The 104,338-nt window shown below is 30.3% G+C and overlaps 3 protein-coding genes across 5 annotated transcripts; 2 read left to right on the top strand and 1 right to left on the bottom strand.

Moving 5' to 3' along the window:
• Positions 1-10,952: 10,952 nt before the first annotated feature.
• On the bottom strand, positions 10,953-12,747 carry LOC132944816 (uncharacterized). Its single transcript, XM_061014331.1, has 3 exons — positions 12,634-12,747; positions 12,015-12,152; positions 10,953-11,879 (listed from the first exon to the last, which is right to left on the bottom strand). Exons 1-3 carry the CDS (start codon positions 12,745-12,747, stop codon positions 10,953-10,955), a joined length of 1,179 nt encoding a protein of 392 aa, XP_060870314.1.
• Positions 12,748-23,824: 11,077 nt separating this feature from the next.
• On the top strand, positions 23,825-29,106 carry LOC132945447 (uncharacterized). 2 transcript variants are annotated; one of them, XM_061015192.1, is made up of 5 exons: positions 23,825-23,949; positions 26,851-26,939; positions 27,011-27,129; positions 27,199-27,370; positions 28,833-29,106. In XM_061015192.1, the coding sequence occupies exons 2-5, from the start codon at positions 26,864-26,866 to the stop codon at positions 28,943-28,945; spliced, it is 480 nt and encodes a 159-aa protein (XP_060871175.1). In that variant the 5' UTR covers positions 23,825-23,949; positions 26,851-26,863; the 3' UTR covers positions 28,946-29,106. The 2 variants fall into 2 exon arrangements, with proteins under 2 accessions (XP_060871175.1, XP_060871176.1); XM_061015193.1 differs by lacking the exon at positions 23,825-23,949 and adding an exon at positions 24,995-25,209.
• A 3,817-nt stretch (positions 29,107-32,923) lies between these two features.
• On the top strand, positions 32,924-103,863 carry LOC132944891 (AT-rich binding protein-like). Of its 2 annotated transcripts, XM_061014428.1 has the most exons (4): positions 32,924-33,272; positions 39,952-40,135; positions 54,971-55,801; positions 103,397-103,863. In XM_061014428.1, exon 3 carries the CDS (start codon positions 55,012-55,014, stop codon positions 55,789-55,791), a length of 780 nt encoding a protein of 259 aa, XP_060870411.1. In that variant the 5' UTR covers positions 32,924-33,272; positions 39,952-40,135; positions 54,971-55,011; the 3' UTR covers positions 55,792-55,801; positions 103,397-103,863. The 2 variants fall into 2 exon arrangements, with proteins under 2 accessions (XP_060870411.1, XP_060870410.1); XM_061014427.1 differs by lacking the exon at positions 39,952-40,135 and having other exon boundaries at positions 103,397-103,850.
• Positions 103,864-104,338: the final 475 nt, after the last annotated feature.

Genomic DNA, 104,338 nt, shown 5'->3' with positions numbered 1-104,338 from the left:
TAACGATGCAAAATATATGAAAGTGATACCGTAAACCATGTGTTAAAATATTATGAATCATACTAAATATATTTAGTTATTTCGAGCGTGACCGAGGTTAATTACTCTAGGAAATAATGTCTTTTTTTCGTATTATCGAGGGCCAGGGAGAGAATCGCGATTTGCATTACAGCTCCCCGAGGAAATAACGTTTAACTTTAAATTTATTATTAACAAAATATATTGATAAGTGATAACCAATATATAATTAACTTTGAAAAAAAAATGGTAGGGAGCCAATTCAATTGCTTATCTGGGCGACAAAAAAGGATTATTGGTATATTTTAATCTATGTATTTCTAAAGTCACATAAGTGCTCTGTTCAGACTACATACGTCAATAATTAGTAAAAAATAATAAACAAAGTACTATTGATAACGTTTTTGTTTTCAAAAATTTAATAAATTTATGTAGGTACTTTTTTTATATAAATTAGGGTTGTATTTCTTTTTGTATAGGTACTAAAAATTATTATTATTTTATATTTAAATTATTTATGTATTACGTAATATTTATTAAGTTATAAAAATATTCTTCTATACCATTAAATCAGAAATTAACCACTAATTTTGAAGTTGTTTTTTTGGACTATTGCAGCGACAAAATAACATGCAACCGATATGTCCCAATTAAGCGGAGATTACTGTTTTATTTTTTATGTATTTTTTATTGATTGATAAAAAAAACACATAAATAATTATTTAAGCTAATATAACATTTTCAATAAAATTATCTATCTCCTATTTAAACTAAGCTATTTTTAAATATAAAGATTATATTATATAAGTTTTAAGATTGATTGGGTGTTTAATTAGAATTTAAAATGTATTATCATTTAAGTAATAAGTATAAACCTAATTGATAAACCTATTTATATTTCAAATTTCAAAATAAAACAAAATTTAAAAAAATTATATACTTAAAGGCAAACATTTTGTTCTTTTCCACTTTATACTAAAATAAATTACACGACGTATTTAATGTCACAGACTATTATATTTTCTGTTGCTTAAATGATAATACATTTTAAATTCTAAGCGGAGCGATGAATGTATTGGTTTTACAATGATATGTATTTTTAGATTCTGAGCGAAGCGATGAATGTATTGATTCTACAATGATGTGTGTTTTTTTTTTTTATTTTTTTTTTATTTTTGTGTCTGTCATCACCTTTTAGGACAGTAAAAGTGCTTGGATTTTCTTCAATAGTAACTTTTCTGATAGGAAAGTGAATCTAGTTGGTACTTTGGGGGGCCAAAGTAAAAATTTCCCAGTAGTTTTCACAAGCGACGTGAAAAACAAAAGAAAAATTAAAATCTGTTTTCGAGAAAATCGATTTTGGTTTTTGGTGTAACTCTAAAAAAAATGACCGTAGGGACATGAAATTTTGACTGAATGTTTATATTAGCATTTTCTATACACCATAAAATTTACAAAATATTTTGACTCTTTTTGAGCTGTTTACGGCCATTGTCAGTTTTCAATTTTTTTAGTTTTTTTTTTCTATAAATATCAATAAAATTTTATCTGTTGAGTAAAAAAGCTTGAAAATTTAATATAAGGCTCCTGATATATCGTTCTAATACCAGTTGAAAAATATTAAAAATACATAGTCACAGTTTTTAATTATAAGCATTTAAAGTTCAAATTTTGAAAAAATACGGAAAAATCACGAAAAATAGCAAATTATTTTGATGATAATTCATAAAAATTTTTCTTTTTAAATCTAAGATTTGAAAATGTAATATAAGATTACTCATAAGTTCGTCTACCTTTATCAAAAAAAAAATGTCTAGAAGAAACTTAAATTAAATTTTTATGAGCGTCTGAAATTTATATTTTTACAACATTTGATATTTACTCGATTTCTCATGTAACAATTTTCTTATTTTATTGTAATTAAAAAACGAATGACTGTAAATACTTGAAAATTTCACTGAATGTTTATATTAGCATTTTCTGTACACCATAAAATGTTGAAAATATTTTGACTCTTTTTGAGCTGTTTACGGACATTGTCAGTTTTCAATTTTTTTAGTTTTTTTTTCTATAAATATCAATAAATTTTTATTTGTTGGGTAAAAAAGCGTGAAAATTTAATATAAGGCTCCTGATATATCGTTCTAATAGCAGTTGAAAAATATTAAAAATACATAGGCACAATTTTTTTTTATAAGCATTTAAAGTTCAAATTTTGACAACATTTATCAAATTTATAATTTATTAATTATTTTGTAGTTAAAAATTTATAAATTTTTAACTTTCATGGCTAAGGATTGAAAATTTAAAACAAGGCTCCACGTAAATAGGTTATATATAAATTACTTTATTCACAATAATATCATCAAATATACTTGATAAAATCATAGGCTGACTGACCGTTTTCGCTCAGAATCGTTTTTCTTATACAATAATATTATATCATTGAATTCAAATTTAACACCATCCATTACAGTGACCCACTTGTAATCTACTGTACAGCAGAGCAACATCCACTTATCCACCTTTTTTAACCTTAAATATAATTTAAAAGAAATAATCAGTAAGTTTTGTTTGCTTATTATTTTTGAAAATTGTCCTTTCGTAAAAAATTTCTATATCGTCAAGTTTTACATCATATTACAGTTTAATTTAACTTTTAACCTTAAATATTGTATTAAATTAGATTATTTATATAAGTATGCTAGAATGACACGTCTCCGCTTAGAATTGTTTTTCGTATGCTTGACAATTTTACTATAAGCAGAGCCCACTCGTCCACCTTTTTTGTTTTGTTATTCACAATTATAGATTTTTGATTTTTTGGCTACAATACCTCGTATTAAATTTTTAAGTATTAGCTAAAAAATTTATCATTTATATAACTATGCATATGACATTAATTAATTTGGAAATTTTCGTAATTCCGCAGGACGGCGAATGTTGTGACTGGAGGCGGTATAGGCGTAGGGAGAGATTATACTTGTCGCTATTACGTCTTATTTACATTTCCCTGATAGATTAGGTGATAATTCCAGGGTTTCAATCACCTATCAGTAACACAGTTCACAGCAGTGTTGTATGCGTCGAGCAGAATGGGACTCGCACTCGGGTTCAAAAAAAGTGAAATATGGAGCAAAACCGCGGGACGACGGGCTTTTCACGTTGCCAGCACTGTGAGCACCGCATAGTCATGGACCGTGGCCGCCAATCGGCAACTATGCCGCCAACCGCTATGCAATTTAACAAGCCGCACGGTATAATACAGAGATACGTCTTGGGTCGTCTACTGTTAGTATTTTGGTGTTCAGGTAGCAAAAGGACGTTGTCGGTTTTTGAACGGTCAGAGGATTTATTTATCGCGCCATTTAAATTGGAAATCCACTGCGGTGATCGTATACCGAGAATTGGAGCAGTAACTGGAGCAGAGTAAGTATAATATCGCTTGGCACACCGCGCAGGACAAATGCCTAAGATATTATACAATATTTTGCTATGTGTTTTTACAATTAAAATCACTCAAAATATATATACACATACACATCTTTTAATGTTTTGAAAATTTAAACATTTTCTCTTAGATTTTGAAGTACTCTATGAAATACTAAAATTTATTGGGAAATTGATTTTTGATTATTTCGTGTTTATTTAGGTGATAATAAAAAAAAAACAAAAGATATATTATTTTGTAGGGTTTCAAGATTTCTATAATTTAATACAAAATAGGTATTAATACTGAGATAAGTTTACGAAAACTTTTGTATCAAATTCATTGGCTAAGTCGTGTCAACTGTCGAAAAATATTTTTAACAAACAACAGAAAAACTCTGTAATTTTAAGTATTCGAATATTAAAAATAAGTGATCAAGTTATATTTAACTTGATACCTATATTTCGTGTTACGGCAAAAGCAATTATAACGAATATCAATGCAAAAATAAAACAAATTCACTAATGTTGAATAATCCATATTACAAGTATTAAGGTAAACAAAAAACCATTGCAGATCATGTATTTTATGCAATTTTACGTATATATCCGTATACGACTTAGTGCTCTTAAAATAATACACATACCTAGTTTATTGTGTACGGTATTCATGTTATATTTATTCTATATTATAATATATCTTATTACAGTTGGGTATTGTTGTGGCACCGAATGGTATAATAATACGATATTTTACAAACCTTTTTTATTTATATATATATTATTTAAATTACTTAACAATAATATAATTAAGTACCGCCCACTGGCGCCTACTGACGGTAAACTACCTTCGATAGTCGTGGTTGGCCAGGCTCAACAATTATTATGTCTTCATGAGGATACGTCCTTGTGAAATATAATCTAACAATTTAAACTTATCGTATTTAGAGTGATGCATACGTCTTATCAAGTCTGTAACTGGAAAAAAAAATCAGGAAGGGGGGTCCAATTTTATGTTTACGTTCAAAATATAAAACTCTTCATTCTCGTAATAACTGTTCAAAAAAAAAAATATAAAAATTATGCGAGAAGGTGGCAGTGGAGTTACATTTTGAGGTAAATAAAACCGTTCAACATTTCTTTCGATATAAAATATTATATGATTTATATGAGATATAATATATATATTGATTAGATACCAATCGGAATGTTGGAATCGAAAATTAATCCAATCTAACCTCTGCAGTAATGTTATTAAATAATCGTAAAAGCTGTATTCATATTACATCGTATTATTCGTATTACATTATTACATATAATAAATATATAATACATTTTCAATGAATGTTTATATTAGCATTTCCTATACACCTTAAATATTTTGACTTGATATATTGACCTATTTATAGGCATATGCAATTTTTTATTTATATTAGTTTTTTTTATTAATTAATGTTGATAAAAAATTTTTGCTTGTTCAAAAAACTTTAAAATGTAATGAAAGGTTCCTCATAAGTTGTTGTAAGTGGAAATTAAAAAAAAATTAAAACGTAAATCCACAATATTTTTTTGGTGGGCGTCAGCAGAAGTTAGAATTTTGACAAAAATCACAAAAATCGCCAAATTAATTTGAGTTAGAATTCATAAAAATATTTCTTTTTATCTAAGGTTTGGACATTTAATACAAGATTCCTCATAAGTTTAATTATCTTTATCAAAAAAAAAAAATTATATTGGAAAGTCAAATTACATTTTAATGAGCGTTTGAAGTTCAAATGTTTACAAGATTGGATATTCACTCGATTTTTCATGGAACGGTTTTCTTATTTTGTAGTAATTCAACAAGTTATAACCGTAATAAATGCAATTTACAACAAATATGTATTTTATTATTTCCTATACTTGAACACATATTCAAAATATTTGGACTCGGTGTTAGTTGCTTACGGACATTTTCAATATTTTTAGTTTTTTTTTCTATACATCTCAACAAAAATTTTATTTGTTGGATCAAAAAACTTGAAAGCTTAACAAAAGGCTCCTCACTCATTGTTGTAATATCAGTTTAAACATATTTATCAAATTGAAAATTGAAAATTATATTGTAGTTAAAAATGTAGTGTTAAACTTTTATAGGTAGCTATAAGAATTGAAAATTTATAACAGGGTTGTACGTAAGTAGGTAATTCTGTAACGAAAAATTTAAAAATATATAAGCACAGTTTTTTATAAAGTTATAAAAGTAAGTTTATAAGTTTTAATTTATATTAAGTTCAAATTTGGACAAAATTACATATTAAACCCAAGAATTACAATTTTAGTTATTTTGTAGCAATTTAAAAATATTATTCATAGGTACTTAAAACTTTTAGAGTAGGTATATTATTTTATTTTATAAGCACAATAACAATTTAAAAAGCAATTTTTCGACAAAAAATAATTTAATCTACTATAGCTGTAGTACTAATGCCTCTAATAGTAAAATAAATTACTTTAGTCACAATAATTGAATAATATCACAAAATATACCTTCTTAGTAATATATAGGCTGACAGACCTTCGCTCGAATCGTTGTTCGTATACAATGATTTTATCTCGTTGAATTCAAGTTTAACACATATATTACAGTGACTCTCTAGACACCTAATGTACAGCAGAGCGTTACCCACTTACCGCTTTTTGAAATTTGTATTTGGGATACTGATCAACCCGTAAATTATTAATCGATGTTTAAATTCATATACAGAATAATATATTGATATAATAACGTGTATATAATAACAAATTTTTTTTTTTACCTGTAGACGTTTTGACGATCGACTATACAACCTGCAGCGTTTTATTTTGAGAATCAACAACCATGATCAATATAAAGATAATTGATTTAAGTGACTTTGACTTTTGGTGTTACGTCAACAAAATGCATGGTACCTACACACCGCAATTCAGCCACATTATTTTTGTTGATTTTTTCGTTTTTGACTTACCATGTTTTATTGTTATTTCATTATAGAACTACTGAACGATGCACCATTAGTCAATGTCCTATTTGTGATAGGATTTAACTGCAGAATATGCTGCAATTATTTCATCACGGTAAGAGTTTTGATTTATTGTTTGCGAAAGCTGAATACCCTCACACAAATTCAACTGTAAATGTATTCATATGTATTTTTTAATATAGATGCGCACGAGGCCATGTTTTCACATAATTTGCCACAAGTGTATTCCGCAGCCGATGGCGTTGTATTGCTCCGAAAAATGTGGCAAAGTATTAAAAGAGCCAATGCCGTACGAGGTGTTTAGGAAGTATTGTAAGGAAGTATTGGATAAAGGACAATGTTTAAAAGGATACAGTATGACATTTTCAATAAAGATAAGCCCAGGAGGTGCATTTTTTCCAAAAATGTATCAAAGTAAGAACTTTCAAGTTTCTAGTGATTCCCTGTAATTAGTATACACATAGTTTCATTTAAAACTGCATTATTTTCAGTAATCAGACTTTTATTTATAAGCTCAAATATCGATTGGTGCTAAAATCAGAGGCGGACTGGCCAGGTGGGACAGTGGGAATAGTCCTACTGGGCCGCAGGCTTTCTAAGGCCGCCGGCCTGAATCATGTATAAATTTATATACTTTATACTAAAACAAAACAAAATATAATAATAATTATCAAAATAAATCTATTTAGGCATATCTTATACAATAAATTATAATGATATTAAAATCTTTATAAATGTGGTTATCACTAGCATTGGTTTTATAATATACTATATTATTAGTATATTATAAAATCAATGTCACTAGACACAAATAAACAATAATATAAATATAAGCAATATAAATTTAATTCAGCCCGGAATTGCTATTTATAGCTTTTAATAAATAATAAGGATAATTTCGTATTTTCATTGAAATACATAGGCTGGGTGGTGGTCGACTATGTAGCTATATAAATTCATATTAATGTGAGTGAGTTATTTGATCCAAAAATAACAATATTGTTTTTACGAACGTGCGCAATTGCCGACTGCTAATCTGTAAACAATTCTAACTATAAGCACATATTGCCCATATTCAAACTAATAATTTAGCCATAAGAGCATCATTTTTAGTACAGTGCACCCGTTCAGTTTGTCGTTTATTAATGTTTTATTACATAATATTGTCATATTGATACTGTGCATTTTAATTTATAAATATGAATTCTAAAAAACAAAAAGGAGGAGCTGCCAAAGAACGTGAAAAAAAAAAAATCAAATTACAAATTGCTGCCCAATCATGTCATAACTTATTATGACATGACATTTATATGTAACAATTGTTTACAATGTGTATACAAACTTGTATACAATTTAAACATGCATGTCTTGGCTTATACTCAACTATGTGCTTCATATGAGTTTTTTTCTTACTTTGTCAGTCACCGAAGTCAACTGCGAAAGGACATTCAGCAAACTTAAGCTTGTTAAAACAAGACTCAGAGCCAATATAAGTCAAGATAATTTAGAAGCACTCTTAATTATGAGTGTTGAAAAACAATTACTCAATGAAATTGAAATTTCAAATATCATTGAATATTTAAAAGCTAGTTTTACAGTAATGACTAAAATGTTTTCAATATAAAATTGTCATTTCAGTTTTGTTTTATATAATTTAAGTATTTTCTTAACTATAATAAATAATAATGCATTAATTTGTATGGATTATGATTCTTCTTCTTCATTCTCTGGCATGACTACTCTCTAAGAAATTTTGCTGACATTACTAAACTTTGCCACCTATCTCTATCTATGAATTATATTATATGAAAAAAATTCTTTTGAGTCTAATTGTTGATTATCATGTTTTTTAATGTTGAAACTAGACCCATAGTATCAGTATGTAACATAACACACACCAGAGTACGTATTTGACCTAATTAAATTAAATTGTACATGCTATTTATAGGTACCTTATAACAATTAATTATATTTATTTAAGATTTTTTTTTTGGGGGGGGGGGGTGGGGGTGTTTATTTTTTTGGGGGCTAATCACCCTTCAGGCCACCTCTATTTGGGCCGGTGACCGTGATTTCCCACTGGGCCGAACACCCCTCAGTACGCCTCTGGCTAAAATTATGCAGTTCTTCCAGACCCGTAGGATCCATTCCCCAGATTTCATCCTTCAATATTTAGGAACTATAAAAACCATTAAAAAGCTGCAAAAGTAGCAAAGTTGTTTTAAATGTAGCAAAACATAAGCACACCCCAATATTGTAGTACTAAAACAGTAACAAATTATTTTAATATCTCAACTATATAATTATAATACAATATAGAGTTATTCATGCTATATTATTTTATATATATAACTATATACTCCAATTAAAATATTTGTTATATATCGATTATCACGATTACCCATACGATTTTTCGGTGAACTTCGGTTACTTATAAGTTATAACGATGTAAAATAGTGAAAATGTATACAATTTTACCTAAAAATGTTACGAATTAAAATTTTGTAAAAGAATTATTGTCAAAAACGTTAATGTTATCTGAAGTAATCTTGAGTATCTTACGTTTATTGGATCACCCCAAGAATTGAGTTTACCGGTAAATTGTATAGGTAGTTGAGATAACCTAAAGTACCAAATATTTTTACCAATTTCAGCTGTTTCTCGTATGAGCTTCATTTGAAATTATACGAAATGGAATTCAAATTCAGGCACATAAAAAATTAATCTAATCCAACATATATATTTTACACTATCTCAAACATTAAGTATTTGTGTTTCTTAAATGTATTTAATAATATTCATATAAACATTATCTTACGATAACTAATAGGTTGAATAATTTTGATGATTACATTTATCGTTATGTTTAACTTAAATACATTTGTAAAATTCTATTGCTAAATACTTTTCGTATTATCCATTTTTTTTTTTAAAAAAACTACTAAACGCTTCTTTTACATGTAATGGACATCACACGAATTATTTAAACAACTTGTAACAACTTATACACAGTAAACAATGCGGATCCCAGCAGTCTCTTTTATTTTTTTCCCAAGGCTTATGTGCTAATGTGTTGAATATATTTCTGTCAATACACTTATTCTCAAATTTATTATTTATTATTTGAATTATTTTTTACAGGACTCCAGGACTCCAGTAGAAAAAATACTGTAAAAACTGTGCAGTGGCGTAGACATGATTTCTGAAAGGGGGGATTAAAAAAAAAAATAAACGACATATAGCTAAATGGGAGTGTAAAATTGGAAAATCCCCACCCTCTCAAAACTTCTTACTAAGGTAATAAAAAACCAATGGCGGGATCTGATTCGTTGTCCCCCCCCCCCCCCTTGTCTACGCCAGTGAAACTGCGATGAGTTGACATAAAAACCAGATTGATAAGGTTATTTATAGAATTACTTCATCAATACCAACCAATTATTCAATCAAAATAATTAAAACTATGTCTTCATAATATTAGGTACAAATTATATATATTTTATAATCCTTTACAAATGTATGCATAATACATATTGGTAATAATATAAAATAGGTATATTTTTTAATGTCTATTTTTCTTTTAATCTATTGTTGTATGTTATTATATCTATATACATAAAATACAGTTAAAAAAATGGGAACGTATTAATACAAATTAGTAAAATTATACATATAAATAAAAATCTGTTCATTAAGAAAAATGCATAAAATATACATTTTGATTTGTAATATTTGTTTTTGTAAAATTAATTAACTAATAATTAATTTTTATATTAAATAAATAAACTAATACAACAAATTATTATTATTATTTTAATAATTAAACTATATATGCTGCTTCGTGCTTTAAAACTCCAAGACAAGTGTAAAAAAGTGGTGTTCAAGGAGTAAAATATTAGATAACTTGAACCTTAAAATTACTCTTCTGGACAATTACATAAAAACGATTTAGAAAAATATTTCATTCTAGACGAGTAATCGTTTTGAATTCTGTTCCAAATCACATTTCATATTTTTACTTGTCCATGATGTTGCAAATTACATAGGTCCTATAATATTTTGTTTGGGGTAGTTACTTTTCAAAAATGTTGGTGCATATTATTGCACATTTTGTTTATATTTTGGGTCAATTTTTGTACCACATAGCGAAAAAAAAATTTTTATACAGATTAACACTATTGTACAAAATAATTCTATACAGCGTGTATAATACCATGTATAATATGATATTATACAAATTTACATCAATAGTTATACATTTATACCACATGTTATTATTGTTGTTATATATGTTAATATTATAAAATATTTTAATATATACATGTCACAAATAAACTAAACAATTTTTTTTGTATATATAATTAATATTACAAAATATTTTAATACATACATGTACCTGTACAAAACAAATTATTAAAAAACAAAACAAATATTTAATTGCAAAGTACCTATACACAATACACAGTTAATCAGAAAGATCAGAAGAAACATGTCCTGCAATTTGCATTACGTGGGTTTTAACATATCTTCAATAATAAAATCTATATTGTACAATTTATCCTCTTCTTTAATTGTTTGGTTGATAAAATCGGCCCACATGCCTGATGTTACGGGTTTGACGGCTTCCATCAGTAATTTTAGTACAGCTTTTAACGTGAATGTTGTATGATTATACCTAACGTGATCTATCACAACCCCCCACGCCAACTCTATTGGATTCAGCTCACAATGGTAATTTGGCAGACGCAATACCATTTTATTTGATTTTAATGCTTCTTCGTCAATAACATATTTGTGATGAAGGTGCCTAATATCTCTTACTTTTTCCATGATTAAATGTTTCACTACCGGCGTCTCTATAACACAACCTTTGGACGTTAACCATTCTACAATTTCGTTCTTTTTCCAGGCCATTGTAGGGATGGGGTCCACTTCGACCGAATGGTATGAAGCATTGTCCATCACTATTACGGAGTTATCTTTTAATTTGGGCAAAATTCCGCGAAACCAGTCATAGAATGTGTTGTTCATTTCATTGTGGTAGTCTGCTGTGCTTTTTTTTGACTTAAAATACAGTAGACCACCCTCGACGAAACCCTCTGCTGAGCCTATATGCACAACAATCAGTGCATCTCTATTTGATTTCATTGTCTTATCCATCCAGGCCTTACTACAAGTCTCACCTGCATTCACATACGTCTCACCTAGGAAATATATAGTTCTACCTTCACTCCTGTAACGTCGTATGGCTGTAATGTACTTTTGTCGCTGTACCACTATATCTGCTCTCTCAGTAAGGGCGCTTTTATGGTTTAACTTTGTATGTTCAAAGCCCAATTCCTTCAAAACAAGCTGCAATGAGGTTCTGGAAATAGTTGGAAAGTCCGTATCATCAATGAGGGCTTGCATCAATTTTTTTAAGGTCGGTATCTCCTGTTTGAACCAAAAACCATGAATTTTTTGTCGTATAATAGATTTGTCAACATCGTTGATTATATCGTTTATTTTTATCCGGGTTTTTTTTTTATTGGGTGATTTCTGTTCATTATTTTTTTTGTAATGTCTTACAGTATTACAAACTGTGTTGTATCCAAAGCCGGTTTCTTTGGATATTGATAACATTAAATCTTTATACTTCATATAAGATTGTTGAATTTTGATTTTATAAACATTTATAATTTTTAATTTCTGTTGGATTTCAACATACTGAAACAAATAAAAATATAAAGAATATATAATATCCATAGTTAAAAAAAATTAATGCATAGGAACATGTAATGATTATTTTAAAGCCAAATGATTTAATAATGTGGATTAATTAGGTATTAAATAGGTAGGTATTTGGAATTATTAGGTTCAAAATATTTTGACTCGTTTTGAACTGTTTACGGACATTTCAATTTTCAATTTGTTTAGATTTTTTTTAAAAATTAATATCAGTAATGTAATACAAGGGTCCTCACACATTGATACAATATCAGTTTAAAAATATTAAAATACCGGATTTTTTTTATTTGTAGGTATATTATGTAGTAAAGTGAAAAAAAAATCAATTTCTGTACATCATGTGTAAATAAATAAAATAAATAATTCTTTATTTTTCTTATATGAATTAAGTCAATAAATAAATTTTACATTCTTCTTTTTGTTCAGGAACTAAAATATAAAACAATTTAAAAATTCTTACCTGTCCCCTTTGATTTCTTTTAACTGGCGAACTCAATAATGATTGCACATCCTGCATATTTTGAACAGCCAGCGTGACAGGAGTGTTTACATCGGTGGATTCAATGACATTCATTTTAAAAACATTACTATATCACAGACCACACGAAAAATATTTAAAAAAAATTAAAAACAAAGCGCGTATTGGGAAGACGACGGAATTCACTCAAATAGTCGACACGACGACGCAGAACAAAAACACGATTCTCTCTAAGGCAACAGTCTGTATAAGACGTACAGTTGATATTATACGATCTACACCGTATAACGTCGAGCGCTGCCGACCGGTGCCGAACAGCTGTATCAGTGGTGTATTTACGGGGAGAGATTAGGCTTAACTACTTTTTCAGCTTATATTTTATGCCTATAATATGGTTATGTATAGTTCTGTTTTTCCATTTATCACTCTATCAGTAGGTATGCTGGTACGTTTGTCATCAGGGAGATTATAGATAAACAAGATAGATGTATTCATGTATTTCAAGTGGAGGGAGAACAACTATATTGCCCCCTCCAAATAAATCCCAAATATGCCACTGGGCTGTATTTATGAATTATAATATTATATATTTTAAGGGAATAAGACGTGTTGTTCTCTGTACATCCAGTCCACGAGAGAGCGAATCACTCGTCCGTTTATTTGCAGCTGCGGCACCACAGGGTATGATGTATGATCAAATTGTGCAGTGCAGATATTTCAATGCAGATATTTCCGATCATCGCGCGGGCGATGAGCTTTACGTCAGACGATGTGTTGGCGATCCAACGAAAGATAAAACCAGCGTTTTCCGTCGACCATCCGTCGTACGCGACACGGTCCTCCGTCCGCCTTATGCCGTGGTGCGATAGTCGACCGGATCGTAGTGGTGGTCCGTGATGAGGTTGGTGGGCCGCGCTGCTTGCGTCCGGTAGTGGTGGTCGGAGATGAGGTAGACGGGCCGCTGCAGTAATAGCACTTGTACATTGTACTTCTTACTACTGTGGGCCGCGTCAACATTGTAACAATGTCCCAGTAGTCGACATTAAAATAATGTCCTATAGTCGTAGTTGTAAATATATTTACAAAATATTATATTTTTAAAACATTGCCTATAATAGTATAATGTCTGTAAATGCCTAGGTATTGACGTGCCGTCTACTATAATATTGTTAGGCATTATGATATTCGATAATTATTATGATTATTGACAGTAACAATATAAATATACGTTCGGCAGCGATGACTGTTTACCATCAATCTTAGAAATTCCAGCTAGACATGTAGGTAATAAATAATAATGACGGTGCGGTGTCAGCAATACTGAAGGCACTAATCTTTATTGCTATAATTGGTATATTTCCATGATTATTGTCTGATAAATTAATTCAATGTCATTATACGCTGTCGGTAAACTTATATTACCTTTTGGTTTTATTACGACCGTCTCTTCATCACTTGCAGGGATTTGTAAAAATAAAAAAAAACCTTTATTAACAAGTAACTTCAGGAGCTTTCTATGCAAATAATATTTGAAACTTTAAAATAAAGTATATAAAGTAAAATCATTTGAAAACAGAAAATAAAATAATTACAATAAAATACGCTGTACATGAGTTTTCTTATTATAATAAGACGCGTGCTTAGTAGTTATATCTTAGGGCTTAGAGTAACATTTTCAATCACTGGAGGCTCGTATGCAGGGACGTGCATTTTTGTTTTTCGGTTATAAATTATAATATAATAATATTATATCGTCACAGTATCATTATTTGTACCCAGGGCCGGATTGGACAAATTCGGCCCACCGAGTTTTCCGTACTTCTCCAGCACACTCACGAACTGGTGGCCCTTGAGTACGTACTCATACTATTTCTTCAACTTTTAATTCTTAACATATTTTCAGTCAGCGCGGCCCCTCATGACTGGAACGGCCCAAAATTGTCGCGGCCCACCGAGTTTTACTCGGTAATTCCGGCCCTGTTTGTACCTAACCTTTACGGGGTCCGAGAAGTTTTATTTTCGAGCACTGCAGCCGGGAGCTTCTATCTATATCCACGCCTAGACTATATTATATGGCTATAATTCAGGTATATTATATAGATACCCGAGTATATTTTATAGATACTTATGCGTTCACGACGTTTCGTCCGTTCTCACTGCAGAATATATTTTGTGCGTGGCGGTGGCGCCGGTCTTGTCGTGTGACAGCGATAACTATATACCAGCTGTATAACCTATATTCTATAGGTATATGTCATGACAATATTATTTTGATTTATCTCGATAAAAAAAAAAAAACGTGTGGGTCTCGGAGACCCTCGACTAAAGCGAAGTTTTTTCGACGACTTATTTAATTTTCCCACGCGCTGTCGCTCTCATGATGTCTATTGCTTAATATCAGCTTAGTGATGTGTCGAGTCGGATTAGCATACGACAGGGTGTATCTTAACTAAATAAAAAATATATTTTGGAATTTATCAAAATTTTCAACTACAAAACCATAATACGTTTAATAAGCAATTTATTATTTACAGAGTACCTATAACCTTAACTAAATGTATAAGTTATTTATTTTTTACAGAGTATAATCTTAACGCAATTTATATGGTACGTTAATCACAAGTAATTGATAATTGTTGAGCCTTTAAAAAAATAATGACAAAGGAAGTTGAATTTAGAGTTATTTTTATAGTATTAAAATACCTACCGCATTTAAGGATCAGATTCTACCATTGAAATCAGTGGTTTATGGTAAATGGAATAAGATACATGACGTGTCTGTGACTGTATTTTGTTTATAAATCATGAAAAAACAGCATCAATTGCCGTACCATAATTTGTCGTTATAGACGTAGCGCAGTGTGATATTGTTCGATTGCCGCCAAAAAGCGAGCCGACTGCTACTCGGAGGGACAGCATAACATATAATATAGAACGTCCTCTTTCTCTGTCTCGCAAGGCAGCTGCAGCGCTCGTGATAGAGATAGGGGACAGACCGGCAGCTGCAGTGTGCGTAGCTGAAGAGGGGAGCCAGCTGGCCGCGTGACGATTTTCCTGATTTTATTCACCATCGTAGCGCGCGTTAAAAAATTATAAATTTGAATTTATAAGCCAAATTGTATATTTCCAAGAGTTGCTTAGGTACACATATACATCACAAGGAAACACAAGTTCAATTAGGTACGTAATTTTATAATCCACGTGGATCCATTTGGGAAAAAAATAATATTTATATTTTTTTTAATATAGTTATTTATCTATTTATTTATTTAATACAATATAAATTAAATATTAGTTAAGCTACTGTTGTAACCATAAGGAACTTGTTAGAAATAAAACCTTGATATTTTGAGCATAGGAAGAAACGTTTTTTTAGGATGTATTTATGCATGAATTGATATCGTCAATTTCATTAAACACGAGTCACGACCTGAGACTATTGCCCATAAAACTGACGCATTGTTCATATAATCCGTTCTCTATCTAGATAAAAGTTGTATCATGCAACTCATTATATCCTGTATTTGAGCTCTGCCCGTAATGTTTTAAATAAATACATATAAGTGGATCGCAGTGGCGGCCATTTTTTAACGTATAATTTTGACAATGGTAGCTCTAAATATATTTCTAGACACGATGTATGTATAGCAATATATTTTTTTATACTAATAAATAAACCTTATTTTATCCAGCAGCCAAGGACGACCCCCCCCCCCCCCCCCCGACATCTACGGACCACAGGTTTAACCAGTACAAGTAGTAGGTGGTATAAATAAGTCTTATTTTCTCCAGCCATGATGGACAAACCCCTTCCCCCCGCTAACCCGAGCACGTCAGATCTAGTACCGGGACGAGTGGACGACTATAACTATAATATATCCCCACCACTTGAGTTTTTTTGTTGTCGTAAGGCACTTCCCCTCGCATTGGTTCAATGTTATCGTGTGTTTCGGGTGTCTCTCGATACGTGTATAATTAACGAGTTGGAGGCGTGCGGCAGCCATTTTCTCAGTCATATTCGACTGGTTTAATCCAGCGGTGGCGTTAAGTATAATAATGCGTAAATTGTAGGTACCTATACATTATATAGGTATATCGTATATATATATATACTGTATAGGTGTATCATATATATATTATAATATATGTTTAAAATAATTTTTCTTTTAATAGGTACGTTATTTTATGTATATATTAACTATAAGGTAAAAATATTTTAAATTTGGTATTCAATACAATTTAAAAAAAATTAAATGAAGGATGGTCGTAATAGATACAATACTTAAACTTTTTTTCTGAAGGATATCTGTTATTATTTATTATTAATAATAAACCAAAAAAAAAAAAAACACAATATTCACTTGGATTTTACACTGTTTTAAACATAATATGTTTTATTCGTTTTAAACATGTTTAAAACAATGGGTAACCCTAATAATATATTAATATGTACTTGCATAGATTCTATATCGTCTTCGCTCGTATACCGATGTTACTTTGGTTCAGTATAAAATGCATATGGTATTAATAAGTATTAGTAATGTACATGTTTTCGGTTATTTCAACATAACATTCAGTCCCACAGACCTCAGACCTGCAATTTTAGCCCACACGATAATATAACTGACGATTTATTGTTATTCTATATTAATTACAGTAAGTTCATACAACCAATACTATAGTAGTATAGTGTTTAACGTAAGTAGAATGAAAGTAAAATGTCAATAATTCTGAAGTTCTAATTTATATTAATTTAGAATATAATTATTAATTTTAATAAATTTTCTTATTTCCAAAACATAACATCGCGCCAATAGAAATCTGTAAACATAAATAAAGATTAAGATTTAATTAAGATTTCTAGTTTTATGTATGGATGATTGATGATAGTTATTATTTATTTTTAATTTTTAATTGGTATTTTCAAATATCCAATTGGTACATTTATTGTATTTATTGTATAGAAATGAAATAGTAAATTTGATTCAATAAGTCAGATCTTGAAAGATGATATTTTATTTACACGCAAAAAAAGTAGATAAGGTACTCTGATTTTTCGCTATATTATATTTTATGATGTTTATAGTTTTAATTTATCAGTAATCATGCAGGACACGTCATATAAATGTATCTTTTTCCATAATTTTTCTTTTTTTTGTTCCCCGCTAAATTCTCAAACCGATATAATGTGATTCACTTAACAGGTTTTTTCAAATATATTGGTACTACAATATTTACGTAGTACCTATCTATATGACAGCTAGTCACTTATTTTTAAGTACCAAATTCCTCACGGTTCTTCGCACAATACCTGCGTGCGTCTATACACAGTAGTTACATAATATTATGTTAATCCTGATTTCGGAATTCGGAAAAACACATCTTAATTTCCTACGAAGGGTGCATATAAACTCCATCACAATAGCACCTATTTTAGTGTAAACTCAGTGAAAAAAAAAAACAGTTAAGACTGATTACGTCATGTAAACTCAGTCAGTAAATATTATATAGATAATATTATTATTAAAAAAAAAAGTCGTAATTTAACAATAATAATCGTAATTATTCAATAGTTAGGTAATATGTGTATAATCAAAAAAATATACAAAATCTAAAAATAAAAATAATAATTATTCTCTGACTCTATCATTTTGAATTTTTGAGTTTATTTTGTATGTTATTAAGTTTTATCACTGCAGGTGGTGTTTCCATATTATACCCACTACAATTTACAGGTAAGAAAATACAACTGGGGGAGTTCACATTGGACTTTTTTACCTTTTTATCTAACCGGTATTCTTGCGGCGTTTTTAATCACTGTACATATAACCCCTGTCAGAGTGCTACATAATATTAATGGCTACAACTGTAAAAAAAAATGTGTATATATAATAATATTATATTATATGGTTTGGTATAGACTTACAAGTCGCATCTATCTAAGGGCGAGAGTCGAGAAATTATTATATTATCTGTTGTTAGGTGTATGTAATATAAGTTATTTGTTCTTAACCAACAAATACTATAACGTTATAAGGTCGGTGGGTTTGGGTATTTCTATCGATAAATATTAACAGCATAACGTAATATATTATTATATGAAAGGTCGTGAAAAAAAATTATGACTATAATATATATTGTTTTTTTTTTTTATTATTTGAAGAAGAAGACATGATATTATAGATAATTGGCTATCGATCTTTACAATGTGTTTATACAGAGATGGTGTTTAACATAGAGTTTTACATTTTGTACAAAAAGAAGACAATAGGGAACAGCGCATTATAATATAGTGAAATTTTAAAATGTGTGAAGGTAATTAAACCAAGTTTATAGTTTGTTTAGTCTTAGGAAACTGAATATATTAACTTCGATATCGTCCGGATCAGGGCCGTAATATGTTGTTTTATTGTTATAAATAACGTCATGTTACTGTTGATAGGTACTGCTGCAGTATTTATAGAAATGTGGATACAATAATAATATGTATTATAAGCCATACTATTATAGCGCGATATGTAGGTACACTTATAACATTGTATAATATATTATACTAGCTGAATTACCCGGCTTCGCCCGTGTGTAGTTTTTGTTTTATCAAAATTAAATTCTTAAATCAACACAAATTGTTGTGTTTTAAAGAAGAAAAAATGTATTTTACTTAATGCTATCAAGTGCTAAAAAAGTAGTAGTTGCTGAATTATAAAGACAACAAAAATAATAATAATAGTATTTACAAATGATACTAATGATTCTGATACACATATTGTTATTAAAAAATGTTTCTATAATTATATATAACTTTTTTTATGAATATTTACAAATGATACGTAGTTGCTCAATTCTAATATGGTTTAAGTCAAAACCTCTTGGTATACTACATTTAGAGTTTTATTTTGTGGTGCATAAACGTACAAATGGTCAGGTCTTCCAACTCTAGAAAATGCCACATACAATTGTCCGTGTGAGAAACAGTTATTTTCTAAATCTACACTACAATAAGTTAAAGTCTGACCTTGAGCTTTGTTTATTGTCATTGCAAAACAGACTTTTATTGGAAACTGAACTCTTCTAAACTTAACTGGAAAATCGTTGGGGTATAATGGTATTTTCGGTAAAAATATTTTTTCTCCCTTAGCACATCCGGTCAAAATTTCAGCTTCGATTACATTTTTTGTAAGAGAGGTGACACGAAGCCTAGTCGAAATGCGATAAACGTCTTACGACCGACGAAATGTATTATTATTTTTAGTCAGTGTTTTCTATACAACTCATTAAATAGTTTATTATATAGCCTCGGAACAATTCATAACACACACAAAAAAAAGGTCAGAGTCCAGGTAGACGGAAACCTTCGGACCGCCGTGCCGTACCGTATTTCCCGTTATCGGCCGACTGCTATTGTTATTTATTATATGAATATAGATATACAAATTACACGTAAAAATTTATTTTTGCCAATTACAACCCTTTAAAATCAAAATTTTAAAAATCGGGCGACGTGGTGACACTCACGAAGGTATTTGCAACAACTTTGTGAAAAAAAATTGGAAAAAAGTTAAATAGCGTCGTCACAAAATTGGTACATAAAAAAGGCCTGTTCTTTTATATATATAAGGATCGTCGCAGTCTTAAATTGTACCTCACCTATATGAGGTCCGAGAAATGTTATTTTCCAGCGCTACAGCCTATCCTCCAGTCGGCCAACCTAGTCGGCGGCGACCAGTTTTCGTCGGGCAGCAGTGGTAAAGCAAAACCTGTTTGTCATTTCTACACTATGTCAACTATTTGTACATCTGTCGTGTGGTATTGCCGCGCCCCCTCGTACTACGTTTCTCAAGAGGACGGCATATTTTGTTGTCTCCTTCTTACAAGTGCGGAACATAGTAAATTAACGCTCAGCAGATCGCGTACATTTAGCTTCATTGTTTTAAAACTTAGAGTGAATCGATCTATTATGAAACTTGATGGTAAGAACATTATCTGTGTTTGTATGTGATTTTTTTTTACGAGAATTTAGTTCTTAAGTGAGTTAAGAGCATTTAATATATTATATACTCAAAAGTTGTTAAAACATTGAACTATCGTAAAGTACTCACATACAAACACATACAATGTTCTTACCATTAAGTTTCATAATAGGTCGATTCACTCTATTTTTTAAATTATCGAAGGTAAACGTCGTGATCTCCTGAGCGTAAATTTGTTATGTTACGCACTTGTAATCATTTATAGGTAATATTATATAAGTAATAATTTGAAAATAGGTATAATAGATTATTGTAGGTAGTTGACTGATATTATTATTAGTCGGGTTATCTATACCTAAATGAACCATGAAAATCCACCGTTTTTAACCATTTTGCACATACATATTATATGTTTCCAAGTACAGACAGGTCGTAATATTATTAAAATAATGGCCAATACTCCCGGGTAACACCTATTAAATATAATAAAAAGAAAATGCATGTGTGCGTCCTATAGAATTAAAAAATACTCTACCTATTTTGAAAATTTAAGATTTGGATAATAGCCAATTAGATTGAACCTGTCATTTTAGGGTTTGCTTACCTGTTATTAATAACAGGTTCATAACCTCATATACCTTTAATTCTATTTGTACCTAATTGGTTCGTGTAAGAAAAAAAGTTACTAATTATTAAATCCGCCGCAGGTAGATTCCCCATCTTGTTTTAATATATCCCCGAGAAATGTCAGGTAATATACCTATAAATCAAGGTACAATCATATCCAATAAATATGTAGGTTTACGATGAGTCAGTTAGGTTGAACTTTCGTTTATAATATGGAATTCACTTACCCGTTCAATAGTTGTAGTCACATTATAACTAGCTCCTTATATATAATTGTTCATTTTTAAACATGAGAGTACTAGAAATTTTGTGACTCTCGTACCGTATACGTATACGGTATTATTAGTACAGAGTTAATTTTAAAATATGGACTTTGAGTATATTTAAAAATTCCAAAAATCAGAATTTGAATAAATTCATTATTAATGGAAAAAAATGGGGGTGAGCATGCTTGGTGATTTACCCTGTATACTATTATACCTACATCTTTAACAAAAGTAGGTACATAATACTTGATTCATTTTTTTTACTTAAACACGGTAGGTACATAGGTACTTAAAATTGTTTATTGTATATTATATTATCTTATACTGTTATATTTTATGAAAATATGTTGGGTATATTACGAGTGCGACATCTGTTGAACGTTTATTTCATTTTTCGATCGTTGCAGTGGCTGAAGTTATTTTGTATAAAAATGTTATATCCATTGCGAGTGCGACATCTGTTGGAGCCTTCAAAGGTAGATTATATTTTTCGGTCGGTCGCTACAGTGTCTGAAATGCTGAATATTAATAATAATAATAATAATAATAATAATGGCCGCTGCAGATTTGTTGTCGAAATACTCCCGCTCACCCCAACCACGGACCCATCATAGTTCTTCGTTCTCCGATAATCTGGCGCACCAAAACCGATGACCGCTGGCTCTCAAAAAAATAAACTGTTCTCATTCAAAAACTCGTACACAATAAGATGTAAAAATTAAAATTCAAACAACGGCAGGGCTTGCAAACGTTATAATAACGTTATATTTGACATAAAACGATTGCAATTTGTAAACGTTATTATAACGGAAAGTGATAATCAAAAATAATTAAATACCGAAAAACAAAACATAACGATTAACAAAATATATTATATGTATATCATTAAACAAAACATAATTCAAAACGTAATTTATAGAATATCATTAAACAAAAAATAACGCAAAACGTAATTTATAGAATATATCTAATTAAACAAAAAATAACGCATAACGAAAAATTTTAAAATTTATTTATTTAAAAGATCTATTAGTTTCGTAGAAACATCTATTTCATGCAAATAATTTAAGAATTGATTATAATTATTATATTCCGTATCCGAGCCATTACCTATAGTACCTACCCGCATTAGTTATTATTTTTAAATTTAATAGGTATTTTAAACACTATTTTAAATAACGATAAATGCAAAACTTAAATAACGTTTTAGTTCTAAATATCGATAAACACATAACTCGTATATCGTTTTAATTCTGTATAACAATAAACGCAAAACTTGGATAACGTTTTAATTCTGAATAACGATAAACGCAAAAGTTGAATAACTTTATAATTTTAAATAACGATAAACGCAAAAATTGTGTAACGTTTTAATTGTAAATAACATAAAACGGAATTTTTTTTCAAATGCAAGCCCTGATAAATCTTTTAAACTCGAACAATTATTAAATATTAGTATATAATGATTCGAGGGAAGTTGCCACGAACGATGGTCGTGACCTACCATTACCCACATCTACAGGATAAACAACGCGTAACCATCACGGTGATAAACATATACACGTCGACTTTAATGCCCCCATAAACTTGTCATTTTTAAGGAGATGTTGTTAGGCAATTATTTCGTCCCTGCGGTGACTGCTCATATTTGTCTGTCTAGTAAATTATCATTAGTGTGTGTATACTCCACAAACACCATCCGCATCATACATATTATAATTACGCACGTCGGTGGACATTAAATTTAATCATGAGATCAAAATATTCAAAACCAATTTACGGACGTGAAATAGCTATACGCCCGACAAAAATTTAAGCATAATTAATTATACTTTCAAAGATTTGATTTAAAAAAAAACGCTAAGATGTTTGAATACATTATCAAGATTACTTATTGCGTCGGTAGGAGCACTTTTTCAATTTCAAGCAAATTCTTGACGCTAATAAATATTTTAAGTTTAATCAATTTTTCCAATTATGCTAAATATATTAAACGTTTTGAATATATTATTATTATAATGTTCTAACCCATACAAATTAAAATTTATTTCGAAATTACAAATCTTTAACTTTTTTAATCGAAACACTAAGTACCTACTTTAATTTTTGTCAAGTTTTTTCGATCAAAAATTGATATGGTTTGAAGAATATTCGGATGCTACAAAGAGTCGTGATAATAGTCGACAACATATAAACTATACAGGCGATAGAGGTAGGGGTGAACACTGAACATGTCTACCACCTTTCCGTAACCACTCTCCGCGTCTACCAGGGTCAGTTTATTGAACACGATGCAGTTACTCGCTCAGGGTAATCATTTGGCGTTTACATTTGTCTCGATCAGTTGTCTGTAGTTAGCGGAAGCAGCAGGCCCTCCAGCTATAACCACCAGTTCTAGCAGACAAACCACGGCCGGCGTCCATACTTCCATCGTAGTGAGTATATATAGGTTTATGTTATATATATTTAGTATTTACCAGCTTGTTGTTAATTATTGTATATAATATAATGCATTCATCCCCACTAATTGCGCAAACCCGTAGTCCACGCATTACGATACGTTTCGATTTCGTTTAGATGTTTTCCCCATCCGCCAATCGTCGTACGCGCGCGCGCGTTCGATGGCGGCCATTTTGAGCACTCTGCCGGTTTTTCACGGTGGCGAAGTTTACCCATGCAAATAATATGTTACACTTTGAGGATAGGACGAGAATAAAAAAAAAAAACTCATGTAAATATCTATTGTCGTAACGACGTCATAATTTATCACGATTAATAATTTTAAAAAAATTGTTGGCCTCCATCTGATACCTACCTATTGGCTATTATACGCGTATAAAATAATTGTATATATTATTATATGCAATCACACCTCCACACCGGAAATCCCGGGACGACTTTCGGGACGACTTTTAGCGCCGCCACTAGATTTTTTTATCACAATTCGCACTTTCCCTAGCACTATGCGTTAACAATAATGTGTCGTCCGTTCATTCTGTAGAATATATTTTGTACGTCAAGGCGGTGGCCATTTTCTGACAGCCAGTCTAATATTGTCGTGTGACATCGATAACCATACCCGTATCGCTGCAACTCGTTTGCGCACATTTAAAATTTTTTACCTGAAAATCGACGACTCGCTTACTCATTACGAAATCAGTCGTTTACCTGTTAACGAATTTTACGAAAACTTAAACTTATTGTTTTGAAAAAAATAAAAGTTAGTTATGGCAGTAACGAGGTCTCTTAAACGTATATGACCCCCCCTCCCCCCGGAGACCTACTGCCGAACGATTACCTCAGCACCGCCACACGGGCCACTGCAATTTCTTATCGTAAATTCGTAACGTGAACCATATCTCCTAAAACTGATGCGTCGTTTATAGTTAAAATACTCTCTATACTCCGTGCCACGAGAGAACTCATACGGCGGCTGACCGAAACTCGTTTTTTCTCGAGCGTCCCCCTCTCCGACTCCACAGTCGATATCGCATACGTCTAGCCGTATGGTGCCGTACTATGCGTTAACGTAGCGCGGCGGTGGAAATTTGGCATCGCAACGGCGGAGTGACTGATCATTTGGGTACGCGCACTGTGGCGCGGAGTATAGATATAAATTCGTAGCAGTGGCGGCCATATTTCGACGTACAATCTTGTCCATTGGATTTCTAGACACGGTGCATCTATACATATAGGTATATATTTTTTTTATACTAATAAATATGTCTTGTATTACGCGGCAGCCAAGGGCGCACCCCCTCCCTCACCCACACACGAACACCCACGACCCAAGCAAGGCATCTCGACTCGCGTACGACAACCTTACCGCTGCCACTGAATTACTTATCAGAACATGCGCTTCTCGAAGTTTTGTCCGTTAACATGCTCAGTGGGGCCCATTATTATTCGAAATAAACACATAATAATAATAATATATAAATATCTATTTTTTACTTGTACTGGTGAGTAAGTCTTATTTTCTACAGCACTCAAGGACAAACCGAGTCCCGGGACGATTAACTATAGCGCCACTAATTTTTTTTTTTAACAACGCTGCGCACTTCCTTTAACGTTGGTTCATTGTTATTGGCGTTTCGGGTTTCTCGCGGACACAGCGACGTGTGTGACGAACAGGTTGCTGGCGTGCGGCAGCCATTATCAAACACGCATATTCAACCGGTTTAATCCAACCTCGCAGCGTAGACTATGATAATGTATATATACATGTTATTGCTTTTTTTTCATATCCATTAATTTGTATACGTTAACGGTTTTAGTAGGTACCTACTTTCAGGGGAAGTAACGCTAGGGGAAGTAATGCTAACGCGGTTCCCCCTCTGGCTCTCGATACCACAAAAAAAAAAAATATGGATTTATATTGGATGAAATTATTATTTTCCAACGACCGTTCTAATCCCACACGACCACCTCCCATATCCATGACTATACCAGTTTATCATGTTTTGGGACTGACAAAACAATGACCTCCATCACGCTAATCCCCGCCGCTTCTGATTTGATATACTGCAGGACCACCGACCCGAAAATATACCTACGTTTTATCGTCATATTATCATAGAAAACGATACTCGTACTAATTTTTCCGGCATGTTGATCTCTAGTTATGTTACTTACGTGGCTATGTTCACGTGTAGTTTATGTGACATAGTTTAATACAGGGCTGGATTGGTGAGGCGAGATACCGAAAAAATCTTGGTAGACCGCTTAAACTTTGAGCTGTGCATGTGAGTATTGGTGAAAAATGAAAATAAATGCACGTTTAAAATATGATTAGTCACCTATAAACGCATAAACATGTTGGACGTAATTTTGGGCCAGTGAATATGTAAATGGACCGCTTAGAAGTGAAAATCTCGATGGACCCATGCATAGTACATACTAATCCAGCCCTGGTTTAACGTGACATTATCTCATGTGACACATAAATTGACTATACATACGGCATTAGCAAAATACGATTCCCATGCTTTAATCAGAAATTAAATATTTTATCTAGCTATAGCTATTATTCTTAGAAATTCAAAATAATAATTAGCTCTAACTAAATCGGCCAGATTTTTATTAAATTTTAATATTTTTTTTTTGAACTATTTTAAATAATACAACAAAACGGCTATATTGAAAATTTTAAAAACTGAATGGCCTAAAAAAATTGAAAATTATGCTATTCTATTAACATTTTCTTACTTGATACTTCAAAAACAAACCGAATTTAAATATATTGGTTTTCTATGGAGATACTAATAAAGATTATAGGTGACTTTTGGGACAACTGTATATTATTCATTTTTTAATTTATTGTTTTTTTTTTTTAGAATAAAGATAAACATGTCTCCCCATCAAGGAACATCGTCCAGAGATTCTAGAAGAATGAAAAGGAAAACCTACAAGAAAGTTGAGAAATGTACCTATTATCAATTATTAATTATTTTTGTGCTTTCAATTTTGATTAATTGTTATATTAATTTTTATTAGTATTCAAGCGGGGTTTATCGAGGTTGAAAAATTTGATCTTGGATGCAATTGATAATCATGCCGTTCTACTATTTGCGGAAAGAACTAAATGCTTGTTATGTAGCCAATTTCTAGTCATGGTGATTTTTATATTTTGTTATTCTATGTTACAAAATAATAATAATGTGTATTTGAATGTATTTTATAAGAGCGCAAGGAATTCATGCTGTGAACTATGTTTCATTGAATGGATGAACGAGGATGACCCCGAAGGCGAGATTATTAAGTGTAGAAACTGCGATACACCAATCAAAGCTGTGCTGAGTGGCAAGGAACTTAAAGAATTTTGCGATATAGTTGAACTCAAAGATAAAAAACCAAGTAAGGAAGTTGTGATATTTATAAATAATTTAAGTTTATTTTACTAGTGATTTAGATAAAACCTCTATAAGGGTCAAATGTTTTGTCATAGCAGTGGTTAAAAGTATAAAAAATAAAATTGTTCAGTGGCCACAAAGACTATCATGCAAGTGTCGGTACTTATAAGTTTTATTCTATTGCTATATTATATAACTTTTATAATATTTACTGCATGTTTAGTATTTCCATCACAAATTATTATTTTTAATATAATATACTTATAAAAAGGAATTAACCAAGTCCCTAGAGCAGCGATACTCAACCTGCGGCCCTCCAACGATTTATATGTGGCCCGAACAGAACTCGTTGAATTGATAAAAAAATATAAGTTTCAAAACTAATATTATTATAAATATAAAATTTAACAATAGATAAGGATGATTATGTTTTTGGTATTTTTTCTATTTATAACGATTTTGATGTATTTTATCTTATCGCTAAACTAAATTTTGGAATTTAGTGCCAGGAAAATACAGAACCCTACAAAAATGTGCCCACTTTTTGATGACAATGTTCACATCAACATATCTATGTGAAACTTCATATTCAAAAATGAAATAGGTATGCAAAGAATGTGTACAGAAATCGGCTTACTGATCTTGACGACTTGTTAAGAGTAGCATGCAGCAACTACAAACCAGATATGTCCAAAATAGTGAAAAAACTATCTCAATTTCAAAATTCATACTAATTAAATAAAAATATTTAATTAGTGTGAATTTTATTAAGTTTATTAAGAATAAATATTTAATTACATTTTTTTTATAATAAATTTTCAAATGTTATACAATATACACAATAAATAAATTTATTTTTAGTTTTTTTTTTAATTTCAGTTTTATTCATTTCAACTTGCGGCCCGCGTAATATTTTAAAATATTTTATGTGGCCCAAATAAAAAAAAGGTTGAGTATGGCTGCCCTAGAGCATGGGTGGCATATTATTTTGACGCTACGTCCCAAAATTTACCATCTTTTTTTTTGATTGTGTCGTTAAATTAGGAAAAGAGGTACATCAAAACTAAGGTACATATTAATATATTATGAGCATACTACTATTTGTCGGTCAATAACAATTCTTCAATTTTCTATGTAGATATTAATAATATATACATTGTAATTTTATTTATTACTAAAAATGAAAATAATTTTAATATATAATATAAATATAAATATTTTTCGCGTGCACTCATAAATTATAATTGTTTTCCATCCCTGCCCTAGAGGAACTGCGAAGACCCTTTACCCTCAAAACTGCACGGGTTTGGTTTTAAAAGAAATGTTTACACACAAATAATATTATAACGTTATAACATGTGTGTAGAATGTGGTGTTTTTAAAGTGTTTAAATCTTAATATATACATACCTAACTAAGTTGTCTAAAAAGATTTAATGATGTTTTCTCTTTTTATTTTAAAAATAGGTCCGAACGGACACTTTGGTTATCCTGTATTAAGCAAAGTAGCGATGGACCAGTTATTCGTGGACTTCAAAAGCAACACGGACTCTGCAGATGAAAGAATCCAAAATCCATGAATTAAATTTAAAAAAAATTGACAACATTTTGTGTACCTCCAATGTTTGCAACACCATCAACAATGATAAATTACATATTATATAATACATAGTAACAATAATTAATTTAATGTTTAATGATACATATAATAATATAAAAGTAACTTTTTTACATATTTTGAAGTACCTAATAATAAATCTTTCATAAGTTTGAATACTTTAATCTTTTTTTTTCAAAACAATCCACTTTTTGTTGTCTACGCCACGGTAAAAACTATATTTTTCTATCTCCAAGCCATATTAAAATAAAGTCCATTTAAAATAATGTAGAATTTGGTAGCCGGCGACCCAAGCAGCCCATTGAAACATAATTCGGTTTAGGTCGCCGGCCACCCAACTGGCTTCACAATAAATAAAATCATTTGGATCCCCAGCGGACATGTGGCAGCCAACGTGTTAACCTAATATTAAAACTATTTAAAAGTTTAATACAAAGATCGTATCATATAGTAATACAATATGTTAACAAGCTATCAGATACCTAAATGTTGATGAACATTAAAATGTGTTCTCAATAATTTTAGATGCTATATGAATGTATAATATGTATCCTGAATCCTTAGAGTCTTAGACCATAATATTACTTATAAATAATATTATTAAACACTTTTTTCTAAGCAACTACTGAAGATTTTAACTTGTATTTATAGTTTATTATCATTTTTAGTATAAAAAAAATGTAGTTTACACCTATAAATACCTTTACAATGTATTTTATTATTTCTTGTTTAAAAGGAAAATAACTAATAAAACTCATTATAGTTCACATAAAGTGCCAGGGTTACTGAACAAAACTCATGTTCATTGATAATATATCATAAGTATATCAATATATAATATAATATAAATATAACACTATTTTTTTGACCAACACAATAATAATTTTTTAATACTTACTGTAGGAGATATTCCTTTTGGAACTTTTAACAGAAATTCAATACTTTTAACCATCATTTGGTAGTTTGGTACCTATAATAAATCAGCTTTATATTTTTTTACAACTGGAAAATTGTGTATTTTTATTAGAGTTCCATAACCTATTATACCTATGTAATTGTATACAAAGCGATGAATGCGTATATGTACCTTTACGGATGACGTGTGTTTTAATTTTGTATCTTTTCGCTGTTTTGGAGCAGAAATTATGCCATAATGATTCAATCTTCAAATCTGAGGATGGTTTCTACTTTCTACATTCAAGTAATATTTCGAACTTCAAATGCAAATAAATATCGTGCATATTATATATCTTCAAATTTCTATAAATATCTTAAAAGGGTCAAAATCATAAAAATAAATATAATTTTAAATATACAGTACAATGTTGTGAGAATTAAAGATCCACTGGCCCCAGAACACCAGCCACTTATAGTGGAACAATTAAAAACTCTCATATTACAACCCTTCTTACTTAAAAACATTTTTAATTACTAGAAACCTTTTTTTTGTGTTTATCTAGTTTAATAATAATTATTTACCATTAATAAAAAAATAAGAAAGTAAAATAATTACAAAATAACACTACAGCAAAATAATTATGTAATATTATATTATATTATACACAGTTATAAATTATTTAAACAAAGGTACTAAAATAATTGTCGCTACAACCAAGGTCGTAACAAATTATATTTTATTATTTTAAGCGTTATCTAATATTACAAAATAATAATAAATATTGTTAGTTCTCACGAATGGCTCTAAAATATCTAATATTTTTAACTATAACTAAAATTAAAGAAATATGTAAAATTTAAGGCGTTTAGTGATGTTTTCAGATAGACAAAGTTTACCTGTTAAAGTCACCTGAACCACATATTAATCTGTTGTTTTTAAATTTTAATATTAGAGAAACTTGAACTTTTATCAATTTTGAAAGTAAAAAGATTATATAGAAACCCTTCAGAAGATTTTTTCGACATTTTAAGTTGTAAGCAATTAAAGAATAAAAAAAAAAGAATTAAAGAATTTAAGAATATAATTTACATTATCTAAAATTCTCAAGACTTGTTTTCAGAAATATTAAAAAAAAGATTATGTGGGCCTAAATAATAATAATTATTTTGAAATTTAAATAGCTCTAATATTAAATACAACAAAGTAAAACAGATTATTCTGGTTTTCTGAACGTAGAATGTGTCAAGTTGTGCTTTAGTTAGATGAACACACCACTTCATGCGAGTTCTTAAGAGGTTGTGGATAGACAATTTTAATTACATATTAATGCCAAGCTGCAAGAACAATCATTTAACAAAAATTAAATTAGGTATCAATAGTGAAATGGTCCCTTAAACATGATTTAGTGGCACATGATTGGACAATTACATTTTAGTGAACCATTTAATTAATACATTTATAATAATATGCAACCTGGCATAAAGATTCGATACATAATATTATAAAATTATAAGTTTATTAAAATATTATCAATTAGGGGATTGCAAACGGACAGATTTTAAGGAGTTTAAAATAGGCAATTTCCAAATTGTATGCATGCGGGTCTTGTAAATGTGTGCGTAGTAAGTGATCATTAGAGTGTGTGTGTGACTGTGTGAAAAAAAAATAGCGGAGCGCTATCGCACGCGTACGTAAAAGTCATCATCAAGGCGTTTCGCGCGTGAACGGTTAACAATTTATGCTAATTTGTATGTACTTTATGTCAATCCTATCGACGGACCTGATAACGCGAAAAGACTTCTGAAAACTGATTTGAATTCGTTAATATGATTACTTGAGATCGATCAGGCCACATTTTAAGATATTTTATTTTATCTTCGAATAATATCAATATTTAAATTTTCGTAAATTTTAAATATTTCAACGAAATTTAAACAAGTTTAGGAACAACATTTGAAAAAAGTGACTTGATAGATTTCAAGTAGGCATATTAAAAAATTCAAATCAGTTTTCAGAAGTCTTATCGCGTTATCAGGGCCATCGGTATATGATTGACAAAAGATTGGTACATTTCGGTTGAAATAATTGTCTGTTTGCAATCCCCTTACAAGAGGACGGAATATCCGCATACGTTGTCTCCGTATTACTAACGCATAAGTGCATAACATAGCAAATAGTACATTCAGACGGCAGAATGAATTATTCAGAACGCACAATTTGCCATGTCATGTGTTTGTAAGACGGTGACAAGGCATGCGGGTATGGCGTCCTCTTAACTTATTATTAGCAATTTATTATACTATATATATTATATTATTATATGAATGTAATCAGAGACAGTTCAGATACAGGCATATTTTTAGGTATTATAATAAAAGACTAGAACATTTTTAAAACTCTGATTATGAGATTAGGTTATCGGCGGGGGTGCAAGCATACTATATAGTACATAATATTTTATATGCATTCCAGTCAAAATATAATATCTTTAAATAATAATTAATATTATACAGTTCGGTATGAATGGCGTGAAAACACGCAGTCGGACTAGGCACAATAATACATGTCTGCAGACTGCAGTATCTAGATTAAATCATGAAATTAATATATTTGATTTCAAATCAAACCTATCGGTGCAGTATATACGAATTTATAGCCCTAATGCCTGGGATACCTGGCACTCTCGAAGAAACCCCTTGCGTTAATCCCGGTATTGTACCGGGACGTTCGACGAGAAGGAAACGATGATACGCTCTTTGCACTAATTGGATAGGCAAAGGACGGTACGTAATATTAAAGCCGAATATATTAGCCGTTGGGCGAATGGTCGCATTATCGTTTCAATTCCGAAAAAACATAAACAATTTCGAAGGACGGTTGAATAACCACCCCTTTCCAAATTCGGCGGCAGAGGGCGGTTGCTGTATCATATTTATGATGGTACAATAATATACCGTGGTGTTCACGCGCTTCGGCGCGGAGACTCGCGTGGCGGCGACGGCGGTCCGACGGAAAGCTTTCGGGCAGCGGCATTCGCGAATCGCGATTCACGCCCGAACGGCCTGCAGTGTGTCGCGCGCGTCCCGGCCGTCCGCTCATATCGCCCGCCGCCTCCGCCGTTATCGCCGCCACCGCGTTTACCAGGGCCCCGAGCGATTATAACAATTTATTGCTATTATTAATAATATTGTAATTAATTGTAAAATATTACGAGACGTATTATACGCCTCTGAACGTAATATAATATTAATACCTATATCATTATATTACGATGTTATAGTTGCGGTCTTCCGGGCTACCGCGATAACGTTCGGACACGCGTAAATAGATTATAAAATTATACTATAGTGTTCCGTCGGCCGACGGTTTGTTTTTCCTTTTCGCACAGTTCGTAAGTATATATTATATTATAGTATATATTATGTTATATATTATAATAACACGAGGGACGGGTCAGAATCTGTTTTTTTTTCTCGAACTATTCGAGCGATGTGCCTACTTGAACTCAAATCCATTTTTATTCAAAATTTTTTTGAACTTTCCCACTATAATCAGACAACGACGGACACGATTAGAAAATTGTGAAAACTAAAGATGTGTTCTCAAACTTATTGAATAAAGAGAACACCTCGAACTTTGAGAAATTCGAATAGTTAAAAGTTCATTCAATTAATAGATACTCGAACTTGGACGTTATTTCGAACAATGCAAGAAAAATCTAGCTTTTATACCTAAATATAATACATTATATAATGTTGACATAGATTTTCCAGTTTAATATTTCCAGTGATATTATTTTGTACCTACCCGTTTTTGGAAATCGGTGGAGGGGCGACCGGGGAAGGCTTAGTCGACCATCTTTCTAAAAGCAAGTCATCAGGTTACTATGCTACACTAAAAACAATTTTTATATTTTCATAACGTAAAAGTGGTATTTAACAATATTTTTACTGAACAAAAAATATTATTTAAATAATCCATCATAGAACTCCAACCGCAATTATTTTATATATAACGTATAATAGGGTGGTTTTCAGATTATTAATTATACCTATTCGTTTTCAAAACCATTAGGTATGTGCGACAAATTTGACATTTATTTTTTAGATTTCCGTGCAATATCATATAAAACGATTCGTTGACCTTAACACACATAATATATAATATATGATTCAGATAGGCTCCTACAACATTATATATTGAATACCGAAGCGCATATCTTGAAACAAGTCGTTATCATCCGTTGAAAAATGTATTCCTTTTTTTATATATTATAAACAGTGCGTTATAAATTATTATAATACTTGCTTTCCATCTCGCTTAAAAATCTTCCATTTCTATAAATGACATGAGTGCGCACATTTTTGGACATTTATGTTAAAAAAATAATAATAATTTGAAAGCTTATTTTATTTAGCACGTTAAGTTGGAAAAAGAGAGACTCGATCATTTTTTCTGGGGTGTGCGGTCAAAATGTAATATACGCTTAAAATATTATGTTAAACATAAATGTTTCGAAAAATATAACTAAGCGGACTTCTATCATTCTATGATCGACATCGAGAAATCGTGCAAAATGTATAACTATAAACAAAAACACTATTTTTATAACTGTAAAAAAATGTTCTTATAACTTTTAGAATGCAAGACACTGATATTATACAGATAATTTATATTATATGTAATTAAAAGCAATTGCATTACGTCTACCTATATACTTATAAAAGGATAATTCATTTTAAATAATATATAGATAATACGTTTTGGTTTTTACACTTATAGGCAAGATATAATAATATTATGTATTTATTTGTAATCACAGTCACTGTTTTTGATTTCGCATACTGGATATTTCTACATATTATAAGTATACATAGTATACACGGTATTACTGTACGTTTCTCGTCAGTTATCAAGTAACAAACGTTTAATACCGATCATGTGTATACGGTACTACGGTGTACCTATTATTTGAACAACAATTTTCAGTTTAAATAATATAAGGTAAGTGGTATTACAGCTATAAGAGCCTATAACCAACAGGGTACACCTCACAAACTTGTACGAACTACGACTAGCTATTCGTTTGTTTTCTGCTTTTTACGTAACTATATATGAATAAACTCTTTAAAATATCCATTGATATTTTATAAGTAAAAATTGGGACCTAATACATTTTTTTACATTTTAATATAAACAATAAATACAATGGCAGAATATTGATTTTTGCATAATTCATTAGTAATTTAATTGGTATCCAAGAAAAATACACGAATTACTATAATACAAATAAAAATAAAAAACGGTGAAAAACAGTATGAGGTCATTGAAATATTGTTAACTAACCGGTGATTGATCATTTCAATAAAATTACGTTTACTTATTATTATTAGTTGATTTAAATACCAACCTGACAAAATAATCGACATTGCATATATACGCTTATATACCTACGACGTGTCGCCGTTTAAGTACTAGGTTATTTTCCTTCCTCCATTGCTCCGTAAATTGATATTTTGTTAAAATGTAATAACTGACTGTAGAGTGTACAGAACATCGTATCCGAAGGAGGAACATTAAAGTGTATGAAAAAAAAACACAATGGATAAGTTTGCATTGAGACATTTCTGTTTAATTTATTGTCCACACTAACAAAGTACAAAAAAAAGAAGTCATACTTTTTTCCTCCTGATTATTATGACCATCGCAGTTTATTACTATACTCAAAAATAATTTTAAAATGTCTTATTTACTTAATTATTTGGTACAGAGGTAGTTTTTCAGGACGTTTATTTATAATCCACGAAAAATCGAGTGGTTTGTTTAAGTCCAGCAAAATATTGCAAGAAATGTTGTTTTACATAATAGTTGTCCACACAAATAATTTAATTTACTAGGTAGTATAACTTTAATTTACTAATATTACTTCCTTACTTAATATTCTACGTCTTTACATTTTTGTATAACATCGTTTATTTACTGTTATCGTAATATTCTTTTGTTCCATTTAATTTATCTTAAGACACCGTGCTGGAATATTGTAATTTGTAAGACAGCACTAGCAACATAATTATCAAAAACACTGTTTTACACATTATTAAAATAGGTAAATAAACTATATTTTACTATATTTCTTATATTTATATAAATATACCTACATAATATATTTTTAATTTTATAATAAATTGGTTTCATTAATAACAAAATTAATTTGCAGCCAAACCGTTATTACGTCCTTACCTATACGGCTATACCTAATAAATGATCATAATGTGTGTAACTTGTAATTAACAGTTTTTTTTTTAATGTAATCGTAAATCATGATATTATCTATAGTTTTTGTTGTAGTTTCATTTAGTTTAAACGTATGAAAATATAATTTTAATAAAGTATAATAATATAACAACCCTATAAGATTTCACGGATTGCAATTAATAATACATGTATAATACATTGTATACTAAAATACAACTGTACAACAATTTACAATTATAATATTTAATTATTCACTATAATCTTTAAAATGCAATTTGTAAAAAATGTTACCATTTATTTCTTTTATTATCAACCTTAAAAAAATTGAATATACAAATTAATATTTAACTTTGTTTTATAAATGAGCAGTTCTGTGAATTTAATGCATAAAAAGTAAAAACCGTTAAATATGCATATTGCATACATTTTGCATTGAAAACTGACCAAGATGTTGAAACAATTTCAAAATATTATGTAAAAACGTGGCTTTGACATTACTAATATTATTATTATATATAACATATTTTAATAAACAATCAGGATTGCGTGGTTGATGATTTTATTTATAGTGCTGTAACTTTATTATTTAAAGTAGGTACCTATTGTTTCATATTTTAAAATAATAATCCAAAGCAATATTATCTTTGTAATATTCTCGATCGGAGTTTTTCAATAGTTAGCTGAATTTGGATTGAAATATTATGGTTGAAATCAACATACACAATAAAAAAAACAAAAAAAAACTACCCAAATGCTTATCGGGATTGGAAGATTGTTAAAAGAAAAATACCAATTGTAAATTATTAATATATAAAAATATAAAAAATATGCCCAAAATTTAAAATATTCAAGAACGTACAAAATGCAATTATAATACCTATTTTATTAATACACTTTAACATAAGAGACTATTATAATAGGAGTTGAGTGAAACAAATCTTGATCGTACATAATAATATTTATCCCTTCTATTAAATTACGAAAAAGCAAAAAAGCTAAATACTTTAAGTTCACTGTTGCTTATATTCCTAGTTGTGACTTGTGGTTAGTTGTACATGATAATATGATTGCTGGATCATTACTTGGGGTAGTTCTAATGTTTTAACTTTGCATCTTCAAATAACACAAAACAATACGATAAAGATTATTTTTAATAAAAACTATTTCATTCGTAACGAAAATATATTTTCTGAACTTTATGTTTTAAACCAATTAAAAAACTTTTCTATAAAACAGCGATTGTTGTTATAGTTAAAACTTAAAACTTAAAAATAATAATACAAAACAACCGACCACACATTTAACGCAATACGTAAAATCAGTAATATTATTATATTCCTAGAACACATAAAACTACTACTCAATCCTGAATCCGAATACTTATTTGTAGGACAGTTTATATTCAATACCTACACTTCGAAATGAATAAGTCAAAATAACTAGGTAACTTTAAGTATAATTTTTTAGTATAATCAACATGCACATATAACCTACCTGTGGGGTCATGTGAACACTTATCCAACAATGTTTTTATCTTAATATTACGTTGGCATAATTTATATAATAAAGGTAACTACTTATTATAATAATAATAATTTTAGAAAATATAATATTCAAATACAGAATACTTAATAAACAAATTTAATACATTTAAATGATTACTATAGCATCAATAATTCTATAGGTTGGTACATTTATTGGATGAAATATAGCTTATAAGTTATAACCTTATAAACTAACTAATTTTCAACTTATTATCAGATAGGTATCAAAACAGAAAGGCAAATTATGAATAATATAGCAGGTATTATAATGTTGAATTTGGACACCACGCGATATCTATATACACATAGGTATACCTACGTGGTCTGTAAGAATTTAACAAAAAGAAAATAATATCAGTCACGTGGATATATTATAAATGAATATTCGAACTACAACAAATTCATCTATAATTTATGGAGGTATAATACTATATATATGTGGTACCTATGTCTGAATTTTTTATTTTCTATTTATGAAGGATGTATTAAAGAATCGAATAAAGTACAAAATATATTGTGTCCAGTTATAATAGGTATATAGTTTGTAAGTACCTACTTATTTGAATATTAAGCCCAAAATATTAGTTTAAAAATCAATACATCTATATAATAATATTGTCTAATAATATTTTCTTAAGATTCAGCGAACATTACAAAGTTTTATTATTTTGAATATTAATATTTTCGTCGTGACCCGTGGGGCGCAAGCCTGCTGTAATTAATGTAAATATAAATTAGTTTGAGTTTAAAGCGTTTACACAACAGCACTTTTCTTCGTTATTTACGGTTAACTTTCGTTAAAGAATACAAACGAAACATGTCGACCGAACATAATATATTATAATATAGCATAAAATATATATAACATTAACATTAACAACTAATATATTATGTTATTGAGGTCGGCTTATTACTCAAAACTTTTTACTTCCATATACGCAGCTCGATCGCAGCAGTATATATTATATTATATATACCACGGAAAACAAAACAGAAAATAGTGTACATAAATAAAAAACAAACAGACGTGCCACCCATATATCATTATACAATGTATAATATTATAATGTATATGCAATCACGCAATTTAAAAATATTGCAATAACACAATAGGTCGCCACAGGACGAAGTTATAATATTATTACATAACATGAATGTATTAGACATATTACAGTTTATTATTCATAAGTGTAATTTCGGGGGTGTAGAGGGGTGCATATTATATTATATCTTCACCTGCGTAATAATAATATATCATATTCGTCGTTAACGCGACCCAGTAAACGTTTCACAATAAATATTAAATAATAATATAGAGGCACCTGTGCACATATTATTCTTCATAATATGGTGTAATTAAAGATTTCTAAAATCAGTGTTTCAATAAATGTACGTGTTAAAGGAAAAATGGTGGTGAGTAACATGTTTGATGAATCACCCTGTATATAGTTTATACGTATGTGTATTATACAAGTAAATATTTAAATCGTATTAAAACTTGACGGGTTATAAGTTATAACCGCTACGGGTGTGTATAGCTCACAACGCATATATTACAAAAATATCCTATATATGCGTAGACGTTACGCAGATACGTATATAATAATGTACACGTGGTTATAAATATACGGAGGAGTTAGATATTTAGTTTTGTGCGAGATAAAATTGATGAAACGCACGTGGAAGAAAAATTACTTGAAAAAAATGTGCGCAACCCAATCGTCGATGGCCGAAAAAACACACAACCTAGCGTATAACGTTTATAATGGACCTACCTACCTACGTTTGATTGGATTATTGTACTTGTCTGTGGTTCAAAACAAAATTTAAACCGTGTAGGTATAGTATGTAAGTAAAGTAATTCGTTTCAATCCTATTCAAAAGCGCAAACGTTGCAATCTCGAAGCGTCCCCGTGCAGTGTTTTTAAATATTTAACGCGCCTTCAGTTCACCGTTTCCGTTACATACAGACAGCGTAGTAATATTAGGAATTTACCTCCCAGGGGAAACGGTATAAAAATAATATTCATAATAAAATTAAATATGGTCATAAAATAAATTATATTTTTACTCCAAGATCGTTACTGTAAAGAAAATTGTTTAATTAAACTATCATCATTTATAATAAAGGTTAGATCACTTTCGGTGTTTATATTTTTTTTAAACAGCTAAGGCATTTATGATACCTAGCCTATTTTATATTAGTAGAATTATAGTATTTATTATAGTATTAATAGTATTAATAGTATTTATTATACTTTGTTGCCATAGGTTAATCGGGCAGATCAGGTGCACGCATGCATCAAATCAAATTTTCGCACATCGCCTACATGAGATACTGTCGCACATTGTCCGAGATCCTTACCTGACCTACCAGAGAGGTTTAGTTGCACCCAAAAGGAGTTGGTCAATCACAATTTTCATTTACTGGCAACGAAGTGCACGGGTTCAGCTAGTAAAATATAAAATTATAAAAATATAATATTTATTGTAGGCAATTATTGAATGGAGTTATGAGAGAATTGAAACAATGAGAGTTTTTTTTAAATAGGCATCACCTCAAAACAATCCCCTGTTGCGCACCCCTAAATATGTCCCTGTGTTTAGATCATTGCCTTGTAACTAAACCATTGCGATAATAATTAATTATTAAGAAGATTTTAATTATAACATTTATACATGAATACATAATGTGCCTATATTAGGTATAATCATTTATTTATTCACCTATATTCGAGAGTGGCCTGTATGCCCGATGGCCTGAGACAGGGTGGAATTAGGTTTGTATGTATTATAATTTATAAGCACGAATTTTCTAGTAAAAATCAAGTCCGCGTGGTTAGCTGCATTTATATACATCTTAAGAGCTAAGGTGACTTCTCAGTTCTCACACCACCGTGAACGTGTTGAACTGTGATTTCTAAAAAGCAATTTTACGCTACATAATAATATGTTTACGTGTACGTGTATAAATTTAATTTTCTGAGGCTGGTTGGTATAACTGGTAAGCTTTTGGTATACCAGAGTATTTATACGTTCTTACCACACGATTAACCACGATACCGTGTTGTTGGATCTAATTTAACAATTCCGTGTTCACGGCTGTATATTGATAACATAAGAATATAATATGAGGTATAGCTAATATGTTACAGTCAATAAATGCACGTACACGTGAACGTATGTAGTGGAAACCCACCTTTAGTAAGCGATGGGTACCTATTAGTGTTACTATGTAATATATTTTCATATGCCAGATAATAGAATCCAATCCTACTAAAGGCACATGTTAGACCGGATTTAGTCCATTAATAATCTATCACTGAACTATCACTTCATCGCGTTAATAAAATTACTCTAATTTTAAAAATGATAGGTTTTCCGGAAATTACGGTTTGTGTCGTGTGCACTGTTACTGCTATGATGTCACCTTTACAGTCTGGCGTTACGTCTTACAGGTATACGTACACGTTCACAATAAAGCTCGGGAAAATTCTATCTCGGGAAATTTTTATTGCTTCAACGTATTGCTGCTTGGGCGGGTGCATTACACCTGTTGTTCGTGGTGCCGATCTGAATTTTATTTGGCGAGGCAACGAAATCCGAAAAGTACTTACACAATATACAATTGTCGAAGATGGAGCACATCCACAATCTACATGACAAAAATTCTTAATTTATTATATAATCAATAGTATTATAAAACGGGGAAAGTCCTATCTGCAGTATACTGTATATAGTATACCTATATGTTTCGTGTATGTATAGACATTGCGATTTAAATGAATGTGTTGAAATAAACGACTTAAACAAAGACTGTAAGCATCTATTTCATATATAAGATATCTTGATAATTAAAATGAATTTAATATGTTACTACCTAGTACCTAATGAAAATTTATTTTCCAATAGGAAACTAAACACACCTTAGTAACTTACAAATAAACAATACACGGCGGAGATTGAACTAATTTTTTCTCACAAACTACATTTTTTAATACAATTATTGTTATAATGTTTTATTATTATTTCGTTATTAATTATTAAAAATCAAAATCGACGTAATGCAGAACGGAGTGATAGGTTTGTGGAATAAATATCTTAAAATTAGTTTAAAAATAAAAATGTAGATTAGAGTGTTTTAAAAACTTCATTGTGTATAGAAAATATTGAAATAATAATACTATACAGTAATGGTGAAAATTTTCAAGTTCATACGAATAATATTTTTTGAATTACGTCGAAATAATTGATAAAGTTTGAGATCGGTATTTTACGTGAGCACCCAATTTGGTAAAAACGTGAACTTTAAATGTCTACAAACGGTCTATATTAAGGTGTTGTTGTTATTAATATTTGAAATCGATGTTGAAAAAAACTGAATCCGAGTAAAACTTGTTGTTCACGGATTGTATCATATTTTGAGCTAAAAACTTCTCGAACTTCACGAAATCTATAAGAATGAAGAAATACTGCTCAACTGCTGTATCTTTCAGAAAACGTTAATCTATACCTATATAATAATATATTGTGACTCAAGCAAATTCCAATTAAAACTAAAGTAGTAATTTCAACATAATAATAATAATAATAAGCTTATAAAATTATAATTGCACGCCCTCGCGCGATAATTACTTTTTGAGTAGTTGTAATAAAACGTCAGAAATCACTGATCGAATTCGTGACTGTTTCACCGTGAATAACGGCTGCAGTTTACTATTATATCGACAGAGTTTAAAATATTATAATATATTTCAATATTGTATAATAATATGAAAGTCAAAAATTTACAAAACAACGAAAATATTCGTTATTCATACTGATCGCAATATACCATTATTATTTTATACTAATAGAAAGCATTCACCACCTATAGCTTATAGGTACAAACTACATAATATAATATTATGCCGCTCATAATAATAATGATAATTAAATAATATGGCATTTATCAACCAAAATGCAGTTAAGTCCTATACAATAATAAAGACGTGTTGTATTATATTTTTTAATCGAATTGTACATGTATATATACAAATAAAACCTATTGACCCATAAACCTTGCACACAAAGCTTTTCAGCGATGATCATCATTCTCGTCAATATAATGTTATAACAACATTCACTGATGCAATGCGGTCTCGATGCAACTTGTTATGTTGAACACTGCACAGCAATAGCCTCCCGTTTAAATCGTATTATAAAATAATATAAAAAACGTTTTACTTACGAAAAACATATACGTTTGTTTGTTTATTACCTCGAGGGTATTAATTCAAAATGGTTTTTTACCGGGAATTTTCGCAATGGTACCCGACTATATTTAACGGATCACATAATTTGTATAGGACGACATTTGTTTTGTACTCGTACAATAATAATAATATTATTGTTTATTATTAATATGATATGTTTTACAAATATATTATTATATACCCAGTACACTAGACATACAGATTTGGAACAATAATTGTACGCTGTAATTAAAATATTGCATTATTCCAAAGCGCAGTAGCAATATCGATAACACACCTCCCCTCGCAGGGTCCTGGAAATAATAATAATGTGATGTGCGTATTTTATAATAAACAGGATGATTCACTATAAGTACGCTCATTGTTCACACACATATATCTCTCCCTTTCATAATGGATTTATTAAAATTCTGGTTTTTGAAAAATATATTTTAGTCTAGTGTAGGTATACTTATTATTAGGTAGGTACTACATGTCTACATAGTACATACTTACTCGGACATGTTTTACAAATAGTAAAAGTTTAAAAAAATATAATATCAATTGCTATGGTTTTCAAATTATCATGTTAGTCCCCCCCCCCACATATATTCTAAACATTATTACCGCGGACTCCTCTGTATACTAATTAATGGAAGATAACTCAGGAAATACTCGTTCCAAATACGAATTAAGATTAATAAGACACGAGAAATATAATTTTTCAGAACGGTTTACAATAAAAAGGGTGGTTCTTATTTGAAAAAAGTAGGTACTTTATATCACACTGTAGATATACTCCTTAAACCGCGTAATACAAATCTGAGTACACTAATACAAACTCTTTGAGTATCAATAGGGTATGAAAATTTAAAAATTCCAAAATTCAGAATTTGAATAAATTTATTGTTGAAAGAAAAAATGAGGTGGGCGTATTCTTGGTGAATTACTCTTTATACATTATACACTCATATTGTATGTACATTGTACAGGGTCACTATTCCACTATTCATTTTAAAATATCGAGTTTCTTTTTAATTGTAACGATACGCGTAATAATACTCAACAATTCAAGGCTCGAACCTACAGTTTAAAGTTAATATAATATAGTAAAATCATTTTAGTATAATAATAATAATAATAATAATAATAATAATATTTATGCTTGACAATTACCGCTTAAATTGTATGAAAAAAATACAAACGTGGAAATATTGAAAACTCAAACATTTTATTTTATATTTATCACCAACTGCAAACAATAATAATAAAAAAATGTTCAAAATAATGTTATAAAAGTTTGTAACACTGAAAGTGGAATACTGAATATATAAACCGGCCAAGTTAGGAGATTTTCTTCGTCCAGGATTAAAAACCGTAAACTTTGTATTTATATATATAATATATAATATTTATCAGCAGGTATATATCGAAAAACTTTAACGATTTCAAATTAGTTCCAACTTGACTCTTGAGTGCATTATATTATTAAATATTCTTTTCTATCTAACTTCGGAAAAATGTTTGTTATAGTAGGTTATAGGCACATAAAGTATTTTGGATTATGCGAGCGAACTGCGATGCAAAAGACATATTATACATACCTATTACTTGCGTTTACTATTATGAATAGTACATAAATAACCAATACTGTGATATTATACCAAGCACTTTATTACTGTGAGTAATAGTGTAACGGTACAATCCAAATCTTAATGTGACTGGTATTTTTCAAATTTAGTTGCCAAAATGAGCGCGGGAAAAAAATACGAAACTTTGGCGGTTTACATGGTGTACATGGTGTACATGGAGTAAATGGCCTTAGGCGGTGTATTTGAGTAGACATTTCGGGGGGGGGGGGGGGTGCTAAATTTTGTTTAAAATGTTATTGTTTGAATCTATAAGTCTTATAACAGAAATTAGATCATTTTTAGCAAATAGCAATAGTGTAACACACTTAGACTGCAATTTAAAACGTTTCACGTTCAATAATTAATGTCTTAATGTTACTCACAACGCACGGCCGGAAGGGGTAAATAACTACTCCAAACGCATTAATATTATGTGCATAAGAAACAAAATAGTGTACCTGTGTGGATATTTGTCCGACTGACCACCTCGATGTCCTTGAATAATATGCAAACAAATTGACTCTTTCTGGTGGCATGTTATATTCGTTTGAGTATCGTATAATAATTCGGCATAAAGTCACATACACATAATACATTCCATGTATCTGGAAAATATTATTGCAATTTTAGAATCACTACTCTGTCAACAATTAATAATTATATCAATATGTTTATAATACCATTGATCAATGATAATACAAATAGCACCTGCTAATAAATGTACTGTTACTATAACTGCATTTCAGATGAATGCCGAAATTCCCAGCAAGAACGAGAACAAACACTTTCCACCAACAATTAACGAGTGCCTCAATATTTCTAATCTATATACCACAAAAAATTAAAATAATGTAATAATTAATTTCTTTGTTGATTAATCTAGTACTGCAGTACCTACCTTTATAATATCTCAAATGTAGGATACATTATATAATAATAATAAAAAAAAATGTACAGCAATATTTAGTCAAAATACATAGTTATTGTATGTTTGTACCTAACTTAATAAATAACTGGAAACAATAAATAATTACACTATTTAAATACCCACGAGTCACCAAAAAGAAAAATTCCAACACATCGCTAAGTTCAATTTTATTAAATTATATCATAGTGCTACCCACGTCGGAGTGCCTTCGATGGAAATTTATTCAAAAATATATTATCAAAGTTTGTAGAATAATGACGTAATGTAATGTATACATTGTACATAATATTTTGTTTAAGCTGTCTTATTTGAATGGCATTGAATAAAAAAATTATAATTGGAGATGAAGATAATATTCTGACGATACTAATATCAAACAAAAATACAAGTTTGAAATTATATCCATAATTACCTGTGTATAAAAAAATTAATGTTTTTATCATCGATTGAATAACACAATTGTTGGGACCGACTGTGGTATTTATAAATTAATTGATATTTAAAAAGAAAAGTTACACCCACAATCGACCCAACGCCCATCGTACAACACTAATATTTAATGATTAATATTTAATAATTATTGTATAAACATTATCTTATAAAAAGTGTAAAAAAAAAAATTTAAGTTGAAAAAAAATGTATATTTTTATTATATTGTGTGTGTTATATTATGGCGACGGGTCTTTGTAGCACGAGTTGTTCTGAATATATTTAATAGCACTTGCGATAGAGTAATTTAAATAAAAATCTCTTGGTTGGTGGGGGGAGGGGCAAATTCCACTTTGCTCCCCCCTACCAACCACCCCCTGAAATACACCACTGTGGAATTCACGCGATCGCGCACTGCAGAATCGTTATTTAAATAACCGAGTGCAACACGATTTATTTTCCATTATTTTGGTCTCGTATTGTGTACAGTATAGTTGTTTGCGTATAATAATAATATAAATATTTATTTCGAAACCGTGCCAATATCAAAAAGTGCCGATCCCGGGTTTGGGTGGGCCACCGGGGCGGGTGTGGGTGTCTCCTGTAAGTCGGACAGCCGCGCGGCGAATGAATAACGATGTATAGAGTCTTTTGCGTCTATACAATACATTCATGTATATATAGACCCATTTCAACATTCACTACAAATAACCGCTCTGTCGCAGGACACAAATGAGCTCGGTTTGATTCCGGAAACGATTTAAGGATTTCGTCGTATAATAAACGAACGACGTGCGAGCGTGCACCGTAAATTTCGCTCCGCTCGCGGAGTACAAAACGATAATTAATTAATCGTATAAATTAATAAATAATATGCGACTGTATAATAATATAATAATGGTAATATTTTTGAAAGGCTAATTAAAAATATTAAATAATATAATAATATTTTGAAACTATAATATTATTTATTATACTATTTTATTATTGAACACATATTTTCAAATTGGAGATATTTTTAACGATCCCCGTTACCCTGCGGCTTGCACCGTGGTAAATGTTATTAACAATATTCGATTTTATATAAACGCAGTAAGCAAACGGTGCAATGGTAAAGCTCCTGATCAAATCGGTTAACGACGCAATGGAAATGTGTGCCGCTCGAACACGTAACCGATAGAATTTTCAATTTAATCGAGAATATTCATACACACTCCAAGTTATGAGTATACGCCGTATAGGTACGCATTTCATTCTAAATCGACTGATTAAAGTGATTACATACAACAACGGAAAACCAATTAAAATTGTTATGTCGTTCGGTTTTACAGCTTTGTGAAAAATATCCGTCCTTGAGTTTCATTTATTTTGGACTGTCCCGGATTATAATACGCGAGGGGGTAATGACGAATCTACGACACGCGATCCATTCAATCATAATTTATATTATTTTAGTTTTAGTACCTATAGACAAAATAATATCACGTATAGGTATTACCTCGTTAATCAAATCGACATATAATAATTGATTAAAATAATTCGGTAAACTGAACACGATGTGGCATTGTCGCGTTTAAAAATAAATCGTATATCGAACCCTAGAATATAATATGGAAATAATATGTATTATAGGTGTGCATTTTAAATTGTTTATTGTGGTTTTGACACCGTAAATCCAAATATCTATTATGACGCTGAACAAAAATGCATTTTTTTGGCAAAAGACAAAATTGTCCCTGCCTGTGTCCCGGACGATAAACGAATATGTAATATTATCATGATGTCGAATGTACATAAACAACAAAAACAATTGGATTTTCCATGCCGTAGTCCGTAGGTCAACAGTTCAAACAACAACAATTTTCCGACCGATAGAATCGTATTATAATGCGTGCGAATTTTCGTTTTTTATGATTTGATGGGTATGTGGTTTATTTTAAAAGTTATATCAAATATTTGAATGGGTAGCGAGTAATATATTACGATAATATTGAAATTTGCTTTTACAACAATAATAATATTATCATCGTCATCATCATTATCAAGCTATTGAAAGCCATTCGAATATTCGATATAGATCACACGTCTCTCACTTCATTCCGGATATTTCCGTCGTGTATAGCCGTATTATAGAGGTAATTATATTATAATAATATTATATTTTAAAAATCCTTATTACACAATAATGTTTAATAACTTGGAAACCACTCGTTTGAGTTTTTATGTAGACACGTCATAACAATTAAAAAACTCACAAGGATGGTTTTGCAGACAAACAGAATTTTGTCGCCACAAAACCCTCCTTGAATTGCATACGAAAAAATTTCCCTCGAGTTTTCGAATATAATATGGTCATTAAGACTATCGGGTATGATATTTAAAAATTCCGAAAATCAGATTTTGAGGGTAACGTGCTTGGCGAATCTTTTTGTACCTACATCACTTAAATGGCATGTCATAGTGAACTCGTGCTGTCAGTGAAAAGTGTAGCGGTCGTATTATAATACGCTCAAGACACGCGATTGTCGAGACGTTTTGCATTTAACGCGGCTAAATAGCCTATTATTATTGCCTGGTCGCATGAAAACCAACTCGAACATTATCGATGACGGAGTAATCCGACTGCGGGACACGATAATCGCGAAACTGAGTATAGTAGGTATATAGTTTGAAAAGTCTGCGGATCTAAATGTAGTTATATAATATGAGAAACGTTTAAAATCGGTACCTATAAACAGGGTGGTTCACCCCAAGCATGCACGCATGTACAGCAGAACGACACCCGCTCTCACTCGCTTTTTTCATTTCATAATGAATTCATTTTGATTCTGATTAAGAATTTTTAAACATACTTAGACTATTATATTTTAAAATTCTTGAATTGTTTTGTACCTATTTATAACTTTTTTCTACTGTGCTCTGTGACGATACAAACTTCTGTTTTTTTTTAATGAGACCCCCCCCCCCCCCTTTAATGTAAATTATTTAGTACAAAAAATCTCAAGAATTTAAAAATATAGTGTTTAAGTGTATTTGAAAATTCCAAAAATTAGATTTAGGATAACTGAAAAACGGAGCTTGGGGAATCACTCTGTATGCATATTAATATTTTATGGTGTACGAACGCAGTACATAATTTTAAAAAAACCGTCGTGGATATTATTTTTTCGGTGCCGATGGAATGTTTAGAAGTGTATTAAAAACCTTATACCTATATATATAATATTTATGTTTATACTCGAGCGTTATATAGGTAACATGACTAATATGTATTTAGCGGCAGGTATATATTGAAAAACTTTAATGAATTCAAATTAATATTCCAACTCGAGTGCATAATATTATTAAATATTCCTTTCGATCAGACTTCGGAAAAATTGTTGTGCACTTGAGACGAAGAAGAAAAATAAAAATAAATGTTCTCGAATCGCGTCGGGGGATTATATTGTCGTTATATGCGTGCTCCCGCAACAGAACAAATATCTGCGAAGTATATAGTATGCATTTTGAAAAATATTACGTTTTAAATTAGATTTGTTTACAAAGCGTAAAATATTTACGGAAAATACAAAAGGTGGCGACGACGGCGTTTCACCTTTAATATTATAATATATTTTCATTTCGCATACGACGACGTCGACATAAACCTATATGTACCATATTACTATATTAGTGGAGGAGACGTACAGTCACACCGTTTCTTTTGAGATCACTACAGTCGACGACGGACCAGCGAAAGAAAACCATGACATCGACATTGGACCCAAATTTAGGGGAACTCTGTCCCCCAAATTCAATAGGCAATAGTGATAAAAATCTGTACACTTATATAAAAATGTATGTTTCATTCATCGTTCTTTACTGAGTATAGACTCAAAAACTACTTGACCGTTTTCAATAAAGGTAATCTATTAAGTCCTTAAAAAATATTTTTCTAAATAAAATTATTACATTTTGTTTTTTAAATTTTTATTCTTCCGATGATAATATGCATTTTTAATTCGATAAACAAAATTCGAATTTTGGACGAGTAGCGTATGATTTATAAGTATTTAAAGTGTTGATGGGCATTCTATGAATGGAGTGGTACAGAATTTACCACGAAAAATATTGTTCCATTACTCCGATCACCTAAACTTTAAATACCTATAGTTAATAAACTACCTACTTGTTCGAAATTTGATTTTTATAGATCGAAATACTCCAAATAATGTTACTCTGCTTCAGAAAATTAAATTAAAAATGGACGTTCATTCACAAGAGTTAAAAAACTTAAAAAATTGTAATTTTTTTCCAAAAGCCGAAAGTCGGAGTACGATAGGTTACATACAGTATATTTAGAGACCGCGGCACGTTTGTCGATACCTAAGAATCGAGTCGAAATACGTTGAAATTATATATAGTTATCCAGGTTAGGTAGGTAAGGTGGTCCGCAATCGTCACGCCCAACATAAGACTGCAACACACAGCAACATTGTAGTTGCAACAGCCGTGGTTTATAAAACGACCCTGCGGCGGCGGCAACTATACGTAGGTACCTATATATAATATAGTACTTTGTATAATATATTAATAAAAGTTATAAGCTCGCGGATAGAGACAAAAACCGTAAAAAAATAACATTGTTCGCAATCATATTGTAACAGTTCACGGAGCTGTAGGTATATAGTTTATGGTATATATAGGTACATACCACACTCACGCGTTCGGTGCACGCCAAAACGCCGAATAACCATAAATTTAACTCGGCCGCTCCGTGTTTTCTATATAATGTATACAATATAATATATATATATATAATATTATATTATACGCATTCACACACAAACCTATATATATATATTATATACAATATACATATTATCTACGTACACGTGTATAACCGCGTGTAACCCAGTTACCATAAATTTAAACTTCATTATTTTTTTAACCGAACAAAACCACACTGGAAAATACTACATACCTATATATTATATACTGAACATTATATAGTCGGGTTAAAGTTCATTTGGACACCGCGCCCCCTCCCCATTTCCCCCTTCACCACCATACCGGACGAGTACACGTACATTATTACACACACGCTACGTTCTTTTGTCCGAACGTATATTTACAATATAATATATAGTCATATATTATATTATATATGTATCGAGTACGTACATAGGTGTAGGTATAATGAATTCTCGCGATTAGTTTAAATTGAAAGCAGCGCATTGTCGTCACTATCACGACGATTAATATATTATTAAATTATAATAATAATATGTGTCACGATGAATTCGTGTTGTAAACAATTAGGTACCTATACAATGTCTGTGGGGGCGCTATCCACAAATAATAATATTCTATTATATTATTATACGGCGTAAGCATAATACCGCATTGTGTTGAGATCTTAATATAAAAATAGTTTATTGTTTTAATGTTTTCCTATCATATTCTATCTGCGGCGTGTTTGGTTTTGTTATAGTATTTTATTAAACATGCCACTGCGTACCTTATAATATGATACCTATATCATAATTCACAATAATTAATAACATTCATAATATATAGCGGCCCACCACATTAAAATAATATGACAGTAGTCGCTGCCTGGACTTTGGGACCAGAGCACTTGAGTTCATTAACCGGACGAGTAGATAAGGTGATAGGTCCAAGAATTAAAAGATATACGTCATTTGATTGTGATACAACAATTAAATCTAGCTATTTACTTATACATAATATATTGATTACCTATTACGTATTTCTTAATATACACCTATGTTCATTATTATTATTATTATTCATCATTCATAAAGGAAAAAACCGCGGACATTGATAATAAAAATTTTTTTAAAAATACTATATTTGGTATGAGTGCTATGGCTTCAAATTACGTAAACAAAAATACTTTCAAAGACGTTTATGTTTTCTGACGCGATGAGTCGAGGAAAATATAGTATTAATCGACAAAATCGGGAAAATGGATTAAAAAAATATGTGAGAATACGCCCTTCAAAATACTCACTGACCCCATTAATCATTGTAGCGCATAGTCTAATAGAAAAATATTGTCTGCTATGTGGCAAGATACATGTAAGTAAATCAGAACCTGCTTATTCAAAAGGCGAATGTATACGAGTCAATTAACCGCGAGTTCAAATAATAATAAGTGGCGACTACTGTATAATAATAATTGTTGTTATTACGTGTCGTCGGACTGCACAAGAAAAATTGTGTTGCCATAAGACTCGATAGTGATTTAGTCTAATTTTACCAAGTATATAATAATACTATTAAAAAACTACCTCCAATACTATTATATACGACACCTATATACGTCGTAAGTCGTAACGCCCATACATGCCAGTGTTATAGTTGTATATTAATATTGTATTATGCCTACAAATTATAATAATAATAGTTATTAAGTAATTTTAGTATAATATACGAACTCATATTTTATATTTTCCCGAACGACACACAACATTTCGCGTGTGAACATTGTGTCGTGACGTGCGTACATTGAAATTATCGATATTTACCAATTTTTGAAAATATCGCAAAAGATAATATTAAATTTGTCGCGAATTCAATTATTTGACTCCCATACACCCATCATATTATTATTATTATTATTATTATTATTATACACGCACGTACGCTCGTATTACGAGTACATACCCAAGCCTGTGTGGGTCCACAGGGATCCGATGTGCGCCCGTAGAAATATTTTTGTAATAATATTCAGTTCATAAATAACGGACGAAGACAAGTCGAATTTTCACGACCGCGTAATAACAACATTGGTGAAAACTATAATATGTACCTACCTAGGAAAAAACAATACTATATGAGCATATTATATAATAATAATAAGAAAAAAAAACAGAAATAAATGTCTCGACTGTAAATATTTCCGCTGCGGAGGCAAAGAAAAGAGTACTTATAAACATATAACGTGTTGTACACATTGAAATCGAACTGTTGCGTGGGCAGTGGTCTCCATGTAAACATATCAATTCAATCGAGATCGCACTTTTACCCGACCAAACTTATGTGGTTGTTTTTAAATAACATTTTCCGGTGTTTAAAATGAACATTTACGCACTATAGTATAGAATGTACAGTTTTTTTTATTTATTAATGTTAAAGCTTTGTAGACCATTGGTTTGTGGTTTATTATTATTATTATTTTTATAATTATTACATTTTTAAAAAACATTATACTTAATTAGGTACCTACTTATTAGCGTATGAAAAATTAATTATGATATTATCAATTAGGTAAATCAAAATGCCACGAATAAAATCATTTATTAATTAAAACAATTTATGAAAATAATGTAGTGACCAAATACCAAAAGTCCAGAAATATATACATTAATACCTCCGTCCTTCCGATATTATAATATAATATATTATATTATTATACTTTATACAGATAGTTAGATAGTATAGATAGTGTTGCGATTAATAGTGTGCAAATTATAATGCACTAAAACAATATTAAATAATTGTCATTTTAATAATAAAAATAAATAAAATAGGTACTTAACTTTATCAACAATATTATAGTATAAAATGTCTTAAAAATTTAAAATATGTAGTACCTAATGGCTAATATTCATCTATTAATTAATACAGATTAATAACTACCTACTACCTACCTATCTGATGCTAGAATAATCCAATATTACATTAATATATTATTAACTGATGAAGAAATAACTACAATAATTAGTAAATATAAGATGTAGGTAAATAAGACTTGGGTAGATAAAACTTATCGAAAGTATGTATAATTATTGTACTTACCTTTCTTGGTTCTTAAGTTTTTTGGGTTATTAAAATAACTTATTAAAGTTCTCTTCATTATTTATTGGTTCTTACACTTGTGACTTGTGAACAATATGAACTATACTGCGACGTTAGCACGCTGCGTGATCAATACTCAAACTCGATAGAGAATAATATAATATTGGGACATATTATTTTGTTAGGCTTGTTTATTTTATTAGATTGGTTCACTATTATAATATGGTATTGTCTGTAGTTGTGTTTAGCAAATGTGCGTTCGATACCCGTATTTGGAATTCCTAGTTTTCAATCAAATAATTATTTTTGAAAAAATTTTCGGAATATTTATAAAATAGAATTTCGGAACTCAATTTTTGTTATACGCTCGTTAACTATATGGAGTACCATATAATATACGTTCAGGATTTAGTCGGTTTTGGATAATTAAACACCATAATATTTAAAAATAAAAATCAAGGGGGCCAGTTCGGGGCCACTGATTGGGCCAGATCCCCTAAGGACCCTCCCGCTTAACGACGTGCCTGTCGACGTGGAAGTAAATAATTAACTATCGTAGTATTATTATAATGATAATATTACCATATCAAATCTCTATCTCTTTCCCGGACTCGGCCCATCAGTCGTAGAGTGCGCATAACTCTTAAAAATATGTTATTTATATTGTATTATTTATGCGTATAGTTAAATATATAATGTGCAATTGTACATATCATGCCAAATAAAAATAATTATATGATACTATTGCGTTACGGCCCTAAGAGCCGTGCCAAGAGGGTGGGGGGGGGGCAATGGGACAAGTTTCCTAGGGCAGCAAAAGTTGTAACATTTTAAAGTGCGGAAAATGTTTAAATATGTACGTTTAATAGGGGCGCCAAATATTATTGACCTGGGGCGCCAATGAAAGTTGGCACAGCACTGACGGTCTTGCTAAACAAAAGTTTCGTAAAAAAAATATATTAGTTTTGAGAGAAATCCATGTTTATATTTTTATTTTTTTATACCTTTATTATTTGCTAATCTATTTGATGTAATATAAACCATATCCACATTAATAGTTCTTTCGACGAGGAATGCAATGAAATAGGTAATAATAAAAAAAAGGCCTAACCTTAATGGTCTAATCCACTAAATGGTAGATTGGTATACATCGTATACCCCCTTATACCCTCCAAAACACCACTGATTAAATTTAAACCTGTTATTGGCCTTTAGCCCGTTTGAATAATTAATTAAAATCAACCGTTTTGTGCATCTCATAGGTGTCAGCGGGGCGCGTGCAATTCGACGTCACCGCCGCCGCATGTTCAAGACGGTGCGCGCCCAACATGGCGCCGGTGACCTGGTGGCCGAGCTCGAGTACACGATATTGCCGCAGACAGACGACCGTTCACCGTCGGCGTCGAGCGGCGAGGAAGAACCGACGCCGTGCGGCGTGGCGACCGCGTGCCATCGGACCCATCTGCACCACCACAACCATCACCACCACCAACTACAACAACAGCAGCAGCAGCAAAAACAACAACAACCACACCATTACCAGTACCGGTACCACCAACACAGCAGGGACGCGTCTCCGCCGCACCACCATCACCACCATCAACACCGCAGGTCGTCGTCTTCGTCGTCCTCTTCGGCGACGGCCGACGACAGCGTCGGCGGCGGTGGTGGTGCCGGCACCCGGCGCACCGTCGTCGTCATCATAGCCATGCTGGTGCTCGGGTGTGGCGTCGTTGCAGCCGCCGTGCTGGTGCCCATACTGTTGGCCGCCCGACTGGTAACCGTGCCCGCATCGGCCCGGTTACAGACGTTCGCTGTGGCAGCGTCTGGCGTCATTCACTCGGCGCGCGGCGACTACGTGCAACTGCTGCCGGTCAAGCACGCGCCGCCCGGCACGGTCATCAATTTTGGACCGCCGCCGCCCCCGCCACCACCGTCCACAGGCCGCCGGCGTAAGAGACGATCGGCCATGGCCGCGGTGGTCAGACGGCGACGGAGGCGGCCCGTCGCTGAAGTCCGACACCGGAAACCGGTCCGGACTGACGACGGCTTCCGGTCATTGGACTTTCGGATTAGTCAATAGCGACAGCAAAGTAAGCGCTTACTGTTTTTTATAATATTATTTTGTAACACACGCAGAGAGTTGCCAAGTTTTCTGGATATCCGACACACGTCATACGTGACGCGACTTCCGTTTGAAAAAAGTCTCTGGAAAACGGGTCCATATAGCTATTTTTCTCTAAAAATTAGATACCGCGTAACCCTACGCTGATAATATTTTCCTTGATAAAAAAAAAATAATAAAACAAAACAAAATCTGGACCATATTTTCTCCAATGTCCACTATCTTGCATTATTTAAGTAAGGAAATCGTCACACTCTTATTAATTTGAATAGGTACCCTATAATTTTTGTAGCTAAGTATATATTTTTATACACTGGTAAAGTAGTAACAGGAATAAATTAAAATTAAAGACCAATAAAATATATTCAAATATTAATTATTTATTAATATTTATTTATAATAATTTAGAACTACTTTTATAATAACTGTAAATCGAAATACATTATACAAATTATCGTCAATTTTTAATACGTGTATTATTATTTATACACGTACCTATATAATATAATAATACAAATCAAGTATATTGTGCTGTATAGTTGAATATTTAAAATAAAGAATTTTTATAGTTTTTTTATATGGTTAAAAATATGAAGACAAATAGTCACAAATCTTGTTGAAAAAAAAAGTGTGGAGGAGAATGAAATGCATTTTCCTTTCTTTTTTTGGAGGGAAATGGTCCCGCCCGATACGGTACTGTGCATATTAGACATCACATTTTCATATGAACCATTTACAACAGTGGGTCTTATTTTTCGGCCAAGGATATATTTTATTATAATATGGTCAATGTGTTGTAGATCGTACATTGACATTTTGATTTTCCTAATCTTCGCCTATGTGAAAAATATTGTGGGATGGATTCATTATAAATAAATAAATATATATATATATATATATATATATATATGATATTGTATTTAGGCTTTATTTGTATCGTATGACTTATTAATAATAACTTAATATAATACCTATACCTATAATACGTATTCTAATTCATGTGCAGATCAGAAGAAATTTGATTTTTGGTTTTCCTTTGAAAGAAAGTCTTTCGTTTGTCTTACACCGCTCGAATTTCGCATAATATTTTCTGCTTTCGAAGTAAATACTTTAACAATCTAAAACAGAAAAATCAAATATTACTTAGTATTATGCTGTGGATTTTACAATGGCTACCTACTGGAGTACTGTAAATCATTTTTACATTTATTTTTGTAGTTATAGGATTTTGATAACTTATCGTTAAGTATACTTACAAGTTAAGACTCTTATAAATTATAATACACATTATCATCCCTTCTTCCCCTCAAATTATTATGTTCACTGAAACTATGTTAAATTTGTTGCCAAGTTTGTTTTCGTTTGTTTGTCGAATTCATTTTTTTCATTATCAGACATTATTTATTATATTATATAGGTAGCTCTAATTATTTTGTGTTATATAATATAGACAAGATTTTAATATTCCGTCTTGGAACTCGTTAGTAGTGTATGATTAAACACAATTTAAATTTAAAAACATAATAACTAATATAGATATTAGATTAACTTTAGAGAATACTTAATACGTATAATTCACAGTTACAAAAATGCATTGAATTGAAACTTGAACTTTTCTTTTTTTTTCTGATGATAAATGTAAATTGAACAACAAATGTTTTTCCATACGAATCCACTACACGCATTATGTTATTATAACCTTTAAGGAGTACCTGTTCTTTTTTACAAGTAAAAACTGAAATATAAAAAGATATGCTGAGATTTGAAAACTATAAAAACCGTGTCACGATTCGTTAATTCATCCCTAAGAAGTAAGAATACAATATTATCTCTTGATAAAACCGTACGCAAAATATTAATTTACTAACCAATATATATCCATATAAATATTGGTAAGTAAAACATTATTTTACTTTGAGCCATATATTTGGTGGCTCATCATGCTCCGATTTCCCCTACATTAATTATTAAGTGAACGCGTTTTGTTCCATAGCATCAAATCAAATTAACATAATCATCCAAATTGGCCTTATGCATATATAATATTATGTAAATTCGGGCTGGTTCTATGTAAAAAAAAACCTGCAACCGTGGATCGTTTAACAAATCATCTGATCTCTAATCTAACTTAAAATAAATCAAATTGTCCAGTTCCAACACCTCCACACCAATCTATCTAATTACTTTGATGTTTTCAATAAGGGCATATAAAATAAAGTTGTAATTCGTATTATCGTCAAATGATCAAAAATAATTATAATTTTCAAATGCATTAAAAATAAATTGAATAATTGAATTAGGTATATATCTCATCAAGTTAAATTTGAATTCTTGTAAACAGTTAAGTTATAATATCATGTAATATATTTACTCTATGAATAAACCATCAAACATGCGATTTTAAATACTCAACTTCATAATAAATCATGTTTATTTTTCTATAATATATTAAAAATATTTATGTATTTAAGCATATTTTTTAAATTATTAAATAACATAATTTGTTTACACATTTTATAATGATTTCGTTCAGAATCACAATGATTGATATTCTTAAGGGATTTAATGTTTCTTTTTAGAATCGGTGTTGGGCAAGGAAGCTATTGGTTTTACAATGACGTGTGTTTTTTTTCGGTTAACACATTTTTGTGGGTAGTAAAAAAGCTTAGAGTTTAGAGCAAGTTTTATGCGGCACCTCTACAGATTGGAAATTGAACACATATTGTACTCGATAGTGGAGAACTTCCCAATAGTTTTCACAAAAATCACTAAAAATGCGAGAAACGTCGTGACCAGACATGCTTTAAAGTCAGAATCGTTTTGATGATGTTTTTATTGTTGTATAAAATGCTCTAAAACCAGAAAGAAAAAATAAATACTAAATAAAGTTTATATATTTATTGAATCGTTGTATAAAATCAGTGGTAAATACAATTTTTTTTTTTACTCATGTCGATTGAATGAATCCAACCAAAATATTTTTGTTTATAAAAATGTATTTTTTAAGGAATATCCGCATTAATGAAGACACGTATTTATCGTTTTTAGTTAATTATATATTTTACGAAAGTGCTTAATTTATATGAAGCGTATCACGAATTCACGAATGAGGAGCCTGCTTGTCTTAATCGCTTTTAATAATTATATTTAGTCGAGATTGTGGATCATCTATTATTAATTTTTCCTCATCAGACCGTTTAATTTAATTAAAATATGAAAATATAATTTGCATTGGAAAGTGTTTGAAATTAAATATATTGTGTACTTTTAGTAATTTATTATTATTATTATATTTATTTTAAAAGCTTAATATACATTTTTAAACTTGAAAGACAGTTTCAATAACATTTTCAATTTCCTGTTGAATTTTTATAAAAGTAGTATTAAAACTAGTTTTACTTTTTATAAAAGTAATGGTTCATCAATTTTTAATAATAGTAGGTATTATAATATAATATATTTTGTCATCGCTTTTTTGAAATGTAAATAAATAAGTTTTGAAAGTGTACCTATAGGTATCATATTAAATCAATTAAAATATTCAAACTAATTGTACCAATAAGCAACAAGTTTGTTTCTTTCGAAGTAAAAATCTGATATTTTTATTCAAACGATTCTGAAAAGGCCATTTATGTAAATGATAATATTATGGTTTGTTTTTTTAAACGTAACAATAAATATTTAACTGTATATATTAACTTTTGTTTTACCAATTGAGTCCGCTCGAATCTTTCAAGATTTTCGGAGAAAAAAAACCATAATATTAATATTCATCGTTCGTTTTCCGGTGTCTTTAAAATGCTAATACATACATAAATAGGTATTAGCTTTTGTGTGTTGGCCACGAAAAAAAGCGAAAATATTTGCGTTTATGTATTCATATACACTGTGGATATTATAATAATATATTCGTTACAATATAGCTATTCAATATAATATGTGCACATCTACCATTTACAGCCTATATACAAGGATTTAATGACTAACAATAATTTAAAAAGAATCGAAAAGTTTTACTTGTCAGTGTGTATTACTACAGCCTATATAGGTACACCGAAAAATTATAATAATTGTATAGATTTGCCATTCATGCTCACCCCAATTTTTCCCATTTTTACATATTTGTAAATACCTATTTTTTTTTACATAATATGTGTCATTTATGGAGTATTCTATATGGTGGTATCAACTCCTTCTTTACAAATAAGTAACATCTTTTTTCTTTCTAAATCTGTTGATCAAATGATTTTTGAAATGTTTATATTATAATAAGTACATATCAATCGAAATTCAAACATGACGCAGTTTTTTAGATACCTTTATGTGGGTACTAAGGATAATAATATAATATCCTGTCCATGATAATGGATTTGAGATATATTCGGGCTATGATGATTTGAGAATTTTAGTCATTAATATTAGTTAATCAACATTTTATATTTGCAAAGATTGTCCAAGTATAATTAAATCCAATATTACGTGCATAATATATTTGATATTTTAGTGAACTCATTTTTAAGGAATACAATCTTTAGAAGGTAATAGGTGCATACCTACATTTTAATAACTCAGAAACAACACGTAAGAATTTAGATATACATCAGAATTTACAAAAAAATCATCTTCTTAACAATTTATAGTAAAATAGATGAGTTCTCTAATTGAGAAAAATAAATTTTTATTGCCACAGGTCTATCTTTAAATCAGCTAAGGGTCTATAACCTACCCAGGTAACGGATTGCCTATAGTTTTTAAAAAATTTCGAGAGCTGTTTGACAGTAAAATGATAGGTATAATAATAAGCAACAAAATTAAATGTTTAATCAATAATATTGTTTTTTTTTCATTAATTAACCCACGGCAACTTAGGCCATTGGGTGGTTTTTAACTGTGGGGGAGGGTACTGTAGGTTTTTAAACACGTGTATTAATAATATTGTTATAATAACCCATAATGTATAGGTATTATGCTATTCTTAAAATCTGTCTTCGGGTCTTACATGAAGACAAGGCCGGCTGCGGATTGAAGACCACTGCCTTAAATGGTATAGAAATTTCAATAATTGAAATCATTGTGCTTCGATACACTTAAAAATTCCAAAAATAATCAGTATACCAATAAATAAATATATAAAATAACAAAGGGAAAAAATGGGGACGAGCATGCTCGGTGAATCACACTGTATAATATGCAATGTGCCAATATATAATGTTTTAATTTCCCACTCAAATAATTCTATACATTTTAAAATATCGCACAATCTGTGCACACATTGTTCGCTGCAGCAGCAACTTATGAAATGTGCTTTAAATTGTTTTTTTTTCCCGGTATTACACACGTAATGTCCCATACTATACTCTATTTTATCGACGTCGGCGGTATTACCGTTAGGTATATCATAATATTATTACTATACTCCGAAGTCTGAGTAGGTATTTAAAGTCTAAAAACTATTATAAGCTCCGAAACGTTTCCATTTAAATATTATAATATAATACAACACGTCAACACCACACCGACGCGTTATTCGATTTACGACAAGTGCCACCTATAATATACGATTATAATATGCATAGTGTATAATATTGCACAAACGAGTAATGTTATATCCGTGTCAGGTTATCGATATATTGTATTCTTCGTATTCGTTATAATATTTATTTAAGGTTCCTCGGGCTCCTTATTCTTTATTTAAATCGTTCACAAATGATCTGCACTACACTGTGTAATACACTCTTGTGCACAAGACGCGCAAAAATACACATTACACACATATTATACACCGGATGGTTGAACCCCATATTTTTTTCCTGTAATAATTAATTTATTCAATAATTCTGAAATTTGGAATTTTTAATTATACCTACTCGAGTACCATATTTTCATTCGTTTAGATTTTTTCTATGCCCGTAGCACACAAATTTGTTTTTTTTTCAAATGAGAGCCAACTTTTTTTTAATATAAACAAAATAATTTATTAGATAGTGTTTTTGAGAATTTTGATGTCCCTAATTCAAACGAGTATTTTCCCCAGTTATTTAAATGTTATACCAAGGATAATATTATAGTCCTTAAAAATACAATATATTATATATTATATAAAATTGGAACTAATATTTATTATACTTTTTACAAGTTACAAAAGTTGAAAGATTAATATTAATCATCAACATTTTTAAATCACCATAGTCTCCATATCTTCCGAGCCCATCATAGTTATCCTTAGTACACAAAGTTTAATAACTCAAAAACTACTAGTTCGAATTTTAATTTGGATACGTCATAGTTTTCAGTAGTTGTTATTTGAATAGATAACAGAAATATGTGTCTCATCTTAGGTTATACATTGAATATTAAGAATTTTGAAATATGGCCTTTAAGCAGGTCCAAAAATCAAATTTTGCATCATCTTATATTGTATCGTGTGTATTATAATAGCGTGTAGGTGCAAACAGTTTTCTGGTGGCCATAAATTGGTTTTCCACCAGAACGCTTCAATATTGGCTTTCCGGCGAATGCAAAAGTCAATACTCGTATACTTATCAGTGACATTCGTTCCGATATACAATTACATTTCCAAATTATCTTGTTTGTATTCGTATTTCGAAACAATATCGCACTGCGGAAAATCATGTTGAATGTAATGATAACCAGTATAATATATGTATATGTGGAACGTGAACAGACACGGGAATTACAATATTTGTGAGCACGTAAATCGAAAATAACACACACGCGATTTCGATTGTTTACCTATATCTGTATATAAGACCAAAGCGTCGAAAACTAATTTAAAATATCAAAATATAGTAATGTAAAATTTGACTATACAGTACAGAAATATATATTATTATAACGTACACAATATAATATTATGTATAGTAGGTATAGTATGCGGCTATATTCGGTTTTCAAATGGTGTGCGCAAAAATATAAATTATAACTTCATCGGCAGTTAAAAAACTATAGTATACTAAGTCCGTACGAAATAAAAAAACTTATTTTAAAATAAGTCTCATTTGTCATTACTCATTAATATTCTGCCATAGTGTCATAGGTACCCGTAACCTAGTATTATAATGTCGTTTAAAAAAATTTTAAAATTTGTTTTACACGATCAAAAATTTAATTCCACAATTAAAACCACATACGTATATTATATAATAGTACTATTATTATTTATAGATTTTTTTTTTAATATTACACATGTTGAACAATAAACGTATGCATTTAAAAACCTTTTATAAGTTATAAACAAATTATTATATCGATGATTTTTGGATAAAATAAGATAATTTTATTATTTTTTAATATTGGCTTTCCGACGACAAAAGTCAACCATTATTATGTGGTATAGCCTATAAGTACAACCGTACAATCGTACCTATACACTCTGGGTGACGTTCGTTTCCATAAAATTACATATTTTTCATATGATCTTGTTTGTATTCGTATTTTGACAATATCGCACTGCAGGAAATCATGGCGAAAGTAATAAAAACCAATAAAATATAATATAGTATTAACAGGTACCTATATGTGCATAATATAACACAACGGGAAGTACAACACCTGTGAGCGATATTTACCTATACAGTATACCGCGGCTTTATCAACCTAATATAAGACTAGATCTCGAAAACTAATTAAAAATATCAAATTGGAATGTAAAAATTGACTCTAAACATCACTACATCAGTATAACAAATATATAATAACATACCTAATATACTAGTACTGTGTTGCTGTATCAGTGGCGTAATTAGGAATTTGGTTTGGGGGAGGGGATATACGTTTTTAGCAAACATGAATGGTCATTATCAATACTTTGATCAAAATGTTAACGGTAAAAAAAGTTTTTTTTGGGGAGGGGGGGGGGTTAGGGGAATGGATCCCTAATTACGCCCCTGGGATGTATTTGATTTTCAGATCGTTTGTGTGAAAATATAAATATAACATAATCGGCCGTAAAAATTAAAAAAAATTATTTTAAATATTATGCTGATGACGGATTTTGATTAAATCCATTCGTAAAAAGCAGTTTTAGGCCTAGTCGGGAACTCAGAAACACTAGGTAAACTATGTTTTTGCTTAACCACAGTTAGCGTTCGATATGCGTACAAAATCGCATTTAAACTACAATATTATAGCTATTAATTTCTATTTCTATTATAATTTACTATATATAGTTATCATAAACCGTAACATGTATAATCTATAAATTCCTATTCAACTATATTTAATTTCGTATGGGTATAATTATATTTCCTAAGTCTAAAACCTACACCGCTGTTTATTATGTGACTTGCAAGAAGAAGACGCATATTATAATATTGGTCCTTAGTATAATATCAAAGGACGTGAACCTCTATAATTTGAACTCTTCGCAGAAGAAAAAATATATAATATTATTTTATGAAATGCATTTAGTTAGAATGTATACCAATGGTAAACGTGACGATTTGGACACGATAATGCTGCAGTGTATAAAATATGTTGTCAGTAGTTCTCATCACCTGCACCAGCGTTGAACACTATAACTGGGTCGAGAGTCCTCTGCTGGCTCGCGCTTATTATCCTCGTAATCACATTCATTACAACCGGGTAGTAGGTATATTATATATTTATGTAAATACGGTTTAATCAAACCATGGCATTATACTACCACATCAGTAATTCGAGACTTGCCTATTTTAATAATACGTTTGAACGAAGTAATATACATTTTTTAACGGGCCCTACTCTATAACTAACAGCTCTTTCTGTTTCTACGCCTCACTATAAATGAAAAAAAAAAATGCAATTATGTACATGTGCATATAAGTGTATATTTTATATCACACATACATAATACCTATATGAAATAATATAATATCTTTTATACCGTTTTATTACAGTAAGCTGCGGTAAATTAAATTTTTTTGAACGCTCGCGATATTATAATATTATTATACGTTAAACCCCTTATTAATATTATACTTCTATAATATAAGTACCTACATTAAATACTAAATATTACTTACAACCTATACGTTGTAGATTTTTCTAATTTAACTGTAGAAACTGTAAGTGTATTTTTTAGGGTCGGCTCATTCCTAGATATTATAATATAATCTATTATATTATTGGTGTGGATATAATTTTTTTTGTGCTTTACACGTAGGAACCACATACGACCTACCTAAATACGATAAAAAAGCTAATTGTGAATTCTTTTTTTGACAAAAAAACCTTGGCACTTTCAAAACGGTATGATATAATATTATTTAGGGGTTCAACTTTAAACGTTATATATTGTCGTGTACAACTTCCGCCGTATTTAGTATTTTTAGCCTTTTGTAAGTATAGTCAAGCCTGGCCGGATTAAAAGTATTAATAAACATTTGCTCTCTTTTTTGAAGGTAGATGGAGTTGAGCGGTCGTGTGGGTAAATAATTTCATACCTAAACAAGGTTCTATTTGCTACTAAATATAAATAGGTTAAATGGGATATGAACTTTTGCTCTTATAGAAATGCATATTATATATTATAGTGTAACGCATTAATAGCGTTTTTATCTTGTAAAAATTGTTATCATTTATACGAAAATGCAATCAATTTGTTTAGGATGTTTAATAACAATTTTTGTAATTACAATGGCGTGTTTTATTTTTGTAATGGCGATATTTGTATTTTGTACTAGAAGGTAATTGTTTTTATTTAGCGAGCCACAAGTCACGACTGTCAGTTTCATTATTGCAGCGCATGATTATTGTTTTTGAATTAGTTCATTAATTAATGCGTAAAAGCTATTTACGGTAGGCACAGTTAAAAGAGCCGTATGATAAAATAATCGTCATCAAAATTAATAAAATAAATAATGACTATACACGAGGTCATTATTACTAATCATTAAACTATATAATAATTTTTATGATAATGATGGTTTTATTATTTGGTTTTTACCACTTAATAAATTGAACAGTGTTCATCGTGATTAGCAATTTAATGGATATTGTAATTGTATGGTTTACTTTAATAAGCACATTTCTTCTTCTTCTTCTTTCATGACTTCGGCCTTCAAGACCATGTTATTCAACAGATTTGCCTCCAAATTTCCCTATCCAATGTTAAATAAGCACACTACGGGTTTGATAGTATTTAAATAGTTTAATGACTAATTTGTATTAAGGGGATGTCAGCACACTATTTGTTTTCTCTCTCTGACCCACGCGCAACATGTACAAAACGCATTAACGCAGAATCATTTTATCTATGTTTTTTGGTAATCTTAGAGTAAAATCACCTATTCCAAAAAAGATAGAGATTAATATTTTTGAGGGAATGACATATCGATTTTATATTTTATTGTTATTTGACTTTGTATTTGACTTTCAAAATAAACAAAAAATGTTGTAAATTTAAATTATGTTTAAATTGTTTTGTTACAATATCTCGACAAATCGATATGTCATTCCCTTAAAAATATTATTCTCTATCTTTTTTGTTATAGATAATTTTACTCCAAGATTACTTAAAAACATAGAAAAATGATTCTTCATAAATGCGTTTTGACTATGTTGCGCGTGGGTCAGAGACAAAAAACAACTACTGCGCTGACATCTTCTTAACTATGGATATAGTATTAAAATCAACGAACTTTCTGATTAACAGAAATACAATTTCGGTCTATAAATAGAATTTCTGAATAAATAGATATGTTACGCATCTCACACCTGCAACTTTCAAATTTTTAATTCGAAAATCACACCAATTATTTATTGTTACACAATTTGAATAAAATTTGTAACCAACATTTTAAAATGTTTATACCTTCCCCCTCCACATTTACTTGTTAAATCAATTTTTATCTTGCAGTCGTTACAGATAACACCTTGGGTAAATATTTAAACTGTTAATTGTTACACAAATATATAATACATAATGTGTATAATAAATGTTTGGTATGCAACTGAAAATATTATGATACTGTGCGCAGTATTTACTAATTTGCGTTGTTGTGGGTTGGAAAGAATTAACGGTACAGGAAAAACAGTATTTTAGCACGATATTGTACGTTCGTCGTTCGTGTATAAATATCCGGCAAAGTTCAGAATTTTAATGTGTGAAATTGACGTGGCAGTAAAAAAATCAAAGGTAGACAGTGCCTATTATATGCCTAATATACGACCGCTCTAATTAATTACGATTCGGAGTTTAAAGTTTAAAGTTTAAACTATTATACTGTGTGGAACGCTGCCACGTAAACATTCCACGGTGTGGCATTGTTAGGTACGCATATAACTACATTGTACACGACACGATTTTGGAAATATACGAACGGTGATATAAAATATAAGATCATCGTGAAAAATTTCGAATGTGTCCAAAATATGCCTAGTTTGAATTGCCTTTTTTGGTTGGTATTATTATATATGACAAATGGGATGATCCATGTAATGCAATACACTTATGTTTTAGAAAATACTTAAGTTTTTGAGAATATATTTTTCAAAAAAAATTTGGTTGATACAAAACAAAATTTTTCCCGTTTTTTCGTTATAATTTTTTCTAAGATTTTTGCTTTTTTGAATTACAACATAGATTTTTGATTTCATATCCCAGAGCAGAATATATTATTTAAAGTATTTGATCTATAAAAATCACATTTTGGACGATTAGTTTATAAATTATTGATCATAATTACTTAAAGTTTCGAATAAAATTACTCGAAGAGTTTGATGTATTTATGTAGCTATCGAAGTACTCCAAAAATATTTCGCTTTAAAATGAAGTATTAAAAATGCATGTTGTCGTGAAAAAAGGAAACATTTTAAAAATAATAACGATAAAAATAGTAAAAAAATAAAATTTTTATAAAAATATTTTAGAAACGTTAATATTTTTTAAATTAATGAGTGTTTCTTACGCTAAATGGATTATCCCGTTTAGAGACACTATAGTTATTATTATTAGAACGGCGCTAAACGAGGTCAGACCAATTTTGTCCAATATTGGTACGTCTAAACGTCTACTCTAGCGTCATTTATTTTATACTGAAATTGCATCGGTGTTTTCTACTTTTCTATTAATATATTGTATTGAATTTATTACGCATGCACGACAGCGGTGACTACTTCCTTCCGAAAAAAAATATCAACCATTTCACGCCAAGGACAACTTGTTGAACGCGCGCAAATGGAAAAGTGAATATTGTAATTTTAAACACAAAACAGAACAAAATAATAAAATAATACACAATATCAAATCATTATATACGACGATTATGATACAGTATACCTACTAGTAGTACTGTGACTGGTTCGAGATCCCGCGGTATGGTGGTATCCAATGTCATTTGAATTTTAAATTTTTAACCGTCGTACTTAGGTGCCCATTATACACAGCTGCTGGCCGTTTTGAAAATGTTAACGTGTCATGGATAAATGGCGATGAAATTTATTTAAAAAGAGGGAAAAAAAATGTCATTATTATTTAAATTTCATCTATTTTATGAAATCGTTTCCCAACGCTATGTTATAATATATATTTTATTCATACGCAGGCGCAGAAGCTATACGCTATAAAACCTATTGCTTTTGTTATTATTATTATCATTTTCTGTCTTATCGTCGGCTCTGAAATAATGCGCGTATCTACCAGCTACCTATGTCATATTATTATAATGATAAATCGAAGCGAATTTTATGGCTGTCGTTAAATAATCGCTATAATGTGATATTACCGTACTATACACTGTATAGCAAGCAGGTACAACAAAACAGTATCGTAAATCGATTATGAAACAACTATCTCTCTATACGGTTTGTAAACACGGAACACCGTTTGATGAGAAAACGAATAGCGTTTACGCCGATTACGTGGGTTTTATAAGCCAACAGTATTATAATAATATCGTGTATATTGCAATAAACTGCATAATATCGTTCGCCGAGTAAAACTAAAAATCGGAAAATCCGTGAAAATATTATGTTCCGTCCACGGGCGGTGTAAAATAAAAAATAAATCATAAAATTGTATACGTGGGGTGTGTATTATATTATTATTATTCTGTTGCGAATAATAAACGCGGAGACCGCACATAACGCGTAGGCGTAATGACATCGCGATCCACAAAAGTGATTAGATTAATGCGCCGCCATTTTCACGTTTTCTTGCGAAATACATTTATTACGGGAGACGAAAATTAATAACGAAATTCAAGACCTATGCGAGATTTTGGCGGATTTAAAGTCGGTGCATCATAATACCTATACATCGCCGTGTCTTTTAAGTATATACATATATTATCGTGTACAGATGAGGCGAAGGGGGTTGCCTTGTACATACCTCTGTCGTTTGTTAATCTGTTCATTTATAGTGATAGAGGTATATTTATAAATATTTACTATAATATTTTACACATTATATTGAAATAGTGGTTTATCACTTTTTATTTTATATTCAAATAGTCGTACGACGATTGATGGAGTGAGTGTCGAGTGGAAACTAGGTGTTGACTGTTGAGTGATGGTTTCAAAAGTTTGCACATAATCTTCAACTGTAGTGTTACGAGATAACACCGCGTATGCATTGGTATCGCCTTTATCAACCGTCCTGCAAAAACATTATGGTTCGACTGGCTTTATATATTTTATATGCGCTTTATTGCACTTCTATATATCCATATTATATTATATTGCAATAAAATAATATAATGTTGTTTAAAAGCGGTACTCAACATCTCATAATCCGTTTAAGGGCGTCTGCTTTTTAGTACAAAAACATATCTTACTGGAAAAAATAGAACGTCCCACCGTAGAGTAGTCGGATTTCGTTTATTTTTTTTCGCTGCTAAATATTTTTTGGGCGGATGATTAGTGGAAAAGTATTGTAATTAAGGCAGCAACTTTTAATAAAATATAATTTTTAAAATTGTATATAGAATTGCAAAAACGGACACCGACACCAGTTATTGTGTTCAGACCCTATTTGTTTCATTCCTAAATCTAGTGGCACCATTGAGTTTTGTAATAGTGGTGTTAAAATGTAAGCAGATCAATTTTTTTTTCTAAAATGACAACCTCTTTTTTCTTCGTCATAGTAGTAAATAGGTCAGCGCTTGACTTGAAAAATAAACAGTAGCTTGGTACTCTGATGACACATTTCAAAATTTGCGTTCGTCCCTACCTAATTAAAATACCGAATATAAACTTGGAGGTCTTCAATACAATACATAATATAGGTACTCTATATGTGAACTATAATATATATCTAAAATCGTGAACACGTGAAAACGTCGTTATAATGTCTTAATGGGATTCAATATGGTCGATTTTCTTGGTGCGTAAGTGCGTGTTTTGTAAATGTGTACGTAGTAAGTGATCATTAGTGTGTGTGACTGTAGTGTAAAATAAAATATAACAGAGCGTTCCCGCCCGTACACGCACATGTCAAAAACGCGGTTCACGAATTTAAATTATCTTGTTTTTTTTTTTTTTTTTGGTCAAAAATCGGATCCTCGTCAGAAATCAAACAGAATCGATATTGAGAAAATTACATTTCATATTCAAGCTTTTCGGAGGATGTGTTTTTCGGCAATCTTGTATTCACCGGGTCGTAGTTAATCAATATTATATCGTTGATAAACGACAATATTATAGTTTTATAAATATTATATAATACATACCTATTAGGAAGTATGCATAATTTATGTTTTAAGCTGTTAACTTTTTGCGCCCAATCGGAGTGTTTGTAAATATATTGTAAGGCAGGCCAATAAGATACGGAAAAAATAAGGATGTACACCCTGCCACCCCCAATAATGGCGCTCCCGTCTAAACCCACCCAAGACGGCGACGTACCGATTTGGCCGACAGAATCTGTTTTTTTTTTTTTTATTTACGTTCATCGTTATTATTGCTGTGCGAGTCATTATTTTATTTTTTCGCAAAGACTATTTTACGCTCGCACCACAATGACGTACCGGCCAAAGTCATAATAATAATATTGTCGTACACGCACACGAAAATGGGAAATCGCTGTGGCGGTGTGCGGTTTAATGTTTACGTACGTGTACGAAGAATTCAATGTGTCATTACGGCGGCGGCGTTCGGATTTTACGGTTTTTACGTTTCGAACAATATTCTCGCTTTTACTATCGCTATTTATTTGTGTACATATTTTTTTTTTTACGACTTTTCCCGCAGCAAACGCTTTTCACGCATATTGTCGTGTGTAATGTGATGCCGCCTACAACGGCGTCGTTATATCTTTCCAACAGCCGGCCGCCGCCGTCTCATCGGATAGTTTTTTTCTTCCGGTTGTTTCTCTCTTGACAGCACTCTGTGTTTTTCTAGCGCATAAGCGCGCTCAGTCCGCGTAATATCGGCCACGGCCTTCTACAAAATATAATACGTTTAGTACATACCTTGGTTACGCACTCTGACGAATATATTGTATCTATATAACGTCGTATACGGTCCGACAGTCATTATTTATTAGACGATAAATACCGACGATGATCCATTTAAGCAATTAGTAAAAATTAGTATTTTAAATGTTTGCCATTATAGTTACTCTGGCAGATGAGGTAAAAGCATCCGTCAAATCGTCGCACGCTTATGGCTTCGAATAAAGAAATTATATCCTAAAACAAATATGAGAGTTGAATGTATATTTGTAGCTATAATACAAGTTCTCAAAAATTACTCGACCGATTTTGTGAAAATTTCGAATTGTTCTTGAAGATATTAGAAATGTTTAAACTTTAAAGACCCAATCCACCACAAATAAATATTGTTCACCTTGGTCGATTTAGTTCGCAAAGCTAACCAAATTTATCTGTGAACTGAGGTACCTAGGCATAGATACACTAAACCTAAGATACATTTATATAATCTAAATTTTTTTTTTAATTTTTTGGCCGGCGGAATCAGGATATAGGTACAACTACAATTGGATGTTGGTTTATCTAAAGTTAACAGTTTCAAATAATGTCTGGACTGTTTTCAATAAAAGTTATTTCAATAGATTATTATTTGAAAATCGAAGGGTGTATACAGCTTGATTTTTCAACTCATATAGGCTGTAGATAGGTAAAGGGTAGCTCACATATGATTTTTTTTATTATACGAAAAAATTAGTTTTTTTGTCAATCTAAATGGTTGCAATTTGTTTCATATTATATAAATATTATAATTAGAAGAAATATAGTATATACATTTTGTACAAATATATTTATTAAAAATACAAATCTTTGGCCTGGACAACGCCCGCTAGTGCTATAAAAGTTATAGCCTATTTTATACTAAGAATATAATAATAACAGTGCCTTATTGTAAAGTTGTTGATTTTCGCGGTCAGAAGTAAACTTAAACCAATATTAGTTCATGAAGTTATTATATTATACCTATAAACATCAAGCGTTGTATTCAATTTCCAATTTCAATTGGATCTGTCTAAAATCTACATTTATGTATTCTGACACAGACATGCTACCGGAAGGCGGTAAACATAAACTAAAACCAAAATACACCAAGATTTTATAATTGTTAGTTTTTTTTCAGGGTGGAATCTGCATGTAACGCAGCTAGTATTATAAGATAAATCAAAAACAACAATAATAATTATAATTATTGCATATTATAAAAAAATTAAAAATACCTTGTGGACGCGTGGAAAAAGGTCTACTGTAATACTTATTTATTAAGTGATAACCACTAACCACAACACTATACAATATTACTATAATTATTAATTATTATACGACGATCTATATAAAAAAAAAATACACGAACATAATATGAGCAACAAACAGTTTCAATGAATACGAAACATTATATTCGATTCGTCGTGGATTTAGAGTCATCGACGTTTATAGAGTTGTTTACTGCAGTATAATATATAGCTGCATATAAACATGGTAGTTGGTATAAGATGAGAACAGGATAGGATTTAGTTTGAAATTTCACACAAGAAACCGCGACCGCAATAATAATAAACTACTAAAGGTTATATTAAAAGGCCAGGTCATATGGATGGTAGGTGGGAGAGGCGAAGAGCCAAACTCCCTTCAAAGAACCCAGAGACACATCACACACGGTTCTACCTACTTCACTAAATCCCCCGATTCATCGACAATCCAGTTCACCGACAAATTTACTGGTTTTATAATATTTTGAAAAATTCCCATTTCGCCGATATTCTAGTTCACTGACGATGACGTCACAGTAAATCTCTCTCTAAATGATTGAATTTATCGACTTTATTAACTTTTATTAATATTCCCAAGTAGTTGACAAGTGATGGATATAATACGAATTGTTTTATGCATAGATATTTAGTTTTTGTATTTTATATTCGATTATTCGAACTACTAAATTTTTTTTTATGATTGTTGAAAAATGTCTCATTTGATAATATAGTTATATTATACGAATATATACTTTGTATAACCTGTTTACTGACTTATTATGTTTAATAATTTTCTATTGTGCAGCAGATCTATCTGCAAATTGGGATTTGGCGAGCTGGAATTGGGCATATTGGGCTTCAGCGACGAAATTTGTCTTTTTAACAACTATTTGATATTTATACATATACCTATGTAAATATAATATTTAATAATACACGAGATACCTACATATTTGTGTGGCGTACATTTAAATAAGTGCTCACCTCCCCCTGACTTTCACCAATGCAGAATCCGTCCCTAAAAGGGCATATAATCATGTTTTTGATGCTATACCTACCGTAATATTTTATTTTTAAAATACTTGAGTAAAATATTAAGTACTTCTGTATTGATAATTTTGAGCGTTGGAAACGACAAAAAAATTAAATTGTTGAATACAAAGTTTTTAAACGTACACCATGCGTACAATAATAATACGTGTTTATATGGGAAGTGAAATTAAGAAGTGCATTTTACTTGATGTGTAAGCCTTTGGACCAATTTTTTTCACACCCGGTGCCAGGATAGGTTAGGCATTGAAGATAAATTAACAGGTATTTCTTTAGAGGATGACGGGATTTGAGTAATCATTTGATGAAGAATAACCTCAACTTGACTAGGCGCTGTTTCTTTTATTTTGCTTACTATTTTCTCAACAGCGACTTCAACTGCGTTTGGTTAGGTACCTAGTGATTGTGATTTATGGTCTTCTTTGTGGAAAACAAATTCGTTGCTTGAAGTGTGTGCTCGTCCACGACACTTGTCGGCATTATATTTTATACATTTCCAGTATGTCTTACCTTTTTTTCGTATAATCTTTTTTGATTGTGTCAAAAATATATCCTACTATAAACTAGTAAATTATTTTCTTTATAACATCTTACGTATTCCAAAGCCATAATAATATAAAATAGAATAATTAATTTAAAATGCATTATTTAAAAAAAATATGAATTGTAAATAATCGTGACAAACAAGGAACACTATCAAATTATTCGAAGAACGAATAACGAATAACGTGATATAAAATATATAGTTATATGAATGACGGTTCTCGAAAGCCTGTTTGGTTTTGGTCATCTAAACGGGTCAATCATATTTATTTATTTATTTTTTTTTTAGAAATTAACCCGCGGCAACTTAGGCCATTGGGTGGTTTTTACTGTGGGTGAGGGTACTGTAAGTTTAAACACGTGTGTTTTGGTTTGGCAGATTTTTTAGTGGTAGGTATCTGCTATGCCTGGGTGGGGGAGGGCGACACTTCTCTCCGGACACCGTGACTATTGTCCGAAGAAAAATGCCACCCACGGGCGGCATCGAACCGGCGCCGGTGTTCGTCGCAACTGACGCCTTAATCTGCTCGGCCACTCCGTCCCCCAATCATATTTATTATATCTATTGGTATCTATATCAATATAATATTATCATGTATGATTGATAAAAAAAATAAACTGATAAAACTTACATAATATGTAATACAAAACATAGGTAAGAACACGTTTGTTTTTATATACTGCAGGTGTATTCCAGTTACCATTCTATAGTCGTCGTCAGCTGATATATCTTTACACCGTTTAGGCCACTTTATGTCGCTATCGTCGCACATTTTTTTCAATAGGGAAACATCCCGACGGGTAACCGTTGACGGGGAAATATCAGACGGAGGTGTGACCTGCCACCAATATTTTATATAATATATTACCATCGTGTTCAAACCGTGAACCACCGCGGTCCCGACGAGGTTTTCGGAACGGAAATTATTTAACTTTATCTACCGACTGTATAATATTATACATCTACGCAATATATATATATTATTACACGGTACGCGGTCTTCATTGCGCAACATATTATACGACGACAAAGCTATATATTTATATATATGTAATATGTATATAGTATATATGCCGTGTTTTATTGTGTCTGCGAGAGAAGGACGGACGTTTTGAGTAATAAGCCACTATTTATTACGAGGTAGTGCGCCAGCCGGAGGACAATATGATGTATGACATCTATATAAATATCGTCCAAGTATAGTCGAAAGAGGGTTGTTCGTTTTAGACTCTGCGGGGGCTGAAAACGCGAGACGAACCAATTGGTATTGTTGCGGATTTTTTTTTTTAACACTCCGCAATCAGTGCGTGCCTGCGCGTTCTTGATAAATTTGCTCATGTTAAAAAATAATATTCAATTATATTTCCAATCAAATATTCGACTCCTTGCAATCTAAAATTATACCTATAGCTACCCGTATTCTGATTATTGTTAATGTATACATTTTGAACCGTGGCGCTGTTCGAAAAAAAAAACCATTCTGTTCTGCAGTACCTATACGTAGATTTTATCAAAAACAGATGCGCTTGCGGCATGCTTACATTTTTTTTACCGTAATCCCGCGGTTCAACTAATTTAAGATACCGCAAAAATAAAACCTCTGCAAGAGAGAAATTGTATTAAAATTACAATCTATACGGAGTTCTTGGATGTTACATAGCTTTTTTAAATTGTTCTAATAAAATATATTTTTGTATAATAAATAGTAGTTCACTTTTTTAAAAATAAAAATGAAAATACCTATTTATATTAACTGCGAGTCACTGTAATGGTTGAGTCAAAATCTTTTTATCGAATTAATAGAAAATAAAATCGAAAATGTCAAATATCTATATTCTCTATATGTTGCTCAAAAAGAGTCAATATATTTTGAAAATTGTATTATTATTATCATAAATAAATAAAATGCCAATGTTAACAGTACCTACGGTTATTGTTTTTGATTTACACCAAAAAAACAAAATAAATCTTTTTAAAGCTTTACAATTTATAGTACAATTTAACACGTATAATTATGAATTTTTTATTTACTTAACCACAGCACATGCACAATACACAGCACAACAATTACATCGATAATTAAATATAATAATACAGTGTTGGCGTAAAAGGTTTTGTCACTTGCAAACTAAATTAGATTTTATATACCAAATAAGTAATAATAATAAATGTATACTCGGTACAAGCACTCAATAACGCAATAGAGTGTAGGATAAAAAACAACTAACAGAGTTCGATATAAAAATGTGTAATGTCTATTGATTTTTGGGAAATATGTTTTTAACACTGATTACGTCCTAAATTAGTTTCAAATATTATTTCAAGTACTTTTATGTACATAATTAATTTAAAAAATAATAAACTAGTTTTATTTTTTATCCAAAATAATATCGATAATAATTTGTTGCAACTTAACAAAAGGTTTTTAAATTTATATGTATTTCTCTATTATTATTTTGATAATTAAATTAAAAACATTTTTGAAATGTGTAGGTACTTAATTTTAATGGTACATTGATATGTAAAAACAATAATTCTAAAAGTTAAATTGAAAATTCTAATATATTTCTAAACACTAAAAGCTAAATATAGTTAAGTAAACAGCAAATCACTTGTGATGCTTCTTGGTCCAGCTATTGGTATGTAGAATTTAGATTGATAAATCTATTTTATCATCAAAAGCAACCATAAACAATTATGACTGTACCTAGTATCTTGTAAATACAGAAAATACAGTTTATGTTTTAATTTATATAATAATATATAATATTATAATTATAATATAATATGTATTGTTTTAAATTTTAAATTTCTATTGATATATTTTATGTCTTACAATATTGTATAGGTGCTCTTCATATTTTTATTCAAATAATGTATTTCATCTAATAAGAGACGAATGAATTAAAACAAAAAATAAAATATCTTATGAATATTATGAAATCGAAAATCATACATAATAATTTCTTATAGAAAATGATTCTGTGGTATTCCAGGGTTAGAAAAATATAATCTTATATTATGTAATATTATGTACTTATTCCAACTCTGGTTGGAATTTCCAAGTCTCATTATTATAGAGAAACAAAAATTAAGGAAATTTATTATTTTAAACCAAAAGTTTATTCCGTTAGTTTTTTTAGTTATGTAGAACTACAATTTCAAAATCTATCTCAATATTTGTATAACGTAATCCAATTATTTTGGTCGAGAAAAACATTTGATTAAAACACACAAATATATCGAGTATCGTTTGAATACTGTAAAATTAAAAGAACAATACTATCATCTTGATTTGCGTACATCATAAATGAACACAAATACATATTCAAAGATGTCTAAACAATAAAATGTCGTATATTATATATGTGAATTCAGTTTATTGTAAATCGGTTTACGTATTGTTGACCAAAAATTCGAAACAACTCCCTTGCTTGATACAAGCCTATAAAACTGAATTTTAGAACAAATCCTTTCCGTTGGGGGGGGGGGGAGGGTCATGGATTTCCTCATATTATTTTGATTTTATGTTATGTGTTTGAGATCCACAATCGAACGGCTGAACTGTTGAGTCGTGTTGTCTACGGTCTAACGGTGTTGTCTACAAATCGAAAGTCAATGGGGAAAAGTTTCAAATTGTTATTGTACTATGTTGTTCGATAAAAAAAAAATAACAATAAAGTAAACTATATATCTCTTTTGGCCATATACATTCATAATATTATATACATCAATAATAATTATTAAAACTTTATTTTGACAATCTAACGTGTAATATGTAAGTTGATGAACTACGGAGAGCTATAAAAATAATCTATGAACTATTGTTATAATACATATTTTTAAATTAATGGTAAGTAATTACTTCATAATATTATGTAAACTTTATTATTTATTTTTATAAATTTAAATGCACTCAAAATCCTATCAACATTTTTTTATATTGGTAGGTATACCTATAATATAATAATATAATACTAATTTAAATAATTTATGAATAATTACTATTAATATATAATTATAAATATTATAATGGCTCTATAACAAAAGTGAAAATTAAAGGTAGGGTTATAATACTTTTAAATGATTTTTATTATTTTATTGGTTAATCAATATATGAAAAAAAAACCGTCTAGTTAACATTTTAACAAATGTTTGTATTTATTTTTTGTTTTCACTATTATTTTAAAAGTTATTAACATTTTGCAATTTTGACCCCCCCAAAGTACAAACTAGATTCAATTTTTTACTGGAAACCGACGGTACCATAATAAAACACTTAAAAAATTCATAATGATATAAAACTATATAATTTGTGAAAGCGACGATGTGCAATATATACGTCTAGCGCAATATATTACATTATAAAGACCAGGGATGTATTTTCGAAGAGCGCTTCGAATGCCGTTTATTCGGGAAAAACGAGGTTATTTTTTTTTCTAAATAGTTTCTTTAAGAGTTTCGCAAAATGTCGACGTTATACAAACCACATTTCGCTAATGGTGAAACGCTGTTGTTAGGTTAGTAACAATCCCAAACCATGTCGTTTCGACGTTTGTTTTAACCATAGTCGTTCGACCTCCTTTCGCAGCGTTTGTTACGCGAATGTACAAAGTCCAACGGCGACAATATATACATGTAGTATTGTGAGCTCGTATATACATAATATTATAATTCCTATGCGTTATTAATTTATTATATATTTAGCTGCATTACACAGGTTTCGCCTGGGAATAAATGGAATCGAGATGGGCAATCCACCTGCGGCGGATAGTATAATAAGTAATAGATAATTAATAACTTTATTTTCTTACGTGAACTAAAACAGGAAGCAGAAATAAACGAATATTATTAATATCTGGTGAAATAAGCATCCATAAATATTATCTGGTTCAGTATATTTGGTAGGTATCTAAACAACCTCACTCGACTCGTCAAAATCGGTCGGTCAATTTAGTTGAGAGCTGGAGTAAAACGAATAAGCGGTTATGATTTTAATACTAGCAAATACTATAGACTAATCTATAGTATTTGGTACTAGTAACGGGTAACCCACCCTATAATATTAAATACCTAACTGGTTGGATCTATTATCTAAACCTTCCTTGAATCGTCAACATTTGTCGAGTATTTTTTGATTCTATAAGCTTTAGCTATATACACTTTGCCTTTTATATCTAGTATTTGTTACCCGTGGCTTCTATTCTAATACTCTTACAACCCGTCCTGATCCCAAATAATATTTGTGTGCAATTTGGTGCCAATTTGTCAATAACTGTGAATTTGCATAATACCTATGCATTTGTATAATACCTATGCATTTAGATATATCCCGACTAAAAGTATCTGTAGAAGCCGAATATCTATTATAATCTATATATCGTTTCAGTTTTTGGACAAAAAAGTAAACATTAATTTTTTATAATATATTATAATACGAGGCATTATGGATTGCATTTGCGCCACCCACGTGAAATATGACTACCTAAAATTGAATATATTTGTTGGTCCGCTTCAGGTAGTTATCTCGAATCCCGATACGCCTTGTATTGATCTCAAACTAATTAATTTAAAATTATTTGAATACATCCATATAGTCATATACGTTATATTATATTACAATATCACAATACGTATAAGTACAGCGCGATGAACAATATTATTATTATACAATATCGTATTGTAGTATTATATCCATATGAACTACCTTCTGAGAATCCGAGATTTGATTTTCAAGAACTACATGCGGATGTATACTAGTTAAATCCGCATTCCACGGAAGTTGAAGCGCTAAATAACGTAACCACAGTTACTCGTTTCCCTCATACACGGATAACATCAAAATACGAGCTATAACAACATTCTAGTAGCCAAAATAATATGTAAAATCGGTATTTTTGCTGTCGATCAAACTATTGTGAACATAATCGAGTTTAAAAATAAAACACAAAATCATAATTTACTAGACAAATATCTACCAAGACATACATATATACATATTACTCCTACATATACAGTGCATATCAATATATATATTATATAATAATATATAGCATGAAACAATCACGATAAAATGCAAATCTTACAACTTAGATCATTCCAATATTTTTCGAATATTGCATATATATAGGTACATAATATAACACATTACCACAAAGGTTACAGCTAAACCCGGAGTTTACATTCTGATAGAAAAATTAAGCTTTGATTTACAAACATTAAAGATTATACACCCACCGCAATCATTGTCGCACTTTGACGTCTATTATATTTTGATATATATTTTTTTTACCTCGCGCTCAATTCTCACATAATACACTTGTCTCAAAAACGCGTTTCAACAACGACGGAAAAATAAAAAAATTCTGAAGAATCCGCATATATACGGTCCTTTACATCCTACTTCAGATCCGAATGGTGCAGGTTTCAAAAAAGAAGGGAAAAGGGAACTGAAGTGAAGAGGGATTGTGCTAACAATGCTCCATCCAAAACCCCCACCCCAACCCTAGGCACACGGTAGCGTCCCTGCGCGTATTTTATTTTATCATTTTTAATCCGAAATTCGTGTCAAGAAAACCAATTATGGCCAGATAACGAGGTGGGTTGAGAGAGTGACAGTGGTGTAAGAAAGGGGTATTTCAAATATCGACCATACCGTGGTATTATGTCGTGTAATACCCATTTTAAGCCACCGAGGTGTTTTCCGAACGGTTAAATTGTCCGACTATACCGCCCGAAAGACGACTATTGCTATATAGTATTACCGTTACGAATTTACGATATTTTCGGGACATCTCGTTTTTAAATTTCAGTTATTTATCCCACGCGCAAAGTACATTTTCAGCCGAATGTTAGCGACCGAAATATAATTTGGGAGATGGTTTTAAAATATATTTGGCATATGTTATCTGCTTTTTAAAGAAAAGTTGTTAAAAAAGTTCTCTTGTTCTAAAAACCAAGCAATTATTTTTCAATTTGCGATTAGGTTGTTTTTCAGAGACCATTTAGGGATAATCGCTACAAAGTTTTATATTTAAAAAAATCCAAACTTAACGTTGGGATGGAATATTGCCAATTGCTACAATCGAAATATATTGTAAGCTAAACTTTTCACGGACTTTATATTTAATTTTTTTTGAATACATTTTTATCAATCTTATATAGTATAAGTTCAACTGTAACATTACATTTTTTAAATGTTCATTATAATCACGTGGGTTTTTATTGGTCTTATGGATGGTTTAATTATAGTTAACCAAAGGTATTTTTCGAATTTATGTGAAAACTATATACAACTGGAACATTGTTATAATAATTTTTAACTATTATATGAAGATACATTATTTAAAAAAGCTATAAAAGCTATTGTTGGATATATAAGTTTTTTTTAAAAATAAAACATGTAGTTTTTGCTTTGAAAAATTATTTTATCTTATATCTGGTACAATAAACGTCATTGTGTATGTATACAGATGACAAAATTGTCGCTGTCCTAGTTTCGGCTCTAAACGTTGAAAAAAGTCAATACAAAGAATTTAAAGGTTCGCGTTTGTTGCGTTTTAAATGTCTTCTGGCATTTTCTTAAAGTCACTTTTCATCATAATAATGTGCTACTCAAATACGCACCGTTGCATTCAGTCTTTTAATCTATTTTTTCTGGTTTCTCGGTAAAGTCGGTTAAACATCTGACATCGAGAAAATGACTGCAACGGTCTAATACTATTACATTTTGTGCACTGAATTTCAACATCAATATAATACTGTCATAAGTTTTTTACCAGTTGGAGGTACCACTGTTCTCGTCTTCTCCACGCGTACGGGATCTATTCGTATCGTCAACACCATGAAATCCATTAGATCACATGGCACATCATCTGTTTTTTATTTTCTCCGGTTTCTCGGTAAAGTTGGTTAAACATTCGTACCTACCGAGAAAATGACAAAGATCCTAACATTATTAATTTTTGTGCACCGAATTTCAACGTCGATAATATAATATTGTTATAACTTTATAAGTTTTGACCAATCGGAGGTGCCACCGTTCTCTTATCCTGTACGGAATCTATTCGTATCTTTGACACCGTGTAATTGAATCGATTGGACTATATGACACGACGCCGACATTGCGGGATCCAAAACTTTTTGCAAAATGTTTGCAGAGCACTCACGATTTTTCCCGTCCAACGAATAAAATACTTGATAAACGATTCGAACATTAGCGAAACACGCGTGTTTCCATGAACCTTTTATATCCGCGGTCATTCTCTATTTTTCGTATATTTTGTAGTATTCACACGTTTCGGGTTAGCCACCAAAGAGATAATGCTGGAATTTCGTTATTGTGGACGAGTAAAAGGTCAATTCGTGGAAATCGTATAATCATTTTTATTTGACAACTGCGGTTTCAACCACTCCCATTCGGTTTTCTCCAATACGATTTTTGGTCGACCTTTACAATTGACGCTACATAATACACCTACAGTATTTGTATTGTATACCGTAGGTATACCTGCGTATTCTATTGCTTGGTAAAATGTTCAATGTAATATCAAATATTATGAAAATTCTTAAATTTAATCTCGAGATAACACCGCACTACTTATTTGATATAGGTATCACTAATTTTCGTTCATTGAAATCGTGCACAAGACTAAGCTGTTGCAGACTAAACGGTTATTTTAAATAGAATTTATTTTTCAATTTAATTTTATGTTTGTAAATTGTCGGAAATATTTTTATTATTTTCAATACATATTTTACGACATAAATTTCAGTTTAGTAAGATTATTATTGGATTAGGTACATAATGTTATTTATACCTAATATAATAAACAGATGGCATCTGTATTGGTGTACGGAGGACGGGAAGGGAACGGCATCGACTTGTGGCAGACTTTTTATACATAATTTCAATTATAATTGTTATTAACAATTGTTAAAAATTACTATCTAGTTTTATTTTATTTGTTATTTTTTGTTTATTAAAAATATAGAGATATTTAATATTTGTATATTTATCGAGAACAATAAATAAATTTGATCATAAAATTCATATTTCTCTTTTGAATTATTTATTTTAGGGGGAAAACTTATCCATTGCTATGATAATATGATACATCCCAAACAATAATAGTTTTATAATAAATTGTTTGTACATTCAATTTATGATATTATGTATACCTAAATATTATTTACAATTTTTTCTCTATTATTTTCATATCTGCAGATGTTACAACATAGTAATATTAATATAAATATTATATTAAATATTATATATTAATATACTAAGTACCTAAAGTAATATTATGAAATATTATTAAATGTTCATTGTTCGCTAAAGTATACTAACAATTCTAAAATGTATTTAATTTGTAAGTTAAAGACATTCAACTATTTGTAAGAAACCCAGGTTTTTACATAAAAACCAAGTTATTTATTTCATATTCAAGTAGGTATATTGTTTTAATGTTAATATTTTAAATATTATGTCTTGGTAAAATCATGAAATATTTAGTTTAACTCGTTTGAATTTTGAATTAGGTTAAAAAAATGTATCCACTAAATAATTTAATGTAGTTAAACAGGTAGGTCTCTTTTTAAAATCAGAAGTTTCTATCCCCGCAGTCCACAAGACATTACTTGACACTACTTCTAAAAAAAAAAATAAAGATTTTGAAAATAATATTATGGTCTTTGAATACATTTAAAAATTCCAAAAACAGAATTTGAATAAATTTGTTATTGAAGGAAAAGGGGGAGAGTGAGCATGCTTTGTGATAGAGTATATACGTTTCCTTTCACAATCAATTTGATCTAATTATATAATAAATTATGCCCGGATATTTCTTATTCCAAATAAATTATGTTTATTATGTTTGATAATTTATTATGAACACAGTTGTTCAAAACTTTTATTAATACAATATACGTTCCATTCTAATGTTCGTTTTTGTGATTTTACATAAAATATGGCATAAAATCTACGATGAACCATCTAGGTACTATACATTATTTTTGACGGTTACTAATATTTACTGACGTTATTAATTATTACAAAAACTAAATTTAATTTTCTGAAGGACTGGCGAAATAATTATTTAATTTTAAGTGATTGTTATTATTGATTATTATAAAACATCAAGTTTCTATCAGTTAACATCAAAGTGGACATATTATTATTTATTTTTTCAAGACTTACGTGTTGACAAGTGAATTATACTGCATTTTAAAATTAATTATTCATCCAAAATGACGTAGCTGAAATAATATAATCGTGACAGTGAAAAACACGGTTCTCAGAAACCCTGTTACGTGGTTGATTATAATATTAAACGCGCATCGTAAATAGGTAGCGGAAACTTATTTTATTATACAGACACGATTATAATTTTTCGCATTAATTATAATGACTTTGAACACATACAATTTAAGGCACGAAAACTAACGCCACTAACACACTCGTCCGTATGACTTACCCAGTGTGATATTATATTATTTTATAATACCTATATGTGTACTTACCTATATACGAGGAGCTTGCTTTTATTTTAAACTTGTACGATGTTTTTAATGACGACCCGTAATCGGCCGCAATGTGACACGCTTAAAGTTTTCTTATAATACCATAATATATTATTATATCGATTAAAAATTGTGTCAACACAATTATTTTTACCCTATTTACGCGTAATATATGCATAATATAATGTGTAATAATAATGAATAGGGAGGACGGAGTGGCCGAGCGGACTAAAGTTCGATACCTCGGCCGCGGGCGGCATTTTTCTTCGGGCAAGTCACGGTGTCCGGAGAACAAGTGCCGCCATCCCCCCACCCGGGGAACGGCAGAAACCTACGGGTGCCCCATTAGAAATTCTGCCAAAACACAACACACACGTGTACTAACCTACCCAATTTAAAAACCTACAGTGCCCTCCCCCACACCCAATGGCCTATGTTGCCGCGGGTTACCCAATAAAAAAAAAAAAAAAAATGAATAGGATGCACAACTATGGGGTGATTCTTTAAGCATGCTCACCCCCATTATTATTTTTAATAATGAATTTTTCCAAAATTTTTTCTAATTGTTGATGTTTTTAAAATATATACGTCTTCAATTAAGACCATATTTTAAAATTCTTGAGATTTTTGTACTATACAGAGAAATGTTTTGTGGCGATACCGACTTTTTCTGCTTTTCAATTGAGAATCCCTCTTTTTTACTGTAAATTAATGTTCGTGGATAATTTTTTTAAATTTTGATGTACTGACTTCATTCAAAATTCGAACGATTGCAGTAATTTATTCGGAAAAACCTTGCTTTTCCACGATCATTATCAAAAGTTGCCGTTCTAGGGTGGCCGCCAGCCGGTAGTGTATGCCCAAAAATAACTTGTACGTTTTTACATTCCGTACTAAAACATGACAAAATCATCGTTTAAAGCTTTTAGAATTTTTAGAAAATTTATTTATTTTGTTTGCAACTATTTACGGTCTCATTTATATTTATTTATCATGCGTATCCAAATTAAAAGTGTTCAAATTTTAAATGCTGTAATTTTTGAACATTTACACGACTATTGCACGAAACACGCACAGATACAGTTGGCTGTCTGTATACGAGAAATGTTTCGAAACGGGTGATCTGATTTTGACTGGGTATTCACATGTATTGTAACGGAAAAACGGAAAACAATAGATGGATTAATTATTTTGACCCGGGCGGAGTCGGGTAGAACAGTTGGTATAATGGTATATATATGTTTATATGTAACACACTTTTGCCAGGAATAATACTCGGTTCAGAAAGTGCAGAATCGGCGAGGGAATGCGTATTATTATGTATATATGTACATAAAAATAAATATTCGTAATATATATTTTATCCATTATTGTATTAGGTATATATAGGTACTGCGGCAAAGTTTATTGGCCATAATTTCGGAACAAAGTTTCGGTTCGTTTCGTCTTGGCGAAAATTTATTGGTCCCATCACGGCGCCGAGACGTCAAAAATATATACGCAAACCGTAGGCCCCGGAGATATTATATGTATATAGAGAATGCTGGTATAGGTATAGAACCTAAACCTATACCGTATACCACGTTTATACGTGCACCTGTATGTTTTCTGTTTATTTCTCTCTCTTCCAACTCGAGGAGGCGCGCGCGGTCGTGTAGGTCGGAAACTTTTATTTATTTACTTATACTGCTATATATATGTTATTTTTTTTTTCGCTAAAGACATAAACATTACACATTGTTGATGTTGCAGTATATTAGCACGGCGAATATAAGAAACGCCCCGACTGCGTATACCGTACAATATAAAGTCCGAGACACAAAAAACCCACGCCGCCGAAGGTACCTACCTAGTACCTATATAATATTATTATACGACGTGTATGACGTAGGTATATTATAATATTTATGCGTATAATTGAAATGATGTAGCCAGGGAGCTTATAATATCACGGGCATATTCTATGTTCTATATATATATACACGTATAAACGCACCGTGGTTTTAATAAGGTCGGTCGTGGGTCTCACGTTTTCAAAACGCGTGATAAATATTATAATCTGTTTATGGACGGTAGATTTAAATTTTATTTCGAACGACGGACTTGAGTATACCATACGGTCGCGTCAGAACAACAATAATACTATTATGGTATTATGAATTTGTACGTCATTATCATCATCATCATTTTTCGTAGAATTCATTTTACCAATGATGCGTCCGACCACCACGACCGTTGTTACACATCACCTACGCCACAAATCGATTATATTGTTTTTAATTATTTTATTATTGTACTCAAACTAGCAGATTTTAACGCCGACAAAAAAAGCGATAACCGAAGGTTTTAAACGTGATAATGATGATGATGATGATGACGAAGAGCGCACAGTTTTAGACACCGATAGCCAATCGTGGACCACATTTCCCATGAAACATTATTCATTAAAACAATAATCATAACAATCACGCATTGACGTCAATTCCATCATATCGTCCTTTAATTATATATATATTTTTATAATCATAAATTAATATTAGGTATCTTCAGCACATGGTATAAAATATTATTTGGACCACTGTTTTCCCATAATTTCTTGTTTTTTCTTTTAAATAATACAATATAACTAAACGGTGTTTACCTGAAACAAATTGTATAATATAATATTATTTCATTAGGCCAGTACTATATTATATAATATATATTATATAGTATTATTATAGTACACGATGTGTCAATGATATGGGTTTGATATCTGTATTATGTTATGAAAATAAGTTGTAGACATAATATAGTAGAAGTAGGTACAATCAAATAATATTTCAAAAATTGTGTAGTCATTAATCAATGTCAAGTAGCATTATTACAGTTATGTTATAAACTATTAAATGCGTCTTTTGAGTTTTGACTAACATTATATTATTATTATCGTTATGGAGATAAGATTTTGATTGTTTATTTTACTTGACCTAAATTAATAATTATTTAGAAATGCTGTGTGTATTATTTTATGGATTTTGGTAAACCTTATTAATATTTTATAACCATTTTACTAGGTATTTTAAAAACAGATAGGTACAAATTGAAATTTGATGTTATGTTGTCATAAAAGATAAATTGAAATCATAATTTATACTTTTATATGAATGCAAGTTTAGTGGGAGCCAGTAGATAGTAGTAAACTTTTAAAACCTTTTAAATATTTCTCCATTTAACCTTTTTTATATTTATCTTAGTTGAAGTATATACAGTATAGTTGTATTAATCAGAGCATATTGTAAGGATTTTTGTCAATAACGCATCACATTTCATAAAAGTCATCTTTTTTATATTTTTTATTGAAAGTAATTTGTTTTAAGTTTTTTTTACTTTTCTTGAATAATAATTTACATTTTTAATTACATATTCTGGATTAGAATATTTTCTGAGAATTTCTTTGTATTGCAATTCAATTTTGAAAGAGTAGTTATAAGTATTTAAAATATAGATAGGAGGAGTTGAGTAGGTATAACAGGGTAGTGAAATGATGGTCCACTACTCCACTCATCTAAACTTTAAGTATATACATCAATTAAGTAACTGTAAATCCTCTGAGTTCGTATACATACAATTCCTTGAAAAATATTCCGGTTGGAAATATGAAATTAAATTTCAAAACTACCTAGAAAACGATAAAATAATGAACAATTTTGTTTTGTAATGAGTTTAAAAATGATGATCATTTTTAAAAAACGTTATTACTTTTCTAAATATTATGAGACGTTGTTTACTGTTAAAATAATTAATGTGGGTGCCTATTCGATACTTCGGTGGCAATAATAAACGTCTACTTAAAATTATTTCGAGCTAATCGTGAAGACGGCCGTAATAATTGTGGTAACGGTGCTTCGGCATTTCGAATCTCTATTATCAATAGCTATAAATATATCAACCTATATGCATAATATAACGAACCCTCTGTGTATTACATGGGTATACCGTTGTCGAACTGTATACCCGGTATGACGGTATATAATAATAATAATAATAATGTGTATAATATTATTCATATGCCTACCCGAAAACCCGATGATGCATACTGATGAAGTACCTAAACACAAATACAAATGTATGTATAGAAGGTTATTTTATACGCAGTTCCTGTTCTATTCCAATAGTGTAACCAGTGTAAACTTAAATACTTACACTAGTTTTCTCACAATATAATATATATATATACGAATATACGTATAATTATGTATTTGTTTGGTTTACGACAGTCGTCAGACGATTGCACGAAATGCATCCCTTTATTATTATTGTTATTATTATTATTATTATTATTATCAAAATGCTATTCTGTTTATCCGTTGTACGCGCGTCCGCACAATGTATATTATATTACACAAATAAACATGGTTCAGGGTCAATACGGTGTTTAAAACCGATTACCCGAGCTTTGCCGTAAAACGGAATCGTACGCAGTTCTGTTATATTAGTATACCTATTATTATAATATTCATTGTTTACCATTATTATTTTTTATTTCGTATTTATATTATGATTTTGTTAACCACGGCGGATGGACGGTATACAGAGTGATTCACCTTGTATTTTCATCCCCATATTTTCCTTCGATAATGAATTTATTGAAAGAAAAAAAAAAGAATGTGAAAAAGAATGGTCTTCAATAGTATATAATATTTAATTATTCAAAAAATCAGATTTTGAGTAACTGCATTATTGAAGCGAAAAAAAACAACAGGGGCGAGCATGCTTAGTGAATTACTCTGTATAATATATATGAGTATTATACTCGTGGATGTACAATGATGCAGTCTGCAGCAGGACCTGCGGACAACACGAAGGGACCGGAACGGTTTCATCTCCCCCGTGATCGTATATAGTGTATGATATTATGTTATTAATATTATAATATTAATACGGTCAGACCCATGTCAATATTATATTATATTATTATTATGTCGAATAGATATCACAGGAAGTTTCGTGAAAAAAAAAAAAACGATAATTTTTGTTTGTTTTATAAATACACATTTATAACATTTTTTTTTTAAATAAACACACACACACACTCGTTTTTCCTTTAGACACCTACACATACAACCATCATCGTTTCGCATCATTCAAACGTCGCTGTTATTGTTTACATTTTTACCGTCAATATTTTTTCCGGATGTAGTATATTATATTGTGATGTGTACCTACCCACATATTATTATTATTATTATTATTAAAATATTACGCATTGCGTAGTATATTGTCTTTGGGGGTTGTAATAACGCGCGCTACTGAACGCCAAATGGCCGTACTATAAATACATTATATATACACATAATATTATATCGACCGACATGATACGTATAATAACAATATATATTCGTGCCAGAAAATAATAAAAATCATCGACACAGTAATAACATTGCACGCCGTCGTTATGCTTATTGTATACGCTTTTTTGATGTGCGCGCCGAGTGCCGTTCTCGTAAAACTATAATCTAAATCCGACGCGTACCTCCCACGTATAATCCTGTACACCGAAAATGGGTAAAAAAATTCTCCAATTGAAATATGATCCGATTGTTTGATACCATTTTTAATATTTTAAATATACAACCTACATTTATCGTTTACTAGGCAGCTGTGTAACCTGACTTAACCCGGTAAACAATTAACAAATATAAAATACGGTGCTATATAATTATAGGAGTACCTACCTACTAAAGACCTGCCCTTAAGGTCCTTAAAAAGCCCGGCCCGTAGTGACATTGGACCGGGTCGGGCCTTTGAAAAAAAATAAAGGGTTGGACCGGGCTTTTTAAGTCTTAGAATTTTATTCCTGGCCGGGCCTGGGTTTTTTTTGTACAATTTTTCGGGTTGGGCCGGGCTGGACTTTGAATAATAAATCAAGGGTTGGACCGGGCTTTTTAAGGATTTTTCTTCGACGATAAATAATCACTATTTAAAATAATAAATAATAATGATAAAACCGATTTTGGTACAGATAGATACATATAGAGTATACTCTATGAATAGATACTAGATAATAGATACAATCACAATGAATATAATAATTAATAATATATTGATTGGTGGGCATAATAAAGCTATTTATATACCATAATAATATTATATTTTTTTTTTGGACCGGGACTGAGGATAAAATTGATGGACCGAACCGGGCCGAAAATTTACGGCCTTTACTGGTCTATACTACCTACCTCGGTATACGGAAAAATCGTCTTCGGCGTACCTCAATTTGTGAAGAAATTCGACCGAGATTTTTTAATCCACATGTGGCCGATTCCATGTAGTCATATAGAATATTATGGTATATTTTCGATCGTGGTTCAAACTACTCACTAAATACTTTCCTGATATCTCTAAGAACAGTCTATGTTTTTGAGTAGGCAATGGCTAGACAACACACTCTAATTTGTATATAATAGGTATATAGATTATATAAAAGTCGGTTTTATTTCTGTAACCAATCGCATCCCCGCATTATATGAACAAAAATAATATTCAATTGAGCCAAAACAAAATTCATGTGTGAACCATCCTATAGCGATATATATGAGTTGATAAACGAAGCTATCAAAGTCTCAACAAATACTGCACCTTCAAAATTCGGTGCCAATTGTTCAGTAGTTTCAAGTTCTATACTAATATATATATATTAATTAAAAATAAACACTCTTTTTCGTAGTCTTTATTAAGTTTATTATATTGGAGTTACACATCATGATACAATAAGTAATAAAGATTACGAACAATACTGACTAATTACTAATTATTTTTTATTTGTATACACGATAGTTCGTTGAGTATATTATTATTATTTATAAAGTATTATTAACATACTATGTGGATTAATTTATTATACTCACAGAAGTTTGAAGATTTTAATTACAGAGAGGAATTTTGGTTTAAATACTTCATTGTTATTTTTCAATCTAAGTTGGACATAATATAAAAAATACTCGTCAAGATGTATAATATACAACAAACTAAATAATAGTATTTAGTTTATCTTTGTTCATGTGTTTAATGAAAAGTTACATGCAAATATTTAAATTGAATTGTCTTACCCCGTGACATTACAACATTTAACATACTGCGGTGTCGTATACTATTTTAAGCAATTTTTGAATAAAATAACGTTATCTCGTTTATCCATAATTGTTTTGTTTGTTTTTTTCCCAATGATTAAGAAAAATATTGGGAGTTTTTAATTTTGACATCTAAAAGTACCAAATAGATTCAATTTTTACCAGAAACTAAACCACCCCCCCTCTCCCCTCCCAAATTGAAAATGGAAACATTTTACTAACCACACGTCATCCTCCGCTCAAAATCTATAACTCGACAAGTATAAAAATATACAACAAACTAAATAATAGTATATAACTCGTCTTTGTACTTGTGTTAATGTTACTACGTTGAGTAAAAATATTTAAATTTAATTGTCTTACATCCTGTGACATTACAACATGTGACATAGGTACGTACTGCGGCGGTGTCATAAGCAATGCGTTGGATAAATCGACGTTATAACGTTTCTTGCGTGGTTAAATCGCAAGAGTTGTAGAGACGTATAATTTTTAATAGTGGATGATAGATGATAATATTTTAAGTCGAGCTGTCTCTGTACCCCGTGACGTGCATCGTTTTTGCAGATAGGTTTATAAAAAAAAAGTTTTGGTAATTGTGTGTCCGACATTTCGGCGTATACCCGCTTGAGTATCGAAAGTTTCACTTTGACGAACTCGAGTTATAATCGATGTGGCCACGATGACGTGCGGCGGTTCAGTTGCTGCAGGGGGTATCGCTTATATACACAATATAGTTATCGACTTTCACGTACTTATAACATATTATATATATATAAAAGAAGTGTCTCGGTGTGGCTATGAAATGAACATAATATCGTATTGCCTTCACAATTCAATCACCACGACAAACTAAGCGAGAACGCAATATAATGTACAATATTGTACATTATGTAATATGTGTGAATGACGAATGTGTATATACGGACCAGAATGAGAAATATTAAACGTATTGAAGCATTCGATATAGATGTACGAAGAAAACAGGTGTGAGAAATAATTAAATATATTGTAGTGAAGTACATGTTAAGGGTCGCATCGGGATGAAAATATGTATACCTACCTATATATTACAGGTGTATATTAGTGTATAGTCAAATTCATACTGGAAACGAATATTTTGTCTGTGCTTGACGCAAACGCGAGAATATAATATAGTCGAGACATTATATCATTTTTTTTTTTTATTTAAAAGAAGTATTTCATTCCTAAATTACCAAAAGGGCAAGTGCGTATAACATAAGAACGAATATTAAATGTTTGTACTGTGTAGTATACCGGATGATCCATTCGTCATTCTCATTGTTTCAAAAGTTGTTAATGTTTTTGAAAATATTTGTTTTACATAATTTTAAACCGTTAAAATACAACAGTTTTCTAAAAAAAAAAAATTACAATTTTTAATTATAATAATTAAAATAATTTAGATTAAATACATTTGTTTAATTAATCATTCAAAATTTTAATTAATACATTTTTAACTATAATACTATCCATAAATTGTTAAAAAATCGTTGAATATGCGTAAGTATAGCAAAAAAAAAATTAAAATATGCAAAAACTTACGAAATAAAATTTCATATTTGAATTCTCTGTATTATAAAACCCATTTGTATATCACTCTGCCATGGTATACTTCACCTATGATGGATAAGCAAATACTATAAGTCCTGAACCCTGCTTATTAGTGTTTTCTGTAATTATGTACCATGATCACTCCGTATGTTATGGTGTTATTTAAAGACAAAAGATAATTTACAATAATATGTTTATTCGAAAACTTTTTAGAATGTGTAACTGCGTAAACCTATGTTTGTGTCGGTCCTGGTGATATGAGGGGTGGTGACGAAATCCCGTAAACACGCCATTGCTGTTGGTTCATGGATTTATATAGGTAATAAAAACGTTTCCTAAAAAGTAAAAATTAACCCCAGGAGTTCTAAACGAGGGTTTCGCGTTTCCGAACTCGTGTCGGCCAACTTCACAAGTTGCGGAATATAATGTTATAACTGCAGCAGTATACAGGGTATAACAGGTAGACCTGACAAAAAAAAAAAAAAATGATGCTACTTAAACGTATTTACGTATGACAAAAATTTTGAAAATTATATGGTTAGTAAAATAATTTAAGAAATATACTCATGTCTCATGTCATATACTTATGTCAATATACTTTTGTCCCAAAAATAATATTTTGAAAAAGTTATTAGGTTGGTTCTAAATTAATTTACCCCGAAAAATATTGATATTTTAAATATAATACGTGTAGCGCAAATTAATATAAATGATATATTATATTATATATAAGTATATATTTTCCAAAATTGTCCGAAATAGCTACGTAGCCAAAGAATTTGATACATAGTATATAAGTACTATAGAGAATTTTTTTCTGTATATTTTGCATACTTAACTTTTTTCTCGTGTTAGCGTATATTTACGTTCGTGAAGTTGGCCCACCCATTTTGGCGTAGCGACTCAAAATCTTCACCAATAGTTTGTGAGTTAATTGCGAGAGTATGCGAGTTCACTTTTAGAATTTGCGAGTTCATTTTCAGAATTTGCGAGTTAGCCATTTTTTAGCTGCAAACAAAATAAGAATGAGTGGGCCAAATTCACATAACCCACCCATGTCACTCAAAAATTTCAAAATTTATACCAAAAGATGTAATTTGAATCTTGATTCAGTAACTAAAAGTTATTATTATTAATGTAGCAAATTTCAGAAATACGAGTGCAATAGACTTGGCTGTGGATTTATTGCACCGCACACACAAACATTGCCTTTTGTAAATATAGATAATAATAATAATAATAGAATTTGCGAGTTCACTTTCAAAATTTGCGAGTTGACCCTTTACTCACAAATACTAATTTTCGACCGTGTAGTTGGCCCAACAATGTTGTCCTGTAACTTCGAAATTTATATCAAACGATAGCGTGTTATTTGCGAGAATTTGCGAGAATTTGCGAATACACATTCAGAATTTGAGAGTAAGCCGTTTGCGAAATATTGATGGGTGGGCCAAGTTCACGTAACCCACTCATGTCGCTCAAAAATTTCGAAATTTATACCAAAAGATGCGTCGACTTTTGCGAGAATTTGTGAGTTCACTTTCTAAATTTGCGAGTTGACCCTTTACCAGTAAATCCAAATTTTCGACCGTGAAGTTGGCCCACCCATATTGTTCTATAACTTCGAAATTTTTATCAAACGATAGCGTGTTATTTGCGAGAATTTGCTAACCACTTTTAAAATTTGCGAGTCACTCTTTTTATCACCAAACTCATTTCCACAAATCTTTAAAAGAATTAAAATTTTATATTTACCATCAGGTATTTTGCGGGTATTATAATAGTTATAATACAAAAATAAAAAACACTTGATGTTTTTCGCTAGTACTATAATATTATACCGTGTTTGAAAAAAATATTCTTAATATAATTATAATTAAATTCACAAACACTACCTACGAACAACCATAATATTATTTTGTAAATAATATTATTATTACTATTAATTAGTATTTTATATAATGTTTTTTGTAATGCTGTACAATGCTTGAACCTCATCCAATTAGCAGCACAACTACGACAGGAAATACATCCAACAAACTTGTTGGACATTTTTGGACTTAAATTTTGCCATTAGAGCTTTAGACACTTTTGTGCTGCCAACTATACTACAAACAGCACAACTTTACGTTAGCAAAATTTCACCCCGATAAAAAATGTTCATCTTGATTTGTTGGACACTGTTAGACCACTCTTAAAATTTGTCAGCCATTATTTGGATAAGTACATATTTAACTTGCCATTTATTATACAATTAATTTTTTTATTCTATTTATATTTTTATATTTTTAAGACTTTTCAAAATATAATTTTAATTCAAATTAGATTTTTTTATTCCACGTAGAATTTATTATTGTATTTAACTTGGCCTTTTTATACAACTATTTTTTTATTCTATTTAGATTTTTTTTATGTAATCGAAACATATACCAAAAGATGCGTCAACATTTGCGAGAATTTGCGAGTTTACTTTCAGAATTTGCGAGTTAGCCGTTTTTTAGTTGCAAACAAAATATGAATGGGTGGGCAAAGTTCACGTAGCCCACCCATGTCACTCAAAAATACGAGTTAACTATGCTTTAACCTCATAAAATAGAATGCCTGTAGGTAATAAAAAAATTATCAATTTTTAACAAACAATCTATATTAAATAAAAACATATATTTGATAAAAAAATCTATATTAAACAAAAAAACCTTAATAAAAAGCTGTGTTCAATAAAAATAATCTATGTAGAATAGAGAAAAATGTTATTGAATAAAAAGCTAAATTGATTATAAAATCTATAAAAAACACCTATAGTTAATAGAAAAAAATCAATTTTTAATAAACAATTGTGGTATCACCCGTATAATAAATAAAAAAACCTTAGTAAAAACTGTATTCAATAAAAAAATAACTTAAGTAGAATAGAAAAAAAATAATAACCGTAAGTACTTTACATGATTTATTCATTTATTGTTTTTATCGGCATTTCTTGAAGATGAACATTCCAAATATTTTGACTTTATTTTGAGCTATTAAATATAGATTTTTATACAACTAGGTTTTTTTTATTATTCAATTTACATTTTTTTATTCAACTTGGGTTTTTTAATCTAATTTAAATCAAATTAAATTAGTATAATTTTTTTATTCATTTAAGATGTTATTATTCAATTTACATTTTTTTGTTAAATTTAGATTTTTTTATTAAATAATATAGATTTATCTTATTAAATATATAGATTCTTTATTAAGTATTTTTTTCTATTTAGATGTTTTATCAAATCAATTTTTTGTATTGATGTCAATTTTTTTTACTCATAAGATTTTTCATAAGGATTTATTTTTATTAAGTTAAATGTCTGCTGGGAAGGGGGCTGAGGAGACGTGTTGCTTCCCCTCCCCCCGTGAATTTTTTTGTTTTTCGATTAATAATACAATCAAATTTATTTATTCAAGATAGATTTTTTATTAAATCATGATTTTTAGATTCTGATCGAAGTGATGAATGCATTGATATGTTTTTTTTTTATATTTTTATTTTTGTGTCTATCATCACCTTTTAGGACAGTAAAAATGCTTGGATTTTCTTCAACAGTAACTTTTCTGATAGGTTTGTTGGGTCAAAAGTAAACATTTCCCAGTAGTTTTCAAAAGTGACGTGGAAAACAAAAGAAAAATTAAGGAAAAACGGGAATTTTTACGCAAAATCTGTTTTCGAGAAAATTGATTTTGGTTTTTGGTGTAACTCTAAAACAAATGACAGTAGAGACATGACATTTTGACTGAATGTTTATAATTGTATTTCCTATACACCATAACATTTTCCAAATATTTTGACTTATTTGAGCTATTTACGGACATTCAATCTAAGATTTGAAAATGTAATACAAGATTACCCATAAGTTTATCTAACTTTATCAAAAAAAAAAATATCTACAAGAAAGTCAAATTAAATTTTTATGAGCGTTTGAAATTCATATTTTTACAACATTTCATATTTACTCGATTTCTCGTGTAACGATTTTCTTATTTTGTTGTAATTAAAAAACGTATGACTGTAGATATTTAAAAATTTCACTGAATTTCACTGTATTTGTATTAGCATTTTCTATACACGATAAAATTTTGAAAATAATTTGACTCTTTTTGAGCTGTTTACGGACATTGTTATTTCTCAATTTTTTTAGTTTTTTTTTCTATAAATATCAATAAAATTTTATTTGTTGGGTAGAAAAGCGTGAACATTTTATGCAAGGCTCCTGATATATTGTTACAATAGCAGTTTTTTTATAAGCATTTAAAGTTCAAATTTTGATAAAATTTATCAAATTTAAAATGTAATAATTATTTTGTAGTTAACAATAATTGTTTATTATTCATAAAATGTTCAACTTTTGTAGCTAATTATTGAAAATTTAAAACAAGGTTCCACGTAAATAAGTTAATATATAAACTACTTTATTCACAATAATATCATCAAATATACTTAGTAATATCATAGGCTGACTGACCGTTTTCGCTCAGAATCGTTTTCTTATACAATGATATTATATCATTGAATTCAAATTTAATACTATCCATTACAGTGACCCACTTGTAACCTACTGTACAGCAGAGCGACATCCACTTACTCACGTTTATCTATTCAAGTTTTTTGAATGTATTTCCTGTCATAGTTGCGGTGCTAACATTATGAGGTTCAAGCATAGTTGACTCGTATTTTTGAGCAACATGGGTGAGCTACGTGAACTTTGCCCACCCATTCATATTTTGTTTGCAGCTAAAAAAGAGCTAACTCGCAAATTCTGAAAGTGAACTCGCAAATACTCCCAAAATTCAACGCATCTTTTGGTATAAATTTCGAAATTTTTGAGCGACATAGGTGGGCTATGTGAACTTGGCCCACCCATTAATATTTCGCAAACGGCCTACTCGCAAATTCTGAATGTGTACTCGCAAATTCTCGCAAATTCTCGCAAATAACACGCTATCGTTTGATATAAATTTCGAAGTTACAGGACAACATGGGTGGGCCAACTTCATGGTCAAAAATTAGGATTTGTGGGTAAAGGGTCAACTCACAAATTTTGAAAATGAACTCGCAATTTCTCGCAAATGTTTACGCATCTTTTTGTATGAATTTCGAAATTTTTGAGTGACATGGGTGGGTTACGTGAACTTGGCCCACCCATTCTTATTTTGTTTGCAGTTATAAAACGGCTAACTCACAAATTCTGAAAGTGAACTCGCAAATTCTCGCAATTAACTCACAAACTATTGGTGAAGATTTTGACTCGCTACGCCAAAATAGTTGGTCCAACTTCCCGGACGTCGTATATTTTGTTATATTTTCATTTTAATTGCATATTTCACATATTTTATTTTGAAATTAAAACTTCATTTTTCTCTTTAATAATTAATAAACAAAAAAAAAAAAATATAATATTCTCGTATAAATTACATTTGAAAACATGTTATTCGATGAATGAAGTGTAGGCTGTGTATTTTCCTCATTATTTCGGTATAATAATTGAGATTATTATAAACACCTATGATATTAAATATTTAATTTTAAACTACACACCGTGTATCACACGCGGCCAACATTTATGAGTAGGTTCCCACGTGTTACTTCAATCTGTCTATGTCTGTCGTCTATTCGTATAATATATAGGTAGTTATGTACATTATATTCCGTCTTGTGTAGTTGTGTGTGTCGTTCGTTGAAATATTGCATAGTTAATGTGGTCGTCATTTTCATAATTTGTTCCATTGTTATATACCTATTTACTATTGATCATTGTCAATTTTAATCAATATTTTACAATCAATATTAGTATAACAATTATTTTTGTTTTCTAATAAGTAAGTGCAATGGTACATCGGGGATGAATCCAGGGGGGCCTAGGGGCCTAGACTCCCCTCCAGACATATTTTTTTATAAATATAAATATTATATATTAAATAGCAAATAAACAAAATCTAAACTTTTTTTCACATTGTCGCTTTATATATTAAATAATCAATAATTTATTTATCACATTGATTGCCTATACCTACTATAATGACAACATTTTTAGTAAAGTATAATATTTTATTATAATTGTATTTGTATTGTAAAAAATTGTTGTCCCCCTCCAAATCTTTGCTCTGGATTCGTGCCTGTGGTACATGTCAACTTCAATGTTTCGGTTGGTTAATGCAAATTTTTATCGCATAATAAAGAATTGATGCATATTTTAATTTTTAGGGCATAAATGCATACATATTTTAAGGATAAAAGGGCATAAAGTCCCTAGCCTTATAATTATATAGGTATAGCGGGAGGAGACCGAGATTGGTTGCTGCAGCTGAGTGGGTATATCGATACTCGATGCATATAATATATAAATATACGCGCATATTGAAGAATCGAAATAACATTGCACAAGCTAACCGCACTTCTCCTGGCTATATATAATATACATATATATGTATATGATAAAATAATATATTAATATAATGCCTGGTACATACCATTCCATTATACGTGTCGTGTACCCCCATCCACCACCACCACGTCCATCAGCGGTTGATTAATCGGCGCGCTTCAAAAGTATAGCGTGTTCGGCGTTTCGTTTAATTTCGCTTTTATAATGCCGAATAAATGGAAACGCATTTTTCCCCAAGCCTTTTCTCGTTCTGATTAATGGCCGTGTACAAAGACCCACGCGGACCGTCTTGAAAAACGGTCGTTTACAACAGCCCCGCCGCCGCTCGGTGAATCGAAAAAGAGGTGCAGCAGTTATCGGCGATACGTTATAATATATATATTATATATATATATATAATATATTAAACGTATAATACATAGTATAATGGCCACGGTATAACAAAAGCGCGTATTCAGGATCATCGCTCTAGGCGGAGTCGGAGAAGAGAATGGGTTGCGATTTTACGAACGGTAAAAGTTTGACTTGACTATATTATTATTATTATTATATATATTTACAAAAGGCAATGTTTGTGTGTGCGGTGCAAGAAATCCACAGCCAAGTCTATTGCACTCGTATTTCTGAAATTCGCTACATTAATAATAATAACTTTTAGTTACTGAATCAAGATTCAAGTTACATTTTTTTTATGTATGTTTTATAATACAAAATATTCATAGCTATAATATACAAATAATGATTTACAACAATTCAAATTAATAAAAAAAAAAGCTGGTAAGTGGGTGTCACCCTGCCGTACAGTACGTTACAAGTGGGTCATGGTAGTAAATTTGAATTTAATAATATACTATCATTGTATAATATGAAAAACGGAGACTTATTTTCAGCCTACGATATTCTATGTTATACTTATATTATTGTTATTATTAATACGGTAGCCGATTAGAAGTTGAATTAATATTATTCGAATATTAACATATTTCATTATCTAATAGTAATTCTATACTCAAAGATGTGCATACCGAAGCTAAATGTAGAATCCCGAAACTAACTGTGGTTGGACAGAAAATTGAATTGTTACTATAATATATTGGATGTACTTTAAGATTTGTATTTTATATTTGGTCAAAACAACTCCAATTACTGTATTAAATATATTTGTAGCTTACATTTGAGGGTGTTAAAAAGACAGGGTATATCCAATGGCATAATTAAATTTGTCACGGGTAACTCCGGTTGTAGGATTAGCAAGTTATTATAATATCACGCATCCCCAGACCTACTGAAAGGACCACGAGGGTAGGGGAGATCTGATGTTCTCTTTGCAGAATTCGCGTATTTATCGCAATAAGACATGAAGTCAGAGCACCGTTCACAGTTTACCGTGATATTCGAGACTTATCTTGAAATTAATAATTAAACTGTTTAAATCACAGTATCACACTCTCGGTATACGTCGTATATCCAAGTTCAACTTGAAACTCTTTTACGTTACACGTCTAAACAGATTAGGGGCTTAAAACTTCTGGTCAGAATGTTATACCGGTATAAGGAAAACAAGTAACTTAATGCCGTAAATTATTGACTATTATAATGGTATAAGTTTTGTTATTATTATTTTTCTTTCGTATTTGTATTGATTTAGCATTATTTTCCGCGAAAAAATTTAAATAAACCTCAAAAAGAAAATATGTCGGCAGCATCTCTTTACTAATACTTATTTACTGATACGTACAATTTTTAAACCATTGTGTCAAATGTGTCAATATGAACTGGACAATACGTTATAATAATAACGTAAAAGGTAGCAGCCATCCAGTAAGCATCAATGTGACGTGAAAATATTAGAACGCAAGTTATTTTATATTATTAAAAATTAAAATTAAATGACAAAATATTTTACAAACTGACTATTTAAACGGTATTAGTATTTGATGTGGATGTTAAATTACAGAGCGGTATATAAATTACTATAAATGTTTGACTCGTCAAGTGAACAGTGATATAACTATATAGCTATAATAATAGGTATCAAAATATTATGTCGACAAACGTTAACAAATTGAGTTATAAATACAAAAAAATAGTCTTCTTACAACAACTCTGTGCGGTATATAGTATATACGTAAATGGTATATTAGTATACCTTCAGGCTACTGTGTCGTAATTATTGAAATGATTAATTATTTACTTTTTTTTGGACGAACAAGAATACAATTTAATTAAAAATTTAATTTTAATTACCGACGAGTATCGTAAATTATATGATGAACGTATTATGATTTTAATATTCAATGAATGTGACTACTAAACACAAAAATAAACTAACTTTTACGCTCCAAGGCTTGTGGCTCCGAAACGTGGGTTTGTGCGCATTAATTGCTATTAAACGCGTGTATAAAATATATAATATAATATTAAATATATACTGATATTTATATACATATATATTACGCAAAAGGTTAGGTTAAATAAGACTAATAAAAAATTCGAAAAAATTTATATTTATTTTCATGATTAATAATAGCTTGCATAAAAAAAATTATCAACAATAATATGAAAAAAAATCCAATTTTTGAGAGTACCTATGGGGCAAAATCGTATAAGTCATTGGCCAAAACTGAATAATCATTATACGTTTTAAAATATCAGACATACAACTTGCAAGGCATGTTGCTATAAAATAAAAACATGTTAGTAATTAATAATATAATATAATTATTTCCAAACATCAATCCATTCATCACTCCGCTCATAATCTAAAATGTTTTTTTGTAACGGCTTAAGATCATGTAAAAGAAATATTTTCTAAAAAGTTACTGTTATTGTAATAATGAGAATCTTACGTTAAATGGATTACTCCGTATAATACCAGATATACATATTGTATTATATTGTAAACAACGCGTGGAAACCCACAGGCCACAGCTGTCGTACAAAGTTCGTAGTTTTCCCTTCATTATATTTTCAAACGAACCCCATCGAGTGAATTATAAAAGTGAAAAACACATCGTATATTAAATTAACGCATATTGGCTGTAGCTATTTATTATGTAGGTACCTATTCATTATTGAATGATAATATGTTATTGTTATACCTATTATAATATTTTATCGTTACGACATGCACAATGAATCGAACCGCAGCGATCGAAATGATAATATTTTTTTACTCATCACAATATTATTCTAGCTACGTCTGACTATAATAATTGTTATACAATTGTGATATTCGTTACAAAAAAAAAAAAAAAACCGCTACATGAGCACAATACTCGGGAAAACTGTGGTGCCTCGGGGGCTGGCATATTTTTTTTTTCAATCAAACTATGCGTATAATAATAATAATAATAATAATAAAAACGTGTAACACCCTCCGGCGGTAAGTCGGCCAAAGAAAATAAACATCGCACGAAAGCTAAATGAAAAGAAAAATTGAATATTTTTTTCTGGTCTCGACTCTGCAAAGGAAATGTTCGCCGATATTATTATTTTGTCAAGATATTATTATTATTATTATTATATTGCGAGCCACCGACTTTTTTGCGGACGATTACTTTAATGCATATTCCGTGTAGCGAGCGCGAACGTCCCATCTCACCTCGACGGTTTATATTAGACATTTTCATGTACCATATATATATAAATGTATATTTTTTTTCAGAGTTTCCGGTTTTATACGGACCGAGAGTGAAGTCGGATATGGCAACAACAAGGATGCGATTCCCACCAGACCGCCAATGAAAACATACAAGCCGTAGCGAGTAAATTATTGTTTATGATGATTATACACAAAACTATATTAAAATAAACCAATTTATAAATATTATTACTCGTCAATGTCGCGTATATAACTTATTAAAATAGTTAATTTGTTTGTATACATTAAAATATATGCATTACAAATGTATGTATTTATATTCAATTACTGAATAAATTACTTGAAAAATAAAAAAAACTATTATATTATAAAGTCACACGAAATCTGTACACCCTACACTTAAACTATACTGAGTAATGTTAACATATTTTCGTATTAAAATTATAACAATTTTTTTTACATAATTGTATTTTTATTTACACCAGTTGTTGTCATTCGTTTATTTACCTATAATATACATAATAACCTATTGAGGATTTTAATGCATCTGAACTGCTCATCACTCATCAGCGTCATTTTTTCGTATTATAATAATATACTTATTGGCACATGGTGAATTTTTATTGTAACACTCGTTGTTCTTACAGGTCATTGCAAGTGATTTTTTAATTAGTAATCTGTTTTAAAATATTTAATTAAAAATTGTACCGCCTTTATTTTAGGTTTTTAATTTTTAATTTTTTAATTATAAACCCTTATTTGTTATTGTTTACTAAGACGCATACTGAACAATTTAGTGGTACCTATAATAGTGAGATACGTACGCCATTAACATTTTTGCTGCATTCATTTGATATTCCAGTCATCTCGAATATAAATAACTGTACATATTTTATACCTACTTTAAGTTTGGACTATTAGTTTTTAATGTTGGATATTGATAAATATATCTTATAAAAACCTACGGGTATCATATTAATTGACCAATACTTATAGCTATTTACC

Source organism: Metopolophium dirhodum, chromosome 5 (genome assembly GCF_019925205.1).
Source record: "Metopolophium dirhodum isolate CAU chromosome 5, ASM1992520v1, whole genome shotgun sequence".
Classification (NCBI taxonomy): domain Eukaryota; kingdom Metazoa; phylum Arthropoda; class Insecta; order Hemiptera; family Aphididae; genus Metopolophium; species Metopolophium dirhodum.
Note: the sequence above shows the minus strand (reverse complement) of the source record. Positions and strands in the feature narration are given on the sequence as shown.

Coding starts and splice junctions, on each gene's coding strand:
- LOC132945447 (XM_061015192.1), top strand. CDS start 26,864: ATGTCTCCCCATCAAGGAACATCGTCCAGAGATTCTAGAAGAATGAAA. Junction 26,940..27,010: donor CTACAAGAAAGTTGAGAAAT/GTACCTATTATC, acceptor AATTTTTATTAG/TATTCAAGCGGGGTTTATCG. Junction 27,371..28,832: donor ACTCAAAGATAAAAAACCAA/GTAAGGAAGTTG, acceptor TTTTAAAAATAG/GTCCGAACGGACACTTTGGT.
- LOC132944816 (XM_061014331.1), bottom strand. CDS start 12,747: ATGAATGTCATTGAATCCACCGATGTAAACACTCCTGTCACGCTGGCT. Junction 12,153..12,633: donor AAAGAAATCAAAGGGGACAG/GTAAGAATTTTT, acceptor TATTTGTTTCAG/TATGTTGAAATCCAACAGAA. Junction 11,880..12,014: donor ACAACACAGTTTGTAATACT/GTAAGACATTAC, acceptor TGGTTCAAACAG/GAGATACCGACCTTAAAAAA.
- LOC132944891 (XM_061014428.1), top strand. CDS start 55,012: ATGTTCAAGACGGTGCGCGCCCAACATGGCGCCGGTGACCTGGTGGCC.